The sequence below is a fragment of the Chanos chanos genome, chromosome 1, assembly GCF_902362185.1.
Source record: "Chanos chanos chromosome 1, fChaCha1.1, whole genome shotgun sequence".
Classification (NCBI taxonomy): domain Eukaryota; kingdom Metazoa; phylum Chordata; class Actinopteri; order Gonorynchiformes; family Chanidae; genus Chanos; species Chanos chanos.
In genome coordinates, this window is record NC_044495.1 from 42,390,707 (window position 1) to 42,506,313 (window position 115,607).

At 41.5% G+C, this 115,607-nt stretch overlaps 5 protein-coding genes across 7 annotated transcripts; 3 read left to right on the forward strand and 2 right to left on the reverse strand.

The window, feature by feature from the left end:
- Positions 1-1,451: 1,451 nt before the first annotated feature.
- prmt8b (protein arginine methyltransferase 8b) lies at positions 1,452-16,911 on the forward strand. Of its 3 annotated transcripts, none has more exons than XM_030784481.1 (10): positions 1,452-1,559; positions 2,347-2,586; positions 5,155-5,310; positions 6,364-6,427; positions 8,768-8,910; positions 9,156-9,243; positions 9,495-9,610; positions 11,987-12,137; positions 16,446-16,567; positions 16,828-16,911. In XM_030784481.1, exons 1-10 carry the CDS (start codon positions 1,452-1,454, stop codon positions 16,909-16,911), a joined length of 1,272 nt encoding a protein of 423 aa, XP_030640341.1. The 3 variants fall into 3 exon arrangements, with proteins under 3 accessions (XP_030640341.1, XP_030640348.1, XP_030640357.1); XM_030784488.1 differs by having other exon boundaries at positions 1,452-1,520; positions 2,332-2,586; XM_030784497.1 differs by having other exon boundaries at positions 1,452-1,520; positions 2,365-2,586.
- A 3,996-nt stretch (positions 16,912-20,907) lies between these two features.
- cracr2ab (calcium release activated channel regulator 2Ab) lies at positions 20,908-33,194 on the reverse strand. Its single transcript, XM_030794111.1, has 16 exons — positions 32,991-33,194; positions 31,131-31,242; positions 30,760-30,943; positions 30,082-30,228; positions 28,637-28,727; positions 27,514-27,609; positions 27,006-27,193; positions 26,833-26,904; positions 26,293-26,338; positions 26,084-26,181; positions 25,166-25,676; positions 24,394-24,532; positions 22,156-22,237; positions 21,483-21,699; positions 21,277-21,353; positions 20,908-20,995 (listed from the first exon to the last, which is right to left on the reverse strand). The coding sequence occupies exons 1-16, from the start codon at positions 33,192-33,194 to the stop codon at positions 20,908-20,910; spliced, it is 2,352 nt and encodes a 783-aa protein (XP_030649971.1).
- Positions 33,195-35,005: 1,811 nt separating this feature from the next.
- ccdc59 (coiled-coil domain containing 59) lies at positions 35,006-37,480 on the reverse strand. The gene is made up of 4 exons (XM_030784676.1): positions 37,327-37,480; positions 36,814-37,162; positions 36,170-36,275; positions 35,006-35,350 (listed from the first exon to the last, which is right to left on the reverse strand). Exons 1-4 carry the CDS (start codon positions 37,478-37,480, stop codon positions 35,186-35,188), a joined length of 774 nt encoding a protein of 257 aa, XP_030640536.1. The 3' UTR covers positions 35,006-35,185.
- Positions 37,481-37,831: 351 nt separating this feature from the next.
- On the forward strand, positions 37,832-47,819 carry mettl25 (methyltransferase like 25). The gene is made up of 13 exons (XM_030784255.1): positions 37,832-38,036; positions 38,256-38,429; positions 38,780-38,898; positions 39,250-39,417; positions 39,484-39,918; positions 40,481-40,628; positions 43,568-43,662; positions 43,938-43,967; positions 44,536-44,609; positions 45,274-45,367; positions 45,883-45,957; positions 46,523-46,594; positions 47,670-47,819. Exons 1-13 carry the CDS (start codon positions 37,832-37,834, stop codon positions 47,766-47,768), a joined length of 1,788 nt encoding a protein of 595 aa, XP_030640115.1. The 3' UTR covers positions 47,769-47,819.
- Positions 47,820-56,078: 8,259 nt separating this feature from the next.
- On the forward strand, positions 56,079-113,308 carry tmtc2a (transmembrane O-mannosyltransferase targeting cadherins 2a). The gene is made up of 12 exons (XM_030784122.1): positions 56,079-56,161; positions 84,361-84,958; positions 95,313-96,153; positions 96,554-96,668; positions 97,429-97,514; positions 98,566-98,750; positions 99,122-99,200; positions 100,109-100,230; positions 105,806-105,887; positions 107,622-107,736; positions 111,714-111,777; positions 113,129-113,308. The coding sequence occupies exons 1-12, from the start codon at positions 56,079-56,081 to the stop codon at positions 113,306-113,308; spliced, it is 2,550 nt and encodes an 849-aa protein (XP_030639982.1).
- The last annotated feature ends 2,299 nt before the right edge of the window (positions 113,309-115,607 follow it).

Genomic DNA, 115,607 nt, shown 5'->3' on the forward strand with positions numbered 1-115,607 from the left:
TACAGATGCCAGCATTACCTCCTACATTAGCCTCGGGGATTGCACAAGCAGAAGGAGCAGAAGGAGTGGGCGGCCCGTTGCAAGAATGTGGGGGTCGCTGTCTAACTCCAAAAGAAATCCTCCACTCGCACCGAAGTGGAACAAACTCCCTCGACTGCATTCGTGACAGCGCTCGTTTTGAGCTGCCCAATTGCGATCATAACGGTGCCATCTATGGAAGTCATAATTTGCTATAGACTTTTAACTTTAGAGGAAAGTTGTTAAGCGTGATTGCTTGACACTATTAAAGTCCTTTTTAAGCCTGAAGACAAGAAAAAACGAAAATTACGGAGGCAGTCGGTTATTTTACAGTGAAGAATTGGTTTGGGGAGCAGGCTTGATCTCTAAAGACGTTCAAACTGAAGCAAACCTAATTACGAGCAGCCTAATATGGAGACACATGTAGGCTTATACAAACAACGAATCCGCTTAGTGAGCAGAAGCGCATCCTTGGAGGCATTCTTCAAGGAACCAGAAATTATTACAGTCTCTAATCTTCACTTTCACTCTCTCCCTGAAGCTAACGACACAGTCATCAGCTGATTTAATAAACACAGTCGATTAAAAGTGAAAAAAAATCTGTGGGAATGAGTATGGTGATTCTTAGTAGCCTACAACACACCGGCAGCTGATGGACACAGAAGATATACGTTGGATATCATCGATTCAAAATGCACTTGACTGTGTCGTTCGGGTGATGATCTACATGAAGGTGGAGGTACGGAGCGCGTGTGGGAGGCACTGATTTCCACGGTGTAGCTTAAAGCCTGGAAATCATTCCCAGATATCATACGACTTCCACGAAATGTCCATCAGCTTCAGCTGTACCTTTTAAAACTCCAAGACGTACTGAACTTTATTGGATGGAAACCTAACGAACGTAAGGAGGACGAAATAGGTTTGCAGTGCAACGAACTATTGTCAGAATGCAAGAACATAGAGGCCACAGGTGTGTAGTCAAATGACTACTATATTTGGTATTTATACATATACACAACTTGTTCGTTGTGTAGGCTAGATCACAGCCTGTCTTTCGCTTTGACAGTGAGCAGAAGAATAATGGAAGTGGATATGGATCCACCGTACAGCGGGGACCCCGGTGATGCTTTACAAGAGGTGTAATGAAATGTTGGAAATGTTCCTAATGTTGGAAAGTTTGACACGATGGATTACTGGACTCTTTCAACACTTGACATAGACAACATCTTTGAAGGAAAACTTGGAGTGACTATTTGAAGTTGATGAACATCTTTTCTCGCATATTTAAAAAATGTCAGACATCGATGTATCTTACAAAACTATACGACTAATTTTGTAGTTTTACGTGGATAAAACTACCGCAAACGAGGCTTTTCTCACTTAATTTTACATAATTTTTCCAGTCGTTGTGTTAACCGATTCGGTTTTCTCATATGGGACTTCGGCATTCCTCGCGCTGCTTATTCCTACGGAGAAAGATGGCGGAGGTGGAGAGCTCGGAGGTATGTCAAAGACACAGGTTATTTGATAAACACCACCGAATCAGCGCCTATCCGAAAGAGTTTACAGAGATCACTACAAGGCATATGTCCTGTTTCCTCTCACTTATGCATTTATCGATTGCAGGTCTAGCCTATTTAAATCTGTGTTGCTCTCTATGTTCTGATGTCGAGGTCACTGAGAACGAGAGTCACTATAGTCACCCGCGGATTTTCGTCCTTTCAAAATGCAGTTCGTCGAGCTGAAATAAAACTCTAACGGCAGCGATCACTTAAAATATATTGTAAATGTACCGATCCGAATTAAACATAGGATACGCTAATGAGTACTCAAAGCGCTGACCGGATGAGACATTGTAGCCTAGTAGGACATGAACCAGCGTCTAAAGAGAACCTTTTTTGCACACAGTGTGTCCTGAGAGTTACCTTGTTTAGGTGTATCACGGGCTTATTCCCGCCTATTCTTTCATTCAAATTTCAACCGAGAAATCCGTGTGAAGGAATGTCGTTGCGCTGTCCCTGGTGCTGCACTGCTTGTTTTGGATGTGCTCCTGTTATTTTTTATAGCCTAAAATATTAGGCCTATCCACTGCTGGACAGAACAGTTCAATTAATGGCACATTTACAAAGTATAGTAGAAATATAAATCGTATTTAAAGTATATTTAACATACCATCGATTTTTATTGTAACACTATGCTATGATACGTTCGAGGCAGCACACCGCAGACCCCACAGACATTTGTTTGCCAAAACAAACACTGGGGGGAAAATCGATATTTTGTGAATAATTTGTATAAATAAATGTAAAATAGCACACTCCGTCTCACCCTCTCTTTCTCTCACAGCAGCGCCCAGTGAGCGTTCACCAATCTCAGTCGTCGCAGCCGTCACCGTTACCAAAACCAGTGACGTCTTCTCACCATGTTCCCCATCCACCTCACGCGCCGCACGTGTCGGCTCTGTCCACCTGTCCTGGCCGCGGAAAGATGGCCAAACTTCTCAACCCGGAGGAAATGACATCTCGCGACTACTACTTCGACTCTTACGCCCATTTTGGCATCCATGAGGTACCGCCTAATAAGCAGAGCACAGAAAGCAGCACCCCTAGAACCCCACCCAAAATCTTCTATGGGCAATGTTAACAGTCTGTTGACAGAATTTAACTGAAAGACTTTGAAATTTAGCTGCCAAAACACCAGTGGTGTGGAAAGACTTATGTGGAAAAAGATCTCTGATGGATTCTATAGTGTGGAATAGTTCCTTTCTCTCAGAAAGAAACACTATATATACTATATCTATATCTATATCTATATATATATACATCTATATATATATATACTCTGAAATGGTAGGTGAAAGGCTCATTTTCAAGCAGCACATGTGTATAAAAGTCATTATTTTAGTGTTGCTACAAACGTTGAACCTTACTGAACCTCAGCGGAGGAACAAGAACCTGCTCTCTGATACAAATGTAAAGACACCTGCAACAATATTGTAATAGCTATCTCAGTCATTTTCATATTTGGTTTGTTGGTCCTTCTCTTGTTACAGTTTGTTGGTGTCAGAAGGTTATCTCATCCTACCGTCAAATGAATTTCTTTACTTGCCCTAAGCTTGGACAAGCAGATTTCAGGAACATTTCTCTTCTACATTGTTGAAAGACTGTATCTCAAAACCTCAAAAGTGTGGGCAGCTGAGAACACTGAGGCAGCAAAAACACACTACTGCTTTAAGAAAAGCCATTTTCAAGAGATGTTTGTCTGGTTATTCAGGTGCAGGTGAAAACACAACATCTTACATCCTAAAAAATAAAAAAATAACAACAAAAAACAGACATAAACACTTCTATCTAGACACCAGAATTTCCAGATATCATCAGAATGTCCTCAAGTCATTTTGAAACTGAGTCACTGATCTCTTTAATCATTGTTCAGAGTCAACAAGGTCCAAGATATGTTTTTGGCACTGAAGGTTTTGAGTATGTAGGTCAGGCCTGGTCTGTCTGCAGATAAAGTGTCTATTCCTGACAACAGAGGAGTGAAGGACAAAGGAGTGCATGACTATCATATAATCCCTTTCAGCTCACAACAGCGTCCTGTCACCAGAAAAGGAAACATTATCCTGTAGTCTGTGGCCTAAATGTTTCCTCATTCCACCTCTTACTTCATTTATGTTAGAGCAAAATAGTTCATTCTGTCAACAAAATAGCAGGCTAGTGTGTAGGAGGTAAGGGCTTAGTTTACTCTACTTGTATATATACTGTTAAATATACATATATGTTATATATGAGTTATATATATGTATTGTTTTTTTGGAGGTGAAGTTGTAATATTCCCTAAAGTGAGGTTTATACACACTGGTTTTTAGGAGGTCAAGGTTTGGTGTTCTCTCAGTTTTTGTTAACTGACATTGAATCCTCAAGTATATCGTTACAAATTTTAAACTGCTTAATAAGTCATCTGAAAATGTATCTTTTCCAAAAACTTTCTCACAACAATAATTATTTGCATAATGGGTTTACTGCCATCTTGGAAGTCTCCAAAGCCTTTAAAGTGATGTTTAAGAGTGAATGGATGGCTTTTGGAGAGGAGCTAAAGTTTAGTGTTGCAGTTTATGTAAAGAATGGCCAAGCCAACAAGCAGAGAATAAAGATCTTGAAACTTGCCTTTTTTTTCTAATCTGACGGTGTTATGGCCCTGTCTAGGGTGGGGTGAAACATAAATGCGTGGGAGAACCTCCTCCTCCTGCCACTAGTGTAAAACTGAAACACCAACAGCGACACTGATATACTAGTCAGCTTTTTATTACCATATATATATAATTATTTACAGAAACCCAAAAGATTCCAGGGATGAGCCAGGCCAAAATAACAAACAAAATACATCTGACTTAAGGGAAAGGGAATAACCTAACCAAAAGAATACCAAAAGGAAGACGAATCAACTTCCCTCCCAAACTAACATAAACAGGAGAAAATATGTTCAACTGAAACGGCACCCACCCCCTTCGGGTGTTGACTAAGAAGAGAACATAAAAGAAACCAACACGATAACCCAATTATTTACAACTATTTACAAACTACACTCAATGTGGACTCACTACTCCACATTGTCACCAGAAAGATTTTACACACAAAAAAAACTCTGTTGACGCAGCAGCAGGAGTTTGGCAGGAGGTTCAGCCAGATGTGCGCTGCGCAGCCGTCGTCTTTTAAAATTCCCTCGCACATTCTCCAGCCAATCGTGACCCGCCAGCAGTCTGCAAGGAAAAATGGGGCGGGGAGCAAGAGGGAGAGATAGCGAGAGCGAGAGAAACACCTGAGCAGGCACAAAAATACGTCCAAGGACATAACAGAAGGATTTTCCATTTTCAAAGGCTTTGCTTTCAAAATATGAGTTTTAATAACTCAGCGCTTCTCAAATTTAACAATGTATTCTACATCTGCTTTTTCACATATAAATAGTTTCTGTCCATCTCTCTGTATTTAACATTTTTTGCTTAGTATAGAGCTAGATGCAAATGCAAAAATTCTTGAGCTATTGATTAAGTGGTATCAGGAGTTCAAACAAACTGGAACAGCTGTGAGACAGTGCTTTCTTGAATATAAACAATATCCATTTTGCTCATATTTGTAGGAGATGCTGAAGGATGAGATACGAACTCTGACCTACAGAAATGCTATGTATCACAATAAACACATCTTCAAGGACAAGATTGTTCTGGATGTGGGCAGTGGGACAGGGATTCTCTCCATGTTCGCTGCCAAGGCAGGAGCCAAGCATGTGTATGGGGTGAGATTTATTTTTACATTTTATGCACTTGGGTCAACATGTAAATGTGAGAAATGTCCGTGTGCAGGGGATGCTTCTCTTGCAGCTGACTGAAATCCAAGTCCGCATGGCCAGTGTTGAGCCAGAATATACAAACGTATACAAACATACCCCCCCCCCTCTCAAACACACACACACACACACACACACACACATGCTCACTCGCTCTAAGTATGTGTGTGTGAGGAGGAAAAAGTGAAAGGGAGAGAGAGAGAGAGAGAGAGAGAGAGAGAGAGATTTGAGCCCTGTCCATTAGAAAGTGGCAGATCTGTAGTTTGAATGAAATAGCCCAGAGGCTCTGCCCTGGCTCTATCACTGACACAGGGAACTCAGGACATAGTCAACACCCAGTACTCCCTCAGGACACGCAGTGATCACACACACGCGCACACACACACACACACACACACACACACACACACACACACACACACACTTGTACTCTCTCACACACACACACTGATACTCAAGCACGCGTACACACAAACACACACACACACACACACACACACACACACAGACATTATACAGTATACTGACACACAGACTGTGTTTCTGTCAGTATACTGTATAAACCACACTTCACACTCAGAGGGACAGGAAATCACAGCTAACACACAATGATACTGATGATGACAATAATGATTTTACTTGTACCCATACACACACACATGTGCGCGCACGCACACACACTCTCTCTCACTGGCATACTAGAGGTAGACTGTTGTCATGAACTGAAGCAGACTGGGAGTGGAGTTGACCGGGATTGAGACAAGGAGTGGATTCGACTTGGAGTGAGACAAGGAGTGGAGCTGACTGGGAGTGGATTTGACTGGGAGTGAGACAAGGAGTGGATTTGACTGGGAGTGAAACAGGGAGTGGAGTTGACTGGGAGTGAGACAGGGAGTGGAGTTGACTGGGAGTGAGACAGGGAGTGGAGTTGGAAGTGGATTTGACTGGAAGTGAGGCTTGTGACTTTGCCTCAGTTTCTTCTTTCTGCTTGTCTTTTTGCAGATTGAGTGTTCCAGTATATCCGAATACTCAGAGAAAATCATCAAATCTAATCATTTGGATAATGGTAAGTTCTCTCTAGAAATCTCTATCACTTTCCCCAGTGACGATTACTGCAAACATGCATAGAATTCATTACCATTATTTTCAGATCACATACCTATTATGTCTTAAATATAGCTAATTACATTTAATGGTATGGATATAATATGTTTTAAATTATCTGTCATCCTCGAAGGGAATACAGATCCTATATGCTTTCCTGAATTGTATTTGAAATATGTGTGCATGTGTGTGTACACACATTAATGCATGTGTGTGTGTGTGTGTATATATATATATATATATATATATATATATATATATATGTATATATGAAATAATGTATGGGGATGTTGTCAATGCAATAACTGTGTGTGTTTTGACTGTGGGATAAAAGAAAATGTATTCTTTACTTTGATGGAATGCAGAAGTCATGCATTCTAAACATACAGTTTTTGTACTCTGCTTGTCAGAAGAGAAAGAGTGACAAATTTCTCACAGGAAATCTTGCACAGTTTCTTCCTGTAAAAAGGACACAGACTTCCTGCGGGCTGCTGCCAAACGCTGTTGTTTGGCCAAATCTGTCCTCCTCACTGATTAAGACGCCAAAGCATTAGGGGGTGGAAGATGGCTGACTCAGTCAGAGCTGGGAATCACTTCACACACACACACACACACACACACACACACACACACACAAACACACACTTGCACAAATTAGCCTTCTGTAACACTCTTGTCTTTGTGACAGTGGTAATGAGTGGCGTTGGAGAGAAAAAGCAAAAAATGAGAGACATCGGTCCTGTCTGATAACATACATTCTCCAGTCCAGAAATAGTCACCCCTTCCTCCACAAAATCACCCTCCAGTCCAGAAATCTCACCCCCTCCTCCACAAAATCACCCTTCACTCTGGAGGTCTCACCCCCTCCTCCACAAAATCACCCTTCACTCTGGAGGTCTCACCCCCTCCTCCACAAAATCACCCTTCACTCTGGAGGTCTCACCCCAAACTCCACACAGTCACCCTCCAGTCCAGAAATCTCACCTCAAACTCCACACAGTCACCCTCCAGTCTACAAATCTCATCCCCTCCTCCACAAAATCACCCTTCATTCTGCAAGTCTCAACCCAAACTCCACAGTCACCTTCCAGAAAGTCCAGAAATCTCACCCTGAACTGCACACGCAGAGAAGACTTGATATTTCTGGATATTTCAGGATTGGTCATTTAACCATCATGTGGTTCAGTACCTCAGGATTGGTAACGCAATCATGACAAGGCCTGGTAATTCTGGACTGGTCATTTAACCAACCTGAGGTCCAGTACTTCAGGACTGTGAATCTAACCACAGTAAGGTCCAGTGTTTTAGGATTGTCAATCTAACTGCAGTAAAGTTAAGTGTTTTAGGATTGTTAATCTAACTGCAGTCAGGTCCAGTGTTTTAGGATTGTTAATCTAGCTGTGATAAAGTCTAGTTCAGTTAGAGTCTGGTAAATGGAACTCAGCTGTGATTAAAGTACACAACAAATCTCTCTTTCTCTCACGATAGTTTACTTATACAAACATCATATCTTATTCTAGAATCAGTTTAAAATTCCTTCTTTTCAAAGCAAAACCCGATTTATGAACAATTTAACCTTTTTGTAATTTATCAAAAGATTAATACCCACAATCCTAAAGAGGAGTTACGGGATTAACACCTTGATGAAATGCCTGTAGTTCAGTCGGAGAGAAAAGGTTCACTGTGATGTTGTAGATTTGACAAAGCTGAAAACACTTCTGCACTGTAGACAAACAGAGAGAGTTCACCCTTTTGCTGTTCCTGTATGAATGTATTTTCCTTTCTATACTTCTCTGTGATGTTTGTCATCTCATATGTGAAACAACTGTGATTTTACTTTCAATCTCCATTTGCCAGGGAATTTTACTTTATTTCATTTTATTGTATTTTATTTTATTTTGTCCATTTATTATTACTCAGAACTTGTTAGAAATGATACCTAATAAAAAAGTCATATCAAACTCATTTGAAAGGTTTTAATGATCGGCCTTGTTCTAATATTCTTGCATGCTCCCTAGCCTTGTGCCCTGGCTCTATGTTGGGGATGGAGAACAGAGATCACGCTGGAGTGTGGCGGCAAATGAATTCTGCTTATTTTAGTGAAATTTCCTTACTAATGTTTTGACTCTATCAGCTCCTATTGATATTCAGTTTCTAAATAACAAAACTAGAGAAAGAGACAAGCAGTCTGAAGTGTTGGAACAGGAGGAATGCTTAGAGAATGTGCTTTATCTTTGTTTTTACTGGGATGGAGGCTGATGTGTTTAAACTGTATGTATGTGTGTGTGTGTCCACATCACAGTCATTACCATCTTTAAGGGGAAGGTGGAGGAGACAGAGTTGCCTGTAGATCAAGTGGACATTATCATCTCAGAGTGGATGGGTTACTGCCTGTTTTATGAGTCCATGCTCAAAACTGTCATCTACGCCAGGGACAAGTGGCTGGTCAGTATGTGTGTATGTGTGTGTGTGTGTTGTTCATGGCCAAATTTCTAAAGCAAGGACAGGCAAGTGGCTGGTTATGGTGTTAGCGTGTGTGTGGGTTTGTGTGTGCTTGTCTAAGTTTACAAAAAGAGAGAGAGAGAGTCTAGGAGAGAGAGAGAGAAAGAGAGAGTTTGGGAGAGAGAATGTGGAGACTAGCATGTGTCATGTGGTCCGTACTGAAACCCCACTGTGTGTTGGTCCTACAGAAGCCTGGGGGACTGATGTTTCCAGATAGGGCCACTCTATACGTGGTCGCCATAGAGGACAGACAGTACAAAGACTTCAAAATCCACTGTAAGTACACACACACACACACACACACACACACAGTGTACGCTGTGGAGTTGGAGGAGTGTCGCTGTGGAGTTTGTGTCTGACTGTTTTGTATTAGGAGCATGCAAACACTAACATTAATGCTTAGCATTATAATTAATCAGTCAAGTCTTGTATCAACGTGCATGCAAATTAACACCTCTCTCTGTCTCTGTCTCCCTTTCTCTCTCTCTCTCTCTTTTTCTCTGTCTCTCTCTCTGTGTATCTCTCAGGGTGGGAAAACGTGTATGGTTTTGACATGACCTGTATTCGTAATGTGGCTATGATGGAACCTCTGGTGGACATTGTGGATCCAAAGCAAGTTGTTACAAACTCCTGTCTCATCAAGGTCACTAACCTTGCCTTTTTTTATTACCATATTACTACACTGTAAACCCGAACGTTCATATAATTTAACTCTATTAAGTGTGTAAACTTAAAATGACCTTATAAGTTCTACTGACTCTCAACTGACAAATACCAGTGACCACACAACATATTTTCCATTGTTACATAAACTGAGAACTTGTAATACTCAACTTTATCAAGTATTCCCAACAAATATTTTTCAATTCTGCATTACCTATCCGTAAAAAATAATTTACTTAGTTTTCCTAAGGCAATGGGTTTCCAAACTTTTTTTTTTAAGTAAAGTCAAATAGTCACATTTTACCGTGTACATGCAGCCTGTGTTTATCTGAGTTTATGTAGTCAAGCAGTGTTTTAAAAATGCCTGATAAAAGGCTTTAGAGATAGAGAGTGGAGTAGAGAGATGGAGCGAACGAGTGTGTGTGTGTGTGTGTGTTTGTGTGTGTGTCTTTCCTCTCTCTAAAAACCCTTAGTTGAATCACTGTGGGTTGAATAAGCGCTACATTAGCACACATGTAGCGTGGGTGTCCTAATGAGTTTTATGAAGGAGACCATGATGGAAACGTGTTAATCTATCATTTCATTCTTTCAACCTCCTCTCAAGCACCTCTTGCACAGTCACGCAGTGGCCGTGTCACTATTCCAATCCCTCACTGGCTGTTACTGAGTAACACCAGAAATAATTAACCAATCATCGGTAAGCACAATTTAAAAAAAAAAAACTCACAATGGCAAACAGATAAAGAAAGTAATTGTGTATGAGGATGTGTGTGAGTAATGGTATATTTGTGGAAGTTGTGTGATTATTTTTAATTGCTATGACTGGTTTTGTGTGTGTGAGATTTTTTACTAACTGATATTGTCTGCAGATGTCAAAAAATGTCAAAAGAGAGAGAAAGAGAAATACAGCGGGAGTGGATGAGTGACAGAGAATAGCAGAGTGGGGGCAGAGTGATGAATGTGACACATACTCACATACCTCTCTCTCTCACACACACACACACACACACACTCACACACACACATGCATATGCAGAGGAAATGGGCAGATAGGCAGAGAGATAAACTGAGACTGAGAGAACAGACATAAAGACAGAAAGAGAGAGAGAAAGGAAGGACTATTCAATATCCTTCTCTATTTCAGCCTTTATACTGTGAGCGGCTGTGTGAATTAGCTGGAGGACACAGCTCTTTGAAATTGAAGACAGTTCCACCTATTCCTTGGCTTTCTCCAATGACCATAGAAATGAGGAGATGAATAGGAGAGAGCGTGTCATTGATCTACAGGGGATTCCTGGAGAGAGAGAGGAGCTTTTCTCTTTCAGGAACAGAATCTATTTGCACTGAAAACTGATTCATCAATAGAGTTGGCTCAAAGACGCAGAAAAGAAGTGAACAGAACTCAAGGAGACTTTGAGATAACATACACATTTGAACACTCAGGGAACAGTGAACTATGAAAAAAAAACCACTACAGAAAGAATCCTGACATCTCTGAAAAAAAACTTCCGCAGTCATCTCTTATGGTAAAAACAGTATAATATGATATTTTTTTTAGGATTACAAACTTGTTATGACTTATTATGAACTTGGGAAACTATCTGCAATGTTTCCATGGCCAAGCCAAGCCAAACTGGCTACTGACTATGTCTATGTCAGCTGAACAAACGCGCTGTGAGACCCATAAAAGAGGAGTACTGTCTCTTGATTTGATCAGTTCTGCTTTTGAGGAGTGCAAGCACAAAGCACTGTGAAATCAGAGTGGATCCAGAACTCCTTAAAAAGTGACTAACTGAAGACTTTTAAGACTTACTGCTTAACTGTGACATGCTTCTGGATTTTCTAAAACTGAAACTCACAATGGAAATGCTGACAGGATATTTATTTTATGATTCATTGCAAACCTGTGACTCTAGAAGATTCTGAATGTAAAAATAATAAACTCACTCCATCTGGGGCGATAACATTATTATATTTGGTAGTCATTCAGATAGACTAAGTCCATTTGTAATTACATTTTGTAGCCGCACAGGAATTCAAATGTAATTATGTGTTAATTTGTAAATGTGTAGAGAATCCAGAATACAATGTGATATTAAAATATTTGCGTTCAGTGGAGTCAGGATTACACAGTTCTCATTGCCAACCAAAAGTTCGTTTCAAAATATTTAAACTTAAACTTTTAACTTCTTTTTCTTTGTTTCTTTATTCATTCATATCCTGTATGTTACATTAAAGCAGTGTCTACATGTCTTTTGGCACGGATGTTTGTCATGTTTGCTCAGTGGAAACATGAAATGAGCCTTTAGTGGAATGAATTGGTTTTATGATGTTTTTGTCATATCCTCTCTGACAGGAAGTGGACATTTATACGGTGAAGCCGGAGGACCTGTCGTTTACGTCGGCATTTTGCCTCCAGATCCAGAGGAACGACTACGTCCACGCTCTCGTCACCTACTTCAACATCGAGTTCACCAAATGTCACAAGAAAACAGGCTTCTCCACAGGTTCACTCTTCATTCAGCTACACACCAAGTGAAGCCACCCTTTATCCCGCTAACAAAACGAAGCCTAAAATGCTAACAAAACTAAGCCACTCTTTATCCCACTCACAAAACCAAAGCCTAAAACGTTTTTTCACTGAGACAGATATTATAAAAAATGTAGCAAAAAAGAGCAGCTCTTTAAGGTCCAGGCAGTATTCCCTTTCCTTTTCTGCCTGTGATGTGAACCTATCTGTGGTCTAAGAGAGAGGTGTAAGAGGAGGTTTAGCTGACTGGTTGACTGGGAAAGCCAAGTCATTAGCGATTAGCTGTTTTACCAGCTATCATCACAACATACTGTGGGCAGAAGATGAATATGGTCTCCATGATATCACTCCTTTCCGACGAATCTGCTTTTCCTTTCCTGTGAGGTGCTTTGCAATCCAATAATTTAGCAGATAAAACTTAAGAGGACATTCACAATGAGCAGTCAGTTGCCAGGTGATTAGGTAACCAGTCATGTTCAGGAAAATGCATCACTCCGACAGAGAATGAGTCACATGACTGTGGGAGACCATGTAAAGGAGGCAGTCAGGCATCAAAGGATCCAGTTACTGCTCTACTAAATGTTAGAAAACAAGCGACTTCAGTTCCAGGCAGGATGGTTCTAGTATCAGAGAACCTGCACCTTTCTAAAGCCATAAATGTGTCTCAGGTTTAGGAATGAAGCATACAATGAACAAGAAAAACACCCAGTTGGCAACAGTCCTAAACCAAAAAACAGCTCTTAAATTACAGGGGTGGAAGTAGCATGAGAAAATGGTTCTTTTTCAGAACGACATCTATGGACTTACAACCTGGTAAATGTCCGCAGCGATAAACCGGTAGCAGCAGATGGCTGCACTGACAGAAAACTAAACAAAGCAGCTCTGCTTGGCACGCTATCAGTGATACTGGACATTTGAGGAATGAGAAAATTTTGCCTGTTTGGGTGAATTCTGGTTCACACCTGCTGATGGCAGAGTGGTGTAAGCAGTCCACTGAGCCCTGATGTCTGATGTCAGAGTGGCAGACTGGTGACAGGGGTTTAATGGTGTGAGGGTGCATCAGGTCCCGTGATACACCGGCTGAGAAATGTCTGAAGACTGCACCCTCTCTGACCACTGCTGTGAGCATGTGTTTTCCTTCATGACTACAGTTTGCACTTTGTCACAGGGATTCTCCCAACAGGATAATGTGCCATGTCATAAAAGATATCCGGCCTCAGGATGACTTGAGGAACCTGACAGCCAGTTCACTTTACCCAAGTATCCACTCCAGTCCCCTAGACCTTAGATGAGATGGGACAAGCTGTTCTCAGGATAAATGTACTACTCTCTCCTGTGCAGCAACTGTGTGGTAATGTTACATCACCAGGGGAACAGGTCTACACCTTCAGAACCTGAAGAACTCTGAAGGCTGTCCTGAATAGAGGTTTTGGTTTTGCTGCAGTAACATGAAAGCCAGTACAGTCAGTCAAACCTCAAAATTACCTTTAATGTTACGGTAGTTGAGTAGTGTAGGCTAAGTTGTTGACAAACTTGATTGTAGGTTTATTTATGAAACAGTGTGGCAGTTCTAGCAAGTAAACAAACAACGGTCCTATCATTTCTCCCTCATCGCTTCTAAAATTTCTCTAGCAACATCGCTTACAGCAGTTTACAATGCTGTCCATTGCTAAATTAGGTTACCCACAAAGCTAGCTAATGCCATGTTTATCAGAAGACCGCTAACGTTAATGAGCGGTTAAACTATAGCATTTAACTTATTCTGCCTAAATGAAGCAATGATAAATATATCTGCGACTCGCATGTCTGTAGTTACAGTCGGTGCATTGGAAATTATTAAACCCGAGGGGACACGTAAACAAACGTGAGCTGAACGTGAGCTCAAAGTTATCTAGTTTCTCTTTCAAACACGTAGTGTGAAATCCCAAAGTCCTCGTTGCAGACAGTCATGTAATATTACATGCATTCAACAGCAGTGTTTACTCTAGGTCACTGTATCAATTCACTCCATTATTTATCAAAACTTTAATATATTTTGCTGTACTTTTGTTCAAAGTACTATTTATGACAATAAAACAAGTTTATTTGTAAACTGCATTATGTCATGTTATCTTGGTGATAACTACACGTAACAAATGTTAGGGAAAATCTTTGTTCATGTCGCATGTTTCTAAAAAAAAAGAAAAAAGAATATCGGCCGATGTTTGAGTTTTTGAATCCTCAAATATCAAAATCATTATCGGTCTGAAAAATCCTGTATCACTCGGGCTCTAGTCCTGGATGAATAGTAGGATCTCACTGCTGTAACAGATGAGTGACCTGGCCACTGAGTGACCTGGCCACTGAATGTAGTTCACACCTGTGGAGTCTAAAATTCCAAACTCACATTTGGTCTCGCACAACCCACTAGAGATCATAACTAGTTTTATTTTAGTGCTTAATTTAGCACCCCAAGACGATTTCTAGTCTCAGAAGTCCAACAAACTGCTTTTGGTGGGTTAAAAGCAGAAGAGAGACATCTGACTGGAATGAAGACCAAATCTCTGTTGAGTTCCTGGATTAGTTGATGCAGAGAATGGGCTGGATTAAGCAGGAACAGGACTGAAACATTGGTCTACACTGAGACATGTGTTTCCCTACTTCAATATTCACGCACAGACTGGAAGTCAGAATTCAGTCCTCAGTGAGTCAGAAGAGACAGTTTTATTTGTCATTCAGACAACCCAACAGAGATAATGACTGACCCCTGATCAGTTCTCACAGGGTATTTGAGCTTAACTCCACTTAGTCTTACAAACAGCCTGAAGTGTCCTGTCTAAAAACGATGTGAGCCAGGCTCAAACAAAATTTTAAGATTTTGTTTTATGCTTACATAACCATGTGTTGAGGAGGGTTCATATTTAGCTCTGCTCCAGGCTCTTGTATACATATTCTTTCAATATCACCCCACCTCTATCCTTTTTTTTATTTTTATTTTTCTCCATCCCACTTGTTTCCTTTAAATCTGTACCTCTACTCTACATCCCGCTCCGTTTCCTTTAAATCTGTACCTCTACTCTACATCCCGCTCCGTTTCCTTTAAATCTGTACCTCTACTTTACATCCCGCTCCGTTTCCTTTAAATCTGTACCTCTACTCTACATCCCGCTCCGTTTCCTTTAAATCTGTACCTCTACTCTACATCCCGCTCCGTTTCCTTTAAATCTGTACCTCTACTCTACATTCCGCTCCGTTTCCTTTAAATCTGTACCTCTACTCTACATCCCGCTCCGTTTCCTTTAAATCTGTACCTCTACTCTACATCCCGCTCCGTTTCCTTTAAATCTGTACCTCTACTCTACATCCCGCTCCGTTTCCTTTAAATCTGTACCTCTACTCTACATCCCGCTCCGTTTCCTTTAAATCTGTACCTCTACTCTACATCCCGCTCCGTTTCCTTTAAATCTGTACCTCTACATCCCGCTCCGTTTCCTTTAAATCTGTACCTCTACTCTACATCCCGCTCCGTTTCCTTTAAATCTGTACCTCTACTCTACATCCCGCTCCGTTTCCTTTAAATCTGTACCTCTACTCTACATCCCGCTCCGTTTCCTTTAAATCTGTACCTCTACTCTACATCCCGCTCCGTTTCCTTTAAATCTGTACCTCTACTCTACATCCCGCTCCGTTTCCTTTAAATCTGTACCTCTACTCTACATCCCGCTCCGTTTCCTTTAAATCTGTACCTCTACTCTACATCCCGCTCCGTTTCCTTTAAATCTGTACCTCTACTCTACATCCCGCTCCGTTTCCTTTAAATCTGTACCTCTACTCTACATCCCGCTCCGTTTCCTTTAAATCTGTACCTCTACTCTACATCCCGCTCCGTTTCCTTTAAATCTGTACCTCTACTCTACATCCCGCTCCGTTTCCTTTAAATCTGTACCTCTACTCTACATCCCGCTCCGTTTCCTTTAAATCTGTACCTCTACTCTACATCCCGCTCCGTTTCCTTTAAATCTGTACCTCTACTCTACATCCCGCTCTGTTTCCTTTAAATCTGTACCTCTACTCTACATCCCGCTCCGTTTCCTTTAAATCTGTACCTCTACTCTACATCCCGCTCCGTTTCCTGAGGGCAGCCAGCTCCCACGTTCTTTTTTTCTCATCCCCACTTTCTAGTAAGAGCTAATAATAAATGCTTTAAAACCAATTCCTCATGCACACACACCACACACACACACACACATAATAGATGTACACATAAAGTGTTGACACACTGTCTCTCCCTGACTCTCTCTCCTAGCCCCCGATGCTCCAAGTACTCACTGGAAACAAACGGTCTTTTACCTGGAGGATTATCTGACCGTGCGGAGGGGGGAAGAGATCCTGGGTAGCATCACCGTCAGGCCCAACGACAAGAATGAGGTATGTGTGTGTGTGTGTGTGAAAGAGAAAGTGAGAGTGAGCCAGAGAGAGAGAGAGAATGTGTGTGTGCGTGTAAGGAGGTGTGTGGGTGTTGGAAGAGAGATGGACTGAGAGAAAGAGTGAGAAGAAATGTAAGCAGAGACCAGACCATGGGTAGTGCTGTAGGGGTATGTGATGATGAACATTGACTTTCTTCTGAGTGCATGTGTATGAGTTGAGTTACAGGGTCACATGGTCTTATTCCCTCCTTTGCATTCTAGCGAGACTTGGACTTCACCTTTGAGCTGGATTTCAAAGGGCAGCTTTGTGATGCCGCTATTTCCCATGACTACAAGATGCGATAGAGATCCACCAGCAGAGCAGAAACCTCTTTCCCACTGTGCCAAACACAAGTCAGAAAGGAGGAAATCTTCCCTCAGGCCCTGATCAGTCTGATACAATAACACTAGGAACACAGAAACTGAAGGAGAGGACAGCCTGCACTCCAGGAGCCAAAATTTTCATTGTTTACAACGATGCTGAATGTTCGTTTCACTCCCCTAGTTTAGTTTCTTTGATTTCCTCTGTAACGTCACTGTCCTCTCATTCATTTTATGCTCTTAGTCTCACAACTGGACAGTTTTGTGCTGTAAGCACCAGAGACAAGTCCTGTCTCTCTCTGTTTCACAAATATGATGACAGACAGACATATGGTGACAGACATATGATGACACACAGTGCATAATGACAGCAGGGCTTCAAACCAGAATTTTTTTTCAAACGGTTCGTTCCGAGCAGAATTATTATTTTAGCGTTTCCAATTTTGCGTTACACCTTAAAATCATCGCTTCCAAATTAAGTACGTAAGGGATAATGTACAGCGAGCCATCATTATCGCGACATAAATCATTAGAGCGAAATTTATTTCGCTATAATAACCGGCTCAGTGTACATTATCCCGCTTGTTACACGACTACTTACTAAAGAAATCAATCATTTGACACAAAATATTGATTTAAAAATGATTTCATTGATTCCACTAAAACAAATAGTTCCATAGCAACGGTCTGTTATATGTAGCAGCGGTCTGCTACACACAAATAACAGACCGTAGAGTGCCGTAATTGACCAATTAGAATCGAGTATCCAACAAAGCCGTGTAATAACGGTTTATAACGTTCTATGTAGGGCTACGTGACATGACAGTATGTATCTTTCGAACGGTATAAAATGTCTACTGATACATATTTTACTCTACAGTCTCCATCGCTAGCGTCAAAACATTTCAAAAACGCACTGCCTCATGAACTAGGAGCGTTGTAGTCCTATCTTTCCTCGGGCTGAAATCCAGTGTGTCTTCCCGGTCATGAGAAACGATATCATTTTAACGCCGCAGCTAAGCTTGCTCAGAGGGTGGGGCTCATTATGTTCAGTCTAACTTGAGTTAGCTAGCTATTTGCAACATTAGTTCTCTTTACATGGTAGCCTATCAACACTGATGAAGTTGATGTCTAAGACCAACATCTTTATAAGGTGCACAGCATAATATTTACCTCCTCTGGTTGCAAGGGAGACCACCCCACATTTCACTTTCACGCTATCACCGCCTGCCGCCGGTAAATTGATGTCCGCGATCCGAAGACGTGAGTGACATTCAGAGGAAGACAGGAAATAAACTCCGCGCCAAAGTTATGGCAAGCAGAAAATATTTTAATTTGTTCTAAAAATGAAAGAACGAAAATATGTTATTAACCGGTTACCATTATTTCAAATAAATGTTTCTGTTCCGGAACAATAAAAAAATATAACGTTTCTGGTTTCGTTTTTGTTCCTAGCAAAATACTGTATTGACTGTTTCTGGTTTTCGTTTTCGTTCCTTGAACCGGTTCAAAGCCTTGAATGACAGACATATGATGACAGACAGTGCATAATGACAGACGTATGATGACAGACAGTGCATAAACCAACACCCTAAACAGCAGCCCGTGAATGAGGCTTCAGGGAGCCTCCTCTCCATGTGATTTATGTTGTTTTGACAAAATGAGCCAGTGGCAATAAAAGACACTGTGGCACTCCACATGCCAATGTTATGTGTATATATATATATATATATACACACACATACATACATGTATATAAAAGGGGAAATGTCTTTGCATTGAAGATCTTAAATACATCTGTATTACCTGACGTGTAGTAGTAAGGTATCAGTAAGACACTGCTCAGTCTGAATCATGTTTGAATCATTTGGATGAGGTGCTGTTTTAAGATTTCACCTGCCATAGGGCAATATTTACAGAAGACAAATACTCAGAGGAATGCGTCATTTACATTGATCTGTTTATACTTAAAGTACTAAGTGTGTATTTTGCTCTGTTTTGTTACAGTAATGAACAGGTTTTGTTTCTAATGATTTAAATATCAGTGAACATCAGCATGCCTGGACTGTGGTTGTAATTCTAATTTAAATCCATTTAAATTTCATGATGTACGATATGTGATTTTTTTTCTTTTAGGAAACAAGTCCTCGGTTTTGTTTGAGAGTTTATTATTATTATTATTATTATTATTATTATTATTATTATTATTATTAAGGGAATTGTACATTTTCTTCTTGATCCATCATCACAGCACAGTAATCTCACAGCCGTTGAAGCATTTGACTTGTCCAAAAGACTGACCAGAAAGACTGGAGAGAATATGTAAATAAAACTTTGAAAACCATTAGATGACCACTGCTTGTTACTGTTTTACATTTTGTCCCCAGTTTTGATTAATTATAAAAAAAAAGAACAAACAAACAAAAACAAAGCAAATCACCTTAACTTTACAAAATAATTGATAAAACATCAAAATATACAAGTACTTACTCTACAACACACAAAAATAGTGTATTCAGATTCACTTCGAAATCACCAAGGTGTGACACCAAACTGTAGATTGAATTCCTGTTGAAATGGACACAGCGAAGTCTGTCAGAAATATACAACAGACACTGGATTTCACTGGTCTGAAAAGAACTTAAAGCACTTTGCCGCCCAATGCGGTTGTACTTTAGTTTGAGGAAAGCAGAACTCAGGACAGGATGTGTAGAGGATGCTAGAGATTATTCCAGAAAATCAAGGCTCTTCACGTTAAGGATTCTTGCTAAACACAATTCCCGCTTTTTACCATATAAAACAAGAGAACCTAGGAGGCCACACCAACACTGGAATCTAGGAATTCTGTTGTCTAGAGACCACAGTGAGAGAGAAGAGTCAGTGGAATCTGGGAATTCTCCAGGACAGGAGACCACAGTGAGAGACAGAGTTAAGAGCATCTGTGACTTTTCCAGAACAGAGACAAGAGGCCATGAAAATGCCCTGCTTTCCACACTCGTACCTTCTAATGTGTGAAGTCAGGAGACATTGTGAGGACTCTTGGCAGTAACTGCCAGTTGTGTTACTTCTACCACCTGTACCACCTATTAAACAGACAGCCCAGTTTCATTACAGTTTACAATTACATCTTAATTACATTTGATTCATACAGGTTAAATGTGTATGTCAAGTCCTTAGGAAGTTTAAAACTAAGCAAAACTACACAGATATTGACACAGTTATCACATAATTACTCTACAGTTGCTGCTCACATCTTATCAAATCATAAGAGGATCTTATGAAACAAATAAAATTAGAGTATCGGTCGTCTGTGAGACCTACACATTTGACACATCTGCGTTGCTACACTGTTACTCTGCTGTTACTCAGACTGTGTCTGTTACTCAGACTGTGTTTGTTACTCTGACTGTGTCTGTTACTCTGACTGTGTTTGTTACTCTGATTGTGTTTGTTACTCTGCCATTACTCAGACTGTATCTGTTACTCTGACTGTGTTTGTTACTCTGACTGTGTCTGTTACTCTGACTGTGTTTGTTACTCTGATTGTGTTTGTTACTCTGCCATTACTCAGACTGTATCTGTTACTCTGACTGTGTTTGTTACTCTGATTGTGTTTGTTACTCTGCCATTACTCAGACTGTATCTGTTACTCTGACTGTGTTTGTTACTCTGATTGTGTTTGTTGCTCTGCCGTTACTCAGACTGTATTTGTTACTCAGACTTGTTTGTTGCTCTGCTGATACTCAGACTGTTTTGTTACTCTGATTGTGTTTGTTACTCTGATTGTATTTGTTACTCAGACTGTGTCTGTTACTCTGTGTTTGTTACTCTAACTGTGTTTGTTACTCTAACTGTGTCTGTTACTCTGACTGTGTTTGTTACTCTGTGTCTGTTACTCTGACTGTGTTTGTTACTCTGATTGTGTTTGTTGCTCTGCCGTTACTCAGACTGTATTTGTTACTCAGACTTTTGCTCCTCTGTTCATTTGCAGCAGGGTTTCTTCCTCAGCTGTGCATCTTCCAAAACCACAGTTTTTTCTCTCTCTCTGTCCTCCTGTTCTTTCAGCACTCTGATATGAGAGTGATGAAAAACAAAAACAGACAGAAATTCATGAACGGAACTGATTTAGCTTGTCTGGGCTTTGCTACTTTAGGAGTTTAATGGGGCAACATCATAGCACTACACAAGTCTGTATTCCAACTCTGAACAAGTCCCCTCATCACACTCTTTAACCCTTCTCTCACCTGGCCAAGTGGGTCATCTCACACACACACATACGCACACACACACACACACACACACACACATACACACACACACACACCCACCACTCTTCACTTCTTCTCTCACCTGGCCAGGTGTGTCATCGCCTCCAGTACGTTGTATCCTGTGTAAGCACTGCACTCATAGAACAGTAGCTGTGTCTCCTACAGGACAAAAGTCATTATTACATTTCATACAATGAGTTAAGAGTGTGTGTGAGTGTGTCCCCACACTGTATCTGTCTGTGTTTATGTGTGTGTATGTGTGTGTGTAAGTGTGTGTGTGTGTGTTACCTCTGCCAGACGCTCCCCCTCCTTGGCCTGCACCTCCCTCTCGTTCTCTTTGTCAGCTTTATTGCCCAGGAGCATGATGGGAATGGCATCCTCCACAGCCTCGTGGATATTGGTGAGCCAGGGTCGTACAGAGCGGAAACTGTCCTGCATGGTCACGTCGTAAATGATCACCACGCCATCAGCCTTACGGAAGTACTGCTTAGTGATACTGCGATACCTACAGAACCGAAACTCGGATCACTTCACCACAAATACATTAAACTTGCCTCACACATATGGATTTGTCTCATTTCTCATTGATTTCGTCCTTTTCTATAGATTTATAAGATGTCTCGCTAAACTGATATTATACAAACTGATAAACTCAATATGATATGCCACCACAAGACTGTACAATAGATTAAAAAGGACCAGAAAAGCAAGCACTGTAATGCGAGATTAATTAACAAGTCCATTATATAGATTTGAAATGCTCTCTAAACCTTATCTCTACTAATGGAAGCTCCATTACACACTCCAGTTTCACGCATAAAATGACCATTTTAAAGTGCAAGGCTGCTAATGTTTCACAATGTACTGTCCAAATGATGTTCATTAATGAAATTTCTCCACACTGGTGGAGCTGAAGGTGGTATTGGGAGCAGAGTAAGAAGGAGCTGGAGTGTGTCGTCACCTTTCCTGTCCTGCAGTGTCCCATAGCTGCAGAGCCACGTGACTGTCCCCAAGATTCAGAGTCCGCACGCTGTAGTCGATGCCTACCAAAACAAACACACACACACGCACACACACACACACACACACACACACACACACACACACACAAAGATTCAGAGTCTGCACGCTGTAGTCAATGCCTACCAAAACAAACACACACACACACACACACACACACAAAGATTCAGAGTCCGCACACTGTAGTCAATGCCTACCAAAACACACACACACACACACACTCTCACACACACACACACACACACACACACACACACACACACACAGATTCAGAGTCTGCACGCTGTAGTCAATGCCTACCAAAACACACACACACATACTCTCACTCACACAGGCAAACACACAAGTCCAGAGTCTGCATACTGTAATGAATGCTGCCACAGCAAACAGCACAGTGTTAAAGAGCAGTCAAAGCCCACACACACACACACACACAGAATATGCACACAGATACACACACATGATGTGTACACATATGCACACAAGCACAAACCAATATTCTCACACTGTTTAATACACAAATGGATAGATAAACACAATTACCACCCCAAAGACACATCATTTACCATCATGATTAACTATGGTGGAATGAAGAAATGTTCCATACAGGGAGATTGCTTTACAAAGATGTTGAAGGATTCTCTGGTGTCTTGCAGAAAACATGCTGAAAATAATACATACTGCAGGAGTAATACTTTGAGTACATAAGGAGCAGGGAAAAGAGGGACCATGGACAGTATCACCAGCACAGGCAGAGACCATAGTTACGTTGCTCTAAAATGCAGTGTCATCTAATGGCCACATGAGGGCAGAGTTTAATTTTAATCTATGCTAAGACTGAGGGGTTCAGTCAGAGGTTTAGAGACAGAGCCAGATGAAAGCTACACAGTGAGTTAAAGTGAACTGGACATAATCTTCTGTGCAATGTGGACCAGGGTTCAAACAGAGAGAATGTGACTTTACAAGCCATCTCATGTGATAGTGTTTTTATCCGCTGACTGATCCAAACACATTTAACACACACACACACACACACACACACTGATGTATCTACAGAAACCTGAATCCACAAACAGGCTTGCATGAACACACACAGACATACAAATAAACACACACACACACACACACACACACGCGCGCACAAGCTAACGCGCCTACATCAACATGAATCCACATACAAGCACGCATAAGCACACTCAGACATACAAATAAATACACACAAATACACGCCCACACACACACACACACATATACAGAAGCACTACCCATGTTTTTTTTTTTCTTTAACAAAACAGCGTGGCAAAATCATATCTTCATGCTGAGTCTCACACCACATCTGTGTTGTTGAAGGAAGTGGGAGAAAATATGCAGTGTTTTTGTCAGGAATAGAGCTGAAGTCGGTTACCTCTCTTTTCTCTCTCTTGTGTGTTTAGTCTGTGGTTGCTGCACTACACGAGATAAAAATGTTTTTACCCGCTAAGCCTGTTGTCTTGTCTTCAGCGATACAGGCATGATTAAAATCTGATAAAAAAGCCACACTGCAGAACAATGCTGTTGTTTAATGATACTGAACAGTTCCTCATAGACCACACCAGTCTGGGCCTGATGTTTAACCTCTCCAGACATAATCCTGCCTGCACAGAATTTATGCCAGAAATGTGTGCGTGAGTGTGCATGCGTGTGTGCATGCGTGTGTGCATGCGTGTGTGCATGAGACACATTTTGCATTGCAGTTTGTTTCAGTTCTGATTCTTTAAAAGTAATAAATTAAGGATTAACCTAACAAAAGGGTGAAAAATCAATTCAAAATTTCAATATTTCTTCCTGCTCCTGGTACTTATGAATCAAAATTGGCAGATGAAATTTGCAAACTATCTAAGTCAGACCACAGACCTGCGGTGTTTGTAACATCACATGAGCAATATTTAAAACATATGCATGGAAATCTGTCATTAGAACATTAAAATGACATTCTTTTCGGATGCGGGTCATTTTAAAGAACGCTGTGAAAGGAAAACTGAGAAAGTTGGTGGTTTAGCTGTGAATTCCGCACATCCATCGCTTGTGTATGATGCACACAGTTAGAATTTCGGCCATGAAAACTCAAACTGAGAAGATTCACAGTTGATCTGATTGTTGTCCAGCTCTGTGTTACAGTAAAGAAAATAGAAGCACCCACCCACAGTGGCAGAGGTGGAGGAGTGGAAACGGCCGTCACAGAAGCGTCGGAGCAGAGCCGTTTTCCCCACACTGGAGTTTCCAACCAGGACGACCTTAAAGAGACGGTCTGGAGAGGTCACGGCTCCTTCTACTGGACCCTAAAACAGCAGCACCACAGCGACTTCCATGACTATAAACCCAGGAACACTCATCATAGGATGGGAAGTTTCCATCCCTTAAGGGTCTGCTTTTTATATTAACTACATGAGCATATACATGCAGAATAAAAATCTCTTGTGGCATATGATATGATATGATATGATATGATTGCACATGATTTTGTACATTACTGTAAAGAGAAAAAATCAAACATTTTTGTGAGCATGACAGAATTTGGTTAAATGTACTTTGTTTTAATATATGAATGACCTGCATCGTTGACAAATACACAACATGGTTGGGCCTGATGACAGCTTCATAAACTATAAATGTATTTTGCAGACATTTATTATTTATTTCTTTGAGTTAAATATACAAATGGATGAAGATTGTTACTGCTAAAATTGTTTTTAATTGAAAAAGTTCTCTTTTTCTATTAGATTGCATTGTTGCAAAAAAAAGAGAGTTTGTATGTAGGGCAATTTGGTAGGGCAAGTGCCATAGATGTGAAAGACTTAAGCACTCTCCTATTTTCTGCCCTAATCTACTGACGCCGGTTCACTGCGTGTTTCAGCCAACCCATGCAAACCTCACGCTCTCATAAACAGTCGACTGGACTTTAGATCGCTCACCATCCGCCTTGTCTCCTTGCCAACAGGCTGGCCTCTCGCCGTGGTGGGCGTGTTGCTTTTAACCTTTGAAGTTCGAGAAGGGGGCGTCTTCCCTCTGGATGGGGGCGGAGATGACTCGCCAGTGGTGGAGGCCAACGAGACGTTTGAGGGAAACAATGAACTCATTTCCAAGTCAGTGCCTCCTATGTCCACCTCCTCTTCCTCACTGAGCTGATGAAGAAGAGGCTGAGGTTCTCCTTGTAGAAGATGAGGAAGGTGGTCTTCCTCGATGGATATCACTCTCCGCAGTGGCCAGCCCACAGGTGGAGCGTCCTCAGGGTCAACGTCCTCAACAGCCTGTGTTAAAGCGTCGTGTGGTTTTTTCCCTCTGTCCCCCTGGCCTTTTCTCTTTGCATGGTCCTCCACCTCCGCTTTCCCATCACCCCCTGAGGTGGCGTAGGGGGCGTAACCATTGGGCAGAACGGTGCTCTTCCTGCCTGAGCCCTGAGTCACTTCCTCCACATCACCTTCACTGCAGACAAACAGAGCAGAGGTGTGTGTGTGTGTGTGTATGAGAGTGTGTGTGTGTGTGAGTGTAAATGTTTCCTCAGTGATAGAAAAGTTGTAATTGGTGTCTGTGCTTACTTAGGGTTAGGAATAGCAGCAGATATTATTTTAAGGTGTCAGGACATTTAGCATTGTTTTCTAATATATGCCACCGCATGACTGTGAACACACTATAAAACATACTCTTATGACCTATATTTTACGTTCTTAAAAAAAACAAAACAAAAGGAATGTCATTCAGCTCAGTTTTGACTTCTGATGAGGACTCGCAGCAATTCTTTTACCCAGAGTGCGGTTCAGCAGACCAGAGAATATTACATGGGATTTTGGACGGGAAAACTCCCTATGGGATTCCAGGGCACTGTCTCATACCTGCAGGTAGAGACTTTCCTGTCAAAACGCTTCAGCGATGATGAGGATGAGCTCAGTCTCGGCTTACGGGTGGAATTCTTCATTGAGTTCTTGGCTTTCTGTGGGACGACAGCATCAAAGATCACACTGTCAAACATACTGGACAAAAATGTCATGCAGGCAGGACAACATTTAGTGAAAACTAAGCTCAGGTGGACTGTTAAACTCACCAGTGAACTGATGTCCTTCTCGTCTCTTAGATGTTTATTCATTTCTCTGTTAGGAGGGAAAATAGCAGGAAATGTGTGAGAAACTGTTTGTCTTTTCTTTTTCCAATAACATTACTTTACATGTCTGTGTGTGTGTGCATTTGTCCTTGTATATGTGTGACTTGTAACATCCAAGCATTTGCACAAACTGTCCACTGTTTTTTTAAGTCAATTGTGTAGTTCAATTTTGAGGTATGTAGTTTTTCTCTCAAGCCTTCAAATACTGCATAACACTCAGGTCCAGGCCAGACACGAGGAGATTACAGTGACAGTTCTCATTTCTGGCATGGATTACATCATAATGCATTTACAGACATCTTCTGTATGTTACCTGTTTTTGTGTATGTGTGTGTGTGTGTGTGTGAGAGAGAGAGAGAGAGAGAGAGAGAGAGGGAGAGAGGGAGAGAGAGAGAGAGGGAGACAGACAGACCGACAGACAGAGAGAGTACATGTAGATATAGATACAGATTTAAATGTAAAGGAGAGAGATGGTGATCTTGCCTGAGAAGGTCTAATTGTCTCATGAGGCTTTGTTTCTCTCTCTGTAACCCCTCTGTGATTCTGTACATTTCCCTGAAAGACAAAAGCAAACATGCAGATCAGTAGCAAGTCAGCATGCAGGTTAACCTGGCACTGTATGCACGCGTGCGCATGACTGTGTGTGTCAGACTCACATCTCTCTCTCTTGCTGTAGTCGTGAAGCTTGCTCCTGCAGAACAGCCAACTGCTCCTGGGCCAATGACAGCTCCCGACAGGTGTGCTCCAGCTCACGGGAAAGCTCCTCATTGGTCAGTTTTAGTTTGACATTCTCCACTCGGCTCTCCTGGTGCTCTGTGTGTAATTCACGACACTGACGCTCCAGCTGTGTGATGAGAAGGATGATAACTGGTATCAGTGGTCTTAAACCATCAAGGACCAACCTCAGCCAACAAAAAGCAATTCCAGTCAAACCATCACACACATACCAACTTATCCAGTTGTATTAGAGCAGAGCAAATACTTAGAGATGTCACTAGTCCAAAACACACAGTTCACATTTTATTCACATTTGACCAAATATAAGGCTGGTTTGAATTTCTACCATTTTCTGGTGAAAGGGTACTGAGACTTGATTTTGTGTTTCTGTTACATTTTTCTGACAGATGCCTTGATGTGTTAGTGTGATGGACACACTCCACTCACTTTCCTCTGCTTCTGAAACAGCTGCTCCAGGTCCTGCTCTTTGCTCCTCAGCTGCTGCTGCAGATCCTGGCTGTGTAACTGCAGCCGCTCTGAGTCCTGGAGACGGGAGGGGGCGGGAACAACCATCAACTCTCTGTCCGTTTCAGATCTCAGCCCTTACACTAATCTTAACTTTTTCTCTGTTCCCTTACACTGTAACTGCCTGCAACAATATCTGTTTTACACTGTCATCAGCCAATCACACTCTTGCTGGGGTAAAAGTAAAAAGTGTTGTGCGACATGGTTTTGTGAAAATGGATGGAGATACCAGAACATTTTTGATGTTTGAGGACAGAGAAAGAAAACAAAGAGGGAGACAAGTGTAAAGAAAGACATGAGAAAAAGAAAGTGCCAAACCAGGACCCACAATGCTGTGAGTCACAACTGAAAGTCGCCAAGAGCCAGAATAGAGCCAGAGCATTTTTAGAGTGTTTGTATTTCCCTGGTCCCAACTGATCTGAGAACAGCTTGCTAATCTGGCTCCAGCACACCTTCTCCTACTCAATTAATTCACATTTATCAGCTTAAAAACGTTTTTTTAAAAAAAGCAAAAACAAAATAAAGGAAAACAAACTGGAGTGAGGATGAGTATAATCATGACTTTAACCAAACAAACACAGGACCATGACAGCGTGTTTTGAAGAAGCTGTTTATAGATGTGATGACCTAATTTTGAATTAATTTATTACAACAGTATTACAGGCCTGACCTTAGTGACTGGACCAGGAGAGTATAAAGACAGTCCGCAAAAGGTGTGTGTGTGTGTGTGTGCGCATGTGTGCGTGTGTGCAACACCTAGAGAAAACTTTCTCTACATAGGGACAGCATGGAAAATTACTGTGAATTGTAGTGAACAGCTTTAATAGTAGAAAACCATAAATATTCATTTTAAAGAAATTTAGGCAAAAAGAGGAAGTCAAACAATTAGCAGGGTGAAATAGGGGAAGGAAGTAAACTTAGCTAACAGCAACATATGATTTAGACACTCAACAGAAAACAACAGAAAACAACTGCATACAGAGAATGTTTTGAAGGTATTGATTTTTGGCAAAGCTATACAGTTTGAATGAAGTTATAGATTTACCTTGAGAATTAACTGGTCTTTCTCGTTTTTGATTTGAAGTTCCATCTCCTCGTACAAACGTCGGATTTCACTGTCATGTCTGGCCACTTTCCTACACACAAAACATTCAATTTTCTTTTATCAGACATGAAAAAATATTAAGTGATGACAGACATCATTAATAGACAGAAACTTCATCTCAAGCTCTCTTTCTCTCTCTCTCTTACCCACACACACACACACATACACGCACACGCACGCGCACACACACGCACACACATACACGCACACGCGCACATACACACACACACACACTCTCACACAAACCACATCAGGAAAAGTATAGAACAAACAAGCTTCTGATGCCAACACCTCACTTCTCACAGTATTTACATTCCTGAACCAGCACTAAGACCTAAACACCCAATTAGCCAAACAATTAATGGGTCACAAGATTTCTGCTGAACTAAAAAACCACAGGTGCTGAGGTGAAATAGTACAACTGGTACTAAAGTCACACACGATGGAGCTAACATGCGATAACAGTTAAGACACAAATGCCACCATAGCACACATTCCCTGTGTAAACACCCAACAGAAAACTCGATAACAAATACAAAATACAAAAATCAGTATAGAAGTCAATTCCCTTGATCCTGGAGACATAAGTAAGAACATAGAGTAAAAATGTATTTGTAGTTTTACACTGTCCTTGGGGCTTAGCAGTTATTTGAAATGGCCCAGAAAACATTCTATAGAGAATTACACTAATCCCCCAACTGAGTTAAGCTGTCACAGCACAGCACCTATACTAAACCCAGGCTGGTTTTCTAGGGTTTTTTTCTGGAGCAACAGGACATTTTATGAAACTCTTACGATGAACAGTTAGGGACTGCATTACGAACGTCTGTTGGCTATACGGGCCATTGAGTGACGCTGAGGTTTATCTGAGACTACACGTTAACTGCGGTTATACGCTTTCTTTGAGCGATTTTATAACAGTCTCACAGCCTGCTATATTGTAGCAGTGCTGAAAAAGAGGAAGGCAGCCTGTTAACATGAACATCTCTACAATATTACACCTCAGCAAAACCTTTTTTAAAAAATAAAATACTATTTTTTTTTTACTTTAAGTTTAATTCATAGCAGCTCTCGATAATGACTTTCTATGTCAAAGGTCACTGACCTCTGCAGTGAGCTCACGGTTAAGTGGTTTTCTCAGTGGCACATCAGCAGTGAACCATCATGCTTAGGATTCAAACCCACCGACCTCCGCTTACTGGGACAGGTCCCTTGCCAGTGAGAAACTACTGTCATTTACCAATTTATATTTCTTAGCAATGTTTATTTTTCAGGTTCTAACGGTATAACACATATCAGAGCAAATCAAAATCAGAAATTTTACATAGTTTCATGGCTCAGTGCTCAGTTTGACATCCCCCTACCCCCACTACCACCCACCCCACCTCTGGAGGGCACTCTCCATCTCTCTCCTCTCCTGTTGGGCCTCTTTGATCTGGTATGTAACCCTGGCCAGGAACTCCTCAAAATTGGACAGAAGGTGAGGCTCATCTTTCCTGAGCTGTGCCCATAGACACCGTACCTCACCTGGGCTGTAGAGAGAAAACAGAGAGAGAGAGAGAGAGAGAGAGAGGAAAAACAGACAGAGAAAGAGAGAGACGGAGAGAGAAACAGAGACAGTGAGAAGGAAAGAGAGAGGGAAAAGGGGGAAGGGTGAGATATAATTTAAGGATGAAGAGGGTGTCAAGCTGTATCTTAAAGTATTCAGGATTGGTCATTCAAAGTCACTCTTGCAGCAGAATTCCCCGGGTCGAGTCCAGTGGAAACTCTTTGTTCTACTCTAACGCTAACGCACTAGAGTCAGAGAACAATAATCACCAGGCCTTTGACTTGAGACTTAGCCATGACAGAGCCAGAGTGAATATGTGCAATAAAGTGGGTCTACAGGGCTGGGATACACCGCCAAAGAACTGCTGGATTCAGACATGAACTAAATAAGCCTGGATTTTACCCCAAATATCTTTACTGGCAAAATACACAGATGTTAAAAATGATAGGATACTGATGAAGATAAGTGTTCAAAAGACTGCGATCAAAAACATTGCTGAGACATGAATACTCACTCCTCAAAGACATTGCTGGCTCCCAGGCTCTCCATCAGCATGGAGAAATGTCTCTCCTCCTCATCCTCGTTTCCCGTTAACTCCTCATCCCACTGGCTCTCGTACAAAGCCTCAAGAACCTTCGGCGAGAGGGCGGCCACCGACTCGTCTGTTTTCGAAACTCTTCGTCCATGCAAGAAGTCACCTGAGGAAAGGATGGAATGGAGAACTGTGAAACATGGTTCTGTTTGAGCAGGACTTCATTTCTGATCAATAATCATTAAGACTCTTTCATAAAACCACTCAGATTTCATCATACTCTGGACAGAGTGCAGAGTAAGGCTGCTGGTCTTGTTGTAAGAGCCAGTTGACGATTTCTTTGGCAGACTTACTGAATCCTGAAGAGAACTCCCCTCGTGTTAGGAAACCGTTGTTGTCTGAATCCAGCGAGTCAAAGACATTCTCCAGCTCTTCTTCACTGAGGGGCAGCTCTGTGTGTAACCTCTGAGTTAAAAGACAGAAGACAACACACACATTGAAACAAATGTGGTCAGACAAACACGCTGCATAAAAAGACATTAACCTCCTCACATTTCCCTAGCAGAGAGTATTTGTACCTTATATACCCCTGCACCATAAATATCAAAACAAGCAGGAGAATTAAGTTTGCTTTGGTTCATTACATACAGCACAAAGTATAAGTAAAATCACTGTACCATGCACCTCACAAATTACACCGAGAGAAATGATCTGGATTTGCAAATTGTGCAATGTGTGTGGTGTGCTTTGTTTTACTAAGTTTTACTACATGAAAGCGTAAATACAGATGGACTCAAGTGGTTAAGTAGTAATGAATGCATTATATAGGAGAGCACATATAAACTGTGGTAAACACATACGACACAGCAATGTGAAGGAGATATGCTTTACGATCGACAAGATGTGTCTAAAGAAATATGAGCCCAAACATATGAATGAATCTGCACTGAATGTGAGTCTACATTGTTCGGGGGAAAAGAGAACTGATAAGCCCTTCCCACACGTGAATATCAGTATATCCTATCCAAGGCCTGTTCTCTTAAGGAGACTAGACCCATTCACTATGGTATATGCCAAGCATAGAGCGAGGCTATCTGTTAGAAACTGTAAGCGAACTGTGATTAACTGAACTCTCTGAGTTACTATTATCCCAGAAAAATGAGGATAGACACAACTCTAAAAGAAAGAACTGAACTGAAAGATTTAAAATCTAATTGCTCTAACCGCGTTTAGGTGAAAAATCTTTGCAGTGACTTAAACCATGGATTTATAGAGTCTCTGGAGTCTTATAAAAAGTCTTAACCATTATTTTCTTGTTTAAGTATTCAACTGATGCTTGATTAGTTTTGTTTCTACTGATTGGTTTTTCCTTTTTCAGTTTGGAAGAGAAATTATCCTTCTTCACTCAGTATAAAGACAGAGAGCATGTGTGATGTTTGTGACGGGTCATCTCCACAGAGATCACACAGATGCTTGTGTGTGTGTGTGTGTGTGTGTGGGAGGGTAGGTAAAGAGATCAAAAAGATAGCCCTATTAACGAGACCCTGTGTGTGTGTGTGTGTGTGTGTGTGTGTGTGTGTGTGTGTGTGTGTGAGCATGCGTGTATCAGAGCACAAGAGAAGAGCTCCTCCAACATGAGAGGCAGAGGCTTCTGAGAATAGCCATGAATAGCCTTTGAGGTAAACCACACACAGCACAAATATCACCCACATATGAATGTGTGTGTGTGTGTGTGTGTGTGTGTCAGACTACCTCTTCTCCTTCCAACATCTGTCAAGCAGTCCACTCAATTACCCTTCTGTGAACACAAATCCTCTCCTGGCCATACTCAACATTAAAATACACCCCACACAACAAATGAAAGCCTTCCCTCTCTACACCTGTGTATCATTGTCATGTAAATTTATAAAGACAGATGCCCTATTTTCTGAAGTAGCATTTGAATGCTAGGAATTCAATTTGAATGTTTGATTAAACAAATCAAAATTTCAAGTCCTTTCCTGACAAACCATGCTGGATACAAAGCTACACATTAATGAGAAGGTCTGTCCTGTTTTTGTGTTTGAAACCACCCAGAAGAGGAGGCAGAAGAAAAAAGAGAATAGGTCTTGCAATAATCCTAAAAGTGACAATATGTTCTGAGCAGCTTTCTTGTGTGGACAGTTTAAAGAAAGAGGGGGAGTTGTCAAGGGGAGACTTGCTTGGGATCATACCCTCATGTCCGTGCGTGTGATGTAACCTTTTCTCTCGCTGTCACAGATCTGGAAGAACTCCTCGGTCTTATCCAGCATAGCGATACCGCCCCAGTCTGAACCTCTCCTCTCATGACTCTGCTTGGCCTGAGCGATGCCCTCCTCCCCCTTGTCAGAACCGGTGCAGTGGACCCGGGTGGCGCGGACATGTGTGAACTCGGCCATGGTTCTGCCTACCCACCCCACGGATGGTACAGAACCTGGAACATCAGACAAACTGAATAAATCCAGCATTTTCCACAATGCAACATACCAGCAGAGCCTACCAACCTCCCCACAGGTGCTTCAGGCCTCATTTGAAACAATGAACCGTAACCCTAGGTCAAGGAGAAAGAGAGTGAGAATGACCTTTCTTGCAGAGCTTAAGACTGATTCAGCAGGACTAACACAGGTCACACAGTGTCTGTGGGTGAGAGGGGGGGGGGGGGGGGGGGGGGGGGGGGGGGGCGCTTTAACCTATTTTTCCCTTTAACGGTTGGTGTACATGTGTACGTAGGTGAGGGGAAACCGTTTATGAACTAAAGTCTCCAAACAGAATATTTAGAAGCTTTCAAGCGTTTATACATAAACTGTACACGCTAAACAGCGCGTAAAAACGGCATTGTAAGCCTACACCAATCTTACAATAACTCCAGGTAAACACAAGAGGAAACATCTCACAAAAGCTGAAATAATTAAACAACAGTAATTTAAAATGTTGCATCACACGTATCAAATGATTTTGTCATCTTTCTAGGTCACTCGGAGAAGATTCCTCTTTTAAAATTTTGTCGTTAGAGGTTGCGCATTTCATAAAACAGATTAGTACAGACTACAGGAAGGCTTTTCAAACGGTTTAAAAGTACTTGTTCATTTCACAATAGTTTCCATCTCTCTCTCTCTTTCAGTGAGCGACCCGATGACTAACATCGTTTAGGGGTCCTGCTGCGTACAGACTCAACATCAACTCCCCCGATCTGATACGTATAGGGGACGGGAAGAGGTTTTTGCGGTCAAAGTTGCTGCCTTTTTTCTTTCTTTTTTTGCAGCCGCAAACGGCACATAGATGACTGGCAAGAACGAGAGCGTACCGTAACTTATTCTCAGAAGCGGTAAACAATATGTAACGGCATTATTCAACTGACGTCAAGTGTCTTTTTTAGCATATGCCCTGCTCAAGTTTCATTCTTCTCCGTTAGGCAACCTTCGCTTTTTCAACTGAGCAGCAGGACAGTTCACAATGTCCACAGTGAACACACTCAAGCTTGCCAATTAGATGACAACGGATGGATGACATTGTCTGTTACCTGGTTTAACATTATAAACTTATCTTATGCTTTAACTCGCACGGAGCAGTCATGAGAAGTTCGGTGGACAAGAAAACTAAGCTGGGGACTCACCTGTTGGATGCTGTCATGCAAAGAAATTTGAGAAGGCTTAGATAAACTGATAAGTCGAATCGAACAAAGCGGAACATACGGCGCGATAAAATGAAGAAGTAGACTCGCATCTCACTAGGAGGTTTGTTAAGTCATGTACCCACCATGTGACGTCATGAGGCAGAGCTAGGGTTTTAGTCGACGAGGAGCTTTGACTGCGATTACACCCAATAGCTCGCGCGGACTATCACAGCAGTTAAAGACGTGGGCGTAACTTCAAAGGTGGCGCCCCTGATCACCGCATCTCGCGTTTCTATAGCGACGCTAGGACCCCTCTCATCCTTGCATTTAGAATAGGATAACTGCTGCCGGTTGTTTCAACGTAACAATTCAAGCAAAAGACAAACAATAACAATAAAAAAAACAATAAAAAGATGTTTTTACACACTTGTCATTAAATAAATCAAGGTTCCTGTAATCATTTTATTTAAAATAAAAAAAGTAACAACCATCTTAAACAAAAGAATATCACTTTTGTATGTCACCCTTATGTCAAAATAAGAAAAATCTCAGAAATGATTACAGGTGTGGTTGTAAAGCCACACACACACACAAACACCCTACAAAGTCCACCAATTAAATTAAACAAACACTCTCCCATCCACTTCCATGAATCTTTCCACGCATTCAGTTCATCAGTCATGCGCTGACAGTCTCTCAGTGATGAGAAAATCAGGACTGAGTGTGTCAGTGGATCAGGATTCCTGACAGAGCCACAGGTCAGCACTACAAGACAGGTCATTTTCTCTGCTCCTGGATCTTCTGAAGCAGCAGCTCCATCTGCAGGTTCAGGTTTGGCTGTCCCTTCTTGGTCTTTTTCTTCAGCAGCTGATAAGTTGCCATTTTTTTCTCCTTGTACCTCTTCAAGGCCTCCTCTCTCTGGGCTTTGTCCTTCAAAAATGCCTGGATAAGAGAGCAATATTGACATAAAGTATGAATGATCTAATAAGAACATTCCAGTACAAGACCTTCTCTAGGTGATGAAGTCTTTCAGTTTTTTTCTTTAAGCCAGTAACAGGTTAGTGCACTAAAAACAACATTCGTTGGTGTATGGACTTGACTGTATGAGGAGATGTAAGGAAAAGTCTAATCCTGAGGGGGTCATAAATCCTGATAAGGTGAGGCAGTACGAGAGGAATTGATGAAAACATTAATTAATTTTTTGGGTGGTTGAGTAAGTTGAAACTTTGCATTTTGTCCCATTGGTGAAGGTATTGAACATCCACGATGAACTGAGTGCATAAAAAATGTCCAACTTCAGCCAATCAGCTTTCAGCACTCATTAGAGAGGCAAAACAAAAGTAAAACATCATAACCTCATGCAGCCATTGAAAATTTAAGGTCATTTGTCCATTGTCTACAGTCCTGGAAATAGCTTTCGAATAGGTGTATCTAGGGCAGACTTTAAGTGATAGTGCATTTATTTTCAATAAACGTTTCACTTTATCATGATCAACCTTGATTAAAAAAGAAACAACATGGGCACCTGTTCCACTTTTCTGCCTTTCACACATGAACACCGCCTAGTAAAGTGCTCCATTCAGTTACTTATTTATTTATTATTTCAACAATATCTTTGTTAATTCTCTTTTTCGAAGTTGCTTGGTGTTTCTTGATCCTCGTTAATTTTGGGCCTGCAGTTATAAATTGAACTGCAGTCATTTTAGGATGAAAGGATGAGCTGGAGACAAAGTGTTCCAATTCTTCTCTTCTTTTTCTCACCTCTCTCTTACGCTCCCGCTCCTCTTTTCTCCTCTCGAACTCCTGCTGTGTTCTCTGGTAGGAGGACATCTTCTGTTTCTTTTTACCAATGGGAGTTTTAGGAAAACTGGGAACAAAAAAAGCATGTTCATGCATGCAGTAAAACTCATCAAAAGTTTTAAAGATATAAGAAGGTTATTCAATTAATTAACTGCTTAACAACATCACTTTTAAAAGGAAAAAACTATTGAACCGGTCACTCAGTGAAGTCCAAATGTGGAAATGTGGGCCTAAAATTTGAGTATTTTCAGTATTGTTTATTGAGGTTACAGTGATGTAATGGGAAAAGCTTACTTCAATAGTTTACACTAACTTGCATTTTGTGCATTATCCACACTTATAAGTCTACTCTATTTACACTAAACATGTTATGTTTTCCTACAAACCACAAGACTCGCGGGGAGCATGGCCTTATTAGATTACCGACAAATTTGTTCAAATTAACAGGTATGGTTTTGATTAATTTACAGGTGTGTTACGCTAGTGCTATCCTTAAACAAAGAAAAGGGTAAATCCTCTTGATCTCATGTATAAGAAATGACAAATGTTCCACTAGATAGCTGATCATTTTCGGTGAATAATAACTATTAGATTCTCTAATTTACCTGTCCCTCTGAGCAGGCTGCTCTTGCTCACGCGGCAAGGCTGGGACACCGGTTTGGTCAGAGGAGGTACTGGTTGCTGAGGCAACTGCATCCCTGGAATCAGAACCATTTGTGCTGGTCTGTTCTTCTTGCCCTGGATCAGGTGCCCTCCCTTTCCTTCGTTTCAGCTGTTTAGTGCGCTCCTCTTCCTCCAGTTTCTCCTTCTCGGCCAAGTAAAGATGCTTCAGATGTTCCGGGTATTCCTCCGTTGTCTGTATTTTTACCTCTGGATTTCTCCTTCTCTCCTTTCGAAGGAGTTTGCTGTATTCATGTCGGATCTTTTCTTTCCTTTTGAAGGCAAATCCTTGTCCTTAAAAAACAGATGTGTAAATCTGTGAAATGCTGACAACAACTTATTGTCGATGATCTGTGGGACAGTGTGACTCTCTGCTCAACAAATGTCTAAAGCATAAATGTTTAACACGAGGCTTTTATAAGAGCGAATGATGCATACGACTGCCAAACTCAACATACCTTCTGTTAGGCTGCCGTCGAAAACCTTTTGCTCTGGTACCCATTTTCGTTTCTTTTTCGTGGCAGCGGACACAGGACCCCTTGCATAGTTTTTTTTAAAGTTCTTGTTCACGAACTGTCCTCTGTTTTTCATATTGGGGTTTACTGGTGCCATCGCAAGAACAAATAAACAGGCGCTTACTTCGCTGTTAGAGAACACACTCACAGCGTGGTGACCAACTTCATTGCACAAACTAAAGTCGCATAGTTATTACGTACGCTGCCATTGACAGACATTATAAATCGAACATGAAGAAGGCGCGCCATTTCTGTTGCTGACAAGCCAACGGTTTCTTCTATTGTTGACAATGTATTTCAGTACACTAAACATGGCGCCGAAATGAGTACGGTTTACAATCATTTCTATCTAAGTTCATCTACTGGCGTCTGAGTACATCAGAAGACAGGAAACCTCGCAGTGTACAACATTAACGTGTCATGTTAGATTCTTGAGTTTTCATGTAGCATGGCTGTTGCTGATGTGACCTTAGATGCGTTAAAGCGAAAACTAGACGAAGTTCAACGTTTTCTCCACATTTCCTTAAGCATTGCTAATGCGCACACGGTTGACTTTTACACTCATGATGTGTGGAGCCAATTCATGGCTGTGACTCCCGAGGATGTGTTGACATGCTTCGGTTCTACTAATGACCTGAAGATGGCGCCCGAAGGTAAATTTTACTGCAAAGTGACAGGTTGTTTGAATAGTAAATTAATTAATTGCGTTCATTTTAATTCTTCGATGTCGGGTGAGAATGGTTATTTTGCAAATGAAGTTAATAATGAACCCAATAGTTTGAATGACATAATGAATGCAAAACGCTTATTTAATTTTATAGCGGTCGGCTGACAGCCCTGAATGGGACATGCTTTTGTTTTTTCCTGTGCAGTGAAGGAAAAGGCCACGTTTGGTTTCTGTAACGAGAGTAAAAAGTTGGTGGATGTTTCTGCTCTGGTAAAAGCTGCTAAAGACCGTTCCCTGCCGGGCCTCGGTGTGTGCTTGTCGCGTACGGACCTACTAAAGTACCTGAGAGCGGCCGGCGGAGAGAGACAGGTGGAAAAAGGTAGTCTCGCTAGAATCACTTCAGTAAAAAAGCAAAGTTTAAGCTGGCCCTGGAAACAAGAGTGAGGAAACTGAAATAAATCATTTTGTAAATGAGATGGGAAAGTGTTGACTTGCACGCTGTCCTCTTCTGAAGAATGATGAAGATGGTTGGGTGTGTGTGTGTGAGAGAGAGAGAGAGAGAGGGAGAGAGAAAAGAAAGCATACACAAAGAGATTGCTATGATGTCTAGAGAACTGTCTCGGTGATGATTTTGAAACAGCATGACCTTAGTAACCTCTGTCGTTCAGTAACATGATTTTCCACTGCACTGAGGGTCTCACATTAAAATCCACTCTGTCTTATTCGTAGGGGAGACACCAGATGACATTATTGTACCTGATGAATTTATGAACTGTAAGAAGGCTCACGAGGTTCAGGCCATGTCTGAGGTGGTGTCTTCTCTGGCCAAACACTGTGAGGTCAAACAGGTCAGAGGCGTCGTTCCAAAAATTTTTCTTATGTCAAATCCAATCCTCTTTTTATAGTTATGAAATGTCAACACCTTCTTTAACTTTTACACCTCTATCTCTCTCATCTTTCTCTCATTCATCATCACTCTCTCTGTGCTCTTTAACGTTCTTTGCCTTGTGCTCCCTTTTTGTCTCTTCTTCTTTCCCTTTCTTTTTCCTCCTTCGTTTCCCCTCACCTTCCCCCATTACCCCCCCTCCCACCCCCTCCACCTTTCCACTCTTCCTTTATCCCTGTGTACCCCTTTCCTATTTCTCCCTTTTCATCACCCTCTCCCCATTCTTTCTCCTTTCTTTCTCTGTTTCTCTCAGGTTATAGATGTGGGCTCAGGTAAGGGTTACTTGTGCACGTATCTGTCCATGCAGTACCTGTTACAGGTGTTTGGTATCGATTCCTCCGCTACCAACACCCATGGTGCCCAGGAGAGAAACCGCAAACTCAGAAAGTTCTCTCGAGCCTACCAGAGACACGGCAGAGCCGTGAGGGGTAAGGAAGACCAGCCTAAGGGAAGGGAGGAATGTGAAGATGAAGGAACTATCAGACAGATAGAGGCAGGTTGCCCGACAGTGTCCCAACCCCAAGACAGCAGAGAAAAGGAGGTGGAAAGTAGACATTCTGAGGGAGGAGAGAGGAGGGATATAGAGGAGAAGAAGAATGAGAGAATGATCCAAAAGGATGGGGTTTTGGAAGAATGTCACCTCTTAAATAAACCTGACGAAGATTCCTGTGACTCTGTGAATCCAGACGGTGAAAACCCTTTTCTTAGCGCGTTGTCTTTAGATGTAGTGGAGACCCCTTCACCTCGGGTTCCTCCCAGTGAGCTGAGCATGGAGGAGAGGGAGAGGCGGAAGAGGGAGAATCTGGAGAGGAAAGCTCAAAATGCCAAAGCCAATGGTTCCAACAATGGAATAACATTCTCCCCTCTGACTTCCTACATCACCGCGGAAACGGAACTCCAAGAAATCGTTCCAGAACTGGAGGTGAGGGGCAAAAACCTAACTTGTCTCAAATTATTTTTGCATCCTGAAGTAAGTCTAGAGTTCTGCAGGTGCTTCCTTCAAGTATTTTTGCTTTTGAGAGCGTCACAGTCTCCAGAGATGAGACGAAGGTGCGTCATTGGTTGGTGAGTCAGCCAATAACATGCACTCTCTGCCCTGTAGGCTGATGTGCTGTAATTTGCCATGTTTTGTGATAGTGAGCTAAAGCTTGATGTCCTAACTCTGTAGCTTTGTTCATCTACTGCAGTAACGCAGACTTTTAATTCAGCACAGATGTGTGCAGCTCTTCTCTGTGACAGCTAGATAGTAGCAGTTATGCTAATTATATTTAACGTGATGATTATACAAAACTATGTTGGCATTAAAGAAGTAGATAGTTACAAAAATAATGTATCCACTAAACTTGAACAAACTCCAGCTCTCAGGAAAGTACATGTGAGTGTTTGGGTTTTAGTGAGCTCATGGTTATGTGCCAGCGTTACTCATCATCAGTGCAGAAAGATTGCTCTGATCTGGCTGTTTTCTCTCACTGTTTCTGACCCAGGATGCAGTTCTGGTTGGACTGCACACGTGTGGAGACCTAGCTGCCAGCACGCTGAGGATGTTCGTGGCCAAACGGGAGCTGAATGCCTTGTGTAGCGTTGGCTGCTGCTACCACCTCCTCTCTGAGGAGTTTGAGCCCACCAGACAAGGTATCTCCCCTCCCTGACTCCATCTCACCTCACACATCCAATAGTGTCTGCATTTGAAAACTGACCCACGATCAGATTGTTGTTTAAACTGTAAAGTGTAGCACTGTATAGTGAGGTCAGAGATTCGTAAGTAAGAACTGATCCCAGGTCAGCAGTCTCTATTGAATAAACCAAAGTTCTGTGACAACACGTATGTTATCACTGTGGCTCTAAGTTAGATGACCTTACACATTGTGAAGATACACTCCTGAGGTGCCCGGTTACTTTAGATGTGTCTGTGTGGGGTTGTGTTTGTGTGTTTATGTTTGTGTGTGTGTGTGTGTGTGTATTTGTGTGTTGGTTCACTGAACATTACCCTGCGCCAGTCCAAGACACAGTGACATAAGCATGCTACTTCCCTAAGATCTGCTTGCCTCTTGCTCCAAGGGGACATGTGGTTTCTGGCAGACAGACACACACACACACACACACAAACACAAATTATTTTAGGTCAAGCGAAGACCTCAAATTTTGGTCAGCTTTTCTCCTTTCCGGAGGACACTCCGTGACTGTGTCACAACTGTGAAAGTTTTTCCCGACCAGAGGGGAGAGATTATGACTCATTTTTCTGGCCAAGAAAAGAAAAAAAAAGGCAGAAACTCTCCTCTGTGTTTAATAGGTCCTGAATGACGGTCAGTAGGTAAGGTGGGACTGAACTGGGTGAGGGCCAGCAGACTCCTTTTCCCAAATTCAAATAGTTCAAACCAAGGCTTTACACAGTGAAAATCACTGGAGAGATTTATAGCTTATGTGTAACACCGCTTCCAAAATATTTTAAAGGCTAATTTGTTTGGCTGGATTCAGAATTGTTATACTAGTGTTGGTTCCAACCCAACAAAATGGTACTTTGCCCATTTGTGTTGTATTTAATTTTATTTATTTATTTTATTTGGATGTAATCAAATATACTCAGCCATTTGGGATACTGCCAAAACTGATCAGAGGAAAAGTGAAGGGAAAAAAGACACGAAAGACTGGCTTTACAGTGACGCCCCTCATTATTCTTGTTGTTCATGTGAAAAGACTCGTAAACTTTTAGAGATGCAGAAAGCTTAAAAACTTTGGAAAAACAGTTTCTCAGGTAAGTTCAGGCCTATTTTTAACATAGTGTTATGTCCACCAGTAACAGTCCAGACCAAGTCATTTTAAAAACCAAAACAAGGTTTTGAAACAGATAATTGATTTGGAATTTCGAGAGATACGCAGAGACCTTGTTAGCAAAACACAGAAATGAGCGTTTTCACCCTTGCGACTTTTTTGTATACAAGTGTGTTAGTAACAGTTCCACTAAGTTAGTCTTCTTTCACAGTCAAAGGCAGATTTGTAAGCAATTGGTAGCCTTTACTGATTTCTGAGACATGCATTTAAAAGAAATTGACTGACAGTGATCAAAACCAATCACTGATTGTTAAGGAGGAGTCACTGAGTGAGGGTGACCGCACTAGCCTTAGGTCAGTGGAACACATCATGAAGCCAAATGTAATGTTGTCTATTAGTCCAAAACTTCTACATGAGGTCCTCAGCGAATGCGTGTGTTTACTGTCAGGATCGATCGGGTTTCCGGGCCTAAGGCATTTTGGGGGAGAGCTGGTGTTTGGTTTGAGACACCAGATTGTGTTTGATTTGGATGAGATTTGATTAGAATGCGATCATTATATAAACAGTGTTTTCTTTCTCTGTTTTACGAAAGCCTTTCAACCACTGTTTGGCTTTGAGTGACAACCTCAACACACCATGTGTTTGCCAGGCCTGTTCTTAACAGTGTTGTTTCTCTCAGTTTCAGAGTTAGTCACCCCAGTTGTGAGACAGCAACATTACACCCACATACATACACACACACACACACACACACACACACACACACACACACACACACACACATACTCTGTGACATAATGCAGATATTGTGTTATATGTAAGCAACAAGTAACATCAGCTGCCAAAAGAGACAGGCTACCTGCAGAGGCTGATATAGGAACAGTTTTTCATGTTAAGCCATTTCATTTACTCTCATTTGGAGTTAATGCCTTTGTCCTCATGGCTGTATTAGTCAGCTTTATCTTGGCAGACATTCAGTTCTTTAGTTGTGGAATAATGACACTGTTTGGGTGGTTTCCTGACTGTCGTACGTGGGATGGTCGTTGCTAGGGTGGGTTCATTCTACATACCAGCAGCCAGAAGGGCTGGTGATAGAGACTAGAAAAGGGCTGGTGATAGAGACTAGAACAGGGCTGGTGATAGAGGCTAGAACAGGGCAGGTGATAGAGGCTAGAACAGGGCAGGTGACAGAGACTAGAACAGGACTGGTGATAAAGACTAGAACAGGGCAGGTGATAGAGGCTAGAACAGGGCTGGTGACAGAGGCTAGAACAGGACTGGTGATAAAGACTAGAACAGGGCTGATGATAGAGGCTAGAACAGGGCTGGTGATAGAGACTAGAACAGGACTGGTGACAGAGACTAGAACAGGGCTGATGATAGAGACTAGAACAGGGCTGGTGATAGAGACTAGAACAGGACTGGTGATAGAGACTAGAACAGGGCTGGTGATGGAGGCTAGAACAGGGCAGGTGATAGAGGTTAGAACAGGGCTGGTGATAGAGACTAGAACAGGGCTGGTGATAGACACTAGAACAGGGCTGGTGATAGACACTAGAACAGGGCTGGTGATAGAGACTAGAACAGGACTGGTGATAGAGGTTAGAACAGGGCTGGTGATAGAGACTAGAACAGGACTGGTGATAGAGACTAGAACAGGGCTGGTGATAGAGACTAGAACAGGGCTGATGATAGAGACTAGAACAGGAGGGCGGCAGTCGTTCTTCTGGGTAGGATGATCATAACCCATAACCCTGTTCATTTGGTTTTGTTTTGTTGAATTCTTTGTTGTTTCTTTGCAGAGTGTGAGAATGGAATATATGGGTTTCCTGTGAGTCAGTACCTGAGGGGTCAGGCTTGTTTCTGTGGGAGAAATGCCAGGATGTCAGCATGTCTGGTTCGTGTGACTCATTCTTTCATCTGACTTACACACGTATATTGACATATTGACTTTTACCTACACAATTTTGGTGTACAGTACTAGTCAAAAGTTTGGACTCACTTTCACACCTGTGTCCAAATTTTTGACTGTACTGTATACAGATGCTCGCTCACTTGTTTCATTCTGTGTTGTAAAACCAGGTGTTGCTGACTTTGGGAAAAAAAATGTCTTTTTTTGTATTTGATTCATTTGTTCAGCTTCATTCAGATTATTTTTACTCTTGTCCACAGGCCCTAGAGAGGGTGACAGTTGGAGGAGGGGTGAGTGCTGATTACACTGAAAACTGAGTCATCTCTGTGCTTATTCACATGAGATTAAAGTATGTTTCATTACCAGGTTCATATTAATAACAATATTATATATGTGTGACACTGATATTTGTACATCAGATAGTAATATTATCAGAGGATTTAATGGTAAATTAAAGCCTCACCAGCAGGAGCGATTTGTGTGTTTAAGTGTTCATAGATTCAGTCAAATATCAAACTTTCCTGCCCCATCATGCGATGGAAATTTGAAAAAGAAACAGGCTTAAACCAGTCAGCATATTCTGTCTGGGCCCAGTCTGAATATAGGGATAATCATGGAAAAACACAACCCAATTACGTACAAACTGCCATTTTTCGATGACAGGCTGTCAATTTGACCGATAATGTGTTGGGTTTGATTTGTCTCACATTACAGTACTTTCATTTTTAGTTTTTCCTGACTTGTTTGGTAATGCTCGTTTATTGTACCAGTTATCAGCTGAAACCATGGTGGACACTGATGGTGGATTTTGAGAGCGTCTGATTGGCTGAAAGGCCTTTGTTTCTCTGTCTTTCCCAGCTGCCTATGGAATCACTCTTCTACAGAGCTGTTCTTCATGTCATTCTACAGGACCATTATGATGCTCATAAAAGGTACTGCGTGTGATTATTACCTGTAATAATGACTATTAGAACAGCTTGAAGTTTATGTTATTGTAGTGTGAAGCCTGAGCAGTTCACACAATTCAGCCCTTAGAGACACATTAAATGATTTCAAATGTTTTTTTCAAATGATTTCAGTCATTAATGCTTCATGCTTATTGCTTCAGTCATCAGAATTAAATGGTCCAGTAATTGGATTACATTTTCATTAGTCATTATTATATTTAGTGCTATGATTTTATTAGTTGAATGGATGTATATGCTGTTACTGTTTAATGTGTAGTGTGTAATTAATGTTCTATGGACATTATAGTACCTGTTGGGCACTGTTTGACTTTTTGTTTGTAGATTTTACTCATCCTTTGACACTTTTTAGGGACATAAGGGTCAGGATCAACGATCAGATGTGGCTGAAAGATTGTGTGAATATCCAGAAATAGATTTAAAATGACTGACAGTTCACACAGCAAATGATCGACGTTAGTGTGTTACATACATTGTCAGTGATTCAAATGATCATGAAGTTGCTGCTTTTACACGATGTTTGTCAGTGTTTGTTTTCACTTGGTCATCATGTCACTTGCAAAAAATAGACTTCTTATCATTTTATAACGTGTGTGTGTGTGTGTGTTTGTGTGTATTTTGTCTTTGACAGTGAGAGGCGTGTGGGCAATGTATACTCCAAAGCTTCTTCATTTGTGGACTACGTTCGGAGAGCGCTCCGGAAGCTGCAACTGGATGACTCTAAGGTTGTAAAGGAAAACTGGGAATGTTAGGGAAATTTCTGAAACAGTCACTGAATTCACATATTGTCCAGAATGATGATTCACTTTGTCTTTGACCTGTGACTTTTGTTTTATAATTCTAACTGGACATTTTAACTTGTCTTTTATTGGATGAAATCAATCTGTGAAAATGATGCAATAAAGGTCAATGCCATGTGAGTGAAAACTGTTATATTAACTCAGCTTTGTGAATTCAAGGCCTGTTGAAATGCTGTGGGACAGTGAGTTGGGTATGAGAGCTAACGCCCGGTAAATGATTGCTGACTTTGGAGACAAGTGTAGAATTTCACTTCCTCATTCCCTCAGGCGTGTTCTGTCAGTGAGCACTGCCCTTTGACCCCACTGTCTTTTTTTGACTTTAAATGATTCGATTAGAGACCTGTCTTTTCAATGTGCCATCGATCTTATTTTCAAAAATATCTCCAGGGCATAAAACATTATTCTCTCTCTTCTCTCCCACTCTCTCTCTCTTTCCTCAGCTCTCAGACAGTATTATCCAGGGTTACCATGACCAATACAAACCCAGGATGAATGAGATGGTGGCTTTTAATATGGTGAGTCCCACGCACACGCACGCACGCACACTCATGCATACACACACACACACACACACACACTCTTAGCTGTGAGTAAATGGAGAAGGACTTCATATCTGCACGCTCAACACCCTATCTGTGGATCGTGGAGTTGGAAACTATAGAAGTTTGTAGTTATATCCACTCAGCATATATTCACTATCTGTAATCTGAGACTGTTCAGTGTATATGCACAGTCAAGCTTTAATGTGCAGTAAAGTACCTTTAGTTTCATGAGCGAGTGTAAAACAACAACAACAAAAAAAAACAATGGTAGTCATACATTTCTCTAGTCTAATATTCACTGATTCAGGGTACAATCACTGATGACTTGGTAAAGACATGTCATGTTTGCTCTAAAATACGCACTGCATGAATATTGGGATTTTGTTTTGCCCTACAAACAGTCAGAATGACTAGCATTTTTCATTGTGCACTTATACTGCCTGCAGTCCGTAGCCTGGGAAGGCTGATAGAGCGATAGTAAGGGCTGATAAATGGGAGACTGCTGTGATATATTTGAGTGTGTGGTGTGTTTTTCCAGCTGAAGGTGACTCTAGCTCCCTGCATTGAGGGCCTGATTCTGCTGGATCGTCTGTGTTACCTAAAGGAGCAGGTAATGCACACCGGAAATGATAGATGACGCGTCAGAAATGATCCCTGTGTCTGTATTCAGAGCTCAGATAACGTTCTATTTATTTATCATTTTAAAACATTGTTCTGAGCATTACAAGAGTATGTTTTGAAAGTGATTTATATTAGAATTAAAAAGGCCTGAAAAGATTTATTACAGCAGCTGAACTTTTGATTGCAGACTTTTGTTTCCACCCTCAGTGGAATTTGCAATCAGAGTCCCTCAAATAATGACAACATCAAAGGCATGAGAAAAAAAACAGAGAGATCACAAAAGACCACTCTGACACACCTGTGATTTTCCCATAATTCCCTCTATGTGCTTCACTGCAGGGACTTTGCTGGTCACATGATCATGGCCCACTGCCCTGTCTTACTCTCACCTGTATACAGACAGCTTATGCCCGCCCCCTTTAAAGAAACAAACTGTGGTGTATGACATAAAACTGGGAGAGACAGTTTCCCACTGCGTGAAGCCAGAACTGAAATCTGTCTGGTGACCAGAAATGGTTTGTAAAAACGAGACTAAAGTTGGAGTAGGTTTGACAGAGATCCAGAAGAGTTACTGACTGTTCAGAGTAGAGTATCTAATGAAGTCCAATCACCATCTCCACACTAATGCACATATGACATGCTTATTTCACAAAGAGGCCATAGATTCTACAGAGCGGTGTGTGAAAATACCAGTATGACTAACCTTCCGTGGACTTGTTTTACATTTGTGAGTCTGCGCAGGCTTTGGGCGTCTGGCAGACTTGCGAGGGGTGTAAAGTCGGCGCTGTTCATTAGCGCTGGCGAAAATCGCCGGTCAGTTAACGACCTTTGACCCTCTTTGTCTCAGCGAGTTTGATTATGACTGATGTCAGTCTGTTTCTGAAACTCTCCATCTGACCTCCCTTTTTGGAGACGCTGAGCTCTCCTTCACCAACCAGCCGTGACAAAGAGAACAGAGCCAGTTTGAGAGAGCCAGTTTGGGTTAGACTGTGATGAACTGTTTCACAGTAAGAGAGAGAGAGAGAGAATGCGTGTCTTTTCACTCTGTTGTGGTTTTTGTGCAGGAGAACGTCCGTGTTTCAGCCCTCGTGCAGCTCTTTGACCCGCTGAGGTCACCGCGGTGTTACGCAGTCGTCGGAGTGAAGACTTCTGGGAAAACATGACACCCGTTGGAAACATTACCTCATTACTCCAACCGATGTCGTTTTCTGATCATTTTTTTTAATGTTTTATTAACATGTACCTGTTTGTCTTGTCATTTTAAATAAATAAACACAGTCATTTTTTTTATTCTTGTAGTAAACCGAAAAGCCCAGCAGTAACTGCACTGCAGGATGCTGATAATTAGAGGGTAAAGAAAAAGAAAATAATAATAATCATAACAGCGCTTTGGTTTTCTCTGAGGATTTAGCAGAAGTGTTCTATATTCATTTATGCACGTCTGATTTGTAAGTCACCTTGGAATGGGTCGCTGTCGTCACGGTTACCACATGCTCCGTTTAACGCTCGGTTGTCTCCGAGCTGCTGCTCTCACTCTGGTGTTTATTGGACTATTAATATTAATTAGCTTGACTACTCCTCACTGCATTCACTCATTAGACACGCATATTAACAACGATAAATGAACCCCCGTTTTTTTCTTCCTCTTTTTTTTTTACATCTGAGTTCAGTCACCTGCAATGCTTACTGGTGAAGATGTCATTTCTTGATGTGCGCTGTGGTTTTGTGTGTATCAAGGTCAAGGTGGGTGAAAAATTTCACTCTTAGTTAAGAGGACACTTCATAGGAACTAGACGCAGAGCAGCAAGAACAGTCCTGGGAGAGAACACATTTTTCAGTCAGCTGAAAAATCATAACCCAAAAATCCAGATTTTTCCAGTACTGGTGCATGAGTAAGAACCTTCCTACAGGAATATCTTGAGCTTTGATTTAATGTTGTCAGAATGAATAAGAAAACCTACATCACGTGCTCTCCCTCTGGTTTTCTACCTTCACCTAGTGCAGTGGTACTGTCTTCCCACCTGTCTGTCCCATTTCCTGTCTTCTCATCTCCTCACTGTGTCTCACAACTCAGTGAATTCTTCACTATTTTTGTTTTAACGTGATTTGTGTAGTGTGTGTGTGTGTGTCATAGTTTTACAAATGAGTTGTGGTCCAGCAGGTACAACTGTGAAGTGTACGCTCTGAGTGCAATAACTTAATGAAACAGACATATCACAGGATCTCCAAGCTCTAACACTCCATATACTGCAGCAGGTTCACTCGGAAGAGAACTGAAATGTTTCATCCATGTGTTTGAATTTGGATTGAATTGTCTAGACATCACAGGATGTGGACTTTGAATTTAAATGCCAGGGGAGTTTAAATCAGTGCAAATCAATCCAGTCCCTTCTGCAAATACAAACACTGCTGTTTTTTTGTTTTTTTCACGCTGGACCCAGAGAGAGAGACATTTTGGCCTCAGCTGTGTGTGTCTCTTTCCCACTCTGTGCTTTAATTTTAGCTCTACCACACCTGTCACAGGTAATTAAGCACGTGATAATTGGCTGATGATTTGATTCAGGTTTGTCCTTGTTAGAGCAGTGCTGCAGTGCTCCAGGAGTAGCATTGAGAAACACTACTGTAAAAGTCTCTGAGCTGTGACTCATTGCTTTGGCCTGTTTATGTCACGGAAAAGCAAAACATAAAAAGTCTCCCTGCATGTAAATGCTCCACTGCTCCGCCGCCCGACTGTTCAGTTTTACTCTTGGCAAATATGTAATCTACAAACACAAACACAGTGGTTTTATGGTGTTTTTTCCCCCCATTCACTCAAAAGGCTTTACCAAAAACCAGCTGCCATTTTCCAATAGTGGGGGGTGGGGGGTCAGTATTTGAACTGGGAGCATTGAGGCATTGAGTGTTTTATTTTTTTTTTGTCTTTATTTTTTGTTTGTCTGGTGCCACCTTGGCCAAGTGCCAAAAACATCATTATCGTGGAAATGGCAGTTTTGGTCTAAATTAAGCCCCTGTGTGTCACGATAGCTGTCTTTTAACATTTCCTGTTCCTCTGACTGAATCGGCGTCAGGAAAAAGGCTCAGGAAATGAGGAAAGATGCACTTAGAGGGAGCAGAAATTTCTCTGACAGAAATAAAGATGGGAAATGCGTTAACACACACCTTAACTTCCTGTTGCTGATTTTTTTCTTTTTTTTCATCTGAAGTGAGGGAACACAGAAAAAAAACTCTTGAGGAGATAGGATGGGACAAAATCAAATGGGACTTTTCCCTGTCATGCACTTTAGGCTCCAAAATAAGACATTTCCATTTTAGTATGTTGGCAAAAAGAAGCTGAAAACACTTGTTGTCAATGTTGTCAAATCCTCCCTAGCAACCACATCCCGCAGCTACGATTATTCTGGTTTAGAGGTTTGATGTTTTTCACGGTTACAGGCCACAGTAATCACACGTGTCATTTGATATCCAGGGGCCAAGGACTGTGTTCAGGTTTTTTTTTTTTAAGTGTTTTTTCTGAAAAGCTTCACAGCAAAAGCAAACATAGTACTTCATATACAACACTATCAGACTGTCTCAACGAGTGATACTTTTATATAGTACCTCATATAGATATACAACACTGTCCGACTGTCTCAACGAGTGATACTTTTATATAGTACCTCATATAGATATACAACACTGTCCGACTGTCTCAACGAGTGATACTTTTATATAGTACCTCATATAGATTTACAACACTATCAGACTGTCTCAACGAGTGATACTTTTATATAGTACCTCATATAGATATACAACACTGTTTAATTGCAGTGAGTACCATAGCTTTTTGGGTTTTTTTTCATTTTTTTTAAAATGCAAAAACCCCATTATATCATTGCAAAGAAAAGCTATGATCTGTCGGTTGGTCTGGGAAAGTATATAGTTCAGTCACATGTGCATCACATCAGTTACACCAGCCAAAAAGGTATTGGTCATTTTTCATCCAACAGTTTTAACTGAATGTGATCAACTTTTTTAGTTACTATAAGGATATACTGACAGATATTTTGAAAATAAAATAAGTTGAAATTTAAAAAAAAACACTGAATCAATGAACCATGTACACTGCCCATTCAGGATTATTGAAATTAGTCCACTTAAATAAAACAATGATGCTAAAAATGCGATTCCAAATGTATATAAATTTACTGAACCAAAGAATAACATTCTGGCTACTCTGAGGCCTAGCTAACAAAGCAAATGTTGAATTTCACTCGCTAATTTTCCACCACGAATGGCCCACACCACATGTCTTCTCTGTCTAATTGTGTATTGGCAGGAAATCTTCAGAAAAAGCTTGAAAAACACCTAATACCATAAATGGGTCGGTAAAATTTTTTTTTTTTCATTTCTAAAAAAAGGAGTGAAATTATAAACTGAGAGAGCCGACAGGGTGGACGGAGCTGGTAAGACATCCGTCTGTGGGACAGAAAGGAAAAGGAAATGAAGAGAGAGGTGAAGTGTGACAATCCTTATCAGCAATTACTGTTTTAACAAATCCTCTGGAACCACAGAGAGAGAGAGGGACAGAAGGAAGCGGACGGTCTGTGTTTTCATTCTGTGAACAGAGAGAGAGAGAGAGAGATGCAATCTGTCTCCATCAGCACCTTGTCTGTTTGGGAGCCCAAATGGCATACAGGACAGTGGCAAAAGATTCATCCTGTTACTCCCTTCTCATTATTTTGTCTCCTCTCCCCCTCCCTCCCTCCTTCTCTTTCTCTTACATACACACACACCCACGTTCCCATCCTTAATGACACTTGATGACTTCCATCTGAAAATAATTACCAGCTTGTCCAATTTTTCACTTTGAAAACCATAAACAGGATTTTTAGGACCTAAGTCAAACACTGTGGCCATAACCAGTCTGAGTGGGCCAAGAGAGAGAGAAAGAGAGAGAGAGAGAGAAATAACACAGAGAATAATAACAAAAATACTCTTCTCACCCCATACCCTCTCATTTTTGTTTAGCCAAGAACACGTCTTCTGTAAACCAGTGGCTTGATTATGGCCTTCTGACCGGTTCTCTTAAAAACCACGTGTCACTTTGTGATGACTGACTATGGAAACTGTTGCCATGGCAACATCCACCATACATTCATGTTAAACAGTTAACGTATACAAACAAACACCAACTAACTTACATTTCTAAATAATGGAAATGAGCCTTGCTCTTCATAAAGTCTTACCTAGCTTGACACATCCAAGAGAGCATAAAAACCCAGCATGCTTTATGTTTCAGAAGGTCTTCACCAGGAGATGGGATGAGGAGCCACAGGAGTTCTCAACAAGAGTGTTTTACACACAGGCTGGATTTGAGTATTCATCTACATGCAGTGTCTAAACTTTATCTCCATATCAGTTTGTTTTCTGTTCATACCTCCAGAGTCACTTGGATGCTTTTTTTCTTACCAAAGTTTGATGTCGTGTTTCTCTAAAATATGTTGGAATTTATGAATAAATGATTTAATTAAGTCTAATTCTTAAACTGATGTTACATCTCTTTGATGAAATGCCAGTCTGTCTCGCCTTCATTAATCCCACAGGTGTAAAATAATCCATCTCTAATCTCTTCCATCTTTTAAACATTTGTTGTAGTAGAATTTCTTATTCGGATCAAGATCAAGTAAAAAATAATAAAATTCAACATATTAACAAATATCACGGTGAGATGATTTTACTAAGTTTTGTGATTGATGTTCATTGTGATTGGCCCATCTGGCTTGGCTTTCTTGAAAGCTGATTGGCTGTCTATCTTTCTGCCCATTGTCACAGATGCTCTATATCACCACCAAATACACTTTGTTACACATTACACCACCCTAACATGCTCTGAAACACATCTGTCCAGTCATAAAAAATCATGTCCTATCTTTAGACAGGCCTACGGATGACCACAATTTTGTGAAGGGTGTTACACTGAGACTGATCGTTTTACAGGCAACTAGGAAGTTATAAAACTTGTTTAGTTCCAAAACTCTCTCATACATTGGCCTAAAATATGGAAAAGCAACTGTAAATATCCAGAGAGCGAGGAGACAGAGAGTTCTCAGACAGGGAAAATGATGAATATAATATTTATTACAAGATTATGAATTATGATATTAACTGAGAGATTTGGAGAGCCGTCTCTGTAGCATTAGTGTGTTCTCAGTGAGAGAAATCATTTATCTGTTTAAAACTTTAAAAAGAAAAACTACTGGTCCCATTCTACCGCTCCTGTCTGAATCGTGTTCTCGCTCTGTAATCAGCCAAACAGATGTTATTCCATGATTAAAGCAAAGTGAAGTTCAAACACAAATCTCACCGTTGACCACAAAGACATATGACTCTTAACCGCCAGCTATGAGTACAAACCTCATTTTAAAAGTGTCTCTGGTATGTTTCTGATGATTAATGAGAAACAACAAACCACTCTGTAAAATAATGTAAAAAAAGAGCTAGAAAAGAAAAGAGAGAGAAAAAAAATCAATTATACCTCCAGAAAATTCCTACAATAGCTTTGACGGTGTATATGTGTGTTTTGGAAACGGAGGAGAGCCGCTGGCTTGTTCTTTGACCTGTACTCTTATCACAGCTAAGCACAACTTCTGAATGCAGTGTTTTTAGACTATGAGTCTGACTTTGACTTAAATGGAGTTTCTTCTATTTCTGAACAGGAGTGACTCCAGTTGTGTCGCCACCGACGATGATTTATGCCTTCCCATGTGATCTTTATCAGTCCTGATGGAAAGTTTCTGTCCAGAGGAAAAACAATGAAATAGGACATGCATAGGAGTGTATTATTAGTGCCTCCTAATGGACTTCTGCTAATAGTAACTGTGCAGCTGGGAGTGTGAAGTGAATGTAGATTTGCTTACGTTCAAAGATACACATAGAGAAGAAAAGATTGGATGAACGGATGCTGAATGTTTCTAACTGTTGGTGTGATCTCATTTTTGGTACCCACCACCCAGCCCACCCCCTGGCCTCAACCCCTGACCCCCTCCACAACTCTCAGGCTGTTGAAGATTCACATGTTTATGCCCCCTAGGGACCATAGAAGGCCATTACAACAATTCTCAAATAAATTTCACTTCGTGTGGGGACAAATAGACTTCTCTCTGTCCCTACAGGTACGACTATAATTTGGTTTCAATAAATATCGAAAGAACTGAATCAAGTGCCTATGTGTAGAAGTAAAACAAATTTATGCTGGTCAGCAGGTTTCCATATCTGATAAACATTCTTCTACAAGATATTAAAAAAGACAACTTGATGGGGTTTTTCAAAGGTAAAGCTTTTTAGTCTAATGTTTAAGTATTAAAAAAAAATATATATATATACACACACACACACACACACATATATGTATATATGTATGTATGTATATATGTATACACACAAACACGGATATATATATATATACACACACACACATATATAATGCTTTCACACAAACCTAATAAACAAATTGTTGGCTAGGCCATAACAATGATAAATATCCAAGAAATTAGTGCTGATGGTGCAGGAAAGGAGGAAAAAAAGGTTCTGTGACTGGCATAAACAGCTTGAGTGAAGCAGAGCAGAGGGCCAAAGACCATAAATGCTGGTCGAAAACCGATAGTCGTTACCCAGAGTGCCTGAGAGAGCATAGCCACGTCAGTCTTCTCAGAGAGTAAGCAGGTTGTGTTAACCTGTTCACCCCGTCTGCAGCTGTTTGCTGTCACAGGAAGTGCCATTCGTTTGGTTTCCTCTGCTTTAATCCTGCAAGTGCACATACACACACATTCTCTCTCTCTCTCTCTCTCTCTCTCTCTCTCTCTCTCTCTCTCTCTCTCTCTCTCACACACACACACACACATGCACATGTACACACGCACACGCACATGCACACACGCACACACACACACAGACAGACCCTCTTTACGAGAGGTTTAAATGAGACCTTTTCCTTTTTAATGGTTATGCCACTTTAGAGTTTAATAATTTCTTAGTTCAATAGTTTCTTAATAGTTATCTCTCGTAATGTGGTACAACTTTTTGCAGGGTTTACTCTCTCTCTCTCTCTAAACCTTTTCTATTCACAAACTACTAAAGGCTAGAAAAGACATTTCTTCATATCACTGTTGTTCAGTTTTCCTCTTTGAGCACAGGCCTTGGTCACATGGTCACAGTGCGATCCTCTCCATTTTGTCCTGGAGCGTTCCAGAAAAGAGAAACAAAACATTAACTCTTTGGTTTCTTGCTGAAACATACAGCACTAAGATGTGGATCAGATGCTGAGATCAGATGAGATTCTGAGCAGTCATGTGTCTGAAGATGCTGATCCTTACAGGCGGATGTTGTGAAAGCAACATTTGTGCTTTGGCATGTTCTTAAGGGTCAGAGTCAGGTTAGTGGTCTGGGGTCTAGACCCGGGTCATCACCGCGGCAAGGATCTGACCTCGCGAGGGGACTGCTGTTTTCTTCTCCTTCTCCCTCCTGGCCTGAGCCATCTGTTTTTCCATCTCTTCCCTCTGCTAGTATGGATTTACAACCCTCTCTCTCCCTCTCTTTCTCTCTTTCTCTTTTTGAACTCCAACGGCAAATCAAGCTGTAGCCCAGCTGGTCCACAGTGGGGTTTCACCACACTTTCAAAACAGGACACACACACACACACACACACACAGAAATCAAACTTCACCACAGGGTGCCAGAGCATTGCATTAATCTCTCTCTCTCTCTCTCTCTCTCTCTCTTCTCTCTCTGTCTAATGCACACACTCACACACACACACACACTTGTTCCTCCTCTCACACCCATTCTCAGGGGTTTCCAGCTCATTTAATTACACAGCGATGTTTACACTTCTTTCGCTGCCAGAATGATTTTAGTGATGCATTGCATGTTGCGTCTCTTGATCAGCATTTGTACGCGGCAGGTGGCAAACTGTTTGACTACCCTAACGGCTTTCAAACCGTGTAGCACAAAACACGCTAAAAATGTTTTTTTTTTTTGTAATGTAATGTATTCAGACCAATATACGGAGTTCAGAGATTCAGCGCCGCTTAAGTCGCTTAACAGAGCGTCAAGCACAGAGCCGAGGAGGAGCATTGCACATGCGCAACGTTTCTTCTGGCACATGCGGCTCGTTCCATTGGAGGGTATCTCTGTTGAGGATGTGTGTCTGCCTCTCAGTGCGTTTAGTACAGCGAGCATCTGTATATCCTCTAGAGTACATTTGCGATGACTCTCACTCTATCCTGATGGGTCGAAAAGATCGCTTGCCCACTTAATCTTAAAATGGGTTAGAGAGAGGAGCAGAGTCGACTGGTTTAAGAGACTACGCTCACGATGGGCGAGCTGGAATTTTTGTATCGCTAACGAACCAAAACAATGAGGACCACAGCGCGAATCTGAGATTGACTTGTCATTGTTTTGTTTTTTATTTTACCGCCTGTTTTTTCTGTTAAGAAATGATTACAGAGTTGGTTTGCAGCGCTGTGGCTTTGGTCCTCTATATGAACACACTCAACGCGGATTTTTGCTACGATGACAGGTACAAGCGCTTCAGTGTCCTACATGTCATTCTCATTTTAAACACGCCGGTGTGTGTGAAAGCCAGTTTGTGACAGCGTCTCGACGTAGCACACGTTTTGCTGTGTTCTTTTACCGCACAAGCCGAAACCGTATTACATAATAATTTGGTGGATGGCTTCTTGCCCGAGTGAACGAGTTTATGTTGGTCCTCTTAAACTTGTAACAAACAACTTTACGAAAAATGCTGTTGCGACATAGTTTGTACGGTGCAGAAGATGTTAATCTTTTTACACGGTCTTCGCTGAGTTATTGAGGTTCTACATTGTCCACTCATTGTGCGATAAGACTTGCGCCAGGCGCTTGTTGTGCATAAAAGATTCCCGGTGGCGGCTGTTAGAGAAACCGATACACGTTTCTTAGATATGTAGCAGTACAGTTGAAAGGGCTCTCTCTCTACCTCTCTCTCTCTCTCTCTCTGACCGGGTGAGACTCATGTTTAATTGGTTACAGCAGTGTAAAATGAATAACGATTTCTTGCCGTGGGGGATTAAGGTCCGTGAACATTTTAGATGTTTTGATGAGAGCATCTTAACGTAATAGGCAAACGAAGCACGCCTAACTAAACACGTTATAACCCAGCCGCGGGCGGCTTTCCTTACGGTTCATTGAAACGCAACAATCCACGAAGCGAGAAGATCTGCTTTAGTTAACAGGAAACTCTTGCCGACTTTAATAAAGAACACAGCTGTTTCAAGTTTACTCACAGGTGAAACTTGTCGTTATCTGCAAAAACAATTAAACGTTCATTGTTTTGCCCGAGACGCAGTCACAAGCTATACCTCTCTGAATGGAAATGTGATGTGAATGTTCAGTTTATAGCCCCGTAGTCTGTTTGCCAACACAATCTATTACTGTTGTTGGAAACAAAAAAGCTGATTTTCTGTTCTGCCCCACAACGTATACGGTTTGCTGTTGGTTCTGGTTATTGTCGGCGGGTCCTCGTCAGGATCGCTTAGTGAGACTCTCCGACTCATATGATTGACACAAATGATCTAACTGTCACAGGGGAATGCGAACACCCCAAGAGAGTGGTGAAAAAGAGAAAGACTACATGATTGCTTGTGTGTGTTTGTAGATGTATGTAAATTTTACATTCAACAGTATTATGAATTTGCAACACACTTAAATCTTATGGTCAGATTTTAAACAACATTGGGCCGTGTAAAACCCAGTGAATGAGTGTTGCTGAAGCAGACCAGTATACACCTCCATCTCATGAAGGTCCAAAGTTCTGAGAGGCGAATAATTGATTGTGTGTCAGCTCCTTTCCTTGTGTGATTTCTCTGTATAATATCAATACTGGTGACCTTTAGAATTCAGAAGGGCATGGAGCTAATTTACACCCAAGAGGTTGGACATGTGCGTGCATGCGTGCATGTGGGAGAGACAGCGAGAGCGAGAGACTGCGGCATCCCTTTGTCCCTGTGGCGTGTGAGTTGAGAATACCAGTGTTTGGAACGACTCCTTGGAGTCATTCATCAAACTCGCTGGTTTTCCTGAGAGGTCAACAGTCGCTCGCTCTGCAATGTCTCAGGGGCTTTGCGAGCTGTCACTGTGTGCGTTTGAGAGACACAAGCTATACTGATGAGAGCGTTTGCCAGTTTTTTCCAAAGTTTGAAAAAGCTTTAGGAATCTTTTTTCTCTTCGTTGTCGGGTTGTGAACTGGCTGTTTCTAGGTTGAAAGTGACGCTGGGAAGTCGTGTGTGGACTGGGACGTCGCATTGGGTCTCTGTTTTCCTAATCATGTCATGCACTATTCCCAGGAAAAGTGTTTGATCTCGTTCGTGGACCGTTTAGCCAACAGTAATATTAATAAAAAGCAAACCTCCAGTGCGAAAAAATGACGTTAACTGGCAAAAGACAGAAGACACAAGCCATTCATTCTTCTGCCGGGGAAAACTGAGCTCACTTAGCTTGGCATTTCTCGTCTAGTCTGTCTACGACACAAGTTTATGTGATCTCCCGCCAAATGCATGTGTGTAAGAGTTGGTCTTGTGAAGTCAAACTCACACAGTCCTCTTTCTTAGATGAGTGCAGTTGAATTTTATTGTGCAGAGCCTGTCGTACATGATTTTTTTTTTAAGTTAATCATTTTATGGACTACTAGAGACAGTTCTGCTGTCTTAAAAAACAATAACCAACATTTCAGGTCGTTGTTGAGACCAAACTGGATTGTCAAATTGAAATCTTTGAAAGAAGAAAAACATGGAGACCCTTGACCTCTGTCTTTAGTGCAGGCCAGTCTAGCAGTGCTAAGGAAGTGAGAACGAGGGCTTCCTTTGATATAAATAAGGTTTTGTATCAGTGCATTCTTGTGATTTTTATGTATGGGTCTGTAGCTTCTTTATGAGTTCACTTGTTCTCTTCTGTCTTTAATTCTCCAAGCCCTGGGCACATAGATCTCAGAGAGTCGTCACACTCAATCAGCCACTAAGAATGGGCTGCAGGCTAACGTAGCTGTAGTTCTTAATGAAGGAAAATGCCTGCCTTCCCGATAGGCCCCATTCACTCCATTTGCTGTTTCCCTCTCTCTCTCTCTCTCTCTCTCTCATGTGTCAGAGAACATCTGTAACCCTTATCATATCACTGTCTCGTAAATATGTGATGCAGAAATGCATTATGGGTCCTGGGGGGACTGGCCGCCATCCCTTAAGAGGGAAAGGCGACACTGATTCCCTAAGTGCAGACTGTTCAGTGAAGCTTAAGTGTGATGAGTGAATGACTCCCACATTTCCTGCCCACAAACAATTATCTTTAATTATACTTCTGAGCTGCTCTGTGTGTGTGTGTGTGTGTGTGTGTGTGTGTGTGTGTGTGTTTGTGTGTGTGCGCGTGGATGTGGGTGCGTGTCTGCATATGTGTGTGCGTGTGTGTGTGTGTGTGTGTGCATGTGCGTATGCGCGTGTGCATGCATGTATGTGTGTGCGTGAGTGTGTAGCAGACCAGGCTAAATTATGAACAGTGATAGCTCTCTCCTTTGAGTCTTTTGATCTGATGAGTTGATGTGCATGCATGCATGTGTGTATAAGCCTTCATCAACAGAGTTAGTGTATCCGTCAACCACAAAACAGGCTTTCCGGGAGGTGAGAAAAGTTTACAGACAAAAAGTTTTTTGTGTTGTTTCTGAGATGCAGACACTAAAGCATTCCTTAACCATCGCATCTCCCTCCCCAATCTGTCTGTGTGCGACAGATCTAAGAGGAGAAAAGAGGAGAAACATAAGAAGACCCTAGAGGTTTACAGGAGAAACCCCCATCTGCAGTTTAGAAATTCATTGACACGCAAGTCAGTTAGCATCTAACACACAGTTATTTGTGCTTTTATGGTGAATGTAAATGACAAATTGTGTCTCTTCAGCACTAGAAACACACGTGTTAAGATACACACACACACACACACACACACACACAAACTCTCTCTCTCTCTCTCAAAGATGGCAGCAGTACTTCATATAAATCTTTTCTTATCTGTGGGGGGAAGGAAACGGGCATTCATAAAACATTCTTTTGCTACAGGGAGGGAAATTTGATATTTCAGCGCTCACTGAACATAAGTGAGAAGTTGTATATATCAGTCAAACGCTGAGATTACTGAACTGGACTGAACTTTCCTTTACTCTCCATCAAGGACTCAGTGTCCAACACACACTTGTGGAACCAGACTGCACTTGTCTGTTTGCTTTACTGCCGAACCTGCCCATGTGGCCTGTGAGTATGTATCCTCAATAAGTCTACGCCATTTAAGTATGATTTTCCATTTTTACTTTTGTTTTTCTCTATAGTGTTCAAACCAGTGGCTTTATCATTACGTCCGAGATGTAACAGGTTCTGTTGTAAAGTACGCCATCAACACAGCTGCAGGGCTGTTTCTGCTCTCCTTTTACACTAAATGTAAGTTTGCTGTACTAAAGCACGATACCCGCGGGAGACTGTGATTTCACACCTCGTATAAACGGAGCCCTCAAAGTCCTCTCGTGCTGATTCAGAAGTGTTGGATGAAGTCTAAGAGTCTTTGTGAGTTTTTGTATCAGTTTTGCTTTGCAGGTCTGCGTTCCTGAAGGTTTCTCAGTCTGATGTAGTCTTACAGACTTACAGACAATATAAGCAGGAGTTATTTATGTAAACAGTCATCTGTCTGGAAGTCTTTTGTTCTGTTTTGTTTTATTTTTACATAATAATAAAGAGGATATATTGTTATGATCCAAATCCAGTCATAAGTATCAAAGAAATGGCCCTCGCTGAAACCTGTCTTCTGCCTCATTCGCTCTGACTGCTGTGAATCCACTGTAACAACAAATGCCTATTCAGCACTCTGCCAGGGCTTCAGCTCTGCACCAAAACCTTATCACATCTCACAACATTGTCTGAGTACCTAAATTATAGTGTACCTTTTTCTTTCTAGAGATATTCTGATGTTTGCCAGTGTCGACATAATATCAGTTTTTAATTCAAAAGCAGATGTCACCATAGGTTGTTGGGTTGTTGTTACTTCAGATGTGTGGATATTCAAAACATGGCTTGTACCTGGAAATTGTCTGAAAAAGAAAATAAATAAAAACAACCTGAATCCCCCTCTTGGCCTGAAATAGCTTCTCTCGAAAAAAGCTGTTTGAACAAAGCCCTTGAGTCACTCTTCTGTGACTGTCTGGCAGAAAAGGGCTTAGTTGTGATGTCGCTACAGCAACGGGTCTCCACTGAGCCTCAGAGGAGAGACTGAGGTAACAAACAGTCGAACCCGTGAATGAGCAAACAGCCAGGGAAGAATTTACGCAAGCGTAATCTCAGACGGATTTACACAGGGGTAATTTGAGATTGATTTATACAGGGGTAATTTGAGATGGATTTACACTGGTGTAATCTGAGATGGTTTGGAAGAGAGAGAGTGACTTTTTTTTTAAAAACACATATCCCAACAAACTATGTCACAGAATTTTCTGGAAAAGACAGACCAACTTTCGTATATCTTATGAAAGCACTTATCTTATTGTGATTACCCGGACTGAGAGAGAGAGCGAGAGAGAGAGAGAGAGAGAACGAACCCTCTATTTAACAGCACTCTGTATAATGACATCACTTTACCCTGGATATAGTACCGTAAAATAGTCTTCTGGTGTCTTGCCTATGGCCATAAACATATTGTGTTATTGCAGCAATGTAAAACACATGTATATCTCTTGCTTTCAGAGCTCTTTACCACTGATGTGTGTGTATTTACTCTGTGAATGTTTGTGAGATGAAGGGGGAGTCCTGGGTCGGCCATATGGATTGATTACTTACAGATCTGGTGCTGGCAAGCGGTTTGTGGCTAGCTTTAGATGATCCCTCAGCAAACTCAGCGAACATTTTAAGCCAGAGAAGTTAAGAATCTGGATTAGGAGTTAAAACCCTCCACGCGGCTTTCTTCTGAGAGTAACGATGAAATGTAAGTAGGGTTAAAGTTTCTGAAGTTTCTGGTGTGTGCGTGTGTGTGTCTAAGGAAAGAAGATGTCATGTGTCCTTAAACCAAGATTGTGTGGTCCTTATGTTCCAACATCAGGGCATTGGACAGGAAGTGCTTCATGAGGAGGGAAGGAGGAATGGTTGAAGTTTTCTTAAATGAAAGCCTTGGTGAACACTCACCTTGGTGAACATTCAGAGTTGTGGAGTTTTGTGTGTGTGTGTGTGTGTGTGTGTGTGTGTTTGTGTAAGTAGACATAAAGGCAGGAGGACATTTGTTCTTTGGAGGAACAATATAAGGAATTTGCTGAGGGCTGTTTGACTGAAAGAGTGGACATCTGGATGTTGGGCCTTTGTGTGTTTTTGTATCCAGAATTTTTGTGTGCTCTGCTCAAAATGTGTGTGTGTGTGTGTGTGTGATGTGTGTGATGAGAGAGAGAGAGTTCACTGCTCCTGCATTGGTAAAAAAACCCCAGTATTTTCAGGTCACTGTTTGTGATTTAGGAGGCCAGATATACTCAGTTTTCACCACTGAGGTAGAAACAAAATGACAGCACCATAACTTTATGCCTTATACTGTTGTTTATTCTGTTGTTAACAGGATAGTGGATAAAAATGGCTGTAGAAAAGTTCCAAATCACACTGTTTACCAGCACAGCGGGTGCCTGAATGATGTTGTGGAAAATAAGTGTGGAGATTGGAAACACCGTGTCTTTTACTGTTTGAGTCACTCCACATACCATACCTGATGATTCGTTATAACCACTGTCAGTCATTTTTTTAAAACCAATCAGACCACTCTCAGGACACTCTGATCTCTCATAAAGCTGAACAGCCTCCCGGACTCAGAGACATGGGACTGTGCCAGGGTGGTGGGCGGGAGGTTTTGGCCTGGGTAACACTTGGATAACCCTGTTTGCTGATTGGCTGGCTTGCCAGGAGGCGACCACAGTACCACAGATCTGGGACACCTCCCTTCGCACAGTTCATACAAACCGACATGAAGTAACCGCTGGCAACCACATGCACCCCCCATCCCCCCACCCCTCCACATTGTCAATCACTGGGCGAAGACGCTGAAGTAATGCACAGCAAGCAGCAGTTTGTCACATCTCTGTGGTTTAAAGCAGAACTGAGGCAGAAGAAAACATGACGAGATGGTTAATACACAGCTATTGGCCACATCAGAGTAAAAAAAACATACGGAGGATAGTGAAGGAGAAAAGAATTTGGGAGGATTTCTAGAGACACAACCCTGAACCACTGTTTTATAATTAATTCAAGTGTAGTGCCAGGTCTGACTCACTCCAGAGGTCACAGCCTTTCTGTGTACTCAGTTAACTTACTCTGTGTTAAATTTAGACAACTGCTCAGTAATGCAGAGATTTCTCCCAACTCTTAACACATTTATTCAGCTACTCAGGGGCTGTTTAGTGCATTGATCAGCAGAACAAAGTGGTCTAGAGTAAGATCTGTATAAAGTAAGATCTGTATAAACAGCGGCCCTCCAGGTCTGGGACTGTGTAACCGTGTCTTTTATTGTAGAGTATAGCAGTGGCATTAGGCTGCAGTCCAAGGGTCGTTGCACGTCTGCAGTACTACAGTCTTGTCTGTGATTACATTTCTCTCATGTTGCACTTAGCCTCTGCATTCTACACTGGTTGCTGTGTTGCACATTGGATTTGGTGTCGTCTTTCTCCTTTTAAGCACATACTACTCTTATAATGTGATTCCCTGAGGGGTACATTTAAAACCCATACCCTCAGATTGCATACATTTACACTGTCACTCCTTTCCCTTCTTCTTTTGTTACCTGTGCAGTCTTCCTCTTCTCCTTCTTTTGCTCCCTCTCTCTCGCAATCTCTGGCTGCCCCGACTCCACACACCCACCTCCACTACCCCAGAGCTTCTCTGTCCATGTCTTTCATGCTCCCCTCTGTCTTTGCACTGCCCTGTGTGCTATTCCCCCATCCTCTCTCTCTCCCTCCCGCTCTCTTTTTCTCTCTCTTTTCTTCCTCTTGATTGACAAAGGCTGTGATTATTCTCTGGCCTTTCTTCTGTTTTGTGCAGGGACCGGGAAAGACAGACGTGCAGGTTTTGAATGCCTTTGACAAAGAGGTCCCAAGTGTCTCGTTCCCCCACTGTGATCTGTGTGTCTGTGTGTGTCTGTGTTTGTGTGTAGGAGTGTGTGAGCATGACGCAAGATGGCTTTTTCACGGTGCCGCTGAGGTTGTGAACGGCTCACTGCCGAGGTGATGGCCTAATCATTCTTCTTATTGACCATTTGGGCTCAGATCATCTGTTATCCGGACAGACGGATTCTTAACTCTCGCTAGTTAGTCACGCTGCAGCTCTCCTTTAGTCTCAGTGGTTACTAATGCAATTCTGATTTGGCCAAATCTCTTTATCACTGTGGGTAAGAATGATCGATAAGTCCTACCATTTGCTGGCAGTGATATTAGTGTGTGCCTCTTGACTGATTAATGATGTGAGGAGAAGCTATGGATGAAAAATGACACAGAAATAGTATTTGCGCTGGAAGAGAGGCTGGAATTAATAAATTCAAAATGAATTGAATTGGAATGGCAATATATTGGCTTTTGGGCGTAATCAGATGCAGTTGAATCTCATTGCCTTCGGTATCTACTCCCTGAAACCCTCTCAAATGATGAATCGGAAAAAAAAAAAAAAAATTTAATTCACCGTCTTTCAAGGTTGGATAACCCGCTGCATGTAGTTTTTGTTAACTCAGCAACACAAGTTATGCAAATGTCACAGGTCCACAAGCATTACTCTGTTTACCAAATATTACAAATGCCGTTCAACAGGCCTGCTTGAAGAATGATGTCCCTGAGGTCCCCGCTACAGGCAGAGACTGCGACAGAATAGATGAATAAACGTCTGTCAGGAACACATGAAAAATACATATGAAATCTAATGCACCATCCGATCATATTTTATAGTAATATCCATTCTAACGATTCACATCAACAGAAAAGTCAGACCGTCATGGCGTTTTAATTGATTTCTGCCAGTGAACCATCGCTGGCTTAATGCAACTTCTCGAGTTTGAAGCAGCCGCTTTTTAAAATCCGGCCTTTGTGAGGCGAAACACTACTATAAGAAATGAAATAAAAAGGAATCAGTTACATATAAAAGATGCTTGACAGATTACGTTTACACTGTGACAGAGAAACTTTCCTGACTGTCTTTACACTGTGACTGAGTACATTACAGACTGTCATTACATTGTGATGGAAAACTTTCCTGACTGTCTTTACACTGTAACTGAGTACATTACTGTGTTTACTCCGTGACAGAGTACATTTTCAATGTAGTTGTATCTGTCTTTTCCATTATCGTTCTCCAATCAGGCCAAGCAGCCATGTAGTCTACTGCCAGTGCTACCCACAATGTAATGAAAACTTTTGCTTCAGCTTAAAATGAAGTTTGCCTAGCAGGGATTTTTATAAAATGCTCTAAATGTCAGAACTGGAGGAGGCAGTCTGCTTTATGATCCCAATAGAGATTCATTAGACTGCTCTCCATGCACTGAACCAGAACCCAATGTGGCTCTAGCCACAGCCACCCCTATGCTTTGTCTGTTGGGCCGACCCCTTCAGAACCCATAAAATACTCAAAAATACATATGGTCATTTTGGGTTCAGAAGTAAATTGGGTTGCAAATGTCGAAGTTATGTTTTTGAGTTTCTCTTTTCATAAAAAACTCAGCTTTTACCTTTGGAGGGATGGAGGAGACATTTGGTTCTCGTATAGAACTCTGCTGATCCTCCTGCTGTTCTGTGTTGTCGGATCATTCAAGAAGCTTTCCCCTCACTAACCCTGAGGACAGCTGAAGGCCTTTGAGAGTTGGCCCGGACGCGTGAAGAGGGTGCCAGCACATCTCTGGTGCTGTGGATCTGGCCCAAATCAAAGAGTACGGTTGGATATGACATTCATTACAGGATATGGATTCAGCTGTAGAACATTTGAGGCTACATAAAAGCTACATCAAATCTCTCAGCAAAAGTCAAATGCCTTTCCACGTAGCAGATAGCTCAGGCCATTCCAAGTACCTCAAACAGCTGGGTACAGATTCAAACCATCATAATCCCCCATAAAGACCACTGTAATGACAATATGTCAGACTGTGCTTTAGCTTTAAAATACACCACGGTCACTGAGCACAATTACACAGAGATGTAATTGCATATTATTATGTAGGAGACCAGGTCTTTGCGTTATAGTCCTGGCTTGCTCTGGCTACTCCGGGATCTAGAATCATGAGGAACTACATATAGATCATATCTCACCTCCTTCTAGATCATGTCTCACCTCCATCCAGATCATATCTCACCTCCATCCAGATTGTTTCGGGCGTGTTGTCCATCAGTGGCAAAGAGGTAGCTTGCGTGATTTTCCGGTGTGTGTTCTGTAGCTAGGACAGATCTTTTGGGAGGGATTAGGCTGCAGTGTCGTGGCAGATTGCTCTGATACACGGTGTGTGTGTGTGTGTATGTGTGTGTGTGTGTGTGTGTGTGTGTGTTTGTGTGTGTGTATGAAGGTCTGTTTGGGGAATGGCTGGCTATTTTATGTTATGATGGTCTTTGCTTTGTAATGAGCAGTGAGGGACAGAGGTTATTCATTTGGATGAAAAAACAATGAGCAGAAACTCTACTTGTGTTTTTCAGTGGTACAGATATACAACTGCATGCTTCATGACGTTAATGATGGTCGTTATGTCCCTCTTTTCAATATCGTTTTTTAATTCTTTTTCATTTGAGGAGTTTATTGAAGGTCTGTCATTTCTTGTCTCTAAATTATGTTGAGTGAATGAATAAGGGCTGTTTTGAAGTAAAGAGACAGGAGTGTATTCTCATAACAGATCTGTTTTTGCTGTAGAAAAATTGTGGGGGTTTTTTTGTTTTGGGAAATTGATTCAGTTTGAGTGAGACCTCCATCTTCCATTTTCTCTCAAGTTCCAAATAGCCAATTATCCTCTCAGAGGCAAGACAGATGTGTCAGCCTGCGAAGGTGACAAGAGAGATACTCCATCGGTCACATTTAAATCCAACTAGGACCAACTGGGTTTCACTTTGGTCGCCTTGGATACGCACTTGTTATCGAATATCCATATCCACAAGTATGTGTAATTTTGTGTTTATCAGATCAAACTGAATTTCAATAAATGTAGAGCATATTATAATGAAATTTGCAAATCTTGCAAATCTTGCAGATCTTGAAAATCTTTCCTCTATTTTGATATTCATGGGATTCAGTCCAAGAAAGACAAACCTGGTTATTATGAAAAGGGATGAAATGATCAAATGAAAAACTGTGTTGCTCTGCTCTGTGCACAGTGAAAGTGTTTGTCTTCAGTGAATGAAATCATGTGTGACTCGGTTTTAAGGTCGGCAGATACCGAATAAAGTCATGACCTTGACCTCGCTGATAAAGGTGTGAAAATTTTGGCGGCGACAAACTGGATGTGCTCTGTAACCATTCGCACATCAGGCACTGCTTAAACTTCATCAGCACAAGCACACACACACATACGCACAAGCACACACACTCTCAGCCACACATGAACACACTCACAAACACACACAAGCCTGTAAAACCCATCGCTTCATTCATTTCCCTCCAACATGATCTGACAGTCCAGTTCACACTCCTTCTCTTTTCTTCGCTCTGTCAAAGCATTTATCGACCGTGTTATCTGTGGGAGGTGGAAATACAGGCCATTGACATATGATTGCAGAAGTCGGAGGAGTGTTGTGATTGGTCAGTGGGGAAATAACTTGTTTCTCCTCTCCTTATGTCTGCTTCTCTCTTTTCTTTGTCCCCGGAATACATGGGTTTCCGATACTGATTTTGGATATCGGTGTGATACTCACTCAGACAGCTGGATCGGGTACCAGTGACAATGGGGCCCATCTATAAATTCAATTCTATGTTGTTCTATGTTAATGTCTACGTGCGCTGGTAGACCCATACATCATGCTAGAAGCAGAGCTAACATAACATGGAAGGAGCAAACAACAAAGGGTCAGCAGTTACTGGCGATATCCACAAAGCCAATGTTTAGAAGGGTGGCGGTAGCACTGCAAAATATGACACAACCAACTTAATCAAGCACCTCCAGAAGCATCATGCCAAAGACCTCAACCAAAGTTCAACCAAACAAAAAAGGGGGACGATTCCAAAGGCATAACTGTGTTTTATAGTATTGGGGGGACAATCAGTAGTCTGGTGATTATTCCTTGTTCCCCATGAATTGAAAAAGATATTTTAATTACGCTTTAATTTAGCCAAGAACGTAGGCTCTTTCACGCGTTGACTAGACTGCTCTGCATCAGCCTTAGATTCAACAGTGCCACCCATAGAATGAATTCAACATGCCCCACGAATGGTCTACTGATAAAAGCTTTAGGGCATTTGAAATTTATGAGCACGATTGTTTACCCTATAAAATAATCCATCAGCTTCCTCTTTTGTATTGTTCTCCCCTTCCTTTCATCCCTGACGGAAAACCCTCGCACTGAAAGATGTCACTATCCCCACAATCCCTCTCAACACTGCTTGCACTCACAGGGGTCATTGATAAATGTTGCCATAACAACAGAGACGTTTATGCGTATGCAACTGAATTTGTTGGCTAAAAGTTTTCTTCCCCTCGGTAAGTAGGTTCGATGAGAACCGAGTTCTCCTGACAAATTTACTCATATTTTTACAAGCAAAATCCTGGAAAATATTGAGTGGGACAACCTAACACCACTGTTTTGAATATTGGGTGGAATGTGTACCACCACCCCTCATTAGTTACGCCTATGGACGATTTGAAGAAGCAGTTAACTTTGTCAGGTGCATTGCAAAGACACAAGAAACTTCCCAATGATAGTGTGAAAGGGACAAAATAACAGAGAAGAGAAGGTCCTTGAATTCATTGTTCTGGATGAGCAACCTCTGAGTAGTTGAAAAGGAGGGCTTTCGCCACCTGATTGAACACTTGGAACCACAGTACTGTTAATTTTGAAGACTTTTTACGAAGTTGCTGGTGCACGATTATTTATTATTTTGATAATAAATAACAGTTCAGTAAATTTTTTACATATGTATTTATTTGTTACATCTTGTTTTACAAAGTTAGGAAAGCAATGTTTAGGTCAAGCCTGATGTTGCCTTACACATAAAATAATGATCCCAGTCTCTTCCACACAGTGAGTCATACAGCTTATTAATGAAACACTGGTATCGGACTGGTGCTCGGTATCGGCCGATACCCAAAGCCCAGGTATCAGTATCAGTAACAGGACTGAAAAAGTCGGACCGGTGCATCCCTTGATTTCAGTGTTATTTGGAAATAAAGCTATGGGGTGGCTTTTCTTTGGATTTTACAACTCCTCTCCTCACAGTGGAAAGCTTTAACAGAATGAAAAAATGAAAAAAATCACTCCTAGAGTAGATTGAGTGCTTATTTATATGTGGGATTTTGGAATTGTTGTGGTCATATCTTGTGTTAGAAACTAAATTGTGTAACAGGATGTGGAAAACAACAAAAAAAATGTTGACTTCTCTTATTTCTTAACCGCAGAGTGCCTGAGAATAAGCAGTGACTAATGATAGTGGGATTGTGCGAGTGTGTGTGTTTGTGTGTGTGTGTGTGTGCAGGAAAGAGAGAGAGAGTATATGTGTGTGTGTATGCGTGCACGTGAGAGAGAGAGAGAGAGAGAGAGAGAGAGAGAGAGAGAGAGAGAGAGAGAGAGTTCGTGTGCATGTGTGTGACTAATGCTGGGTTGTATTAGCGGAGAGTGTGAAGTCAAAGAATGTGTTACATATTATTATGAAACTACACAATCAACAATATCCCAATATCCCAGTAAACATGTCAAAAATATGTCTTATTCAATCAGAGCCAGCTCTGTGACTGATCCCAGTCGACTGATTTGTTTCCAGATCCCGCCAGTAAAACGGCTCATCACACACAGCTGGACCTGAGGCCCGTCCTAGCCAAGACAGAGAGAGAGATAGAGACAGAGAAAGAGAGAGAGAGAGAGAGGGAGAGAGAGGGACAGAAAGAGGGTGGGGCAGAGAAGGGAGAAGTATATCATTAATTGATTCCAGGCTGAGCTGTCATCAGTCACATATAATAAATGTGAGTAGTATAGGAGCGATTGCCTTGGTGTAAGTGCCTAATTCAGTAAAACTGCATCAGTCACATATAATAAATGTGAGTAGTATAGGAGTGAGTGCCTTGGTGTAAGTGCCTAATTCAATAAAACTGCATCAGTCACATATAATAAATGTGAGTAGTATAGGAGCGAGTGCCTTGGTGTAAGTGCCTAATTCAGTAAAACTGCATCAGTCACATATAATAAATGTGAGTAGTATAGGAGCGATTGCCTTGGTGTAAGTGCCTAATTCAATAAAACTGCATCAGTCACATATAATAAATGTGAGTAGTATAGGAGTGAGTGCCTTGGTGTAAGTGCCTAATTCAATAAAACTGCATCAGTCACATATAATAAATGTGAGTAGTATAGGAGTGAGTGCCTTGGTGTAAGTGCCTAATTCAGTAAAACTGCATCAGTCACATATAATAAATGTGAGTAGTATAGGAGTGAGTGCCTTGGTGTAAGTGCCTAATTCAGTAAAACTGCAGTTGTGTCATGGGAATATTTGGCATTTTGCTTGCAGGGCATGTGCTGCCTGTGGCTACTCAGTCCCCTCTGAAACACATACTCTCACCCAGAAGGAAATCAGCTTCATCTTCTTTTCTATAGACTATATTCCTTTGCTTTGATGATAGGTGTCTAGGTAGGTAGAACGTACCATCTCTGGGTACCACCAAATGCCACTTAGTTCCCTTGGTTTTAGTTGTTGCCTCTGCATTCACACATTTGACCTCAGTTGTCCTTAATAGCAGTATGTCCTAATAGTATCTAATTGTTGTCCTGGTCTAGTTTCAAAAGTACGAATGTGAACGTTTTCTTAGTTCACCGTCTCTTTAACATGCTTCAGGTGGCATAGTGTTCATTTAAAAGGCCCAGCTGATGTGCCTACAGACCTGTATACATACAGATAAGGAACACAATGCAACCCAGAGCTCCTCATGTTGTTAGATGTTTTATATTTCATAATGGAACAAATCACTTGAGCATGAGTGTTATGTTTTTTAATACTTTATTTATGAATTTTTAATGGAAACATTTTAACAATCCACCCACATAAACAAGAAAGAAGAACCTGTCATTCAGACATAAAGGCTTAACTGTATAAACATTATACACATAATAAACATTATACCAATTGAAACAGCCTGTTACCCATATACACATTGCACATAGGAGGCACAGTTCTGAGGCCCTCTTAACAAAACTAAATATTGCTCACCACCACCCTAATAACAATTGTCTAAAGAGAAATAGATAAATAAATGAAAACAAATAAATAGAGAGATAAAGGGGGGGAGGGGGGTGGAATTAGAAAGATAAGCTCTTTGCAATTCCACAAAAGGAGGCCATGTGGCATTACATTTTTTGTCGGACTTCCCTCTGCTGTATGTAAGTTTTTCTAAAGGAATTGGGGAGAGCACCTCCTTTACCCAGTGCAGAAATGCGGGGGGCTTATTTAACTTCTAATGTAGTAAAATGAGTGATCGAGCTATGAGTGAGGCAAAAATAGTAATACCTGCCCCCTGTTCCCAGGCTGTTTTTGTTTTGACCAGGGCAGGTAAACTATTGTCATGAATAACAGCGTATGCTGAAGAGACATTACCCCTTGCATATGGACCCCGTGCCAACAATTTGTTTATCATGTCTTTTGGTGGCAAATGGGGAAAAGGATGGTGTACCCTTGCAAAGTTCCAAGCCTGCAGGTATCTGAGGAAGTGGGACTTTGGTATATTGTAATCATTTTGCAGTGTCTCAGATGTGACAAATGTGTTATATTTGTTGTGCCATATTCAGAATGCACCATCAGCTTGCAAAGGGGGACAAAGGTGGTTGTAGGTCAAGGGCATAAAACAGCCTGTTCGATACATATCCAAATGTTTCCTAAATTGACACCAAATTTTGAGAGAGTTTTTTATTACCGGGTTGTTTACATGTTTGAGGAATTCTTTGGTTAGAGGAGCACTTAGTGTGGAAATTGGAGAGGACACAGGATTAGAGTTGAGTTCAGCAAGAGCCCAGGTTGGGCCATGTTTATCCTGCATTGCAGGGGTCCCTTATGTACATTTAGAAATGTTGGATGCCCACTAATAATGATAAAGTTAGGCAGCCCCAGGCCACCTGCAAGCTTAGGCATGTCCAAAAGCGTTTTTTTGTTTGTTTGTTTTGTTTGTTTGTTTTGTTTTTTGCTCATCGGCTGGAATTCTTCCAAATAAAAGTTGAAATGTGACCTAATTCTCTAAAGACTGATTTTGGTGAAAGGAGAAGAATCATTTGAAACAGATAAAGAAAGCGAAGTAAGACTGTCATTTTTATCGTATTGATCCGACCGGCCGAAGAGATTGGCAATGTTGACCATCTTACAAAGTCCTGCCTCGTTTGGTCTAGTAAGGTTTTAAAGTGGTGGCTGTACAGATCCGTATATGAACGTGGGACATTAATACCCAGGTAAGTAAACTTTTGATACTCCAACTTAAAAGGAAAATTGGTATGGTCTATATCTTTGACAAGCTGATTAATGGGGAATAGCAAGTTATAATTTAATTTGAGTGAGTGTTATGTTACATCCACACTAATCCAAACCTTCTCTCACATAAAGATTGTGTCAGCTGACACTGCTTGTCGGTCTCAGAATCATTTTGCATGTGTGTTGTTTTTTTTCTTTCTTTTAATGGGTCACTGTGCCCCCTGCCTGCTGTTTTTCTCCAGGGTCCTTTTTCTCTCCTTTTTTCCCTCTCCCTGTCTCTCTCATTTTTTCTCTCATCCTGTGATTCTCCATCTTACTGTCATTCTCTCACGTGATCTCTCTTAATCTTACCATCTCTTTCTAAAACTACTCCCTGATTCTTTCCCTCTCCACTCATCCTCCCCTCTCTATAGCCGGAACAGAGAGAAAGAGAGAGAGAGAGAGAAAGGAGGATGTGTGAGGGGGAAGGAGACAGGAATAAGGGGAGCAATACCAGTAATGAAGAAATAAAGATTTTAGAAGTTCTCGCACGGTCCAGTTCTGTATATTTGCCATTTCCAAGAGATAACATCAGCATTATTGGAGTTTTTGTCATATCATCCTTACAGATGGGTTACATAAATACAAGTTACACATGGGTTTTGCTGAATTACAAAGGACAGAAATTCCTTTTTTTTCTCCCTGAAAACCAAGCAACAGCATAAACAAACGTGTTTGGTCTTTGCCTTCTACGGCACCAGTGAAAATAGGCTTTCATTAGTCCCTCCAGAGAGCATGCATTGTGTAGAAAAGTGAAAATGACAAAATGAATTAAATTTGAACACACGTGACTAGAGAGGATTTGATATACCCGATGAAAGGGTTAAAACACGGCGAGCTGTAAACTCAGTCCGTGACTGTAAGAGCGACAGCGCAGTTAGAAACAGCGCCACTGAGGAAGAGCAGCATTTCTGGTCTATGAGTGGCCAAACGTGTCGGTTTTTAATCAGCATAACGGTTTTTCACAGGGACGCAGATGTGTGAGTAGCTAACATATGTAATGAACAGATTCAGAGATCAGAGTTGCTAGATCAAACACAGTGAACTACTGAATTAGATTTTGTGTGTGTGTGTGTGTATGTATGTGTGTGTGCGTGTGTGTGTGTGTGTGTGCGCGTGTACATGCATGTGTGTGTGTGTGTGCGCGCGTGTGTTTGTACATGCGTGGGTTTGTCTGTGCGTGCATGCGTGCATGTGTGTGTGTGTGTGTGTAAAACAGTTGGTCCATACACTGATGCCAGATGGGTTTATGAGTTTAATTTTAACAGGATTTAAAATTTTCACAGAAGCCAAATGTTCATTAAAAAAAACAGTGGGCTGGAAACCCCAGGATAGCTTGCTACTGTTTCTCCCCCAGAGAGAGCAGCACATGGACGCAGACGTGTAAAAGGTTAACCGCATTGTAAATGGTATAGGCACATGTTTTATATTGAGTTCACCACCCAGGAAAGAAACATTCACCAGATTGGGTTGGTAGAGAGAGAGAGAGGGAGAGAGAGAGAGAGAGAGAGAGAGAGAGAGAGAGAGAGAAGAAGAGCAGGAGGTTGTATTTGGCTATTGAAAGCTACACTTAAACCAACAGTCTTACAACTTCACACAGCTTACCTTGAACTTTAACTTCAACATTAAGTCCTTATCTGAATAAGACACCAAAATCAAGTGCTTATTTGAATCTGTTATTTCTTCATTAAAAATGTGAACTTAATTTGATAATAATGAAACAGGAATATGAATGTGAATACAGTACTCATTCTATTTATATATATATATATATATATATATATATATATATATATATTATACACATTTCACTTAAAGATGTGTCTTTACCTGTGTCTGGGCTAGTGAAAAAGCTTCATTTTCTTTATCATTACACTTGTTAAAGAATTTAAAAAAAAAAAAAAATTTAGTTATCATTGTCTCAAGGACTCTGATCACTGTAATTTTTAAAATTCAAATTGATTTTCTCCCTCAGTCCTCTTAGATAGCATAAAATGTTCCCTGACTCCATTATCTGTCCTTAACCTCTTAATGACTTATAGAATGAATTAACTAATGATGTCTCTTTGTTTACACACCTCTCTCCAAGCTGCTTCCAGCTGAGCTGAAGTGTTGGATTGACAGTTATGTGTTTGATAAGTTATTGGTTTCCTTTAGCTTCTCTCTGTTGTATGGTTGCCCTGCGGTGCTGGCTCTTTTCAGCATTGCCATCTGTCACAAGGAAACAGAGCCGTTCTGGGCTAGGTGGGAGCCTCCAGTAACCCAGAGGTCAACTGATCAATCTTGACTCTGGTGTAGATGGCAGTTGCTCTGGGATCAGTCAGAGATGAAAAATGCTAATGATTGTTGGATCAGCTCTCTGTCCTGTCAGGACCATTTCATCAGACTCTCTGTCAGGATCTATGCAGTGTGTGTGTATTTATGTATATATGTATGTGTGTTCTGCTCACCACATGAAAGGCTGGAGAGTTAAGACAGTGATGTGCATGTGTAATTGTTCTTGATTTGTGTTGTGTGCAACTGTGACACTGTCTCTCTCTCTCCCTCTCTTTGTCTCTCTGTCTCTCCCCCTCTGTTCATGTGTGTGTGTGTGTGTGTGTGTGTGTGTGTGTGTGTGTTCTGGAATTTGTACCATACAGTTTCAGTTTATTAGCTGTCATTTTTCTGTGAAACTCTCTCTCTCTCTCTCTCTCTCTCTCTCTTTCTCTCTTTCTCTCTCTCTGTGTGTGTGTGTGTGTGTGTGTGTGTGTGTGTGTCTGTGAAGTGTGTACTGCACACTGTGTATATCTACATGTTCTTGAAGCTGCTCGAGGGAGTCAGGAAATGTTCAGTAGGAGCACATGAAAGGCGCTCATTCAGACAATGGGAGACCGCTGTTTCCCTCCAACACCCAACTTCAATCTCCTTTTAAAGAAAAAAAAAGGGCTGCCGGAAGAGATCCGTCTCGGCTGATTGGCCGCCGGGGAGACCCAGCGAGGGGCGAGGCAGACTCTCCTACTTGTGAATGGGCTGCCAGAGCGGAGTGGAGCAGAGCAGAGAGAAAAGCAGCCATAATTAAGAGTCTGTTTCTCTCTAATGCCCCAGTCAGTCCCAACATCTGGCCCTCAGAGCTCAAACACAATGTGTCTGGGCGCTTTGATCAGACGGACTTTAGCTCGCTCTGCTGAAACTCATTATTAAAAACATTCCCATTCTCTCTGAAAACTGTATTAGACAGTTTATGATTGCATATTTAATATGACACCCCTCTGCTGGGCCTGTTCAGAGAAATACAGTGAAATAGAGTTTGACAAGTGCAAGGCAATACATTTTTCATTTACCGATTCCAGACAAATGGTGAAAACATATGGAGAAACGTTTAGGGAGCGAAAAAAAGGGGCACTTGTGTGTATGTGTGTGCGTGTGTGTGTTAATGAGACAGGCCTTTGTAATTGACAGAACAGCTGCTGTGTGTGTGTGTGTGTGTGTGTTTGTTTCCTTTGAGCAGTTCTTTCTAGTTGAGTGAAGTTGTCACACTGAGTAAAACAGGATCATTCCTGCATGTCTGTAGTGTTTAAAGACAAGAGCTGCTCCTTTCCTTTTCCCAGTCTTACGCAGCTCAGAACTCAGTTCAGTCAAAAACCGCCACTGCTGTCAGTGTGAATGAACACCGTAAAAAGCTTCACTTCTATCAGTGTGAATAAACACCGTAAAAACCGTCACTTCTATCAGTGTGAATGAACACCGTAAAAAGCTTCACTTCTATCAGTGTGAATGAACACCGTAAAAAACGTCACTTCTATCAGTGTGAATGAACACCGTAAAAAGCTTCACTTCTATCAGTGTGAATGAACACCATAAAAAGCTTCACTGCTGTCAGTGTGAATGAACAGCGTAAAAAGCTTCACTGCTATCAGTGTGAATAAACACCGTAAAAAGCTTCACTGCTATCAGTGTGAATGAACACCGTAAAAACTGTCACTGCTATCAGTGTGAATGAACATCGTAAAAAGCTTCACTTCTATCAGTGTGAATGAACATCGTAAAAAGCTTCACTTCTATCAGTATGAATGAACACCGTAAAAAGCTTCACTGCTGTCAGTGTGAATGAACAGCGTAAAAAGCTTCACTTCTATCAGTGTGAATGAACACCGTAAAAACCGTCACTGCTGTCAGTGTGAATGAACACCGTAAAAACCGTCACTGCTATCAGTGTGAATGAACATCGTAAAAAGCTTCACTTCTGTCTGTGTGAATGAACAGCGTAAAAAGCTTCACTTCTATCAGTGTGAATGAACACCGTAAAAACCGTCACTGCTGTCTGTGTGAATGAACACCGTAAAATCCGTCACTGCTATCAGTGTGAATGAACATCGTAAAAAGCTTCACTTCTGTCTGTGTGAATGAACAGCGTAAAAAGCTTCACTTCTATCAGTGTGAATGAACACCGTAAAAACCGTCACTGCTGTCTGTGTGAATGAACACCGTAAAATCCGTCACTGCTATCAGTGTGAATGAACACCGTAAAAACCTTCACTGTCATCAGTGTGAATGAACATCGTAAAAAGCTTCACTGCTATCAGTGTGAATGAACACTGTAAAAAGCTTCACTGCTATCAGTGTGAATGAACATCGTAAAAAGCTTCACTGCTGTCAGTGTGAATGAACACTGTAAAGGAAGGTTACTCACACTTTCATTTTGGTGACCTTGAAGTGGTCTTTCAGCAATGCATTAGTTCAGACTGGTTATATAAAGATTAGGCTTGGTGCTTTAAGGACTGATTGTACTATAGAGATTGTAAAGATTATACTATATTTCATTTTGATTAGAATCTCAGATTGTTGCACTGTACCAGTTTTTTTTATGCTGCCAAAGGGGCAGATACTTTCTTTTCCAGAGAGACAGTTGAGGAGCAATTGGAATCTGGCCTTTTAGGTTGTCTTGTGGTTGTACTTGTGAAAATGTTGCTGTTTATAAATAAAACTGACAACATCGTCTAATCAGTTACCTCTCCAAGGGCCAAGAAACGATAACACAGATCCATCTTCCAATGATTCGTCCTTGTAGTTTTTAAATCTTGAGAAGTCCAGAGAAGGACAGTCCATCCATGGGCATACAGACAGACAGACAGAATGACAGTCCATCCATGTGCATACAGACAGACAGAATGACAGTCCATCCATGTGCATACAGACAGACAGAATGACAGTTCATCCATGTGCATACAGACAGACAGAATGACAGTCCATCCATGTGCATACAGACAGACAGAATGACAGTCCATCCATGTGCATACAGACAGACAGACATGTGAGAGAATTTTATCATTGTATAATATGGGAAAATACAGGTGCAGAGGTGAGCCCTGATAAAGAGGAGTCAGACGGTTTAGTCGTGACAAGCAGGGTAGAGTAAGAGATGGAATTAATTTTTTTGGAATTAATTTTGGATTAGTTACAAACTTGTCCTTCATATGCTGTCACTCCCTGAACCAGTCAACATTCAGCACAGTGTCCAGTGCCAAGAGAGTTTAATCACTCCACATTCAGCCTCTGTGAAAACAAAGAAAGAACGTCCTATCCCGATAGGGAGACCCACAAGTTCATTTCACTTATCACTTTAAACAGAAAATATGAAGAGGTGAAAATCAAACGTAAATCTCTCACGAAGTTTGTGAGCAGGAGCGGACTATAGTTCCTGACTTTCAAGTGTTTGTGGGGCTGTAGCATTAGCCAGCTGCAGGCGTATTGTGGGAACACTTTTTTTTTTTTCGCCACATTGTTTGGTTCTTCAACACTGTAGTGTTTTGACACACCCACACTGGCAAATTTCCATTCTCTCTTAACTCTCGCGACATAGCTGAAATTGGTTTAATGGACAGTGGGGAAATAACAGTGTTTGAATGCTCATTCTTTTTTTTTCTTCTTTTTTTGTTCGCCTAAGAATTTAAATGAAGTCTTACTTTAACGTAAATATTGGAACAATGCTTTCAGTGTCATTGCAAACTAGTCATTTTTTCTACTACTTGTTCATACTTGAATAATCAGACCTCCAAGCTATTAATCCTCATGGAATCAGATATGCAATTCTGTGAAAAATCAGTTCATGGTGAATGTCAGCTTACATATAAACATTGTGACTGTACAGCTGTGGACACTACTAAGGTCTCCCAGTGTTTGGAAAGTCTGCTGATCTGAGATAAGGGGAGAGCTGTACTGATGGGTCCTTGGGTCTTCTGACTGTGCTGATCTGGGGTCAGAACAGGGAAGTCATCTGACTAGATACAGACACACTTCGGTGTATAGATCTGAGCCAGGATCGTGCAGAATTGCTTTCAGCTGACTTATAGTTTGTGTTGCAGAACAGAAGCTTGAGAAAGACATTCACAGAAATTTGAAGTGATTTCTTTGTTCTTAAACTATAACATTTTCTTCTAGGAACCAGTTTACAGCAAATAAACAAATACACAGCAAATGAGTTTTCATATGTGGATGAAAAACAAAATAGCCCGTGCAAACAGGTTGCTGTGCACAATAAAGCCTTAATGAGTCTTCTGCTTGTTTCCATGATAACCTCACACATGCAAAGAGCCCAAGGAGACTTGCCATAGATGACCTTGACCCTGCTAAACAAGGGCGTAGCTGTTAAGTGAACTGTCTGCTGCATGGACATGCTTATGTCTAGAGTCTTCTTTATGTCTAGAGATTCAGTGAGCACCTATATTCAGTCTGCTCCATTGTGATGCACCGTAAAATGTTGGCAGTCGAGTTTTTCTGATGCACTGGTGTCCTTTTTTCTTTGGCTGAAACTGCCAAAACTGAAACATGGCAAAAAGCTGTACTTTTCTGTGGAGTCCATGTCAGAGACCTCGGTTAACCTTTCTTCTGATCCGCTTTGAACTGTTCGTTCCTCAGAGGCCAGTGTTTATTATGAGAAAAAGAGAGAGTTGTGAGATAAAACATACCATAAAGATGCTATGGTGTAGCGACATTTATTCATTTACATTACATTTATTCATTTAGCAGATGGGTTTATCCAAAGCAACAGCCAAGACTTAAAAGGAAGTTACATTGGCCAGGAATGGAACCCAGGCCTCGCGTGTGGCAGGCAGGAAGTCTACCACTGAACCATCAATGCATAGCACCCTCAATGTTACATTAGACATCCAGTAAGTAAACAGGCACGTAAAGATCTAACACAGAAGAGGATGGTACCACTTGTAAATAGTTCATTAAAATAAGTGATGAAGAGTGAAAAACCCTGAGTTGAATAGCTGCTCTGCTCAGACATGTGCATGTTTTGTGTGGATTCCTGTGCATCCACTTACTTAAAAGAGAAAATTCCTTGTCTCCACACACACACACACACACACACACACACACCCCTTGGCTCAGATAGGTTTAATAAGATTAGATCTCAGCTTGTGCCCTTCAGAAGTGCCCCTGAAACACTTTGGCCCAAGATTGGCTTCTAATCGCGTTAACACTGGATTAGTACAGGAGTAATGTGTTCCTGCACAGAGATAATGGACAACAGAGCAGGTCACACTGTTTCACGTTCTCTGCAATTTAGAGAAAGGCAAACAACTCATCTTAAAATTAAATTTATTCATACATCAGTCTGTGGTCACGGGGGAAAAAAACTCATCTCACTGGTGGATAAACAAACAGGAACAGACTGATATGAAAGAGGAATGGACTGATACGAAAGAGGAGTAGACTGATATGAAAGAGGAGTAGACTGATATGAAAGAGGAGAAGACTGATATAAAAGAGGAGCACACTGATATGAAAGAGGAGTAGACCGATATGAAAGAGGAGTAGATTGATATGAAAGAGGAGTAGACTGATATGAAAGAGGAGTAGACTGATATAAAAGAGGAGCACACTGATATGAAAGAGGAGTAGACCGATATGAAAGAGGAGTAGATTGATATGAAAGAGGAGTAGACTGATATGAAACAGGAGTAGACTGATATAAAAGAGGAGTAGACTGATATGAAAGTGGAATAGACTGATATGAAAGAGGAGTAGACTGATATGAAACAGGAGTAGACTGATATGAAACAGGAATAGACTGATATGAAACAGGAACAGACTGATATGAAGGAGGAGTAGACTGATACGAAAGAGGAGTAGACTGATATGAAAGAGGGGTAGACTGATATGAAAGAGGAGTAGACTGATATGAAAGAGGAGTAGACTGATATGACAGAGGAGTAGACTGATATGAAACAGGAATAGACTGATATGAAAGAGGAGTAGACTGATATGAAAGAGGAGTAGACCGATATGAAAGAGGAGTAGACTGATATGAAAGAGGAGTAGACCGATATGAAAGAGGAGTAGACTGATATGAAAGAGGAATAGACTGATACAAAAGAGGAGTAGACTGATATGAAAGAGGAGTAGACTGATATGAAAGAGGAGTAGACTGATATGAAAGAGGAATAGACTGATATGAAACAGGAATAGACTGATATGAAAGAGGAGTAGACTGATATGAAAGAGGAGTAGATTGATATGAAAGAGGAGTAGACTGATATGAAAGAGGAGTTGACTGATATGAAAGAGGACTAGACTGATATGAAAGAGGAGTAGACTGATATGAAACAGGAATAGACTGATATGACATAGGAGTAGATTGATATGAAAGAGGAGTAGACCAATATGAAAGAGGAGTAGACTGATATGAAAGAGGAGTAGACTGATATGAAAGAGGAGCAGACTGATATGAAAGAGGAGTAGACTGATATCTCTTTGGCTCTGGCCGGTTGCATAGAGGACATTTGAATAGAAATGAGATGAAATTGAAAAGTAATTAATAGAATGACTCTGTTTCAGTGGTTTAGGGGCCTTAATGCCACAAGATCCAGGGAGAGGACTGATTCATTTTGAAGCAGAGGCTTTGGACCAGTGGTTCATTTATGGGGAAATTACCCCCAGACAGATAAAAATAAAATCTTGTACAAGCCTCTGATGGACTGTTAATGTTAGAGTGTCTTTGTTTTTGTACAGCAGCAATAATGTTGTTTTAAGACAAAATCTCATAATTATTCCCTTAAAGACAAAGGCCACGGCACATATACATAGTGTTTCTTTAATAAATTTAAGCACTGATCTTTTTTTTTTTTTTTTTTGTGTGACACTTAGGTTCTGACTCACTGTAAGAGTCCAGACGTTTTTTTCCCTTTCCCTTTGATAAAGGAAAAGCTGAAAAAGGTCAGAAAAGGTCATAGGAAGATTTAAATCTTCGTTTGTCTGTATTTGCTCTGTGTAATTGCATAAAGATGTGACAGTCTCTTGTAAACGCTTTAGCGCTTTTCCACCCAAAATCTCCAAAATGACAGCTATTATTCACATCCAGCACACACAGACTGACACTAGTTTATATGCTTATCGTTAATGTGCGTCTGTCAGACACAGAATTGTAAGCAGAGACGTGTACACTCGCCATCAGGGCCTAAATATTTACAGAAGACACCAGGCCAGGAGTCTCACTGTCATTTACTGATGCAGAGTTGTTGACTTGGAACACTCAAAATCCCACCCTACATTTCACTGAACTCCTAATAAATAAGCGACATAGCCGGAGTAAATATGTTTTGCTTGAGTGTGTGTGTGTGAGTATGGGTGTGTATAAGAGAGAAAGAGAGGGGAGAGAGAGAGAGACAGAGAGGACTCTCTCAGTCATTTGCTGATTAATAGTGTACTCTTGTGTGGTCTTTGCTGTGGTCTGAGGCTGATCAACATTAGAGCAATAATTTCTCCTGCGTAGTGCTGCCATGTCTGCCTGTCTGCCCTCTCCCCCGTGGCTGTGGCCCGGCCAGTCTGGGTCATTGCGTGCCGGTAGCTCCATTTCCCAGCATTGTGTTTCCTGAATGTTGAAAACAAGCGCTGGTTTCTCAGGCGCGGTGGTGCCATGAGCGCTGGGAGGAAACGGTGGAGCTCCCTCAGCGAGACTCTCTGTCACTCTGAGCAGCACTGCCTCAACCACTTTAACAAACTCCATGTCCGCTTGGCTTTCTTTTCACACGTGTAGGCCCCTCTTTTTTTTCCATGCTTGGTTTCGTGCTTTGGTGTTTTCGTGTTTTGGTTGAGTTTTCTTTTAATCTCCCTTCTTTTAATTTATTATTCTTTGTTAATTTTTTCAGACATTTATTTGTTTTTATAATTTTTTTTTTCCCTTCAAGATTCTTTTCAGTGAAAGTACTCCTGTTCTGCCCGGTTATTGTGGAAACCTTGTGGATTTTGTGTGTGTGTGTGTATGTGTGTGTGTGTGTGAATGCATACAGAATCATCAGCATTCTTCTTATCCTCATTGTCCAGACACATCAAAATGCAAATGTTTACTCTCCTATGGTCGCAATTCCCGAACACTATGTGAATATTTCTTATTTACATATTTAAATGAGCTCCCCTCTCACAGTGTTGCCAATGAATGGTGGCAGGAGAGAAGACATTAGAATGGTGAATCCACTCTTGTATGTTGTCCAGGCTGTGACAGTATCTTAGTGGGTCAAGGTTTATTGAATGGAATGAGAACATGAGGGTGAGCATTCACATTCATCTCTGTATGCTGTGTTCTTCTGTCTTAGTCTCAGACAGTACATGGAGTAGAGAATATATATCCAAATGGACAAACTGTAACATGAAATTGCTGTTAAAGGGACTAAGGGCAACTAGTTCACTCCCTCTCTCTCTCCCTCTCTCTCTCTCTTTCCCACTCATTCTGTGTGTGTGTAGTAGTAGTAGGACTGTATTTGTCACACACACTGAGCAGTGAGCAGTGAAATGTAACCCATCCAAACACCAGTGAGCACACACACACTGGGGCAGTAAGCACACACACACACACACACACACACTATGAGCTAGGAGCAGTGGGCAGCCACCGCTGCCGGCACCTGGGGACCAACTCCAGGTCTTTTTGCCAGTGTCTTGGTCAAGGTGACTGACAGGAGTGCTAATCCTAGCATGCATGTCTTTGTGGTGGGAGGAAACCGGAGCACCCACGCAAACACAGGGAGAACATGAAAACTCCACACAGAAAGGACCTGGGGCAGCTTGGAATCGAATTCTGGGTTTTCATTTTTGTGGTTGAATTGAATTTTGGACCCAAGTGACTCTCTGCTCTTCTCCCATGACCTTTACACTGTGAGAACGAGATGATGTTGAACCCTCCCATTAAATTCACTATATTTTCCTGTAGCTAAAGAAACCACAAGCATTAGGCATCACCACATTAAAGTAACTGCACCTTTGGATAGGCATACACACACACACACACACACACCTAATTTTGACAGTTACTGTGAGGATAACATCAAATTACACTGCAGTGTCCCAAAGGTAATATGTGAGAAGAAAAAAGAAGAGGTTTTGAACCCTATTTTGGATTCTGCAGATCACCAGACTATAGAGACAAGATGGAGACTTCTTAAAATCATACAATGAGGAGATGGACTGAGTCACTCTCCTTTATGGCTCATAAAGAAAAAAACTGAATGTAGAACTGTAAGGTTGGTTAAATAGAGAGGAGACACAGGTGCCTGACTTAGAGAGCAGCGTTTGAGAGTGTATGTTTTCTATGACGTTTAGACTTTTTTATCAGGCTGATGGACCATGTGGTGTAAACTGTTGTGTGATTTGCTGTAATCTTCTCTTTGGGCAGAAGGTTTCCTGCTTTCTCTTAATCCTCCACTAATGGTGTGATACAGAGGATGCTTCAGGGACACATCACAGCATGCCTGTACCCTGTGTGTGTGTGTGTGTGTGTGTTAGTATCTGTGTGTGGTATCTGTGTATGATATTATGTCATTAAGTAATGCTGGATGCTGGCTATAGCACGTGCAAGAATTTGTGTAAAACCAGGAACACCAGTTGGCTGATTTATGGCATAACACACACAAGCAGTTTTAACATGGCCCGAAGACTTGAGAAAATGAAGTAATTAGCAGCGTTTTAATGTGTCTCATTATATAACAGAAACAGAAAGGCTACTGTCATCTTTCATTTCCTGCTGTTCATATCACTCCCTTTCTCTCTCTCTCTCTACTTCTCTCAGCCGTGCGATTAAGACCAATCAGGACCTGCTCCCGGAGACGCCGTGGATCAACATCTTGTATGACGATTTTTGGGGAACACTCCTCACACACAGCGGTAGCCACAAATCTTTCCGTCCGCTCTGCACCCTCTCCTTCCGCCTCAACTATGCCCTGGGCGCTCTGAATCCCTGGGGTTACCATCTGGTCAACGTTGCCCTCCACTGTGCGGTCACTGGCCTGTTCACTGCACTGTGCCGGCCGCTGTTGGGCGGGGCACCATGGGGCCTCACTGCGGGGCTCCTGTTTGCCTCCCACCCGGTTCACACCGAGGCGGTGGCTGGGGTCGTGGGACGTGCCGACGTGGGCGCGGCCTTGCTCTTCCTCCTCTCGCTGCTCTGCTATGCCCAACACTGCCATCTGAGAGCCGACGGTGGCTGTTCGACACGTGGGCGGACGCAGGGCGGGGCCTGGGCGTGGCTGGCTGGGAGTTTAGTCTCAGCTGCGGGCGCCATGCTGTGGAAAGAACAGGGCGTGACGGTGTTGGCTGTGTCTGCGGTGTACGACCTCTTCATCTTCCACCGTCTGGGCTTACGGCAGGCCCTCGTTCTCCTGGCGAAGGTAAATGACTCCGTCTGGGCTTCTGTCTTTGTAGACCAGGGTTTGTGTACCAGTATAATATACACGGTCAATAGCACTTACCACACATTTTCCCTCTGAGTCCAAATGAACTCAATCATCAGTCATCGTGATTCAGTTAAATGAGTCTGACAGCAGAGAGTAGGTCCTGTCAGTGAAGCAGGATGAGGTTAGGGAGACATAGGGTTAGGTAAAACCTAAGCCTAAAATCAGAGGTGAAAAGCATTATCTTTCTCTGGGATGGCCTCAGTGCATTGTTTCATTTCATTTTTAATTTAATTTGTTTTGGGGTTTTTTTTTCCAATATTTTGGTTATGCTCAATTTCCTTTTCCTCTGTCAAGAGAAATGGGAAATCTCAGCTGGCAGTGAGTGAATGTATTTCCTTGTATGTCTGCTTGGGTTTATTTTTAGAAAGTCTTTAGAGTTTTTGTGTGTGTGTGTGTGTGTGTGTGTGTACGTGTGTGTGTGTGTGCATGTGTGTGTGTGTGTGTTGGGCAGACGTGAGGGTTGCTTTCATGGCGTGTCCATGTGTTGTTTGTTTTTCATTAAGCGCATAATTACATTATTCAGAAAACGTTTCGTGTCTGGACAACCATAGCAGACCTGAATTTTTTTTTTTCTCTCTTTTTATTTTTTCAAATGAAAATCAAATACACAGACATGACAAGAAAATGAAGGATACTGACCATCAGGCACCTGTGTGTTACACAATAACAATGACAATTGTCCTACTCAAAAAAAAAAAAAAAAAGAGAGAGAGACAGCTTCAAACCATTGTGTCCTCCTGTTCAGTTAAGACCAGTCTTTCCCCCCAGGCCCTTGCATGTTTGACTGAGCTGCAAAGGCCCGGGCCTCAGAGCCTCCGCTAGAGACATTTTTTTTTGGAGAGGAGTTTTGTCTGGTATCTCGGTTGGGGTGTGTACGACTCTGGTAAAGCTGACAAACTTCAGCAGACGCTTCCTGGCATAAAGCAACAATCTATCGACGCTGTAACATGGGTCTCTCTGGATGATCTGAGCCAAATGTTTGAAATCACAAAAGATGTGATTGGTGCATACACAGATCAGGAAAACGTCAGTCTTCCTCTTTGCTTTGTTTGTTTCTTCTGAAACACTTTACAGCCCAATTTCCTCTAAACGTCTCTTATCTTGAGCATGAGTCGTTTGCAAAAGCAGGTCCCTTCCTCGGAATATGGAATTCAGTCTCACACTGTGCAAATTCCAATTTCTGATTGATACACTTGATGTTTATAGAAGATTAAAATGTGGTCTCTGTGCGTCTGTTCCTTGTCCCCTCTCTGTGGAATGCTTTAGCCTGCCAATCTCGCCATCCCCCGGCTCCGTTTATCTATTAAACTGAATCCCAGTATTTTGGCAGGACCCTTCGCCCTTCCACAGTTCACAGTCAGGGGGCAATCAGTCAATGCCAGTCCCCACACATGGATGCCAGCTTTGCCTGCATCTGGACTGTTTATCATGTTAGCCATACCCGACTCTCTCACGCCACTCATCCGTAATCTGGGTTAGACTGGTAGGCTATCACTCCAGAGATTACAGCACCAGACAGTCCGCAGCAAACAGGGACACGAGGAAAATGAGAACGGGAAGGCAAGAGAGTAAAGGAAAACATGGCCTCACTTCCTCTCTTGTTATCTGCTTTGCTGTACTCCTCTCTCTCTCTCTCTCTGCCTTTCTCTCAGGCAGGAGGATGGCGTGACTTCAGCCCCACTGGGGAGACATGGGACATTTTCATAATAAGATGAGTGGAATGAAGTCACGTTTAACATTTTTTCCCTAACTTTCCAGATTTCCTTCAATGTGAGGAACTGCCAATATAAAGGACCAATATAAAGAACAGCCAATTTGAAGAACAGCCAAACTGAAGAACAGTCAACTGGAAGTAGCTGTGTTCTTACAAATGACAGCTACTGCACTGTTTTTTGCAGCACCCTACATGACAAAAGTTTCTCAAATATGCAAAATTGAACAAGCTTGAAAAATAATTCTTAGTATTTGGGGTTTTTTTCTCCAAGTCATTTGACTCATTTGTTCAGTAGAAACATTTCTTAAACGGATCATTTACCAATTCATTCAGTAATTCAGCCAGTGAGTGTGAGAGCTTAATGTCCCACCAAAGCTATTTTGTTTATCTTATTTCCACTTATGACACCTTGGGTGGCCATGGAAATAAGCCAGCAGAACTGCACCTAATTATTCCCACAGTGCAAAACCTTTGCACTCTGCATGTTTGAAAATGAAAAATCCACTTTTTAGGACCAGTTTCAATTTCAGCAGTGCAAAATGAAAAAGAAAGAAGAGGAAACAATTAAATGAATACATTTTAAAAAAACTCAGACATATCAGTAATAAGGAGCAAGTAGAAAAAAATAAGTTGTAATGGTTGCTATAATGTTTATTTGTAATTAATTTTATAACAAGTCTGGATATTGTTGTGATTTTTTTAAAAATTAATATTACAATAATTTCAATAAGGCTGTGTTTTCCATCTAATTGATCGTGATAAAAGGCCGGTGTAGATTAGAAGTAACCTCCTGTGGTTCACTTTGTCTCCTGGACGTGTTCCACCATTTCAGATCTAGATTACCCAATGCCCTTACCGTAGTTGTGCCTTTCACTTCTTATACAGTCATAGTTAACTTGAGTGCAGAGCGGAAAAACGGAATGAGATTTGAATCTTTCGATGTTCTTTAGAGGGAAGAACACTTGATGTCAGCTCAATTTAATCTTGCTCTCGCCCAGATCTGTGTTCTGTGTGAAAATAGATTAGATGAGCTTGTTTCGCCACAAAATGCATAATGAGGTGGAGATAGCGGAAGGTTTTTCATTCCATTAGCTCTGTAATAGAAGTAAGATGAGATGTAGCAAAAGGGGGAAATGAACGAAATGCGTTCTGTTTTCCTCAAATTGTTTCTGCCTGTCTCTCTTCTAAAGTCAAATTTGCCATGTTGGGGCAGCAAACCCCTAATAATAAATGAAAATAAGAAAGATTGCTGACAGGGAGAATGCAAGTAAAAGATGTTCGATTACACAATAACATTTTTAGAGGGAGCTCTTATTTGGATGCAGTTCCACTGTTTCAAACTGTTTTTTAAAACTGTACCGTCGAAGTGTCAGGAGATGCTATCTCAGGCGTGAACCTTCAAAACGGAGCATGTGAAGGCGTGTTTCCATACTTTCACAAGCCTAATTAAAGAGCCACAGAAACAATATTCTCACTAGCCTGTCTTCGCTGGGAGCCGGTCGAACAGATTAGTTTGCTGGTAGACTCGACAGCTTGATTAATGGGCCCCCAATTATCCTCCAGAGAGGTGCTCAGCTGTGAAATGATCCCGCGTGTGGAGATCCTGCCTTGGGCTTAAACAAAAACACTTCTGCTGTGTTATGTGTTATTTAAGTCGTCCCTGTCGCGTGCACTGTTCTGCGTGCCTGTGAGCTGATTAGATTCAGTTGGGAGAAGATAAACCCGCAAATGTTCAACACATGTGCGATTTTATACTCACACAACAGTTTGTGTGACATGTGTGTGGTTGTCTGTATGTGTGTGTGTGTGTGTGTGTGTGTGTGTGTGTGTGTTAGCTGGTCTCAGTTATCTGCCGATTTCTCATGGTAACACTTTTGGAATGCACTTGATCAAAATGACTAAAACTGCCAGATACAAGTGGGAGCTTAGGGCCTTTTTCAAAGCTATTGTGGGTGATTCAGCCAATAAGTTATATGTATTCCTATTCAATGTCAGAGCCATAGAAGAAGTGTTTTGAACCCCACCCATCGATAGTTAAATCTTTGTGTGATGGAAAAAAAAGAGGAAGAGTAATCCTATAAAGTAAAACACAGGGCGTTCATAACTAAAGCTATGTTGTAAGGTGTCTTGTATAGACCTTGAAACAGCATTGTTTTTAATGCTTCAGGAGATTTTTCCTAAAGTTGAGGATCGTGTTGCGAAACAGGCAGCAGACTTTGACACAGCCTCGTACTGGAAATGAGATTTGAACTCATGACCTCTGGCATCATGAGCCCTCTGATTAACTCTCACACACACCCCAAACACATGTCCTTTTGTCCTCGTTAAGAACCTTGTCGTTTAATGGGGTCAGTTTGTCATAGTCAGGTTCTCAATGCCACAGCTAGTTTTGTCTGGTTAAGCACAGGAATGTGTCACGTTAGGAGAAGGCTATATATAGCTGAATGACATTTCTCTTTAGGTTTGTTTTAATTATTAATTTATTGAAGACAAAGCAGCATACCATGCCCCCCAAAGCACTACACTGTTTGTTGCTAGCATGGTGTTTTCACAGAACCACAGTTTGACTGGAATATAAATTAAAACTAGAAACTAAATATGACTTTAAACTAGTCTGTCATGTGAACAAACTGTATCCAGTTAAGGATATTCATTATAATTTATAATCTATTTCATTTTATCAGGTGAGGGACTTTGAGCGCTTTACTTTCTCTTACTAAAGTAATAATGGCTATAAATAGTTGCTATCACTTATGAAAACATACAGCAACACTGTCGCAATTTTTGATTTTAAGGTGGTGAGACAGGCTAAGTAACTCTCCGTTTAGAGTGAAAGTAGGATCTTATTAAGCTGATTCAGAATGTTAATCTGTGAAGTCAGAAATCCGCAGGGCTGGAATAGGCTCAATTAAGCCTCAGGCGGGCGTAAAACGTCATCTCGGACATACAGCCGCAGATTAATCTGAACTTTCCACCAGGGACCAGTGATCTTATTAACTCTGATCCGACTTCAGCTGCTCAGGAGAGGGGAGTTAGCTTGAAATATAAGCTGAGATACCCTGAAACCATCAAAAAAACCCCAAAAAACGTGAAACCCCAAATGAATATGACACAGTGTTTCATGGTAAGTTTGGCTTGAAAGTTTTGAAGCTTGAACTTTTCTCTGGTTTTACAAAACTAGACTTAGTGCTGAGAATGTAAATAAATAAAAAAAAATTTGACAGGAAAGGGGGAAAAAGGCTTGAAAATCACGTTCCCGTTGTTACGGTCATTGTTCGATTTGACGCTTGTGGATCGATCGATTAAGAAGCTTCCTGACACTATTTTCTGAGAGCGTTCGGGTCTCTCCAACGTGAGATTGATTTTTAAAGTCAATTAAGTAAAGACCCAATGTGTGAGAGGAGCCACACAGAGATGAGACAGAAGTATTCCACTTTAACGTGCTGAAAGGTTTGTCGATACGAAAGGCCTTGAACCACATAATGGCAACAGACCTGTGCCACTCTTGTCGGAATGGACTGAAAAGAATGAGAAAGATCTGTATTTGACGTGCAGGTTCAGAGAAGCCTCTGTCTTGGGCCTGCTGGGTTTTGGAATATGTGATCGATACCCATTTTATCTAATCTACCCCCCCCCACACACACATCTTTTAGCTGGTCTGCTTCAATCATTATCTGTGTCAGTCCCAAAGGGATTAAAAGGATGAAAAGATGATCTATTAAATGTACTCTATTGCAAATTTCATCTGCATGAATTTTTCCTTCAGACACAAACTCACACTCAAAACAGAGCCCCTCCTGCGAGGATGTCAGGAAACTAAACTTCACAGGCATGTTTAAAAAAAAACCCTAAATATTACAAAGCAGCAGAGGGGGTTGTTATGGTGTTTTATGCCATAAGGGCGCTCTGATAAACCTCTCATTTAAAAACTGAGGAAGATGGTGAGAACATATTATCGTTATAATCTGTCTCAGATCACAACAGTAGAACAATTTTAATCTCTTGTTTTGTTTTGTTTTCTTTTGTAGGTTAGGATTTAGCAAGCTATATTGAAGAATATTTCCTCTTTGATCAATTAAATTTTATTATTTCGGAAAGGAGAAGAAAATGCAACAAAGAAATAATCAGCTTTGGTTGGGATCCCGTGCACGTAGCAAAAATGCCGTACTGGATCGACACTACAATGTGGACATTGACTCTCTCATGCATCCTCCTGGAGGTATATAGAGAAAAGGAACAACCTGAACAAAGAAAAACAGATGTGCAAGCGATTACCTGGTTTCTGTTATCTGATAGTGCGCTTCAGGGCAAAGAACTGAACGGTTATTGGCAGATTCTTCTCCTTTGTCTTTCCACCCACTTCCACCAACAGAAACTAATGAATGTTTGGATGCCTGTGAAATGTGTGAATATTAATGATGCACACACTGCTGGATTCCCAGTCTGTCCCTATGTGTCCCATCTTAGAGCCAGGTAAAAAGCCCATACTTTAGTCCATAGAGATAAAACTTACACAGGCACATAGCTTTCATAGTCATGGTCTGAGAATACACAGTTGTAAGCTAAGAGGTATCTAAAATGCAGAATGTCTTTTCTTTCTTTCTTTCTTTCTTTCTTTCTTGTTTGAAATTGTTTCTTCCCTCCCCCACACCACTTCCTTACTCACCACCCCTACAGGTTCAGCAGGAGTTCAGACAATTTGTCTGTGTGTGTGTGTGTGAGTGTGTGTGTGTGTGTGTGTGTGTGTGTGTGTGTGTGTGTGTGTGTGAGTGTGTGTGTGTGTGTGTGAGGAGCTTACTGCAGTAGGATGTTGTGGGCGCTAATGCTGCTCTTTGAATCTCAGATGAATTAGAACTGAGGAAAATGGCTTCTGTGATTGCATACTAATCCCTCCATCCCACCCTCATCCTTTAGAGAATGAGTGAAGCACTTCTACACTCACCTTGAGTCTGCCGAGAAGGTTCACTGCCATTCCTGTTGAGACAGTAGAACTGAGTGTGTAAGGAAACACCAAGTGTAATTAACTATTTTCCGTACAATGTAAGACTACTTGAAGGTCATGCCCGGGTGGTACAGCACTAAATTGCGCTGCCGGGTTTCAGATCTGAAGGCTCAGCATTACCATCTCCTGGGTCATGGCCACGTTAAGAACACGACTGACCGTGTTCTGGGAGGGTCAGCAGGACACAGCCTCAACACGGCCCTTGGCTGAACCTGCAGAGAACAGAGTAGACCTCTGCTAATGCCATGCTCCTGTGGAGATAGCTATACACTGGCAGGTGAAAAGAGGCCATAAAAAAGAAGAAAAGAAGTCTTACTTCATATGTATCAGAGGGAGCAGATCCTCACATGCCTTGGTGAGGGGGTATTGATGTAGGGGTACTGGTGTAGGGGTACTGGTGTAGGTGTATTGATATAGGGGTACTGATGTAGGGGTACTGGTGTAGAGGTACTGGTGTAGGGGTACTGGTGTAGGGGTATTGATGTAGGGGTATTGGTGTAGAGGTATTGATGTAGGGGTATTGGTGTAGGGGTACTGGTGTAGAGGTATTGATGTAGGGGTACTGGTGTAGGGGTATTGATATAGGGGTATTGGTGTAGGGGTACTGGTGTAGGTGTATTGATATAGGGGTACTGGTGTAGGTGTATTGATATAGGGGTACTGGTGTAGGGGTACTGGTGTAGGTGTATTGATATAGGGGTACTGGTGTAGGTGTATTGATATAGGGGTACTGGTGTAGGGGTACTGGTGTAGAGGTACTGGTGTAGGGGTACTGGTGTAGGTGTATTGATATACGGGTACTGGTGTAGGGGTACTGGTGTAGGGGTATTGATATAGGGGTACTAGTGTAGGGGTACTGGTGTAGGGGTATTGATGTAGGGGTATTGGTGTAGAGGTATTGATGTAGGGGTATTGGTGTAGGGGTACTGGTGTAGAGGTATTGATGTAGGGGTACTGGTGTAGGGGTATTGATATAGGGGTATTGGTGTAGGGGTACTGGTGTAGGTGTATTGATATAGGGGTACTGGTGTAGGGGTATTGGTGTAGGGGTACTGGTGTAGGTGTATTGATATAGGGGTACTGGTGTAGGTGTATTGATATAGGGGTACTGGTGTAGGGGTACTGGTGTAGGGGTACTGGTGTAGGTGTATTGATATAGGGGTACTGGTGTAGGTGTATTGATATAGGGGTACTGGTGTAGGGGTACTGGTGTAGGTGTATTGATATAGGGGTACTGGTGTAGGGGTACTGGTGTAGGTGTATTGATATAGGGGTACTGATGTAGGGGTACTGGTGTAGGGGTACTGATGTAGGGGTACTGGTGTAGGGGTATTGATGTAGGGGACTTGCATAGGTGAGGAGTACAAGGAATTGGACATGTCAAATTGGAAAACAAAAAGGAAAGTTAAAAAAGGAGTACTTGACAATTTTGATCTTACAAGATATTATCCGTTGCTCAGTTACACAGTGCATGGGTGTGTGACAGAGAGAGAGAGAAAAATAGAGAATGAACGTGTGTATGTGTGTAGAGAGAGAAGGGTGTGTGTGTATGTGTGTGTGTGTGTGTGTGTGTATGAGAGAGAGAGGAGATGCCTTTGTGTGTGAGTGTGTGCATGTAATGATGCTTTCACAGCTGTGTTTCTCACTTTCATCTCTCCAGAGGCACATGGAGGTGAACCCGTCGTTTGGACAGTTGTGCTGTAATTAGGCAGACGCGGGATGACGGATGTAACCCCGTTGACCTTGGCAGCAAAACTGTACTTTCTTTGGTTCCTGACACTCTTATTCATCTCTGTTGTAGACAAAGAGCTTTTCAGAGTGTACTGGACAGACTGAAGAAGGGTGTGGGAGATGATATGTAGCAATGGCCTTTGCCATGTCTGTTACTGTGATTTTGAGAGGAAAATACTCACAAACAGAAAACAATTGCAATTAGATGGATGTAGGTGGATTGAGGTTGTCCTTTGAGACCATTGCTTTTTTAATTTCATCCTTTGGGAAAAACAAAAGACATAAAATGTGCTATTTTTTATTTTTACAGACCAAAAGTTAGTTGTAGAGCTGGTTGTTTTTGGATAACTAATATTTGGTAGGTAAATATTTAACTTCATCACAGTCAAAGCTGTTCATCACATAGTCACTCCACTTACATAAGATGAAGACATAAAGAGTCCCTCACAGACATCATAAAAAAAGTGGTTTAAGATTAACCTTGTTGCCAATGGTCATTGTCATTTGTAATTTTTGGCTAACAAATCTGGACCCATTTTTTAACAAAGTAAAGCTCACTCAGCAGGAAGTCGCACCATTAGATTTGTGCTCGTTTTTTGATCAGTGATTAATGACAAATGAAGAGCTCATATCTGTGTGGGCTGTTTTCTTCTTCTTTTTTTTATTGGGATTGTGTGACAGCTGGACTTTATTACAGGAAACGAAGCACTGACAATTTTGAGGCATTAACACTCGTACAATGTAAACTGCGTACATGCCGAAAAACCCAAATATAAACAGCCCAGCCATCACACTTAACCCCTTAGCCTCAATATTATAAACATATTTAACCACCAATCAGAGAACGACTCGAAGCATACGTGTGTGTGTGTGTGTGTGCATATGTGTGTTACGCTTTAACAGTCACAGAACAAAATGTATCCATGTGGAATTTTCAGATGGATTCGTTTTCTTCTTGGGCCAGATTTACTCAACTCTTTAACCTTGTTTGTTATAACTTCGAGATATTAATCGAGATGTTTACAATGCATCATTATTTATGTTGACTATGCATGTTCTCTTGTAAAACTGGCCCAATATTTTCTAGATATTTAAAGAGTATTTACTGTTGTTATGATATGTTGTACTCTGAATGAAGATTTTATTAAGTTGACCTTTTCCACAGAACAGAGGTAACATCATGCATTCAGACCTTCGGAGTTTTACAAAACATGTCTGAGGTCTTCACATTCAAATCTTGAGCGAACCTCAAGTAATGTTGGAAAAAAGTACCAAGTCTAGTCCAAATTCCTGAATTTAGGCTTTGACTCAAAATTAATGAGAAAAGGTGCAGTATTTTACCTGAAATGACTGAATGACTTGCGTAGAGTAAAACGTGGGTTACAATCGGTCAACTAACAGCTCAGCGGAGTCCTGAAGCCAATAAAGGCATATCAGAATATATGTCAACATACTTTGTCACAGATGAAGTATGAAGGCTGTCAACTCGGTTGAGTTCCACTGAATACCAAATGAACTGATCCCTCACCCTGATCACGGCTAATGAGTGCAGCAGTAGTACCTCTGTAGAATAGGAATAGTTTTCTGTGCTTGTAATGCATTTTCATTGAGGAAAGGGAAACTGTTAAAGTTTTAGAGGCATCAGCTTTCCAAAGTAAACACTTAGAGTTCAGACCAGTTTGGAAAGTTCCGTGGGGAACAGTTAAATCAAGCATTAAATTTGCTTTTCTGAAGGGCACAGAAAATGTTTAAAAAAATTCACATAGCCAGGGATGATTTTATTTCAAAATGTGCTTTTGTAGAGCATTTGTCGTGAACTTGGGTTTCCTTGTGTCTTACAGAGGAAGAACAGTAGGCTACTGGTTAGCCTGACTCTCTTAACCAGCTGGGGAGTCTTTCTGCTGGCTGCCAGAATTTACTGGATGGGCAGTAAGCCTCCCAACTTCTCCAACTCGGACAACCCTGCAGCTGACTCTCCGCAACTCCTCACCAGAATTCTCACCTTCCTTTACCTGCCTGCTGCCAATCTCTGGCTGCTCCTCTGCCCTGACCAGCTCAGCTTTGATTGGTCCATGGATGCTCTTCCTCTGCTTAGAACCATCTTTGATTGGAGAAACTTCCACACGGTTACATTCTATACTGGGTTTGTGCTCTTGGCAGGTTTTGGTAGCCGAAGCCCATCGTCATTCCCCATCAAAGAGACAAACGGGAAGCTCCATGTGGCCAATGGGAAGTCCCTGACAAATGGGAACAGTCACCATCTCCTTGACAACAACCACCAACATGTTGACCAGGACTTGCCAAAAAGCACTCAGAATGGTTCCACCAAACCTCACCCTCATGACCCTACGGTGTTTCTTCCGGCCACAGAGAATGTGGTGGTCTTTTCACTTGGGCTCATGGCCTTACCCTTCCTCCCAGCCACCAACCTGTTCTTCTATGTGGGCTTTGTGCTGGCAGAGAGGGTCCTTTACATCCCCAGCATGGGCTTCTGTCTGCTAGTGACAGTGGGCGTCAGGGCCTTGTGCACGCGGTTCCGATTGAGGAGCTCCAGGACTGTGCTTCTTGGGTGTACAGCAGGGCTGGTCTTGCTCTACAGTCTGAAAACTGTGCTGAGAAACAGGGACTGGCAGAGTGAAGAGGCACTTTATAAGTCTGGCATTGCAGTCAACCCTGCCAAAGGTAGGAATTTGCCAGCGCCAAGCATTCAGGGTTTTAAGCTATGTGTTAGTGAGGATTACATTAGTAAGACTTAAACTGCTGCCAGGTTTGTTTTACATTCATTTCCAAACAACAACTGAAAAATCAGCTTTAGGCATCCACAAGAGTGTATACCTCAATACAATCAAATCATCTGTCATGTTTCTGTCATGTTGTTCTAAAATACCAGTTGTCAAGGCAGGTTCTTAAGATCGGTTTCACTCAGTTTTTCTCCTTCTCTTGTAAACACGTACTGGGCTATTAAGATATTATGTTTGGAATAAATTAGCCAAAAGTAACTCTATTACTGTATGAGGTTTAATAAAGGTTTGTAGTATACTGTGATTCACTTATGCTTACATAACGTGTCCTTGTCACTCAGCTTGGGGTAACCTTGGCAATGTCCTTAAGAACCAGGGGAAGATGGAGGAAGCGGAGCAGGCGTACAGAAATGCCCTCTATTACCGCAGCAACATGGCTGACATGCTTTACAACCTGTGAGTGCCAGCAAGTTCGTCTCCTTTACTGTGGCGTCCACCTGTACAGAGAGAATCAGAACATCTGCCAGCAGACTGGACAGGGAGAAAAAAGGAGAAACCGAGGGAGAGATTAATGTATCAAGTAATCTATTTTGAGTAGACAGAGGCAGAAACATGACAGGGGTTAAGGGATGAGAGATGGAGAAAGAGATAAAGAGGGTTAGACAGGAAGAGAACATTTTGGAGGGAAAGTGAAGGGATCTGTTCCTGCCGACGGGGTGTCGGCATGTGGACTAGGGATTTCATTAATCGTCCTTCATCCAGTCTGCAAGGATAGAGATCTGACACTTTTACAGCTCATGAACCCTCAGATGGCCAACACATCAAATCTCACAATTCGTAATACAGACCACCCCCTTCAGCATCTCTCTCTTCCCCTCTCACCCTGCCCCCCCCCCCCCCCCCCCCTCGACTGTAGTGCCAAACATTTTCACACGGGCTAGTCTCTGAGAGACTCATTATTTTTGTTAATATACTCATTTTCGTTTAAATCATAAATTTGCTTTTAAAATGTTTAACTCTATCTATCTTGGACACTCAGTTTTTGTATAATTGGTCTGAGAGAATAGGACAGTAAATGCAAGCAGTAAAATATGAATATGAAAAAAAAAAAAAATTAATGTCACAGTTATACAGTACAACAGTGTCTGACATCAATGCACCTTTAAATGCAGTTTTGACTGGCTTTAGTTCATCCTCTGTCATCCCTGTCTCTCAGCGGTCTCCTTTTACAGGAGAGTGAACGGTTTACTGAGGCTCTGCACTACTACAGATTGGCCATCAACAGCCGACCAACTCTGGCCTGTGAGTATTCCTAATCTGATTTGTGAGTATTACTAATCTGGTCTCTGGGTATTTCTAATTTTGCCTGTGAGTTTTTCTGATCTTGCCTGTAAGTGTTTCTAATCTGGCCTTTGGGTATTTCTCATCTTGCCTGTGAGTTTTTCTGATCTGGCCTGTGAGTATTTATGATCTGGCCTCTTGGTATTTGTAATCTTGCCTGTGAGCTTTTCTAATCTGGCCTGTGAGTATTTCCAATCCTGCCTGTGGGTATTTCTGATCTTGCCTGTGAATATTTCAAATATGGCCTGTGGGTATTTCTACTCTATCCTCATGGGTGACTTCAGGCTAATGGTCCACAAAGCTTTGTTCATGGAGCTAGTGCAAGCACTCTCAGTGAACCTACAGAACACACTTCCACCTTGCCTGGCTTTATTTGGATACATGGCAGGCTGGCCGCTGGTTGTCTGTGCTAATTGGACCCGCAATTGGTTTTCTTCTGGCATTTGAGTGGCATTATGAAACCTGCCTGACTAATGAGAGAGTCAATCCCACTCTTGGCTTATGCTGTGTTGAACTGACTGGCTCTAGTGGTTTAGGCTGGTAAATTTTCCCATGCTCTACTCTCTAATTTTATTATTCTTTTCTGCTTTGCTGTACTCCTCTCTCTCTCTCTCAGAGGGAACATACTTAAAAACCATGTTCCTAGGTGAGAGTGAGTCAGCCAGTGTCACTCTTCCTCCCCCTGCTTGTCAAAGGTCACTAACAGTCAGTCTGTTTGATTCCAGTTTGGTCCTGTCGACAGTGTTCTCCTCCATAAGCATTATGTATTTTGATGACGCTAATACTCTGTGCCAGCATCATCAACATTGTGTTGGCCACTGCATAAGCTGGAAAGGTCGTGGGTAATTGGACTTTCTCCCACACAGGAGAAAATTTAGAAATGGAAACAAAGAATTCTCCCTTTTTCTCATTTTCTGGCTCTCACACTCTCACTCTTTCCTTGGCTCACATCCTTTGTTTCTCTTCCATTCCCCGCTTTCACTCTCTCCCTCTGCCTCTGCCCCTCTCACAGCTGCCTACCTGAACACGGGCATCGTTCTCACAGCCCAGGGGAATGTGGAGGAGGCCAAGCGTGCGTTCATCACCTGCGCAGACATCCCCGATGAAAACCTGAAGGACCCCCATGCTCACAAGACCTCTGTCACCAGCTGCCTTTACAACCTGGGCAAGCTGCTTCATGAGCAGGGCCAGCAGGAGGTAAAGGAATGCCCAGAGGGCCCGGCGCCACACCCAGGGCCTCATTCACAGACTACAGAGATTAGCTTCCGCTAATTTCTTTAGCGTGTGTAAAATCGGTAACGTGGCCAAGGATTGGTCTTTGTAATGCACCAATCAGAGAATGTCTTATTTGTCATGCAAGCCGGGATAACATTAGTGTATGCAAATAATATTAGTATGATTGACTGTATGGTTGTAATTTAATCAAACTGAAAATTGAATGGCAGCAGTTATTGTAAAATATTTTGCAGTTTGACGTAGTGAAAAAGAATCAACAGCACTCACATTTTGACAAAGATGCAGCAGTCTTGCACTCAGACAATGATATTTTTTTTTCTTTCTTTTTAAAGGAGGCACTTTCAGTGTTCAAAGAGGCTGTACAGAAAATGCCTCGCCAATTTGCTGCCCAGAGTCTGTACAACATGATGGGTGAGTGCAGTGGAAGAGAAAGCATTTTGTCTTTCTCTTTTGTTTTCCTCACATTAATTACATGATTGTAAAGGAGATCTCAGTGGTAATTTCATGATTACAAGGTACCTCCTCATATTAATTATGTGATCATAACATGCTACCTCATAGTAATTACATGATTACAAAATGTCACTGCTCAGCAGTGGTGTTTAATTCGTGGAATTGTACATGAGGGTAAGAGAAGACAAGAGAAGAGAAGACAAGAGAAGGGAAGACAAGAGAAAGGGGTTAAAAGAGGAGAGAGGAGAGGATAGATGGCAGGCAAAGAGAAGAACAGAAAAGAGAAGAGAAGAGAAGAGAAGCACATTTTTACAGCTGGATGAGTGTATTAGCTGATTTCTGAGGGAGTGATGGATTAACATGGAACAGAAGACCTTGCTATGAGCTCATCTTTGCCTTCAGCAGTCACACTCACGTCATAGTTGTATACTGGCTGTTCTTGGGTCAGTTACGCTTGTTCTGTGTTGAGGGTCACACAAGTTCTCTGCTGTACTGGAGTCAGTTTCATGATGTCAGGGTAGAGGGACAGGTCTCCAGGGGAACGGAGGCATGGTTTTTAAGTAACGTCTGGTCTCAGCAGGCTTATCTGTCTCACACCTGCATGGATATTTGGGATACAGTGATTTTGGGGAGCGGCTGGGAGTGTTGGAAGAATGTTCCATCCATGTTACATTGGACCAGAAACGTTCCGGAATGTTTCATATCTATAAATCAGAGCCCCTTCCTGGACACCTCCAGGAAAAACAATCTATCTTAACTCCCGAAACACATTCTTCTAGATATTTCTGTTTTGTCCTTCATCATCTGATAGGTCACTTGTGAATAGTTGACCCCTTTAAATCTCGTCTATTGGCCTGACCTTACAGGAGAAGCCTACATGAGACTGAATAAGTTGGAGGAAGCAGGGCACTGGTACAGGGAGTCTTTGAGGGCCAAACCAGACCACATCCCTGCTCACCTCACCTACGGAAAGCTGCTGTCAATCATGGTTAGTTCTACCTTCTTCTTCTCTTTCAGCATCTGTCAGTGGGACCTTCTTTCATTTTAAACTAAGACCCATTGCATATTCAGCATGGTACTATGTGACTGGGCTTGGTGTCTGCTTCGTGACAGCATAAAATTCTCATTTTTATTAAATTCTTGTCTTTTAATTTCAATTACAGTCTATTACATATTATACAATTACAATTACCATTACAACCTCTCACATACTGTGCAATTACAATTAAAATGAAAGTCTATCACATACTGTACAATTGCAATCACAATTAGAGTCTATAACATGCTATCTATCACATACATATACAAACATATATTACATTACAGTGCATGTCATCTATGTAATAATATGTTATATTGTTCCACCAATCAGCTCTCTCTCTTTTATACATCCCGCCTCCACAAAGGCCTACTTCCCATCAATCAGAATTCCTCATGTTTCACCAATATCTCTGCAATGTTCATCTAAGATAAGAGATAAGCAAAGCTTTGCTCAGTATATATCTTTGTTATTATAACTGCCACAGTAAAGTCAACGGTAATTAAAGGGAGCCCTGGAGCAGATGAATGTTAAATGACTCTGTGAGAGATAGTTGGGCCAAGCTGCACAGTCGAAAGCTTTTTCTGTTTCACGCAGCCGAGCAGTGGCTGTCGCAAAGAGAATAGTGAAAGGACAAGTTACTTTTCTGGGACACCCACTGCTGCTTAACAAAAACTAAACAGTCAGCAAGATGAATTGTCTTGTTTTTGTGTTGAAACTGGGGTAAAACAGCCTGGACATGAGAATACTGATTTACTTTGAACTGGGTAAGACTAAAGCACAATTAGGCTGTGAGGATAAGCCAACATTTCTTAACAGCAGCGACTTTGAGGTGCCCTCGCTGTTTTTGTTTCCTTACAAAGTCCACACTTAAAAATTATGATAAACATTTTGGGAAGTACATGCATATACGCTGTAAAGATACATATGTAGTGTGTATAAATTCCGGGAAGAAGAGTGAACCACGCTAAGTTGTGGGTTGTTCACATGCAAGGGCATATTATTTTTAGATTTAATAAAAATGCAAATCGCATAATTCGTATGAGAAATCAGCAGGGCATGCGCACATACACACACACACACACACACACACAATAAAGCAAAAGCAAGCTGAACCTTTAATGGGGCAAATTTGAGACAACATACAAACCTGTCACTAGTAGACCCTCCTCTCTCACTAAACTTCTAATGTACAAGGACACATTTGCATAAAGAGGTGTGACTGCTGTGTATGACTCATGGGTCTTATTTGTCCAGTCCTGCCGTACTCCCTTTGAAAGAGTCTCCAGACCTACAGTCATTTCCTCCTCCTGCATCTGATCTGGCCTCCAGGACCACTGCTTTTAGTAGAGCAGAGTTTCTCCGATTAGAGTCAAAGCAGAGTCCAAACCTGTAAAGTTTTACACAGAATAAAATAATGCACTGGCAGAGTCTAAACCTGTAAAGTTTTACACGGAATAAAATAATGCACTGGCAGGGTAGTTTTATCTCATGTTTCCTTTACACAATAAAAATAAACAATGTTAATTTAGGAAGTGTTTGTTTGAAACGTTAAAATGACAGTTCCCCTAGAAAAAAAAGCTAAATTGTCCCCAGAAATGTTTTTAAAAATCTGATTCTCCATCTGGTTTCTGTGAATTCCCAGACCACATGTAAAACAAGAAGGCCAAGTGTTCATGGTTGTGCTGAAGACATGGATTTTTTTTTTCTGTGGTTTAAAATCCCAAATGTGGTCACAGTTAGCCAGTATGCCCATAAAAAGCACTTAATCCTAAGGTCTCTCCAAAGCCATGTAATCTCTGGTGCATTAAAATAATTTTAAATGCTTAAAGTAAATATTAATCAATAAATCTATAAAAAAGGAAAAATTAAAAAAGGAGTTCTATATGACTGAGTCATTCATTACAGGCTTCCCTGTGTAGTTTAAGTTTCAGTGATTGCACACACACACTGTGAAATGAGCAGTGAATTTGTCCTCTGCATTTAACCCATCCAATACACCAGTAGTGAACACACACACCAGACGCAGGAGCAGTGGGCAGCCTTCCTTGGTGAGCGCCCGGGGTTAAATGCCTTGCTCAAGGGCACACAGCTGTGGATGTTGGACCTGGGAATCGAACCAGCAACCCTCCAGTCACAAGCCTGGTTCTCTACCCTTTAGACCACGGCTGCCCCTTTTTTTTTTTTTTTTTTTTTTTTTTTTTTTTTTTTTTTTACACCTGTAGGTGTAAAAAAAGGACCGTTTCTTGACTGATGATGCTTGGCTTTTCTTCATTTATTTCTCAGTCAAACTAAACAGAGTATAACAGTCAAGGTAATGTCTTTAATGAAGCAAGACATACATCTTACTCAACATTATGTATGTATAGGTGTATTTCGTGTCTCAGTTTACACTCAGCTGTCCCCCCCTACATTTTGAATCAGTCCCCCCTACCAGCCCAGCTCTGTTCCTCTGACACCCTGCCCCTCAGACACCCCCAGCCCAGCTCTGTTCCTCTGACACCCTGCCCCTCAGACACCCCCAGCCCAGTTCTGTTCCTCTGACACCCTGCCCCTCAGACACCCCTAGCCCAGCTCTGTTCCTCTGACACCCTGCCCCTCAGACACCCCCAGCCCAGCTCTGTTCCTCTGACACCCTGCCCCTCAGACACCCCCAGCCCAGCTCTGTTCCTCTGACACCCTGCCCCTCAGACACCCCCAGCCCAGCTCTGTTCCTCTGACACCCTGCACCTCAGACACCCCCAGCCCAGTTCTGTTCCTCTGACACCCTGCCCCCCAGACACCCCCAGCCCAGCTCTGTTCCTCTGACAACCTGCCCCTCATACACCCCCGCTGCTGTGGTCCATCAGAGCCAGCTTCCAAACAGGATATTACTCCTCAGCAATGGGAAAAGAGCCAGACCTAATGCAATTACTCCCCCTTCCTTATTGAATCACAGGAATCGGTGAACTGGAGGCCGCCCGGTCCGTAACGGCGTGTTGTCAGAGGGACAGGGGAAGGTCAGACAATGAACCTCGAGTGTTACTTCATCCTAATCCACGCATGACTTCATCTCACAGTTAATCTACTCCAGCTAACAGAAAGCCCAACATGTCACAGCTATTGGTGTCAGTGGGATTCCTCAGTGTTTGTTTGAGAGGTTCCAGCCCTTATCAGAGAGAGTAGGACAGCATCCAGCAGTGTCACACTCAGACCCAAAATAACACACAGACACCATCCTTGCTAGTGTTTCATCCTGACCTATGTAAGGTTTTAACATATTTAATGCTTTTTCACATGCGTGTGGAAGATTCCTTGTGGGGAAGGGTGGTAGTTTCTTGGTGTTGAGTTGAGTGATGAATAACATTCCATCTGATCAGTTACGACCAGTTTCACTGCCTGGGGATTTTAATGCGAACCTTGTATAGCTCCACATAAACATTATTCGTCATTTAGTATTTCATTTTTCTTCTCCAGTCCTACTTTTTCAACCTCTCAGTATATTAACGAGGCCGATCATTGAGTTGTTTCTCTTCAACAGCATGCTAAAACCAAGGGGGGTGGATTTCAATTCTTGTTTTAGTTTGGACTAAAATTACAGACAGTTCTAAAAAAAACAAAACGAAACAAAACAAAAAACGACCTTGCTCTTGCTCTTACAGAGGTGAGGTTACTCTTTCAAATATTTAGACATTTTACTCAAGGAGTGATGATATTGTTGTAGTAGACAAACTTCTCCCCCATAATGCACATGGAACAAGAGCCTCTCTGCAACGTTTACAATAATGTATAATCTTTCAACATTGTTTTCAGCTGCAGTTATCATTTGCTCAGTATATGTAACCAGACTTTTACTTGATAGCAAAGCGTAGTGAATACATACAAAGGATCCTTACCAATGATGCTAGCCTATGCTAAGCTAATGCTGAAAACTGTTCACTCCAGCTTTCCTTCCTGCTTAGGTTTTTCTTCCTCCCTTTCCCTAGAATACAGAATTCCAGGATCTGTTCTGCAAATCGCAGAATTCCCCCATAAGCAGCTATGAGTAAAATGCTACACTGCTTTTTCAGAACAGTTCTGCATTTTATAGAGCAGTCTGTGGCAGTTCTGTCTATGCTCCAGCTGACTGAAATAATTGCACATGGGCAAACACATTAGAATGTTTTTCTATCAGCCCATTTATTCACTGGGTACTTTTCATTGCAGTCATATCATCCAGTCTTGGTCTGGAATATCACTATGAGTTTGGTTAGCTGTCAGTAATGGAATATGCATGTCTAATTGTCCATAATACAGCCAGCATTTTGCATAGCAAACAGAGTACAAGCATGCGGAGAATTTAATGAAACTAGCCTCATCCGTGTGGTTCACTCACTGTGGACTAAATGGCAAAATTCATGTCAACACAGAAGCCATCGGTAGTGAACAGTAAAACATGGAAAAGACTGAACTAAAGCAGCTCTCTCCAGGCTAGGGTCTCTCACACACACACACACACACACACACACATTGCACTTTGCAGAAGAGTGTTTTAATGGGTAGCATATCCTGGTTTTATGGCAGACGTTTTGTTGCCAGACGTCAGGTCTTACAGGAGAGAATTGTAACAGTAATGAAAAGCAGATGCAGCATGCAGCCCTGGGATTACTGTTCAACCCCATGTTCTGTCAAACCTGTGAATAAAATCAAGAATGAACACTTTTTCAGAGCCCATATTTGACCCCCAAATATACATAACTGAAAATCTCAATCATAAACCAGTGTAGGTGGATGGGTGGGCATTTTATAGCCGATGACCACCCTCACAGTCTAACCAGTTCCCTGAACTGGGCTGTGAGAAGGCCGGATACTGTGGTCTGAGCTCTGCTATGTGTTTTTATCTTGATCATACGAAATGAACGCAGACATATTAGCATATGGCACAGGTGAAATTTAAGTGTTTTGATTTAAAAATTAACAGATACATCTACATGGTCCATACTAAGATGATCAGAGACAATAGTAATTTATGGACTGTTTTATGTTGTAAAAGAATTTTGATTTTTGTTTGTTTGTTTGTTTGTTTGTTTGTTTTTGTTTGTTTTTTTCACATACAGTCATAAACTAGCATATTTTACTCTAAATTAAGCAAGCAAATAAAATAAGCAGAATGAAGAAAATGAAGACTGACAGATTGCCTGTGTGTCCAGACTTTGCATAGCATTTCAACAAGTCCTTTTTTGTCACGAATCTTTTGTCATGCCTCTCTCTCCGCCCCTCCCTCTGATTTGGCCTATCAGCATTTGGTATCACCAGCTTATTGCCTGTCTTTGTGTTTTGATTCTGGTCAATGTTTTTTTGGGGTAAAGCACCGGCATCCTGTTTTCGACTGAGTGTTCTCAACACCTTTCTTAGGCAGCATCACATCAGGAAAAAAAAAGAAAGAAACTGATTCTACATGACTGTGACTGGTACATTCTATTTGTAACCATAGCGATTCAGTGCTAACCTTGTCTGCCGTGAGATGCTGACTTTATCTCTGTGGTTCTGCTGTTGTCTTCTTCAGGGCCAGAGGGCTGAAGCTGAGCAGTACTTTCTCCGAGCCATTAAGCTTGACCCCAGCAAAGGAAACTGCTACATGTACTATGGTAGGACACACACCACTGCTCAATTCATCTGATAGAACATTTAAATATGTTTATAATGAAATTACCAAACACCTGCATAGCTGTTATCTGTATAGTGTAGTCAGAGATGAGTGTACTATAGTGTGATGCTGGGTGAGGATGCTGTTCTGAATGGAGATGGTCCTCTCTGCATGTGAAATGCATTGTTCCCTATTAAAGTATGCATGGTGTATTCTGAGCAGACTTGCTGAGGGGACAGACGAGATGTGAGGATCTGTTGTGTGCTAATAACTGAGCAATTTGTGTGGTCGTGACTCTTTATAAATTGTTTTATCATTTAACAGGAGGGCTTCTTAAGTGGCAATGGCTAAAACTGCACACGCACGCACGCACACACACACACACACACTTTGGAAATGGTATCATAATCCATCACATATTCTCAGTTTTGCTGTGAGGAAATTCCCCTCCACCATTTGTCAAATGCCTCCGGTAACCAGCACCATTCGTTAACCGTTTATCTCAGTGAAACTGATGGGAAACTGAATGTCTCCTGTGGCTTAGGAACCTCATTTTGTGTTCCTCTCCTTCAGCCTATCTCTCTCTCTCTCTCTCTCTCTCTCTCTCCCTCCCTCTCTATTTCTCTCTTCCCCTCCCTATTTCTATTCTGTTTGTTCTGTTTATCGTATGTCGTCTCTGGGGACTATGAGCTGCAGTCAGTCTGATGTCAATGGACCTGTTCGTTTCCTATCTTCAACACTCACTCTCTGTCTCTCTCACTCTCTCTCTCTCTCTTTTGGGGAAGCCTATCATGCCTGGTGCAGGTGCAGAGGAGCAGGCATTGGTTTGCCCCCCTTCACTGGCCTTGCTCCAGGCTCTGAAACCAAAATCCAACACATCAGCATTACTTCCAAACAAGTCGCTCAAGCAAATACACCCCTGTCTCATTTTACTGCTTTTATTTTCCTCAACATGGAAACATTAATCTCTCCACAACATTTACTCACATCCTACTGTATATAAACTAACAGCTACAATTTTTCAGTTTATTTACTGGCCAAATATCTTGAACATGAATAAATTTCATAAGGACTGATTTGACCTGCTGCCAACAAGATTCAAAACCAGACTGTCAACACTGCGACCCATAGCCTTAACCAAATAAACACGTAGGGGGTCGGCCCGACAGGTGGAACTAAGCAGTGGAGGAGTATGTTTGACCTGTACTGTTTGAATGTACAAGTTTGAAAGTGTGTGTGAAAGTGCCTATGTCCATATGCTTGTTTGTGTTTGTGGAGTGAAAAAAAAAAATCACAGAGCAGACACCAAACAGAAGTGCGAGGACAGCCCAAACAGCGAGAGTCTGTCTTTCCTGTCATTGTCCTCCTCTCTGGGATGCACGTATGGCCTGACCTCTTCACAGCCTTACGTGAGAGTAATCAGTTTTCCACTTCAAGGACCACTGTCACCAGCTGCCCCAGCACACGACACAGCCTCACTCTTTAACTGTGCAGTGTTAGACGCACTGCTGTACAGAAGTGGTGGAGCAGTTGTATGCCCAAAGTTGGCACGCACAGAGGGTAACAATTAGATACCAAGAAGTGGGTCTGCTGTCAGACTAACTTTTAACTGATCCCAGTAAGTCTAGATTTGTTTTTATTTCTGTTTTAATTATTATATTAATTTAGCTCTCTCTCTCTCTCTCTCTCTCTCTCCATCTCTCTCTCTCTCTCTCTCTGTCTGTTTGACTGTCAGGTCAGTTTCTGTTGGAACAGTCTCGTGTGGATGAAGCAGCTGTGATGGCAGAGAAAGCTGCACAGCTGGACAGCTCAGAGTTCGATGTGGTGTTCAGTGCCGCTCACATGCTCAGGTTTGTCTGTGTGTATGTGTGTGTGTGTCTACACCTGCTCAAGGGGAAATTAGCCTAATGAAGGAAGTAGTAATCCAGACAGAAAGAGTTTATTTTAATAAATTAAGAAAACGTGTGTGCACTTGTGCATTTGTGCATGTGTGTGTGTGTGTGTGTGTGTGTGTGTTCCGTGATTGAATTTGGGACCTTAGTGACTCTTGGTTCTTCTCCCGTGACCTTCATGCTGTGAGACCGTGACAGTCCTGGCTTTGTCTCTCTCATGTTTGACTCAGAGGAAGCTGACAGAGGCCTTCAGAGAGAACGGATGTTTGCTCATCCACGGGAACCTTCCAGATGTAAAGATTTCACATCCCCTTCTGTCCCACTGATCTTTCCTTTTGTCAAATAAAAAGGAAACCAAACTAAAGTGCCGGATTTAGATGTCTTCTATGACTTGGAAACATGTTTTCCCAACATGTAGTATTTGTTGAACCTGCCCCCATTTTTATCATTAAGAATGCGTATGTCTGTCATTGACTCAAGGTCAAATGAAGGTCATTGGCTAAGATATTGTATATACACAAGAGATTTCTTTGTGTTAACATTATCTTTTTATTCTTCACATGGATGTATATTAGTAATGTATTCTTGTGAATATAATGCCAAGATGAATTATGACAAATTTGATATAATTGACAAAGGTTGTGTGTGTTTGTGTGCGTTTTTCATGAACACGAGAAAGTGGGTAACATAATTCTGAACACTGGTACATTTTCATTGATTCTTTCAGATTATTGAGTTGATCATGGTTTGACTCAAAGTGAAAGACACCTTAGAGCTCACTATACATTTTAATATTTAACAGTTTCAAAAAAGGGGCAGTGAATTGTCTCTGCTCTCTTCCTCGCAGAGTAATGTTTTAATACATATCATCTCTTAATTCCTCTTCACTTTTCAAATGAATTTAATCCTCTCAGTCTTTATCTAACATACAGCCAGGGATACTCTGATGGTCTTTCTCGGCCTTTCTCTGCATTTTTACCAGCACACTGTGCAGTAGGAGGATTTCTCAACTGTCTTTTTTTTTTCTTTGGTTGCTTTACCTCATCCACATACTGGCTATTCTATAGCTAATCCTGAGGATAACAGGACAGCATACTTACTCGAACAGACATCTTGGTCTTTACTAAAACTGGTGCAGAGTGCTAGTGAAAACACACACTTTAGTGAAACCACACAGATTGGCAAAAACACCGTTTAGGTTTTAAGTGAAGTACAATATTCAGGGCACTCATAAATCTCTGAGTTGAAGAGAAAAAAAACAGTTGTGCATTACTATGATGTTTTGACTTCACTTCTTGAAACGTTCTTGAGGAGACTGTTGTCAAAATGATTTTTGTCTTTGTGTTTGCTTCTATCCAATATACAGTACACTTCAAGGTAATTACTAGGCTAACCACAAACACCAGGTGTCTTAGTAAAGTACCACAAGCTTTCAGAACAGCTTTAGTGAATAGTTTATGACAAATTACCAAGAACGAACTAACAAATATTTTACGGATAAGTTTGATTTCAAACTCTGCTACCAGTTTGGAATCACTCACTCTATCTAAGCCACTTATCCTGATAATGGTCGTGGGGGGTGCTGGAGTCTATCCCAGCACTCATAGGGGAAACACCCTGGACAGGTCACCAGTCCATCACAGGGCAGACACACATTCATACCTGAGGGCAATTTAGTGTCTCCACTTCACCTAACCTGCATGTCTTTGGACTGTGGGAGGAAACCCACGCAGACACAGGGAGAACATACAAACTCCACACAGAAAGGACCCTGACCACCCGGCCAGGAACCGAACCCGAAACCTTCTTGCTGTGAGGCGACAGCGCTACCCACTGCACTACCGTGCCGCCCAGTTCATTTTCAATTCTGTTAAAAATTGAGAAATGCAGTGAAACCCCGGCCAAGCCGTGGCTTAGCCTGCATTTGCACCACTGACGTTACTGTATTTTGTAAACCGCACAATACTTTTAGGTTTTAGGCTATAGCCTTTATAATTTGAACTACAATAAGGGCTATTTTCTATACAGTACTGTACTGTATTGTAGTGTATACACAGTTCAGTAATTTCATTTGTACAGTACTGTAATTTGAAAAGTGTCTGAAACAGCTGTAGGTCTACCGTATTTTGAGAGAGCCCATAAAATAGCGAAGCTGTCTGTTTCATTACTTTATATTCATGTAATAAATATATGGATGTCAATTAGATGGTAATCTGCATGAGACATAAAGAAAAAGAAAGTAAAAATCGGTTATAATGATCGTTCGCTTATAGTGATCAATTTCACCCAAACAGACGTGATCACTATAAGCGGTTTCCATTGTAATTCCATAGTTTGGTGTTTTGTGGATGAATCTATTGTTTGGTGTTTTATTGATGTTTTTGCAGACCAGTATTTCAGACACTGCTGCAGAATCTCCCATAAGCATTCCATAAGGTTGATCAAATCTCTCCATGTCAATCCAACCTCTCCATGAGCACACATGCACTGTGGATGGATGCATTCTTGTCCAGGAAGAGGCCATTACCATCAGGAAATGCTTCACCACAGGATGACAGTGAATAGTCAGTGTTTACTGATGTTTGTCTTGCCCTCTAAGGGGCTGAGTGGGTGTAAAACATGCCAGGAAAAGACACTCCACACCGTAACAACCCCTGTTAGGTCCCTTCCCCATGGGAAACAAGATCTCAGCTCTATTGGCTTCTATGGATATGTGCTAAACATGCACTGGTCCAGTGAAAGATGACTCATATGATCTTACCACCGCTGAGTAGACCACTATCTGTGACCTTTGCATAAATTTACCCATAAACATCCATTTTGAAGTGTTTTAAGTGGTTTGTGCTCTGCAGTTGTTGTCTGTTTTCTTTTCCTTAATGAATGAGTGGACACTACAGACAAGGAACATAGGCATTTGAGCCCAAATAATCCCAGGTTATCATATCTTTCCATGACATTTCTATGCCAAAGTCACCTTGGGCACAGTTTCCCATGAAACATTTGCAGGTTTCGCAGTCTGTCTTACTGAAGCAAAACTAGTAAACCGAAGTGTGTTTAGATGTTTACTGAGAAACTTTATGTGGAAGCACCAGTGTCAATATACCCTTTCTTTCTTTAAATATTCTTTCTTATTTCTTTCTTTTTTCCTATTCCATTGATTATATTGAGCCTAGATAATGCTGATTTTAGTCAAGTTATATGACTGAAAAAGAAAATGGATTGAAGTTTCCTCTGAACAGAAATCTCTTCATTTTATCTGTTGGAATGAAGGCCTTCATTATTTTGATGTGATCTTTTTGGCTTATAGTATGTTTTAATCCTCTGAGTTTGCTTTAGAGGTTTGCTGTAGTCAGTAGTCAGTTTGACAATGTTTACTTTCACGAATCAAGTTAAAGACTAGCATGTGGAGACCGGCCATGGACAGTGTCACAGGTTGTCACAGTAACCTTGTTAGCCAACTGAATCTGAGATGCTGGCAAGAGAAGGCCATGTTAGAATTGTCTCTGGGATGATTTTCCATTAGGCTGAACTCTGTCAGACTCGCCCTCATGAATATGTAGATCTGTCAGAGGGAAAAGGTCTAGCAGCCCTTTTGTTATTCACAGGTTGTAGAGATGTTCATGATATCTCATTTACATTCACATACACACATAAAGACACAATGTTGGAGTAAAGGACACTGGGTCTTTATAATCATCATTTCAACACTAGTCTCAGTGAAAGGATTTATGTCATGTAATCAAACCACATTGGTATGTAGCCTCTTCAAGCGGGGCATATTCCATAAACCAAGTCAAAATTTAATACCTTACAAGAAAACAGCTCTGATTTCCCATAGCTTAACCACAGCCAGGTCCCAGCGTACCAAAAATAATAAATGATTTACTTTTCGCGCGCGTGTGTGTATGTGTGTGTGTGTGTTTTGTCGTCTACAGGCAGGCCAGTCTTACAGAGGCAGCTGAGAGGTACTACGTGCGCGCGGCAGGTCTCAGACCAGATGTGAGTTTTTTTTCTTGAATGGGCTAGTCTTACTCAACATGACTGATGTACCATCATTACCCTCATGACTACACCATGTTTGCCCTCTGTCAATGTTTGCCATTGTTCAACTGACCTGTAAACAGAATCTGGACCTTGTTTGTTCTTTTTTGAAGCATGTACAACTTTTTGTCAAGTGCAGATTCTCGTACGCCGTAGGACAGACACCTCTGTGTGAATTTCAGTACATCCCTTCAAAGGAGAAAAGTTTTTTTTTTCTTTTTTCAGTTTCAGCAAGCTTGTGTATCAGTTCACTGGTTGATTCAGTGACTATAAGGTGCAATTTTTCACATAAAGTTTATCACAAAAACAAAACTTTATCCTTTAAATTCCTTTTAAAAACACACTGTATGAAACTCACTTACACAAAGAAGGGAATCCTTTTACATTTCTCCACAAGAAATCTTTTGCCTGTCCTTGATTTTTTTTTTTTCACTGAATGTGCTCAGTGAAATGAAACAGCCAATTTTGAATCCTCAGGTAGCAGCTTCATTTAAAAGTTTTCAGTTCCATAGGGAAATCATTGTGGGTGGAGCATACTGTAGAACAGTGGTACTCCATCCATTCCTCACGGATCCCTGATCCTGCATGTCTTTGTTTCAACCCTTCATTATCACAACTGAGTGGACTAATCAACGGTTTGATGATTGGTTGATCGGAGGAATCAGAAACAAAAAAAATATACAGAAACAGAGACAAAAATATGCAGGGCAGGGGATGCTCTAGTGAAACAGATCGAGAAACACTGGAGGTCACAAAGAATGATGTTATTAAAAATATCCACACTATGTTTGTACAAAATATGAGCTTCTACCTCATGACCAGTGCATTACGAGCCATGTTTCCCGTTAAAAATTCTCGAATATACTAGAGCATAGACAGTTATTGCACTGGTGGGCAAGGGTATGCCACATTTAGCTCAACACTGCCTTCTGCTGCTCCACTACTGCACTGCAGTTTTACTACACCTGCAAGAAATAGCATTAATGTATGTACTTCTAACTTATTAATGTAAGTTAATATAAGTTATGAGTACATTATACATCTAGTTCAGAAGGAGACTGGATCGGATAGTTTTCTCTGGTCTGGTGATGATATGGTCCAAGGGTAATCAGGTGAGTAAGAGAAAATTAATTTTATCCCAGTTGTATCTCCAGCCTCAGAGAAGGTCTGAATTACACACAGATCAGGGTGGAACAGTGAGCATACTTGTCTGAACATGAAAATGGTTCCCAAGTCATACAGACTTTCAGTTTCTTTCAGTGAAATCTGCCTATTTAATACTATACTATACTCTCTCTCTCTCTGACAGTACCCTGCCGCTCTGATGAATCTGGGCGCCATCCTTCACCTGAACGGTAAACTGCATGAAGCTGAGGTGAACTACCTCCGTGCCCTGCAGCTCAAACCAGACGACCTCATCACTCAGTCCAATCTGCGCAAGCTCTGGAACATTATGCAAAGACAGGGCCTGAGGACCATGGAGTCCTGACCCCACGCAGGGTCAGCACCTCCACAGACACACGGCCACATGAGGGGAGCGAGTCGTAGGAGCAATACTGAGGTCCGCTGCGAATCAGGGATCAGAGATTGTCTGTGGACCGACTGGACCAAATCCAGCTCAGACACCTCCTCTGATTGGTTAAGGCTGGGGTTCTGATAAAGAAGAGTGACCTGGTTGAGAACATGACTCTTAATCATAATCGCAGAAATAGAAATGGATCCTGGGATTGGCCAAATTCATTTTTCAGAGAACTGAAAGGCTCCCAACATGATTTCCATAGTAAGGAATTCGGGAGGGAAATATTTGTTAATAGTGACACTCACACAATATCAGAGTGCTAATCTCTAGAGCACAGCGTGTGTGGTGTTCAGACACAATGTATGAATCTCATGTGAGTCTGGAATATAAATTCAGTAAGAAAAAAAGTGTATGAATGAAACCACCACTCACAGTGACTTTTCTCTGTGAGATGATTATGAATTGGATATGAGTTTCTGACTGCTAGGTGGATGCAGTTTAAAACAGGCCAAGAATTGTTCACAGAGTAAGAAAAAACCCCTCAGTAGAGCTCTGAGGACTCAATACAATTTGCTAATTTATATTTTTATATTTTTTCGAGCTGTGAGAGTCCACTACCAAAATGTCTGTGTGAGAGTGTGGAGTGAGATCAGATGAACTGGCTGTGGAGTTAAATGTCATTGTGTTGTAGGATGGTGGACAGAGTTTGTCAGATGACACCGGTTATTTCTGAGTATGAGAGAGAATCTGTAATCCCTCATCTACTCTGTGTATGTTTTACTTTAGTTTGGATTATATTTGTGTGTAATTTATTGATTTTGATCACTGTGTCAGTCATCGCGCGCACACACACACACACACACACACACACACACACACTGAATTGTTCAGTCAGCCTTTGGTCTTCTCTTCTCAGGGATGCAGGGTGGTTGTTTTGATGAATTGAGGATCTTCTAAAGTCATTTATTTTCATCATATTTAATTATTTGGTCGTTACTGTTGTATGTTTTGTTGAAAGTTTTTGAATATAAAACCTAATGCCACATTACAGTTTCATTAAAGTCATACCATCTGCGTTCTGTCTCTGGAGGCTTTGATTAAAAATTAAAAAAATTTAAAAAATAAAAATAAAAAAGTTATCCCCCATTGGTTTTAACTACATTAAATTCGCATGACCTACCTGACAATTATGCCTAATGCTGTGAAAACGCAATTACTCTGGACATGAACTGGCGAGTTTTGCTCATATGCAGTGAGTATTTTTGCTACATGGACACATTACAAGTGGATGAAATGTCTGGTTATCTGATTTGATGCTGAAGTTATCAAACACACTCTGTACCACATTTCCTGCGCCTGCTGGATTAGTGCAGCTAAATAAATTTACAGTTTATTATGATTAAAGCTAGTTTGCAAATCTTTAAGCCCAACAAACAAGAGCAGCATGATGTCTGACTGCGCAGGCGCCCAGTAAATTCAGTGTGCTGCTCTGTCGTCCCCCCTAGAGGAAGAATAAATGGTAATATGGTAAAAAGCCTTTCAGATAAGTTGATCCTTTGCATGAATGTCCAGTCACCTGTCGAAATATGGACTCATTAGAACCCTTATTTCAGTTTTTCAAATAAGTAGTTATACTTTGCTTTTCTTTCACTGTAAACCCCCATTTTCCATAACAACCAAAACAATATTCTACTGGACAACTGATATATTAGAAAGAAACAAATAGATGTAATTTCAACAGTAGTCCTTTAAAAAATTCCCTCTTTTAAGTCTAGAGAGGTCGACCCCACATGGCCCAGACTTCTTTCTTCTTTTGATTCTTTCTCTCTGATGATGCTGTTCAAGAAAATAGTTATATCTGTCCTGTCTTATATAATTTAAAGTAACCTCTTATCACATCCATAGTTTTATGTCAGAAGCACCAAGCTCTAAAAATCTTGTATCTCCAACGTACGAGGGGACTTGCTGAATGGTGTCTTAGGGAAGAGTCTTTAAGTCAATGCATTGTCGCCTCCTAGTGGACAAACAAAAGATACTGTGACAATTGTCAATAAAGAACTGCGTTAAATGTGATTACTGTGAATACTGCCAAGTAGAAGCATATATGAAGAGAAGAATCCAGGCTTTAGGCTTGTGGCACTACACATGTAATACTTTCACAAAACTGAGTTCTGCTGCAAGGCTCCAGTTTCAACTAAGTATATCCAAAGTTTTCCTTTGCATTCAGTTAATTAAATTTTTAACATGCATAGTATGTGATACATTCACA

Excerpts from the sequence above, each read along its gene's own strand:
- prmt8b (XM_030784481.1), top strand. The coding sequence starts at position 1,452 with ATGGGACTTCGGCATTCCTCGCGCTGCTTATTCCTACGGAGAAAGATG. Across the intron at positions 1,560-2,346 it reads TATTTGATAAACACCACCGA|CCTCTCTTTCTCTCACAGCA; the intron begins ATCAGCGCCTAT and ends ACTCCGTCTCAC. Across the intron at positions 5,311-6,363 it reads GAGCCAAGCATGTGTATGGG|ATTGAGTGTTCCAGTATATC; the intron begins GTGAGATTTATT and ends GTCTTTTTGCAG.
- cracr2ab (XM_030794111.1), bottom strand. The coding sequence starts at position 33,194 with ATGGCCGAGTTCACACATGTCCGCGCCACCCGGGTCCACTGCACCGGT. Across the intron at positions 30,944-31,130 it reads GGAGTTCTCTTCAGGATTCA|GTGACTTCTTGCATGGACGA; the intron begins GTAAGTCTGCCA and ends TCCTTTCCTCAG. Across the intron at positions 28,728-30,081 it reads ATGGAGAGTGCCCTCCAGAG|GAAAGTGGCCAGACATGACA; the intron begins GTGGGGTGGGTG and ends TTTTGTGTGTAG.
- ccdc59 (XM_030784676.1), bottom strand. The coding sequence starts at position 37,480 with ATGGCACCAGTAAACCCCAATATGAAAAACAGAGGACAGTTCGTGAAC. Across the intron at positions 37,163-37,326 it reads CGACGGCAGCCTAACAGAAG|GACAAGGATTTGCCTTCAAA; the intron begins GTATGTTGAGTT and ends CTGTTTTTTAAG. Across the intron at positions 35,351-36,169 it reads AGCGGGAGCGTAAGAGAGAG|GCATTTTTGAAGGACAAAGC; the intron begins GTGAGAAAAAGA and ends TCTCTTATCCAG.
- mettl25 (XM_030784255.1), top strand. The coding sequence starts at position 37,832 with ATGGCTGTTGCTGATGTGACCTTAGATGCGTTAAAGCGAAAACTAGAC. Across the intron at positions 38,430-38,779 it reads AGAGAGACAGGTGGAAAAAG|GGGAGACACCAGATGACATT; the intron begins GTAGTCTCGCTA and ends TCTTATTCGTAG. Across the intron at positions 43,968-44,535 it reads GGGTGACAGTTGGAGGAGGG|CTGCCTATGGAATCACTCTT; the intron begins GTGAGTGCTGAT and ends TGTCTTTCCCAG.
- tmtc2a (XM_030784122.1), top strand. The coding sequence starts at position 56,079 with ATGATTACAGAGTTGGTTTGCAGCGCTGTGGCTTTGGTCCTCTATATG. Across the intron at positions 99,201-100,108 it reads GAGTCTGTACAACATGATGG|GAGAAGCCTACATGAGACTG; the intron begins GTGAGTGCAGTG and ends CTGACCTTACAG. Across the intron at positions 100,231-105,805 it reads GAAAGCTGCTGTCAATCATG|GGCCAGAGGGCTGAAGCTGA; the intron begins GTTAGTTCTACC and ends TGTCTTCTTCAG.